This window comes from Gopherus flavomarginatus, chromosome 2 (assembly GCF_025201925.1).
Source record: "Gopherus flavomarginatus isolate rGopFla2 chromosome 2, rGopFla2.mat.asm, whole genome shotgun sequence".
NCBI classification, from domain to species: Eukaryota; Metazoa; Chordata; order Testudines; family Testudinidae; genus Gopherus; species Gopherus flavomarginatus.
In genome coordinates, this window is record NC_066618.1 from 254945361 (window position 1) to 255056680 (window position 111320).

At 42.0% G+C, this 111320-nt stretch overlaps 2 protein-coding genes across 6 annotated transcripts; both read left to right on the forward strand.

Annotated features, from left to right (window-relative positions):
• The first annotated feature begins 28163 nt into the window (after positions 1 to 28163).
• On the forward strand, positions 28164 to 64529 carry OTUD6B (OTU deubiquitinase 6B). Of its 5 annotated transcripts, XM_050941222.1 has the most exons (9): positions 28164 to 28318; positions 37939 to 38093; positions 52294 to 52389; positions 54639 to 54951; positions 57195 to 57256; positions 58117 to 58223; positions 59327 to 59403; positions 61026 to 61094; positions 62763 to 64529. In XM_050941222.1, the coding sequence occupies exons 1-9, from the start codon at positions 28231 to 28233 to the stop codon at positions 62888 to 62890; spliced, it is 1095 nt and encodes a 364-aa protein (XP_050797179.1). In that variant the 5' UTR covers positions 28164 to 28230; the 3' UTR covers positions 62891 to 64529. The 5 variants fall into 5 exon arrangements, 4 of the variants coding, with proteins under 4 accessions (XP_050797179.1, XP_050797176.1, XP_050797175.1 ...); XR_007772657.1 differs by lacking the exon at positions 61026 to 61094 and having other exon boundaries at positions 59327 to 59505; positions 62763 to 62852; XM_050941219.1 differs by lacking the exon at positions 62763 to 64529 and adding an exon at positions 36551 to 36631 and having other exon boundaries at positions 28228 to 28318; positions 59327 to 61690.
• Positions 64530 to 70567: 6038 nt separating this feature from the next.
• Positions 70568 to 110747, forward strand: LRRC69 (leucine rich repeat containing 69). Its single transcript, XM_050941502.1, has 8 exons — positions 70568 to 70755; positions 75188 to 75314; positions 78243 to 78315; positions 83162 to 83357; positions 85787 to 85858; positions 92106 to 92207; positions 101812 to 101991; positions 108402 to 110747. Exons 1-8 carry the CDS (start codon positions 70573 to 70575, stop codon positions 108510 to 108512), a joined length of 1044 nt encoding a protein of 347 aa, XP_050797459.1. The 5' UTR covers positions 70568 to 70572; the 3' UTR covers positions 108513 to 110747.
• Positions 110748 to 111320: the final 573 nt, after the last annotated feature.

Here is a 111320-nt window from a genome sequence, read left to right on the forward strand (position 1 = left end):
TTCTCATCAGATCCTACCTGTATTTTATCATCTTCCATCCTCTCCTCCTTATTAGGACATAGGCAATCTCCATTTATAGATCCTCCCCTAAGGCATGTCCGAACCACACGCTCCTCTGCACTTGTCAGCTTTCCCCCAGCCCTTAGTTTAAAAACTGCTCTACGACCTTTTTAATTTTAAGCACCAGCAGTCTGATTCTATTTTGGTTTATGTGGAGTTCATCCTTTCTATATAGGCTCCCCCTTTCCCAAAAGTTTCCCTGGTTCCTAATAAATCTAAACCCCTCCTCCCTACACCATCGTCTCATCCATGCATTGAGACCCTGCAGTTCTGCCTAACTGGCCCCATGTGTGGAACTGAAAGCATTTCAGATAATGCTACCATGGATGTCTTGGACTTCAGTCTCTTACCTAGCAGCCTAATTTGGCCTCCAGGAGCTTTCTCCTATCCTTCCCTTTGTCATTGGTACCTACATGTATCATGACCACTGGCTGCTCCCCAGCACAACACATAAGCCTATCTAGATGTCTTGAGAGATCCACAACCTTCGCATGAGGCAGGCAAGTCACTATTTGCTTCTTCCAGCTATCTATGTTTCTAATGATCAAATCCCCCATGACTATTACGGGTCTCTTCCTAATAGCTGGAGTTCCCTCGTCCAGAGAGGTATCTTCAGTGTGAGAGGATACCACATCATCATCTGGAAGGAGAGTCCCAACTATGGGGTCATTTCCCTCTGTTTCAGTTGGATGTTCTCTTTCCCTGAGACGTTCATCCTCCTCAACAGCACAGAGGCTGTCAAACTGGGGGTGGGACCATTCTACTGTGTTCTGGAAAATCTCATCTATGTACCTCTCTGTCTCCCGTAGCTCCTCCAGTTCAGCTACTTTGGCCTACAAAGCCTGCACACGGTCTCTGAGGGCCAGGAGCGCCTTACACCAAATGCACACATAGGGCAGGTAATCATACATGCTGCATTGGGTGCAATAAACTGGCACTGTGCCTCTGCACTTCTCTCTGTTTCCAACACCCCTATGTCCATGGCAGCACAGCTCTGGTGGGAGCCATACTCCTATTAGCTGCCCCCAATCAGGAGCGGCGCCAGGGTTTCTGGCGCCCTAGGCAGAATTCGGGGGGGAGGGGCGGCATTTTGCGCGTTCCCCACGGGGCACATGGGAGCTTCCGGTTCTGCTCCTGTCGCACCGCAGAAGAAGGACCCTCCACCAAAATGCCACAGGTGACAGTGGCAGTCATTGGCCAAAAGTCGGCGTTAGCTCAATTGCCTGCCACTGTTTTCCACAGCACACTGGCGGAGGTCCTTCTTCAGCAGCGCGACTGGAGTGGAACCCGAAGCTCCTGCACGACCTGTGGGGAGCGCACAAAATGCCGCCCCCTGAATCCTGGCGCCCTAGGCGATCGCCTAGGGTTTGCCTAATGGAAGCTCTGGCCCTGCCCCCGATCCCATTGCGGCTGAGAGTACATGTTCAGAATCCAGAAAGGAAGTGTTGCTTTATTCACTGATTCGGGGTAGGGGGTGGCTTGTATTCTGGGAAGTGGTTGTTCCCAACCCACCTGCACAGCTGTGAAGAAGAAGAGGAAGTGTGCTGCAGAGCTACCAGTCTCCCACTCTGCCCTCCTCACCCAGATCCTCTGCTGTTTGCTACCCTCTGCTCACAAAAGCGATGGGTAATATTTGGCCAATGCCTCTACACATCTGTTTTTGGCAATTTATGTAATATATTTTCTGCACTCTAATACTATAGAACATTTTGTGCCAGTGTTTGTATGAAGTGTGCTATTATAAAGTTGTAATGTATTGGATGGTATTCATTTTACTACAGTAGATTATGATGACAGAAACGATCATGGTGAAGACATCTTCGTTAACACAAAAAGAAACCTTTTCCTACTATTCCTAGCTGGAAATACGATTATTGTAAAGCTCATTTGTGTCATTATCTTTGCCTTATGGCACATCTGTCATTTCTTTTATAATCTCCCTCCTATTCTAGTTAACTTTATTTTTAGATTAATGGAAGAATTTTCAGTACAAATCTGAAATTATTTTAATTGGAAACTGTAATCTTGATTGGCAGGAAAACTGCTCATGATGTACATTTTTTTCTAGCCTCGCTTCCTACAGTCAGTGTATTACAAGCACTATATTTGGTTCCTGATTTCTAGTTACATCTTCGGGGTGGGGAGAGGGGGTGTTCAACATTACATAGTTATTTTGAGCACAGTGAACCCTTCCCTGTTCCCTGGGAAAGTACATAATCCTTTCAAAAACATAATTTATTTGCTTCATCTCCACCTAATCACATTACAGGTTCTCAAGAGTCCTCTTTTTCTTTGTATTTCAGTTCACAACTCAATAAATATGTATGCCTCGTTTGATGTTGCACCCCATAATGCTTTACAGAAATATGCTTATGAGTGTAAATATGACATAACTGGAATATGTTTTATGCTAGATATGCCATGTAACATGTCTTTGCAAAGGTTATGATCTACTGAATATATTCATCCTATTTATATGCATGTATCATTTTAATATCTGAAGTTATGACCATTGGCTCTATGCTTGTATTTAAAGCGTTTGCTGTAGGACACACATAAGACAGATTTGGTCAACATAGTGTGAAGGGTTATTCAAGTAATTGAGAGTATTTAACTAACAATGGACTTTGAGAGATGCCAATCCACATCTGAGCTTTCCTGGTAACATTAAAACTAACATGTAAACAATGACGTTGGAATGCAAAAAGCTGAATCATTTGTAGACATGTGACTTGCCCAGGTGATAGAGACCCCATCTTGTGGCTATAAAAGGCCCTGAAAGCCCTCCACTTTGTCTTTAGCTGGCTCAGAAGATAGTCTTTCCATCCCAAAGAGATGCCTGAAAGAAACTGGAACAAAGGACAGTAACTATGGGGGTGTGAGTGATTGCTGGACCAAGATGAGGAGGAAGTCTAGTCTGTAAAAGAAGTTTATTGGAACATCTCTGAGGGTGAGACTTACCTGCATTTAGTTTCCTACTGTACTAGGCTTAGACTTGTGTGTTTTATTTTATTTTGCTTGGTAACTTACTTCATTTTGTCTGTTATTACTTGGAACCTCTTAAATCCTACATTTTGTATTTAATAAAATTGCTTTTTACTTATTAATTAACCCAGAGCAAGTAATTAATTCCTGGGGGAGCAAACAGCAGTGCATATCTCTCTATCAGTGTTATAGAGGGTGAACAATTTATGAGTTTACCCTGTATAAGCTTTATACAGAGTAAATGGATTTATTTGGGGTTTGGATCCCATTGGGGGCTGGGTATCTGGGTGTTGGAGACAGGAGCACTTCTTAAGCTGTTTTCAGTTAAGCCTGCAGTTTTGGGGGGACGTGGTTCAGACCTGGGCCTGTGTTTGTAGCAGGCTAGTATGTTTGGCTCAACAAGGCTAGGCAAGTCTCAAGCTGCCAGAGAAAATGGGCTCAGAGGTAGTCCCAGTGTAAGGGGACTGTTGCCCCCTTACTAACATTCAGTGGGGGTGTTTTGATTGCTAGTTCCCAGCACTAAAAGGGGAGTGGTCGATGGGAAATCAGGACCCTGAGACACTCCCCTGGAACAATGGCAAGAGGCCAATGCTCCAGGTCAGTCTGATTGACAGGGCAGGCAGGCTAATCAAGAAGACAGAAGGCCAGGGTGGGTCCCGTCCTCCCTGTGAGCTGGAATTGCTTGGGTCAGACAGAGTGGGGCTGAGCTAAGGAGAAAGCAGGGGCTCAAGCTGAGCTGGAGAGCAGAGCCATGCCAGATCCAGAGGGGCCAGAGCTGCAGCCACAGAGCCAGAGGCACAACCCAGGGAGAGCAGATCCTGTGCTGGGAACAGAGCTGCAGCCATAGAGCCAGAGGCACAGCCCAGGGAGAGCAGATCCTGTGCTGGGAACAGAGATGCATCCACAGAGCCAGGTGTGGTGAGCAACTGGGGCCAGCCAAGAGGGGGGCCTTGGGCAAAGGGCCCAGTGCAGAAAGACACTCCCAGCCAAGGGTCCTTGCAGGCCAGGCTGGGAGGGGGTTCTTAACCTGACGGGTGGCTGATGCTGGAAAGAAGGGTCCCACCACCCAAAGCCCGGAGGTGTGTGGCCACCACCATTGCAAGTGTCCAACCCACAGCATCTCTGCAGCACAGCCAGGGCCTGAGACAGAGACCTAGGACCTACAAGGAACAGACTGTGAACTGCCCTGATGTCCAGAGACACTGTTTGTAATGTTTCCTGCCACAGAGCAAAGAGATGTGTTTTCCTGTAACCTTTCCCATTTTTCCTTTTTCTTTTTTAAAATTAATTGTTAATTAAACAACTTGCATTTGCTTTAAACTGTATGAAATAATCAGTGGGTCAGGGAGGTGCCCAGTGCAGAGAGGGTACTCCGGAGTGGGGAAACCCTAGCCCCTGTCCTAGGTGACCACAGCAGGGTTGGGGGTCGAGCCCCCCAGGAATCTTGGGCCCAGCCTTGCTGGGGTTACGAGAACTCTGCCAGACAGGAAAGTGGAAGGGGAGTTCTCACGGGCAGGGAGGCCTCGGGGTAAAGGAAGTGGGAGCGAGGACTCGGATCCTTTCGCCAGCCCACTTCACTGGGTAGTGCAGAAGCCAGGAAAGTTCCCCGCAATAGCAGGACCATTCCCCCACTTACACCAGCACATCAGGTGGCAGTCCCAAGGGGGTTTCTGGGACTCAATTCATCACAACTAGATCCTCTCCTGCTGTAAAAACATTCAATTCATTTAGTAACTTCAATCAAACATTACTATACTAGCTGCTTCTGAGCAATATTCTGCTTTCTTCTTTTCTGTTGCTAGCTAGATGGATTTTATTTGATCCTTGGTTTTCAGATGTATTTCTATTTTTTGGCATCATAGATTTTTTTTTTAATTTTATTTGATCCCTGATTTCTAGTTACATCTCCAGGTTTTTTTTTTCAACATTACATAGTTATTTTGAGCACAACAGTTTGGATTTAAGTTACCTGTTTATCATTTAAACCCTCTTGGTCTTTGATCTAAAAAATTAAACAATGTTAGCTCTTAGATGAGAGATGTTCAAGAAAAACCCAGGGTGATCCAAGGTTGGTTTTGGCACTTCACTAGGTGGCACTCTTCTCTCTGAGAAAGGAATAAGCCAATGCACCAGAATGGTGCTATGAGGGGACTATGAAGAGGAGTGAGTTACCATCATTTTAATGAGAATTAAAACAGAGGTCCCAAAAGCTTTTGATTATTAAAGATCTCATGGCACTTATCACAAGCACAGCAGCATCTTGGCCAAATTCCAGTTTGGATAATTGTTCTGCCTACTTAAATTTCCTTTGCCATTTCAATTTGAAAGAGCATCCTTCTTCACTTTCTGGCTGAAACTGCTGTTTAGTGCAATGTGTTCATTAAACAGTTGCCACATTTCAGCAGTGGATGAAACAATTCATGTACAGGTACAAATGTTTGTAAAGTTCTCTAGATTCCTGCTGTGTGAAAGACATTACATAATTATAACATTACACTGTTATTTCAACATGCTGCCTTTGCAATTTAATGCTAACACTTTATCCACTGCATGGGAATTTAGCGGTATTATTGAGCTAAATGATATAGGAAAACTTCGTGAAAATAAGATCTTCAGAGTTCAAACAAAGAATCCAACGTGCAACTGGGTCTTTGCAGGCTGACCCATGTTCCCACACAAAACTCCATTGAAGTAAGTGACTGCACAAGTCCCATTGCAGGATCAGGTCCTTTGGGACACTAATAGCCACAGGGATTCGTGTTGTGAAATTAAATGGAAATCAGACAACGTACTGTGTGCTTTGATTCCACACTAAAAAATGTAATGATAGCAACAAATTCCCTACAATTTAGCTATATATTTCTCCATAGAGAGACTATTACAATAATTTTTTATCTTTGATATCAGTGTGATTAAATCTAGCCAACAGAATAAAAAATAAGAGGGCCTGTTATTGCATCTCTTTGTGTGTATAACTCTCACAGAAGATCTTGTGCAATTCTCCAGATTCTCTATCCAGTATTGCCCTATGTAGATATTTCAATATAGATAGTAGAGGTGCAGTACTCTTTGACTTGAATTACTAACAAGAGTCTCAGCTACAATTTGCCAAACATTCATTTAGGTGCCAATCTAGAAAATGCCATAATTTTAATATTTGGGGTCTGTAACAGGGTCCTGCTTCTGCCTCAGTCAACAAACTTTGTAAAGACCTTTGTGCTGGTCCAACACCTTGTGCAGTTTACAGTATTTATAAAGTCCTCCCACCTTCACAACATATATAGCACCTTTAACAAGCCGGGGGATTGATCGATCAATCAATCAATCTCTCTCTGTCACTATCTGCTTTCCCCCTTACTTCCTTTCTGTACCTATATGTGGGCTCTGGCTAATGACTTAATTAGCCTTTCTGCCCTGCCCTGCCCCACCCACAAATTAGGCACAGCTTTGCTTAGTCAGCTCCAATCTGCATCACCTTATCAGAGGGGCTATGAACAGAGTGCTGCCTCAGGCTTTCATACCTAGTACTCTGTCAGAGTCAGCCTGGGAGAGGGAGAAACTGGTGGTGCTCTCCTACCATTGTTTCTGCTACTATGTATATAGAGATATAGAGGCCCAGACCTTCAGAAGTATTTAGACTCCTAACTTGCAATGAAATCAATGGAAGTTAGAAGTCTAAAAACCTTTGAGGACCTGGACTTATATGACTAAAAACCAGGCCTCTGAGATATAAAAGCAGCCTGTGCTTTAAATGGGAACAATCTGAGACAGGCATTCCAGTGAGAGCAGACCAAGGAGTGAGTGGTCCATTGGCTGGGAGTGTTTTGGAAGAAGAACTAGAAGGAAAGATGAGGAAGTTTAGGCTATGGGGCAATAGCCTCGTGGTTTAAGTGTTCCAGGGTTGGCAAAATATAGTGGATGGTGGGAGTAGGTCCTCCTATACTGCCACCCTGTGAAAGAGTGCAGCAATACCTGCATACTAGAGGAAGAGTAACTGATTGAGTCGGACTGACAACAGCGCCCAGGAGAAGGGTGGAAGAGGTTAGTCATTCAGAGGAAGGGGCTGTGGCTACTACTGGAAGAGTCTAGGGTGGAAGAATTAGCTTTGGGTTTATGTTGGATTTTGAATTAAATCCTGGAAGAGGTGGACTATTGCTATACTAGGGAGTAAAAAGGTAGTGGTGCTCATCTGACTTTGTTTCTGCTACAATGTATAAAACTCAAATGTATAATGACTCTTATCTTTGGGTTTCATCCTTTCCTTGGATTCTTTCATCTGCAGTGAGTTTCCTGTGGTGATCTCACATGGTGAGCTGGCCCTTTAAGGGGATTAACTGGAGGGCTAAGTCACTGAAGTGACCTGACAGCTCTGATGAATGAATGGGAAACTGAGGCAGAGTCAGCAGTCTGATGCTGGGTTTGGAGAGACCTGGCTACAAGTGGTCAATGCAAAATGCATTATGTGTTTTGCTTTGTTAGTTTAGAATGATATTAGACTGCATGTTCATTTATGCCCCCATTCAGTCTTGCCTCACACCTGATTAAACTGCTGCTTGAAATCAGTGGTAAAATTTCCACTCACTTCAATAGGATCAGTAGTGGGCCTGTAAAGCTAAACCATATTTTAAAGGGCTGAGAATTGTAACTGAGGTCAGGTTCTTTTATTTTTTTGTTTGTTTGTTTCCTTTTTTTGGTTTGGGGGAGGCTACTGGGTTCGACTTTTGTTTTCACTAATATTACTGCATTTTTAATACAGTATCTAGCAAGATATCTAGACCTTTGGGTAAGTGCTTTTTAATGCACTGTATAAATCTAAATAGAGGACCTCATAAAGCATATTGAGAGAGATACTGAAAGACATATGGTGCCATATAGTCCCCGATTCAGTTTTAAATCCTTTTGAATTGAGGATTTACAGTTTCAACTCCACACTTGTAATTTACAGCTTGTTTTGGTTCCTTCAACCTGATATCTGACCTTTTTTTTGCAGATCCTGCTGCTCTCCTTGATGTCTCTTACACATTTTTTAAAGAACAAAATTGTGCTTATTGTGTAGTAATTTATTGTCTTATCCCATCTCATCACTTATAATCCTCTCTACAGTTCTGTTGTAATAATTCCATTTATATGATTTTTAGGGCTGTCAGGCAATTAAAAAAATTAATCGTGATTAATCACGTGATTAATTGCGCTCTTAAACAATAATAGAATACCATTTATTTAAATACTTTTGGATGTCTTCCACATTTTAAAATATATCAATTTCACATTCAACATAGAATACAAAGTGTACAGCGCTCACTTTATTTTTAGTACAAATATTTACACAGCAAAACCAAAAGAAATAGTATTTTTCAATTCACCTAACACATTTAATGTAGTGCAATCTCTCTATCATGGAAGTTGAACTTACAAATGTAGAACTATGTACAAAAAAAACCTGCATTCAAAAATAAAACAATGTAAAACTTTAGCGCCTACAAGTCCAATTAGTTCTATTTGGATGTTTTTCTACATTTTCAAATATATCGATTTCAATTACAACACAGAAAACAAAATGTACAGTGCTCACTTTATATTATTTATTACAAATATTTGCACTGTAAAAATGATAAACAAAAGAAATAGTATTTTTCAATTCACCTCATACAAGTACTGTAATGCAATCTCTTTATCAATTAAAGTGAAACTTACAAATGTAGTGTTTTTCTTTTGTTACATTGTTTTGTTTTTGAGTGCAGTTAGGTAAAACTTTAGAGCGGGGTGGGCAAACTTTTTGGCCAAGGTCCACATCTGGGTATGGAAATTGTATGGCAGGCCATGAATGCTCCTGAAATTGGGGGTTGGGATGTGGGTGGGGGGGGGCTCTGGGATGGGGCCAGAAATTAAGAGTTCAGGGTGTGGGAAGGGGCTTTTTAGTGGTCAATTTTAGGATGTCTGTAAAACAGCCAAAGTTTCTAGGTATCGGTTCAAGCCATAGGATCCGAGATTCTCTTTCTGAAGTGTAGGTAGGCCAGTTAGCCTTGTGGAAATTCCAACGCAAGTTTGGCACAGACTGCAGAAGAGGCAATTCCAGGCCAATCTAGAGGATGATTAGCCGATGTTGGCTATGCAGGAAGTGACTCAGGATGGTTCTCGTTGTGGTCAGTGGGACAACTGCATTATTACAGGTTACAAAACACAAGTCAGGGTTGTGATCCCTTGTCTGTGATCCCTCAGAGATCAAAAAGATCCAGATTGCTTTGGATCATAGAGCAGGTGGAGATCTTCAAGGAAGGCCCCTTCTGTGATCTGCTCCCCAGCTGTGTCATCTGAGCAGTATCCCCAGTCTTCGTGATGGCTGTTAAAATCACCTATGTAGATGCTGGATGAGGAAGGTAAGGAAGGATGGGATCAGGCCACATGATGTTAGGTGGCTTGTATATGTTTACTATAATGTCCTAATTCTAACCATATTGATGTCTTTTCCACTGGTTGATGATTCTTCTAAAACTTTCACATCCTCTAATCCATTTTGCATGTACACTGCTAGCCCATGTTTTGGATGGATGACAGCAGCGATTTTGGTATAGCCATAGATTTTATGTCTGGCAGCTTTATTTTCTTTCACATTGTTTCTAGGAGGGCCACAATGTCAATGTGATGGTCTTTTAGGGTCCTTACTGAATGAGGGAGGCAACCTAGTGACAAGATGTGGAAAAAGCTAATGTGGTCAATGCTTTTCTTGCCTCTGTCTTCACAAACAAGGTCAGTTCCCAGACTGCTGCACTGGGCAGCACAGTATGGGGGCGAGGTGACCAGCCCTCTGTGGAGAAAGAAGTGGTCCGGGACTATTTAGAAAAACGATGAGCACAAGTCCATGGGGCCGGATGCGCTGCATCCAAGGGTGCTAAAGGAGTTGGCAGATGTGATTGCAGAGCCATTGGTCATTATCTTTGAAAACTCATGGCGATTGGAGGAGGTCCCGGATGACTTGAAAAAGGCTACTGTAGTGCTCATCTTTAAAAAAGGGAAGGAGGAGGATCCGGGAAACTATAGGCCAGTCAGCCTCACCTCAGTTCCTGAAAAAATCATGGAGCAGGTTCTCAAGGAATCAATTCTGAAACACTTAGAGGAGAGGAAAGTGATCAGGAACAGTCAGCATGGATTCACCAAGAGCAAGTCATGCCTGACTAACCTAATTGCCTTCTATGAGGAGATAACTGGGTCTGTGGATGAGGGGAAAGAAGTGGATGTGTTATTCCTTGACTTTAGCAAAGCTTTTGATACAATTTCCCACAGTATTCTTGCCAGCAAGTTAAAGAAGTATGGGCTGGATGAATGGACTATAAGGTGGATAGAAAGCTGGTTAGATCGTCAGGCTCAGCGGGTAGTAATCAATGGCTCCATGTCTTGTTGGCAGCCGATTTCAAGAGGAGTGCCCCAAGGGTTGGTCCTGGGGCCAGTTTTGTTCAATATCTTCATTAATGATCTGGAGGATGGCATGGACTGCACTCTCAGCAAGTTCGCAGATGACACTAAACTGGGAGGAGTGGTAGATATGCTGGAGGATAGGAATAGGATACAGAGGGACCCAGACAAATTAGAGTATTGGGCCAAAAGAAACCTGATGAGGTTCAACAAGGACAAGCGCAGAGTCCTGCACTTAGAACGGAAGAATCCCATTCACTGTTATAGACTAGGGACCGAATGGCCAGGCAGCAGTTCTGCAGAAAAGGACCTAGGGGTTACAGTGGACGAGAAGCTGGATATGAGTCTACAGTGTGCTCTTGTTGCCAAGAAGGCTAACGGCATTTTGGGCTGTATAAGTAGGAGCATTGCCAGCAGATTGAGGGATGTGATCATTCCCCTCTATTTGACATTGTTGAGGCCTCATCTGGAGTACTTTGTCCGGTTTTGGGCCTCACACTACAAGAAGAATGTGGAAAAAATGGAAAGAGTCCAGCAGAGGGCAACAAAAATGATCAGGGAGCTGGAGCACATGACTTATGAGGAGAGGCTGAGGGAACTGGGATTGTTTAGCCTGCAGAAGAGAAGAATGGGAAGGGATTTGATAGCCGCTTTCAACTAACTGAAAGGGAGTTCCAAAGAGGATGGATCTAGACTGTTCTCAGTGGTACCAGATGACAGAACAAGGAGTAATGGTCTCAAGTTGCAGTGCGGTTTAGGTTTAGGTTGGATATTAGGAAAAACTTTTTCACTAGTAGGGTGGTGAAGCACTGGAATGGGTTACCTAGAGAGATGGTGGACTCTCCTTCCTTAGAGTTTTTTAAGGTAGGCTTGACAAAGCCCTGACTGGGATGATTTAGTTGAGAATTGGTCCTGCTTTGAGCAAGGGATTAGACTAGATGATCTCCTGAGGTCCCTTCCAATCCTGATATTCTATTATTCTATTCTATGAAGTGAGGGGCAGAACAGGAATTATAAAGGGAATTCAAAAACAACTAGGAGTCCTTGTGGCATCTTAGAGACTAACAAATTTATTTGGGCATAAGCTTTTGTAGGCTAAAACCCACTTCATCAGATGCACGGAGTGGAAAATACAATTGGTGCTGGACCAGGGAAGGAGGCAGATGTTGCTGCTAGGAAGCCGATCCCTCTGTTTGATCCTGGACCAGCAACTGAACAAACTATTGCCCTTGTGCCCAAGGCAGCAGAAGGCCCCGAGGAGTGAGCGGAGGGGATGCCACCCAACTGTGAAGCAGAAAGATGGAGTCCAGTGCCAAAGGACAATGCCAGCAGAGCACGGTAGGAAGTAGCCCAGGGAAACCAGACATTGCTCCAGTTATGCTGTCGGGATGCAAGGCAGCGAGTTTGTGTTTCACTGCTGACCCAGTGGTAGGACTGCCCACCACTATTAGGGCCCTGGGCTGAGACCCGGTGGAGTAGGGAACGCCAGCATCCCCCTGTTGCTGACCCATAGCTGGAGCTGGCTGATTACTAAGCCAGAAGGCCTGCGCCAGACTGTTACCACTGCTCCAGTCAGGAGGCTGATAGCTACAGACTGCTTTACTTGCTCTGCCTCGCCCCAAGGGCCAGGACCCAACTCTGCTGGCTGAAGTGTAGTGTGGCGGCATGACCTCCCTCCTAGGGTTGCCAACTTTCTAACCCCTGAAAACCGAACACCTTTGCTCCGCCTCTTCCTCTGGGTCCTCAGCCCCGTCCCCACCCGTCCCCTCCTCTGTTGCTCGCTCTCTACCCCCCCACCCTTGTCACTGGCTTCCCCATCCCCTGGGACTCACCTGACACCTGCATAGCAGGGCTTGGAGCACAGTGGGGCACAGCAGGAGCAGGGGGTGGGGGCGCTGGAGCAAGGGGCCAGGATAGAGCAGGGGTCGGGCCCTGGAGCAAGGGACTGTGGTGGGGTAATCAGGGCAGAGCAAGGTGGGGCATGCAGACAGGTTCCTCCCCCTCCCCATGGCACTGGTACCTACTTTGGAGCCTGGTCCAGGAGACAGCCAGTTCTCTCCACCAGGATCGGGGGCTGGAAGAACAGCAGATGCTAAGCGAAGCTGCTCCTCCGGCTCCAGCAGCAGCAGCTGCTCTTCCCACCCCCTGGTGCCAGAAGCCGGTTACTGCAGATAACCTGACTTACAGCGTCTGGGAAGCTGTGCTGACCAGATGCTGCCAGTTTCCCCCATTTCAACCAGATGTTCCAGCTGAAAAACGAACACCTGGCATCCCTACTCCCTCTGGACCTGAGAGGGAGCCCCGTTAGTTCTCCATTGCACCCATGCCACTGAGTCATTACATAGATCTTGGATTAACCTGAGAAAGATGTTACGAACACGAATGCCTCATAGGGCCTTCCACAGGGCAGTTCTATTGACAGACTCAAAGGCTGCTTTCAAGTCTACATATGTTGCTGTCAAAAGACAATTTAATTAGCTGATAGATCTCAAGTAAAAAATGAAGAGTAAGTATAGTATCCACGGCAGATCACCCAGCAGTGAAGCCTGATTTTTCTGGGAGATGGTTTTCCACAAAGAGATGCTGGAGCTGGGCAAGTAGGACATGTTTAAAAACTCTTCCAGGAACGGAAAACAGAATTATTTCCCTTTAGCTGCTGTTCTCAGTGTGTGGAGCTTTCCCTTTATAAAACTATGATCCCTTCCTTCCAATCTGGCACGTGGACAAGGGTGAACCAGTGGATATAGTGTACTTGATTTTTAGAGATCATCTGACAAGGTCCCTCACCAAAGTCTCTTAAGCAAAGTAAAATGTCATGGGATAAGAGTAACTCTCCTGGATCAGTAACTGCTTAAAAGATAGGAAACAAAAGGTAGGAATAAATGGTCCGTTTTCAGAATAGAGAGAGATAAATAGTGGTGTCCCTCATGGGCTGTACTGGGACCAGTACTAGTCAACATATTCATAAACTGAAAAAAGGGGTTAAAAAGTGAGGTGGCAAAATTTACAGATGATACAAAACTACTCAGGATAGCTAAGTCCCAAGCAGACTGTGAAGAGTTGGGGGGGGGGGATATGATTGCTCTTTATAAATATATCAGAGGGATAAATATTAGGGAGGGAGAGGAATTATTTAAGCTTAGTACCAATGTGGACACAAGAACAAATTGATATAAACTGGACACTAGGAAGTTTAGACTTGAAATTAGATGGTTTCTAACCATTAGAGGAGTGAAGTTCTGGAACAGCCTTCCAAGAGGAGTAGTAGGGGCAAAAGACATATCTGGCATCAAGACTAAGCTTGATAAGTTTATGGAGGGGATGGTATGATGGGATAGCCTAATATTGGCAATTAATTTGGCAATTGATCTTTGATTATCAGCAGGTAAGTATGCCCAGTGGTCTATGATAGGATGTCAGATGGGGTGGGATCTGAGTTATTAAAGAGAATTCTTTCCTGGGTGCTGGCTGGTGAGTCTTGCCCACATGCTCAGGGTTTAACTGTTTGCTATATTTGAGGTCAGGAAGGCATTTTCCTCCAGGGAAGTTTGGCAGAGGCCCTGGAGGTTTTTCATCTTCCTCTGAGCATGGGGCATGGGTCACTTGCTGGAGGATTCTCTGCAGCTTGAGGTCTTCAAACCACAATTTGAGGACTTCAGTAACTCAGATATAGGTTAGGAGTTTGTTACAGGAGTGGGTGGGTGAGATTCTGTGATCTGCATTGTGCAGGAGATCAGACTAGATCAACATAACGGTCCCTTCTGACCTTAAAGTCTATGAGTTACAAAGGGATTTCACAAAACTGGGTGACTGGGCAACAAAATGGCAGATGAAATTCAATGTTGATAAATCCAAAGTAATGTAAACTGGAAAACATAATCCCAACTATACACATAAAATGACAGGGTCTAAATTAACTGTTACCACTCAAGAAAGACGTTGTGGATAGTTCTCTGAAAACATCCACTCAATGCGCGGTTGTTACCACTCAGAAAAGAGAACAGCATGTTGGGAATAGGGTGACCAGACAGCAAATATGAAAAATCGGGATGGGGTGGGGGGTAATAGAAGCCTATATAAGAAAAAGACCCAAAAATCAGGACTGTCCCTATAAAATCAGAAGATCTGGTCACCCGAGTTGGGAATCATTAAGAAAGAAAATATTCTATTGCCTCTACGTAAATCCATGGTATGCCCACATCCTGAATATTGAGTGCAGATGTGGTCACCCCATCTCAAAAAAGATATAGGAATTTGAAAGGGCAACAAAAATTATTAGGGGCATGGAAAAGCTTCCATATGATGAGAGATTAATAAAACTGGGACTGTTCAGCTTGAAAAAGGGACAACTAATGGGGGAAATGCTAGAGGTCTATAAAATCATGACTGGTGTAGAGAAAGTAAATAAGGAAGTGTTATTTATTCCTCATAACACAAGAACTAGGGAGTCATCAACTTAAATTAATAGGCAGCAGGTTTTAAACAAACAAACAAACGGAAGTATTTCATCACACAAAACACAGTCAACCTGTGGAACTCCTTTCCAGGTGATGTTGTGAAGGCCAAGACTATAACAGGCTTCAAAAAAGAACTAGATAAGTTCATGGAGGATAGCCATTGATGGACCTATTAGCTAGGATGGGCTGGGATGGTGTCCCTAGACTCTGTTTGCCAGAAGCTGGGAATTGGCAACAGTGGATGGATTACTTGATTACTTGTTCTGTTCATTCCCTTTGGGGCACCTGCTTTTGGCCACTGATGGAAGACAGGATACTAGGCTAGATGGACCTTTGGTCTGACCCAGTATGTTATGTTCAAATACCTTATGTTATGTTCAAATACCTTCTTTAAAAGCCATCTCTAATATGATTCTCATAGTAAGCTGATAGTGGCTTAGCAGTCTGATGCTTCTTCAATAATATCTTCTAAAACAAAAACAAAACCATGCAACCTGTAAACTAGGCACTGCTAATCAATATCACCGTGTGTAATCCTTACTGGCATCCTTATCTTCTCACCCAGCTGTTACATCTTGTCTTAATCCTGATCCTGCAAACATTCAAGTATGTGCATTCATAAATGTTTGAAGGAGCGGGTGTCACATTCTTGGGTGCAATCCAGTGAGGGATTGTGTCACCCCCTGCCCTATAATCCTAGGCACCTCATAACACTTTGCTGCTCCCAACCTGGGCTGCTCACAAATAGCCTAACAGCATGTAGGTCACACCCTGAGTGTCTGTATAGCTGCAGACCTGGTCCAGAAACTTTGACACCAGCAACTTGCCAGCAACACACCAATCACACTCAGGCTTCCCCCAGCTTTGTGGTGGACTATTTGCAGGATGACCCAACACACTCCCAGTCCCAGATTTTCCCCAAAATGTGTATTCTACAATGTCAAGCCCTTTCCTGCACAGCTTATATATTAAGGTTCAATGCCCCTGTAAAGAGTCAATATTCAATAGTTTGTTACTTTAACTGCAGTTACTAAACAATTCAGTTTAAACACAGCACTGGGTTGGTTCAGATTAAAAATAAAAAGTTTATTAACAAAAGAAGAGGTAGGATTTTAAGTGAATTCAAGTATAAGAGATATAGTTAGAAGTGGTTACCAGCAAATAAAAGTGAAAACACACATGGAAAAGTCTAATACTTAATCTAGCAACTTTTGGTTCAAGGGTCTGTTTAAGATGGCCTTTCTCACCCCCACTCCCCTCCCTCGTCGTTTACAGCAAGATGGTGACTGGCTCTTTACTTGGTCAGGATTTCTCCCAGAGGCTTTGTTGTCTTAGGTGAAAGAAATAACTTGGGGTTCTCTGCCCCTTCTCTTTATAGTCCAGTGAACCTTTGAAGTGAATTCTTCTGAGGGTTACCCTTCAAAGTAAAGTTTATTCAAGCAACAAAGAAAGTGACATGGAGTCTAATGGTGAAGGAGACTTTATCCCCCTACTAGTGTTTGATGAAATCCAAATTGTTCTGTTTCCTGTCATCTCCTTCCCCTGCCGGCTGGAAGACTCTGTTTACTACTTACATGTAAACTGAGTAAGCACTCCCCGCCCCTTTGTTTAGGATAGGCCTGTTTAACAACTTTTGGCAGCGCTGTCTGGTTTTGAAGAAGTGCTAATAACATTATACAGAGGAATTCCTAACTTTGCATATAATATTGCTACGTGCATTTCACCATGATAATATTGACCAGTAAGTTATAAGACTGATCATATGTCATACAAAGATTATTACAACATTGGGAAGGGTGTGAATACAGGGCAGCTTTTGGTCACAGTGGGGCCCTAGTTTGTAGGTACTTCAGGGCAAGGTAGGGACTGTTGTTCACCTTCAGCAGCACCCAACACAATGTGATCCTGATCTTGACTGGAACTCCTGGATATTACTGTAATATTAGTACTTCATATTTGCATTTATAGATGCAGCCATTAGATTAATGTATATTGTATAACAGTAGTTCTCAACCAAGGGTATGCAGAGGTCTTCCAAGGGGTACATCAACTCATCTAGATATTTGCCTAGTTTTACAACAGGTTACATAAAAAGCACTAGCAAAGTCAGTACAAACTAAAATGTCCTATATACAATGACTTGTTTATACTCTATATACTATACACTGAAAAGCAAGAACAATATTTATATTCCAATTGATTTATTTTACAATTATATGGTAAAAATAAGAAAAAAAGCAAGTTTACAGTAATAATGTGCTATGACACTTTTTTTTATTTTTATGTCTGATTTTGTAAGCAAGTAGTCTTTAAGTGAGGTGAAAGTTGGGAGTACACAAGGCAAATCAGACTCCTGAAGGGGGTACAGTAGTCTAGAAAGGCTGAGAGCCACTGTTGTATAAAACCTACATACTGGTATTATTATTATTGTCCACCTTTTCCCATTTTATGATGTGTTTAATTCCAAATTTGTCTACAAAGGTAGGTGACATGCAAAAATCTTCTGCACACATCCTTAGCTTTACTTCTGACGCAGTCCCACTTCATTATTATACAGCTTCTTTTCCACTCTCATTACCATGTGGCAACATGGTAGCACATATGATTATGTTGTTCTACTCCAGGAAGCTCCTATACAATCTGGCAGTTTTTGTACAAAAGCCCAGGTTTGGACCAATCAAGACATTACTCTATAGGACTGGGGTTAATTGGTGGATCTGTATCAGAAAGTTTACACAGCAACTTTACACAGCAACTGAACAATATCCAAATGCAGCCATTTTTAAGGTAAGGGCTAGTATTTATATGTGCTGCTGCTCTCTTCTGGATGGAATGTTGATCTTGAAGTCCTGTCTGTCAAGATTATATTGTATTACACACAAGTTACTACATTAGAATAATATTAAGGTTGCCAAATCAAGTATTCAAAAGTTAGGAAATGCCAGAATTAAGGCTGATTGCAAAAACAAAAGCAAAACAACAGTATGTGATCATTAGTTAAAAACTGTATCATAATACATACACACAAGGTGGTTGAATTAAGGTTGCCCAGGCAACCTTAATTCTGGGATTTCCTAACTTTTTTTTGAATCCTTAACTTTGCAACCTTAATGCTCCTGTAATGTAGCTTTTTGTGTGTAATTTCCTGTTTTTCAAAAAGCAAACTGAAAAAACAAATTCCATTATGTGGCATCATATTGACATCAATATATTTCATCATGAGCCTTTAGATACCCTGCACAGATCTCTGCCACTAGAACTAAAGGAGCAACTGATAGCAATAGTAGGTTTCAGAGTAGAAGCCCCGTGTTAGTCTGTATCCGCAAAAAGATCAGGAGTACTTGTGGCACCTTAGAGACTAACAGATTTATTTGAGCATAAGCTTTCGTGGGCTAAAACCCACTTCATCGGATGCATGCAGTGGAAAATACAGTAGGAAGATAACAACACAACAAAAACACTAACCCAGGAACCTATCCTTACAACAAAGCCCATTGCCAACTCTGTCCACATATCTGTTCAGGGGACACCATCATAGGACCTAATCACATCAGCCACACTATCAGAGGCTAGTTCACCTGCACATTTACCAATGTAATATATGCCAGCATTTACATTTACCAATGTAATATGTGCCAGCAATGCCCCTCTGCCATGTACATTGGCCAAACCGGACAGTCTGTACTACGTAAAAGAATAAATGGACACAAATCAGATGTCAAGAATTATAACATTCAAAAACCAGTTGGAGAACACTTCAATCTCCGTGGACACTCAATTACAGACCTAAGTCACAATATTACAACAAAAAACTTCAAAAATAGACTCCAACGAGAGACTGCTGAATTGAAATTAATTTGCAAATTGGACACCATTAAATTAGGCTTGAATAAAAACTGGGAGTGGATGGGTCATTACACAAAGTAAAACTATTTCCCCATGTTTATTTCCGCCCCCCACCCCACGGTTCCTCACACCTTCTTGTCAACTGCTGGAAATGGGCCATTTTGATTACCATTACAAAACGTTTTTTTTCTCTCCTGCTGGTAATAGCTCACCTTAACTGATCACTCTTGTTAGTGTGTATCATAACACCCATCATGTTTCATGTGTGTGTATATGTATGTACATGTGTGTGTGTTTGTGTGTGTGTGTGTGTGTATATATATATATATATATATATATATATATATAAAATCTTCCTACTGTATTTTCCACTGCATGCATCCAATGAAGTGGGTTTTAGCCCATGAAAGCTTATGCTTAATGAAATTTGTTAGTCTCTAAGGTGCCACAAGTACTCCTGTTCTTTTTGCCAGTAGTAGGTTGATCCTCTATGTGGACTAGCATTAGAGGGGGATGAAACACACACTTTGCCAGTGGTTTTTTTCATTGATATTTGCTGTCAGCAGAATAATTTTGGGACTTAGGAATCTTTGGTTCCATGCCAGGTTCTGTAAGGAAATGTGCTCTAGTGGTCAGACTCTTTTGCCTGATACACCAAAGATTGACCCTTTTCCCCTGTCTCTTCAAGCTATCCAAGTCCTCTCTCTCCCCCTTATCCCAGCTCCTTGTACCTACCCCATCCTTCCTACCTTCCCAGTCCTAGTCTCTGTGCTCTCTCATTCTAGTCCTAATCACCTTGCTCAGTGAGTCCTACGCTCTCCCCCTCCAGACTCCCCATCTACAGCCCAGTGTGTCTCTTCCAACTTTGAGTTTCTTAGTGCAGCTAGTCCTAGTTGCCCCCTACGTTGACCCTTTGTCCCCAGTATCCTTGCCCAGCCAGTCCTAGTTTTCCCCTCCCAGCTTTTCATCCAGTTTCTCTGTATGCTGCCACCTGTCATCTCCATGTCCCTGATAATTCTCTCAACCTCCCTGGGTCCTTGCTCCATTCTCCCTTCTCTCTGGCTTCTTGTTCCAGTCTCTTTGCTGAGCTAGCCTCAGTTGTCTCCTCATACCCCAACTCCTTGTCAGATTTGTGTCTCCTCCTGCTGTTCCCAGACTCAGTTTTTCCTATTTCCCCCAGTTCCTCATCTGATCTCAGTGTTCCCCTTCTGCCAACTGTCTTTCAGTCACCTGCATTTTCCTCACCAGCTCCTAGTATTCTTGACAAACCAGTTCAAGCCTCCTGACCCTTTCCCCACAGCTCCTCACACTGCAGCTGGGGGCTGACCCCCCCACTCCCTGAGTGCTGCATGCCACTGCCAGGATAGGGGCTTACCCCTCCCTTGCCCCAGCTCCCCACACTGCTGCCAGGGGCTGGCGCTGGCCCCTAGCCCCACCCAAGCTCCATTCTGGCTGGGGCTAGGGCTGACCCCCCCAAGCCATGCTGCCTGACACCTCAGGTTACCACCCCCGCCACCCACAGATGTTCCTCCATGCCCCACTAGGGGGCTGATCCGGACTTTTTTGGTAAACCGGGCATTTGTTCATTTGCTCTTGCCAACAGTTGGGCATTTATCCCATTTGCTCTTGCCATTTTTGTCAAAAAAGTCAGGATGGCAGGACAGAGCTTAAAAAGGGAACTGTCCCAGCCAAACGGGGATGTATGGTCAACCTATCTCAAGGCAAGTGGGTCATGAGGAAGTCCAGCCAGGGTGGGGGCAGACCCTGGCTTGGCTAATCACGCCAGTCCCGAGAGGCTGGAGTCATTCCCCGCCCTGGCACTGGACCAGCCCTGGCCGCGCTGCCAGCTCAGCCTGGCAGACGCTGTCACCTTCCAGCAGGGCCGGTGAGTGTGGCCAGGGTGTGAGGGGGTGGGTCTCTGGAGGTGCATGGGAGGGCTGCTAGGATTTCTTGGAGGGTGTTGGGGGAGGTTTGTGTTGGGATGCTGGGCAATGGGGGGGTATGATTGGGGTGCTGTGTAGCTGTGGTGGTGGGCTGTGGGGAAGTGCATTGGGCAGTAGTGATGCGGGTCTGTGTGGGGGTGCTGGACAGGGGTGATGGTGTGTAAGCTGCTGTGCATTTGTGGTGGAAGGTCTGTGTGTAGGGGCTGCTGGGCATAAAAGTTCTGGGGGATGCTGGGCATAGGGAGTTGGGGGCTGTGTGGCATGGCATGGCATGGGCCCACCCCGAGGGGAAGGGGCACGCTGGCAGCACAGGGCTGGGCAGACCAGTGGGCATCTGGCAACTACCAGTTTGTAGATAGTGCCCTTACACTGGTCTGGGTGGAGCGGGGCCAGCCCTACCATGCTATGCCCCATTGCCCCTGGCTGGCCCCTTGCTCTGGGGATTGACCTCCCCACACCATGCTCCTTTGCCCCCAGGAGGCCCCCCAAATATGTTTGGCATCAGGCCCACAAAAGGTTAATCCAGCCCTGGTTGCAAAGTCCTAGCTCAACAAGGATCTATTTTTATTAGAGTGGCAGTGTTCACTCTCTTTCAAGAGCACTAAATGGACTAAAAATAAATATAATGGGCCAGATCCTGGCACTTAGCCCTATCCTCTTTGCATTGCCCCTCCTTACCAGTTGCGGATTAGCCACTGGGCCAACAGGGACCATGCCTGGGGCCTCAGCCAATTGGGGCACCTCATGCCCTGATCTACTCTGACTGTTCAGTGCTTTTGCCGGGGAGTGAGACTGAGGTGCAGGGGCTTTCTCCACTCCAGTCTTGCCCCAGCCCCTGGACTCTGACCCCATTTCTCTGGCAGGAGCGCCGGGCGGGGGGGGGGAATGCAGGTGGAAGGGATGAGGAGGGGCCCCCACTTGTTCTGGTCCAGGGCCCCACAAACCCCTAATCTGCCTCTGCTCCTTACCTAAGCTTCAACTGCCTACAGCCGTAAATCTGCTGCTCTTTCTTCCCCTTACCACATCCAACACATGGATAAGGTTTCTTTTTTTGTCAATAAGCTGGTACAGTACAAATGACAAACACTTTATAGATTGATTGAATTCCTTTTTGTATGGGGAGGCTCCATGAATCTTTTTATTAAACAAATAATTTACTAAAAATATGAAAAGATTCAAATCCTTCCACCATCAAACCTAATATTTTCAACCTCCCATTAATATCTATAGCTTTTATTCCTAATATTTTTATTTCTAGAACAACTGGACACATCTACTAGTAACTGACTTCATGGATTTCTTTCATCTGTAAGTTTTCAAACAGACTAGATCTCTAGGCTAATAAAATCACAGCAACCCAGTATATCTTTGATTCCCCAATATTTCCTCACCTGACTCTCTTTATCTCAGAGATTCTACTGAGGTGAAAATAACCTTTCTCTGTTTTACTGACTTTTTGGAGAAACACCTTCTGATTGTCCTTGAGTAAATCCAGGATAATAGGATTGTAATCATCATTCTCTCCATATCAGAGACTCACACCTTGAAGCTGTGGCTCTTATCCAGCAGTCTCCATTTTATTATCTGTTACTGATGGTAACACATAGTAAAGAATTAACTTACTTCTGAATGAGTTCATACTCTTTAGCTCTTTTTCTGAGCATGGGTGCAGAGGTCATTTGCAGAATTGGGGCCTTAACAGGTGCACAGTTACTGCAGATAGGGCTTTTTTCCCTGCTATGTGCTGGAAACAGCACCAATCTCATAGGACATTCTATCCTTTTAAATGGAGAGGTCTGCACTGGTGTATCTGAGAGTACTTGAGCAGCCTGGAGAAATCTCTACTTCCCTGCATATGGTGCTGGCTCTCCCAATCAATAAACCTTGTAATAAAGGTTAGCTTAAATGCTCTTTTGTAGTCTTAGCTTTTTAAATGTATTGATTTAATTACACATCTATCCTGATATAACACGACCCGATATAACACGAATTCGGATATAACATGGTAAAGCAGTGCTCTGGATGAGCGGGGCTGCGCACTCCAGTGGAGCAAAGCGGTAAGATTTTTTGGCTCCTGAGTACAGCATTATATCGGGGTAGAGGTGTACTAGCATTTCTCCCCAAATGCTAATGGATTTTAAAATGAAAATTTCAGCCTCCCCCAAAATGGAAAGAGAATAATCCCTTCTGTTGTGACCTAGAATATGAAATATAACCATCCTTTTACATGCATATGATATAAGCTAGGTTAAAGTTCCCAGTGTTAACATGTTTAGTTATATGTAGGTTTTATGTTAGTGATGGGATCCTTAACTGTTGTATATCTGAGTAAAATACAACTCTTGCAGCTCCCAAGTGCTTATCTGTCAGGAGTAATTGCAGAGTGATAATTATTTCTGGACTGGAGACTGTAGTAACAAGCTAATGCTCAGATGGGTTAATTGCAGCACATTTCAGTGGCAGTTTGAGTATTTAGGGTTTGCTCCCATTCTCTCACATGCAGGGGCGGCTCTAGACATTTCGCCACCCCAACCACAGCGGCATGCCCTTGGGGGTGCGCTGCCAGTCACTGAAGCCGCAGGACTAGCGGACCCTCCTCAGGCATGCCTGCGGAAGGTCCACCAGAGCCATGGGATCAGCGGACCCTCTGCAGGCAAGCTGCCGAAGGCTGCCTGCCTGCCACCCTCCTGGCGACCGGCAGAGCGCCCCCCGCGGCATGCCGCCCCAAGCACGCGCTTGGCGTGCTGGGGCCTGGAGCTGCCCCTACTCACATGCAATCTGGAAAGATTATTAAATGACTGGAAAAGGTGTCTGCTCCAACCTGCTTCTTTATAACAGAATGGCTTGCCACTCCCCTAACTCAGGGAGCAAGCAGAGGAAAATTTAGCCTAGTGAAAGTTATGGCAGCCTCAGGGGTCTGGGAAGAGATGGACTGTGGGCCAAATATCTTGATAACGGCTGCAGTGACAAAATGAAATGTGACAATTTTTTTACAATATTGCCAATCCCAAAATACAAAAATCACGTTCCAAAAAAGCAAAAGACTAGCTTAAAAATCATAGGATTTAGAAAAAACATTTTTGTTTGACTTCTGGTTTCTGAGCCTTGAACACAATTTTAAAAATGTAAACAGATGTGCACTGATCATTAAGGTAGAAATCTTGTCACTGCTTTTCCTACAGGGGCTCCTACTTTTTCCACATGTTCACAGCTTCCTTAGAGCCACCCACAACTGGGTTTTGGGTGCTCTAGAAAAATCATAGGCATTGATTTCAGAAGACTGAGAGGACTTTAGTGTTGCCAACTTTCACAAATTTACTGTGAGACTCACAATAATTGGGATTCTTAAAACTTCAGTTTTTGGAGTTAAGTGGTTATGTGAGATTTTTTTAAAGTTTCTAGCCTTTACAGTTGAGAAAATGTCACCCAAACATGACAAAATGTGACTCAAATGTCCCCTCAAGACTCAAAATCCAGAAGGCAAAGACCCCCGCTCCATTAGTATTTTTTTTTCTAAATCCTTGATTTTTGTCAAGGAACAATGTCAGTCTAACTGATTCTCTGTTACACAAGTTTTCTTATTTATCTTTTAAAATATTGAAACAATATTAGCTTTCTTTCCAGTCCTATTCCACATTTGTTAAATATCATTATCAAAAGGCCCAATATTTCTCAAGTTGGGCACTGAAATATTGAGGCATTCAAAATAAATGGTCACTTTCGAAAATATTGGCCTACTTGCTCAATTATAGGTCTTAGACTAATAGCTGTGTTGGAAGAAGAAGCAATGACCCAGTGCTAAACCTTTTTAATGGTGTGTTCTCATAGCTACAGGCTTCTTACATGGACCTCCATATTCACCCTGTTCTTTCCTATGTCATGGGTCATTTAGCCTATCTCATAGTCAATTACCCAGTGGTAGAGTCCATAACTTCATAATTTTCTACTTTAATATTTGTAGACACTGGACTACCTTTGCAGTTGTTAAATACTGGCATAGCTCCATTGAAGTTAATGTATCAAGCAGGACCAGATTTACACCTTACATACCTCTACACCAGTGGTTCTCAAACTCAGGTTCATGAACCCTTGGGGGTTTGTGAAATGTATCGGGGGTTGTCAGAAAAAAATTGCATAATGGTGGACAGAGCCATCCCTAGGGACCCCGTGTGTGGAGGCCGGAAGCCCGAGCCTTGTGACCATGACTTCCTGGCAGACAAGTTTAAGTTATGTTGTAGTCATGTGTTGTTTGCCTGGACTGCTCAAGACCCAAATGCTTGTAGGAGGACCTCTTTAATTGAGTTGGCTTTGTAAATACTTGTATGCAGTTTCATGTCAGGTACTCCTTGATGAAACATGTAGGAGGCTTAATTGAAGTGATAGGAGCTACAAAGTGAAATCTTGGAAGAGTGTTGCTGTTTTCATAATGTAATAAAATTAATAATAATAATTTGTTTTTTTGTGACACACTTATTACACACTATGTCCAAGATCACTGCTTCTATCATTTATGCTCAGGTAAGCAGAAAATCCCTGTAAATATTAATTTTTAGGAGGGGGTTCGTGAGATTTGATATTTTTGTGACAGTGGTTAGCAGGTTGTTAAAGTTTAGGAACCTCTGGAGGCAGCTAGCTCTTTGCTGCAGACCAGTCAGCTCACGCTATTCTGGCAGCACACTGGCCTCTGGTGGGGAAAAAGGTGGAACTGCAGCACACTTTCTGCAGGACAAAAAATCTGCTTCCCTACCTCAAGAATTCTGCGCATGCTCGAACGCCACATAAGGGGAGATGCCTAGGCAGGGGGCGGGGCAGATCGGGAGGCAGATCTTCCCCCGGGAGATTGAATCAGTGCCGCCAGTTGCAGCAAAGTAGCCCAAAATACAGCAACACGCAATTGCTAATACTCCGGCAGCTAAAAATAGACTCACAGACTTTAGGACTGGAAGGGACCTCGAGAGGTCATTAAGTCCAGTCCCCTGCCCTCATGGCAGGACTAAATATTGTCTACACCATGCCTAATAGACATTTATCTAACCTACTTTTAAATATCTCCAGAGATGGAGATTCCACAACTTCCCTAGGCAATCTATTCCAGTGTTTAACTACCCTGACAGTTAGGAAGTTTTTCCTAATGTCCAACCTAAATCTCCCTTGCTGCAGTTTAAGCCCATTGCTTCTTGTTCTATCATTGGAGGCTAAGGTGAACAAGTTTTCTCCCTCCTCCTGATGACACCCTTTTAGATACCTGAAAACTGCTATCATGTCCCCTCTCAGTCTTCTCTTTTCCAAACTAAACAAACCCAATTGTTTCAGCCTTCCTTCACAGGTCATGTTCTCAAGCCCTTTAATCATTCTTGTCGCTCTTCTCTGGACCCTCTCCAATTTCTCCACATCTTTCTTGAAATGCGGTGCCCAGAAGTGGACACAATACTCCAGTTGAAGCCTAACCAGCGCAGAGTAAAGCGGAAGAATGACTTCTGGTGTCTTGTTTACGACACACCTGCTAATGCATTAGTCCAGATCTTCTGATCCTCACGTGGTAAAATATGCCTATATACCAGAAGCAGATTTCCAATTAGACACAGTAGGCATGGGGTGCTGGTGGGCTCGAAAATTGCATGCTTGGCAGCTTGTGCCCGCAGAACACCAGCACCCCATGTGCCTACTGTGTCTAATTGGAAATCTGCTTCTGGTATATAGGCATATTTTACCACGTGAGGATCAGAAGATCTGGACTAATGTTTTTTAAGGGTTTTTGTCATTTTGTTTGCATTATGCATTTTTGCTCACCCTGTATATTTGTTGATTATAGTACTGCCATGATAGTTAAGTATGAAATAACTTTTTCTACCTTTGCCAAATTTGAAAACATTTTAAAAACAACTGAAACTATCAACATTAACTGATTGTATTCTGCTCATCTATGGTGATATTCCAAAGAAGAGTTTTGGTGACAGCACCAAGTAATTCGTTGGCACAGTGCACCTTATATTTAAATAAATGTCTATAAATAATGAGTTTCCATTCTCTTCAGGACAGAGACTGAGCAACTAGTATGATTGGGCCTTCATCCTAAAGACTGATCACACGATCACACAATCACATAACTGCTCTGGAATGACACAAAGTGCCATGTCCCACCACCTGAGGACTCAAGACACTTGGGTCTTGCCTGCACTATGAAAAAAGGTATATTCTTAAACTGAGTTAGCAAACTTGAGTTAACCAACTTGAAATAAAAGGGCAGTTTGTAGTTTTCACATGTGTTAGCCTGGTGAGTTCACTACTTGCTTCTGAGATGTGTGAATGTTACAAGCTACCTTATCTTCACTAGGCTTTTACCTCCAGTCAGTTAACTCAGGTTAAAGACATTTTTTTCCCCTTTTGAAGACATGCCTATAATATATGGGGATATACCTATCTCATACAAGTGGAGGAGACCCTGAAAGGTCAAGTCTAGCCTCCTGCCTTTGCTAGCAAGACCAAGTACTGATTTTGCCCCAGATCCCCTAAGTGACCCCCTCAAGGATTAAACTCACAGCCCTGGATTTAGTAGGCCAATACTCCAACCACTGAGCTGTCTCTCATGCCCCCACATGTAAGTGGACTGAGCAAGAAGGGTTAACAAATGATGCTGTTGATTTATTCTACAACAGGGGTTCTCAACCTTTTTCTTTCTCAGCTCCACCCAACATGCTATAAAAACATCACGGCCAGCCTGTGCTGCAACAACTTCTGTATAGCCAGTAGATTAAAAGCCAGGGCCGGGCTAGCAAGCAGGGCAATTGCCTGGGGCCTTGTTGCTCGGGCTGTGGCTTCAGGCCTGGGCCATGGGGCTTGGGCTTTCTGCCTGGGGCCCCAATGAGTCTAATGCTGGCTCTGCTCCCTGGTTTATTTTGGTGGACCCCCTGAAACCTGCTCATGGCTCCCCTGGAGCCCTGGCTGAGAACCACTTTTCTAGAACTGCTTGAACTGTTACAAACAAAATGAAGGGCTTGGTGTTTTTGGTTTTTCCCCCAGAGAAAAACGGCCCTTTCTGCCAAACAGAAATTTGGGCCAAAAAAATAAAAATAACAAACGGTGGCTCTGACACGCCCCGGGGTTTGCTAGGGGCGGCGATGATAACGTGCTTCTCCCAGCCGCACCCGCTATCAGCGGCCGAGGGGCTGGACACACAACAAACCCCGAACCAGGGGCGGGTCTGCCTCGCTCTGAGCTACCGACCCCAGGCTCCGTGCCCGGGCAGACCAAGCGGCACATCCTGGCGCCCTGCGCGGCGGGCGCCCGATAGAGCAGCGCCCAGGGCCCAGTGAACAATCGCTATACTGAACCTCGACATTCGGCGGCGCTAGGACCGCCTGGGAACGATCCCTATGTCTCTCCCGGGCGCTCGCCCCACGGGCACCAGCCGAACGCATGAGGGGCGTGCGCGCTCCCGACTGCGTGCGCGCGGCGTGTCTCGCGTCGGGTGCGGGGCCGGGTTGCGCGGTGTGGCGCTGTGCTGGGCCGCCCGGCTCGAGCTCGGGGTCATGGAGGGACTCGGGCGGGAGGAGCCGGCGGCGGACGACTTAGAGCTGCTCGTGAGGAGTCAGCGCAGGGAGAAGCGGGAGCTGCAGGGTGAGGCGCGGCCGTGGGGTCCGGGCTTGCGCGAGGCGCAGGGGCGCAGTGGGGCAGAGGTGCGTGCGTGCGTGGGGCGTGGGGGTGCAGTGGGGCAGGGGTGTGGATGTGGGGTGCAGTGGGGCAGGGGTGTGGATGTGGGGTGCAGTGGGGCAGGGGTGCCTGGGCAGGGATGTGGGGGTAGAGTGGGGCGGGGTACGTGCGTGAGGGTGCAGTGGGGCAGGGGTGTAGATGTGGGGTGTAGTGGGGCAGGGGTGCCTGGGCAGGAGTGTGGGGGTAGAGTGGGGCGGGGTACGTGCGTGGGGGCGCAGTGGGGCAGGGGTGTGTATGTGGGGTGCTGGCATGGGGGAGCAGTGGGGCAGGGGTGCTGGCACGGGGGAGCAGTGGGGCAGAGATCAGGTGGGATGGAAGGTGTATGCAGGGTATGGGGGTTGTAGAGGGGTGTGCAGGGTGTTGGGTCAGGGGCGGTGGAAGGGAGTGGTGGGAGCTGGGGGGAGGGGTAGAGGAGTGTGTGCCGGACATGGAGTCAGAGCAGGCAGTTGAGAGGTTATGGTCTGGCCTGGGAAGCGTGGTGAGCATGATGCCTGTGCTGAGACCCTAGTCCAGGGATTCTGAAACCGGGGGTCTGGACCCCTCAGGGGGTTGTGAGGTTATTCAATGGGGGGGTTACGAGCTGTCAACCTCCACCCCAAACCCTGCTTTGCCTCCAGCATTTATAATAGTGTTAAATATATTTAAAACTGTTTTTAATGTATAAAGGGGGCCGCACTCAGAGGTTTGCTATGTGAAAGGGGTCACTAGTAAAAAAGTTTGAAAGCCACTGACCTAGTTTGTGCTGGAGCCACCTTTCTCTGCAGGTAGCAGTGCAGCATATAAGTCACACTTCAAAGCAGTTCATGGGTGTTGTCTAAATGTTAAGACCTTTCTGGGAAGTAGGAAATAATTCTCTTCTTACAGATGAAGAAAGGGAAGCAGAGTGGTGAAGTGATTTCCCCACTTGGTGAATCATTTTGAGAGGCAAGGTTAGGGCCCAGGAATTTGTCTCCCAGTCCATATCTCTGTGTAGCTTTTTACTGCATTATGGACAACACTTAAATTGAATATAAGGTACAAAAACTACCATCGTGCAGTCATGAACAGTGAAACCCACAAGGTGAGAATTCCAGAAATTGAGGTTTATAATGCAGTAGTACACTACAAAATACCATAAATGAACAGTTATTAGTTTACATTTCAATTTCAGAAAGAAAACTTCAGAGATACGAAAGAACATTTCATTAAAGCTAATATTAAAAACATTATATAATACACAAGTTGAGAAAAGAGTGTCTGTAAATCTGTGTATAGTGCTTAGATCAGTGGTTCCCAAACTCCGATCGTGGCTCTCAGTGGCCGTGGTTCGCTGCTCCAGGGCAATTGGCTGATCAGCCGAACCTGTGGACATGGCAGGTACACAATCCGACCTGGCCTGCCAGGGGCTTTCCTTGCACTAGTGGCAGAACAAGTTTGGGAACCACTGGCTTAGATTATCCACAAATACAAAGTTTGTTTTTAAAAGTCTTTTGATACATAGAGTACATAATCAGCAATAACCCAAATATAGGTGAATAGATTTAACAATACAGTTGAGGTATTAGAATCTGAATAATCAGGTACATGGCTCATGAAAAGTTGTACAGAGATTTGGTTGTGGAAAGCAAAATATATGAGTGAGTGGAGATTGTCCCTCAGTAATTGAGAATTAGGTTGGTTGTCCATTTAGAAAATAGAATCCCTAAGAAAAGTATGTTACTTTCCTGACTGCGCTTCTCATCAGCACTCTAGCTCATCACTCCTGGTATTGATGATGTCCGGTGATGTGTTCTATGTAGATGTTCCTCAATCACTTGATGGCTTCCTACACCATGAGTTACCGCATCAGCTAAGCGTAGCATTGATTGATTCTGCATTCTTTCAGCACTTGCTCGTTACTGGGGTCCCATGCTCCTAGGGCTCCAACAATGAGTGTGTGTAGCTCGAGCATCATGGAAGGCTGGGATCCTGTTCTCAAACGGCATTCTGACATCCACCATGATGATATTCTTCCGGTCCTCGTTGGTGATGACAATGTTTGGTCGCAGTTGGCTGTCAGTGCTGGGAATGGCGGCGTTTACGGCAACCTTCCCCGGGGTGACGGGATGACTCTGACCAGATGACCTTGGATGGTGGTGTGTTGTAGCTGCCAAGCTTTCTAACGGGGCTTGCAGCTACACAGGACGTTTGGTAGCACCTCGTTGGCGTAGCCGCGCTTTCTGCATATCTTTTCTTGATTCCCATGGTGGATGGCTCCGTTCAGTGGGATGAAGTTGATCCGGGCCCTGTGGATCAACCTCCAGTCGGCAAATCGGGTAAGCTGCTTCTGGGAGGAAGTGGATGCTGGCATCCCACTTGCACATCACCTTGAATGCCTTACCCTGGTCCGGCTTCCATTTCAGTTTTTCCACATATTGGCAGCGGATGGCATCCTTCAGGGTCCTCTCCAGCATGGTTCTAGCACTCAGAGTAATGATAGTGTGATCTGTATTCTTCAGCTGTGGCACCAGGACTCCCAGCTCTTGGCGTTCCTCACACCACGTCCAGCGGTAGCTGATATGCTTCTCCAGTTGTTGCATAGCATTGTGGGCACGAGTCCAGAGCGAAGCTAAGTTTCCCTGTCTCTTCCAAATTCACCTTCCAGCGAGCCGCTCAAGTAGGTGGTGACATCTTGGTTGGAGGGGGTCCTGGTGATTCCCTTATGGACGGCATTCTGCAGAGCACTCTCCGCGATATTCCTCACCGTGGCATCCGGGTGGAAGGCGTGAGTGATCACCGCAACTTTGCACAGATTACACCTTTGAGGGATTTGGCGCCGCCCTGTCTGTGCGAGATGTACACCAGTTCATTGCTGGCCCTCTGGGGAAGAAATATCCACTTCTTCACCAGCTGCTGGTTGGTGTTGTCTTCCTTGTTCAGAGGTACCTTTGCCACGGCAGATCCCCTCAGGACGAATGAGATACTGGGAATCAGGAAGGTGTTCAAAGTGTAGATCTTCTGCCATGGTGCCAGTAGGGAGGAATCGATCCTGCTCATATTTCATTGGATCTCTTCGATGGTATCCTCAGGTGTCCGCTGGATGCGGAAACCTGTCGGTATGCCGATATGTTGGTACACCTGCCTGTCCTCGAGGAAGATTATGGGTTCACCCTGGATCTGAAAAGATGTAACTGGACTGAATCCCTTCTACTGCCATCAATATGCAGGGATGCACACTTCCTGGCATTGAAGCGGAGTCCTGTCAAGTTGGAAGCCTGGCTGGTGATGTCAAGCATTTGTTGGAGACTCTCGGGGTTGTCCGCAATCAGGACCAGATCGTCTGCGTAGGCTAGGATATTCGCTCTGTTGTCATATAGATAAAAAAACATCTAGACTGCTGGAGATCGCTCGAATGAGTGGCTCCATGGCTAAGTTGAAAATGATGGGGCTCACGATGGGGCTTGCTTCACGCCGCTACAGATAGGAATTTCAGGTGTGTCTCCTTCCATGGAGCGGATGGTCATGGTGCAGCCTTCATATGGTTGCTGAACCAGTTGGAGAAAGTTTTCAGGCACCCCGAACTCTCGCAGCGTGTCAAAAATGTGCTAGTGGGGCATCGATCCAAAAGCATTAACCAGGGGTTGAGCCGTCCTATGGCACATTGCCTCCGTGCCCTCCTGGCCATGTGGATGGCAGTCTGAAGGACAAAGTTATGTTTGTAGCAGCCTTCGCATGACATGAAGCCTTTCTGGATGAAGCTGATGGTTCCTCTGTTCACTGACTGGTCTGTGATCCTAGCCGTGAGGTAGCTGGCATAGTTTGTACATGGTGGAACAGAGAGAGATGGGTCTCCAGTTGTTGGGGTTATCTTGCTCGCCTTTCTTGTAGACGAGCACCATCATAGACTTCTTCCAGGAGCTGGGAGTATGGCGGAACTGTTTGCATTTGTTGAAAATGGCAATAAATACCAGGCAACTGTGTGTGTGTGTGTGGGGGGGATGTCTCTTTTTTTTTTTTTTTTTTAGGAAGTTGTAGCAAATGCCATCTTTTCCTGGGGCTGTGTTTTTTTTGGTCTTTGTAAGTCTGGCCTTGACTTCCCGTGATGTGAAGTCTTGTTCCAGGTCCTCTGCATAGTCAAACCGGGGTAGAGGATGAAGGCACTCTGGACGCTATGTGTCATTCTGAGCTACACTGTCAAAGCCCTTGAAGTACGAGAATAGTCTCTTGGACAGGATTGCACAGTAGGATGAGGGGCCCATCGAGCATCTCTCTCTCATAGCCTTAGGGCAGTTTGATTGGTAGAGCTTCTGGATCCTGCTGTTGAGTCATAGCGACGACTGATGTTCCTTCTCCTGGCTTCCCTCATGATTTTGTGGTTCTGTCTGGATGCATGAGCACTGTGCGCAGTTGGTGTGTTCTCCTGAGTTCCTTTCCTCCCAGATATGATTTCTGCAGACAGATCTTCAGTGAGTCTGTCTACAAGGAGCTCAGAGTCCTCAAAGGAGGCTCTCCTTGCCAACTCCTCCATCTGAGCAGCTTGCCGTGGTGTGGTGGCCCTCACCGTAGGCTTCTGTTCTTCTGTCTGCTCAATCTCTGCAGGCCCAGGCTGGAAAACTGCTGTGGGATTAGCCTGTTGCCTTTTTCCCTCCCGGTGTTGAGAACTCCTTTCTGACAGATCTTCTGGAACGCGGGCAGAGTCTTCCCTTATGAATTTTAGGACAACACTGGTCCTTTTAGGAAGGACAATTTTAGAGGCAGCGGTAGTGGCCCTTTCAAGGATGCAATGTTGCTTGGGAGTTTCCAGAGCAATGCTGGTCCTTCTGTGGATGAGTTTTGTGTGTGTGTGGGGGTGATTCTCATTCCTCTGGGAGAGTAGTATGGAGAGGTTTGGCTGGGCAGGCATCTAGTGAGATGTTTAGGTCCCGCTGGGTGGTTTCTGAGGAGAGGCTGTTCTCACCGATTGGGAGCACTTTCCAGCACAACAGAACAAGGACTAGCATCAGAATCCTGGGCATTGGAGGAGGAGGGAAAAGTTCTCCTTCTAGCATCCTTCTCCTGAGCAGCAGGTGAGATGCTTGTTTGTCCTGGCTGTGATGTCCTGGAAGGCCATCCGCGAGGTGCAGGATCTCCCTGCAGCAGTATCTCCACGGGTTTTCTTCAAGGAAGCACTGCTTTTCCCATCAATGCTGCTCATCTGCAATGTCCTGCAAGCACTGAGGGTCTTTAAAGATAGGAAATCTTTAGTAAAAAGCAAAAGATTTGTACAAACTGAAGAAAAAGAAACAAGTTCAAATTAACATTGTGTTCCAAGCCTCGGTCTCTCTCGTGTAATTAGACCAGAGGTTCCCAGGCGGTGCCTGCGGGCGCCAAGGCACCTGCCAGGGCATTTATGTGCGCCTGTCTAGTGCCCAGCAGGGGAGAGAAGCCACGGCCCCGCGCTTGACGGGGACAGAGAACTCAAGGGCTGCAGGCTGCAGGCACCGGTGTTCTTGGTCCCAGGCAGCTGCGGGGCCACGGCTTAAGCCGGAGAGGTGCCTGTGTTCTCTGTCCCCAGCAGGCGCAGAGCCCAACTAGTGCCCAGCAGGGGAGAGAAGCCGAGGCCCTGCGCCTGCTGGGGACGAAGTACTCAGGGACTGCAGGCTGCGGGTGCCGGTGTTCTGTCCTCGTGGCTTTTCTCCGACTTCTCTCTGCGCTGTCCAGAACTGCCGCCAAAAAAAAAAGCTCCAACTCTGCCGTCCCAAGAATGGAAAGCATGCTGCCCCGTAGCATGTGCTGCCCAAGGCACGTGCTTGCTCCACTGGTGCCCGGAGCCGGCCCTGTAGGTGAGTATTCTTCCGCTGCACTGATACTGCTGTTTTCTTGTGCTTTGCGATTTATTTTTTTTAACATTTTGCCCCAAAATGAATGATTCAAATAAAAGACAACATACATATTATTTCAACGCAGAATGGGAAGAATCCTATTGTTTTATTGAAAATAAAGGGAAATGTGTTTGCTTATTGTGCAGGGGTGCTGTTGCAGTGCCGAAAAAACATAATGTCGAACGCCATTTCCAAACTAATCACGGTTCTTTTGACATTAGCCATCCACTTTAAATCTGAGTTGAGAAAGGTTTGATTTGAGTTGATTAATTTTCTTCTATGTGCCCAACAATCTGTTTTCACTAGATAAGTTGTAAAGTCTAAAGGTGCTACTATTGCTTCCTTTAAAATTGCTCATCTGCTTGCAAAGAAGAAAAAACCCTTTCAAGATGGTGAATTGTTGAAGGAAGCATTTTTGACTGGTGCTGATTGCCTGTTTCAAGGATTTCCTAACAAGGGTGAGATTTTGTCGGCAATACAAGATTTGCAGTTATCAGACAACACAGTTACGAGGAGGACACATGCAATTTCAAGTGACGTGCAAACTCAGCTAAAGGATGACTTGGAAATATGTGACTGGTTTTCATTGCAATTTGGTGAGTCGACAGAGATATTGGATATAGCGCAGTTGGCAGTTATGGTGAGGATGGTATTTAGTGACCTCACCGTAAAAGAAGAGTTACTAAAAGTATTGCCTATGAAAGGGCGAACAAAGGGTGAGGACATCTATAATTTGTTCGAATCATACGCAATATCAATTAGTATGCCGCTACGCAAGCTGTCTGCAATCACCACCGTTGGGGCGCCAGCAATGATGGGCAGCGCCAATCGATTCATTGCACTCTGTAAGAAGAATGAATCCTTTCTGAACTTTGTCTTATCATTGCTTTATCCACCAAGGAACTTTGTGCGTCAAAGTTTGTTCTTTTCAATACATCATGCATGTCATTTGTTAAAATAATTAACTCTATTGGAGTGAAACCTTTGCAACACTGACTTTTTAAGGCCCTGTTGGAAGATGTTGATGATAAAAATCTGATCTTATCTTGCACACACAGGTACGATGGCTGAGCAAAGGTAAAGTTCCTGCATGTGTGTTAAGCCTAATTGAAGAGATCAAAGAATTTCTGATGTCCACAAATCAGAACTTCGAGCAACTAGAAGACTCCAGCAGGTTAATGGACTTGGCTTTTCTTGCTGACATCACTGACAAACTGAACATTTTAAATCCTTGAGCTCCAGGGAAAAGACAAACATGTGGCTCAAATGATAGGTTCTGTAAAATCATTCAAAGCAAAACTGATCCTGTGGATGTCACGTATAAAGACGAAGTCTCTCTTACATTTCCCAAGTATGAAGAAAATGGTATGTGACAGTGATTTTTAACCCATCACCATTTGTTATCCACATTTAAACACTTCTGGAACAATTTGAAAAGACATTTCAATAGTTGACCATCATTGAGCCTGTTGCCTTTCTTGTGAATCCTTTTACTTGCCAAATAGAGGTAACAGAAATGACTACATCAATTGAGAGTCTCATTCAAGTAAGAACAGAAGACGTGGAACTGGAGATTGTGGACCTTCAAAATGATATTGTTCTAAAATCCTGCGCAACAGATGAAAACTTTTGGAATCTGGTTGCCTGAAAAAAGTTTCCTGCCTTAAAAAATATAGCATACAAAATAAAATCTTATTTTGGTTCCACTTATCTATGCGAAATTCTGTTTTCAGCAATGAACATCATAAAATCAAAATACAGATCTCGGCTTACAGATGCCCATCTTGACAATTGCTTATGAATGGGAATATCATCCTACTCTCCCAACTATGAAAAATTGGCTGAAGAAATGCAGTGCCAAAAATCACACTGACTTTATTAGAAAAAACACGTGAATTAATGATACCTATTTCCATTAAGTGCTGATGAGCGTGTATGATTAACTTGTTTAACTTTTTTTCATGTTTGTTTTGTTTTGTTTTGAAATCCAGATACAAGTAATAAGACAAAGCCAGTCATGGTTAATCAAAATATTCTATCTATGTTAAAGTAAGAATAATAAATATATTTGGACCAGCAGTTCAACAATGTTTTACTTTTTTAAAATAAATAAGATGAAAACTGTTTATGATATTTATTTTGTAAAAACTCCTTAATTTTTCTTACAGGTATATAAAAAACAAATTCACATAGTAAAGTGAAAGAGTAATTGCCGAATAATTTAATTAATACCTTTTACATTAAAATTACCTTTTTTTATCTTATGGATTCATATATTATGTAATATTAAATATGATGTTTCTCATATTATCTAATGTAGAACTATAAAAGAAGCCTTGAAAAATTGTTGGCGCCCGCCACACTCTTCTGAAAACATGAATGTGCTACTGGCCACAAAAAGGTTGGGGACCACTGAATTAGACCATTGCATGCCTGTTGATGCAACTGTAGGACTGAGAACTGTCTTTATGTCCTGATTTCTCATGCACCCATAACTTCGCAGCTATCATGCTGCACTAACATTAGCTTTTTGTCCTTCATTTCTGTTTTTAATTAAAAAAAAAAAAAACTGAGGATGTCTAGTCTTCTGTGCTATTCTAGGGTAAAGGGAATTACAAAAAAAGTTTTAATGTCCACTTGCAAACACACCAATCTTAAAATCTTATCCCCACAAAGCTAGTCAATTTAAAAAGAGTTAAGTATTATAGGGTACTACATCTGCCGGTGATTTTTACAGTCATATCATATTGTGTGAAATACCACCCAGACCAAAGAAGAAACTAACAAGCTAGCTGACCATACACAAAGTACTGTCAAAGGACCAGAGTCAGTACTTAAAAACAAACAAACGAAAACTGTTCATTTATAGTAATTTATAGAAAAAAAATCACACATCTGTGATTTGTTTTAAAGTCGATTTCCATTTAAATATTAATAATAGAGTGGCTCAGATAGTAGGAGTCACATCTAGATTTCAAAACTCCAAGATTTGTTCAAATCAAAACCTCAGCCCCACTCTTTATAGTGCTCTGAATCTATCTGCATCCTTGAAGTATGGCGATATTGGAATGCAGGACAAAGACCCCAATCCTGCAAATGTGCTCATATTTTAAGTTCTGATTGTATTCAGTGGGGCTTCTCAGATGTGTGATGTTGAATGGTCTGTGTTTTCAGAATCGGAGCCATCGTTCATTATCTTAAAAATACTGAACTAACTTTCATAAGTCTTGAATATTTATTTTCTTCAATAAAGATTGTGAAACAATCCAAATTCAGAGTTTCTGGTTCCAGGCATTTGAGTTACGCAGACAAATTTCAACAGAGATTTCGCTAGCTTTTCAAAATAAACAGTTTGCAGAGGCAATGTATGGAAAAATTTAGCCCCATATAATTTTGAGAAGGCTATGTCTGAGTTCCATAGTATTTATAAGATTAACAGGTAGCAAATACTTTAATAATCGTGTGGCTGGAATATTTTCTTGCTTCCCCTGGGGTTGATAATGGTATCTTTCAGAAAAAGTATAGCTGTTTTAAAACCTAGTAATCATGCTAGGCAGTCTCATACCAGTATGTCATAAGTTAGGTTATGTCAAAATCTTTATTATCTTATTTATATAGCCCAATTTTAATCACATTTGCGCCAATAAATTTAGTATATTTCATTTATTAGAGATAAACCATTGATGATTCTACTGGATGTTCCTACAGCCAAAATTCAAGCTATGAAAAATGCTGTACCCAAGAATGACAAAAAGAGAAGAAAACAGTTGATTGATGATGTTGCCAGGCTGGAGGCAGAAATGGAACAGAAGCACAAGGAAGAACTGAAGCAGCTAAAGGAAACTTTACCTGAGCAGAATAAGGTACCGGTCACGTTATATGTAACTGAGGATAGAATTTATTAAAAGGTTTATTCACAGATGAATGGATTTCAGGCCTAAACCCAGTTCCCTCTCTCTCTCTCTCACAGGATCATGGTGATGATAAATCTTGTGTGATGTTGAGATATTGAGAGTAATGAGCACTGTAGAAAAAAGCATATCAACATACTATTTTTTGAGAGTTTTAAGAGTAAAATCATATGTCCAATTAAGAGTGTTAGCAGCTCATTCTTGTCTCTTTGCTTTTCAAAATTTTTTAACTTTTAGCTCCCACAGCATGTCTTCATGCTAAGTATCTAATCCAGTTGTGTGTCAGTTATTGCTGCTTTTTTTGTGAGAGGTTCAATGGTGTGATTGTTGTATTGTGATTCTTGTCAAGGATTTGTGCCTGAACTCTGAGTATTTCCTATATCAGGGGTGGGCTGACTACCGCCTGGGGGTCGCATCTGGCCCTTGAGCTCCCGCCAGGGAGCAGGGTCCAGGGCTTGCCCCGCTCAGACGCTCCAGCCAGGGAGCGAGGTTGAGGGCTTACCCCACTCCATGTATGCTGTGGCTTCATGTGGTTCCCGGAAGCAGCGGCATGTCCCCCCTCCGGCTCCTACGCTGCCCCTGCCCCAGGTGCCATGCCCGCAGCTCCCATTGGCTGGGAACTGCGGCCAGTGGGAGCTGTAGGGGTGACACCTGCAGACGGGGCAGCACGCAGAGTCGCCTCACTGCATAGGAGCCGGGTGGGGGACATGCCACTGCTTCCAGGAGCTGCTTGAGGTAAGCGCCGCCAGGAGCCTGCACCCCTAACCTTCTCCTGTGCCCCAACTCCCTGCCCCAGCCCTGATCCCTCTCTGGCCCTCCAAACCCCTCGGTTCCAGTCAGGAGTACACTCCTGCATCCTCAACCCCATCCCAGAGCCCACTCCTGCACCGTGAACTCCTGGTTTCTGGCCCCATTCCACAGCCCAAATCCCCAGCTGGAGCCTGCACCCCAACCCCGAATTTCATGAGCATTTATGGCCCACCATACAATTTCCATACCCAGATGTGGCCCTCGGACCAAAAAGTTTGCCCACCCCGTCCTATATGTTCTATAGCAAAAACATGGAAATTCTGTACACAATATTTTAAAATTCTGCAAAATTATTCATATTTTGTCTGTCAAAATGACACAAAATAATCGTGCCTATTTCAGTTATTTTGGTAATTTTTTTCAAAATATTCTTACAGATGTACTTGCTGACAGGTATAGATGACAAAAAAGATTCAGGAAATTTTTTTTTGACCAATAGGTTCCTTACTGGGCATATTAATATTGGACTTTGAGTAATAATTCATTTAAACTACAATACAGAGACATTTCTTACACCCCTCAGAAGCAGTGCAAAGGCTCAGGGTCGTCAGGGATAGTGGAGGAGCTGAAGAAGAGGAAAATAATTGCTGGGAAGAAGCCTGGGAGTGAACCTGGAGGGTTATTGGGTATGGGTGGGTTAAGTTTGGGGTGTGTGTGTGTGAGGGATTGTTAGGGATTTCGGGAAGTGTCCCCCGCACTGACCCCTAGGCCCTCTCCATTCATTCAGACAGACAGACACATCTGCCCTTGCACGCCCATGTGTCCCTGCGCCCCTACTCCCATTTAGCCCCGAACCCAGTCTGTTCCTACCCACTAGCCCTTCTGAAACTCAATGTATGACCTCCCATATGCCCCACTCTGTCCATCCCTCCAATATCCCAAGCCTCCTGACCTCGCCCTGAGGGCAGGGTGCTGTGAGGAACTTTGTTTCTTCTCCTCACTGTCTGTACCAGGCTGCTCCCACCCCGAAGCGGCTGCCCTATGTTTTGGTACCACAGCAGTCCCTGGTGGGCAAAAGGTGTAACTGCATGACTTCTCTGGCAGAATGTATTTTCTGCGAAGAAAATAGATCTGTGTGGGACATGAATTCTGCACGTGTGCAGTGGTGCAGAATACCCCCAGGAGTAATCCTATCAATTTTTCCATTTTATGACCTTTACTTGTGTCTATTTAAACACTTCCTTTCTGCTATTAAAACAGTTACATTTGCAGTCACATAATCTTTACAACCTGGTGGTATACTTCTGCTGGTATTCTTCTTACTTTCAAAAGTAATTATATTTTGTGAAAAATGTGGACCAGTATGGCAATTTTGCTAAAATTAAACACTCTTTTGTGCTCTGTAAATAATTACATAAGTTTGTGACACTTTATAATCAAATAGAAAAACAAAGTCCCTGCACTGAAGAGCTTACAGTCTCTATGGGTGCTGGTAATTCAAGTGCCAGCTCTGGCCAAGGCTGTAAGTCGTTAGCTAAGAACTGACAAGCTCATAGCTGGAAACCGAACCAGCTCACCTGTATGTTAGTTTTGTTCAAAACAGGTATTAGTCTTATAAGAATGTATTTAGTGTTCAGACTCAGTGAAATGCTTGTTAGTTGCTGTCTGCGTTAATCTCCTTTGTAATGACTGTATTCCATGCTATAAGGAAATATGTAAGTTTTGCTTTATGACTTTGAAAATGTTTGCTCTGAATTTGTGAACCCATGTATGAGAATCATCCCCCCAACCAGGAGGACTATCAAAGTAAGTGGGTCATTGTAAGATAAGACTTGTTAATTGCTTCATCTATTCATGGTTAAGAACATGCAGAAGCCTTATCCCATATTTTGAATACCAGAAGAGGGAAATAAAAGTAGTGAACATAAAGGCCTTGTCTATACTACGTAGTTTTGTCGTCAAAAGCTACCTTTTGCTGACAAAACGGGAGGTGTATGCACTACAAAACTACTTTTGGTGGCAAAACTCTGCTGTTTTGCTGACAAAATAAAACCACCTTAACGAGAGGCGCAAAGTTTTTGTGGCAAAATTAAAGTGAAAAAGCATCAGTTGGTTTTGTCAACATAACTGGCTTCCACCAGTATCCCACAATGCCTGTTGTGACTGCTTGGCTCACTGTTCTGATCTCTGCTGCCCTACGGGCATGCACACCTTCCCTCTCTTTCAAAGCTCTGGGAAGTATCTGATAGATGAATGTGCTCCTTTTGGTGAACAAAGAGCAAATCATTAATGTGGGATGCTTCTGTTCTGCCCTGCACTAGGAAGACAGGCAGGGAGTGTGTGTGTGGGACAGGTGGTGACTGCTGGGCTGTGCTGCTTTGACATTCCTCAGCACTGAGCGCTCACAGAGCTGCTCAGGATGCTGCTCCCAGCAACTGAGAAGGCTGTGGGAGAACTCAGAGGGAATCACAGAACCATAGGCAGCCAGAGCGGGCTGCTTTCGGAGAGACTGCTGTGCTGAGTAGAGCTGGATGCACACTTGCCAACTTTCATGTGTTAAATAAGCACCCTGACTTTCACAAAAAGCCAAAAATCAAGCTAATCCCATTTCAAAACAAGGCCAAAACAAGCCAATCCCTAAGAATCCTAACGCAAGATTCCCCCAGCATGCAGTCTGGGACTGTAGCGGGCCCCCTTTGCACCTCTGACGCTTTCTCCCCTGCTACTACCCCCCCCCTTTGCCCCCGCTTGCTGGGAGCTGATTTAAAAAAAAAAAAACGTTGCAAGCCAAAAATTGGCCAACAAGCTAGTTGTATATATGCTTGCTTGCTTTAATCTATAAATAACGCTCATGTTTCCCCAGCTAATAAATCTTTAGAGCTTATTACAAGATTGGCTACACGTGTTGTCTTTAGTGTAGGATCTAAGGGCAGTGGTTTTCAACCTTTTTCATTTGTGGATCCTTAAAAAAATTTCAAATGTGGTGTGGACCCCTTTGGAAATCCTAGATGTAGTCTGTGGACCTGCAGGTTGAAAACCACTCATCTAGGGTATCAGTTGATCTGATGTAAGTGACTGGTCTCTTGGGACTGGGTGCAACCTGAATATTTTTTTGCTATAAGTGGGCATTTATCACTAATCCCAGCTTGCCTGGTGGCATGATAGACTAGAGAGTCTAAGGGGACTGCCTGTGACTCCATGATTAAGACTGTTATAGTGATCCAGGAGTTCACATATTTTACAGGGTTGGTGAAATCTAATTTATAGAACATATCACCAGTTTGGGGTCCCTGCCCTGTTTTCTGACAGTCTACCCTGAGGTTGGCACTCACGATTGTGGGCCACTCCAGACAGTGTTACAGATCCAATATTGCAAATCCACTGACTGAAATAGAACTACTTTCGAATGTAATGGTCACATGTATGCTTAAGCTTGTTTGTAGACTTTATCTCCCTAAATTAGGGGAGTACAACTAGTAGGTAACTATACATATTGCTATAGTAAATTTTCCTTAGCATTTCCATTCCAGCCTACCTCTTTCAGTTTCTTACAACTTTCTGAAACTTTATATATTTGGCTGAAATTTTCTAGGCTAAGAGTATTTTCTGATGGCAGATTTGAAAAGCTTGAGAAAAAACATTCAGCTGTTTGAAAGTATGAGAAGAGTGAAAAATCTTGTGATCATTTGTTAAAGAAATAGTCCTTATTGACAAGTGACTGTCTCTGAGAATTCCAGTGAAATTGGTTTTGAGTTGCCAAAGTTATGACCTGATGAAAATATTGATGTCTCGGGTATATCATTTGACAATTGCACAATGAAACCAATGATATACCTGAGATACATTGATGATATTTCCATCTTCTGAAGAGACAACTTAAACTCCCTCATAGATTTGCACCACCCATCCATTAAACGCTCTCTGGAACACTTCCACATTAGCATCAACTTCCTGGACACCACGATCAGCTTCAGCAATAGAATCATACAAAAAACTATATACAAGAAACCCATGGATCACCTATCATAACATTTCTTCCCAGATCTGGACCTTAGCGTCCAAAATATGGGTGTTAGCATGAAAACCTCCAAGCTTAGTTACCAGCTTGGACCTGATAATTGCTGCCACCAGCCAGGAATTATACAGTGCCTAGCTCACTGTGGTCTCCCCAAAACCTTCCCAGGGGACCCCAAGACCCAGATTCCTTGAGTCTCACCACAAAGGGAAATAACCCACTTCCCTTCTCACTCTTCCCCTCCAAGTGTTCCCTCCCTGGGTTCCTGGAAAGAGATACAGATTCAAGCTCCGTGAATCTAAACAAAGGGGTTCCACCCTCCCTGCTTCAAGTCCTTGAAACATAAGTACCGAGAGATCTAACCTCTCCCCCCCTCACCCAGAGGGTATGCAAAGTCAGGCTTAGTAAATCTAACACAAAGAGGTTTTCCCCCCTCCCTTCGTTTCTTAGCCTTAACCAGTGAAAAACACTCAAACAGGTCTTAAAAAGAAAGCTTTATATAAGAAGAATGAAAGAAGGACATAAAAGGATCTCTGTATCAAGGTGACAATATACAGGGTCAATTGCTTAAAAGAAAAATGAATAAACAGCCTTATCCAAAAAGAATACACTCCAGCAACTACACACATGTAAATACAAAAAAAATATATATATAAACCTATTGTCTTACTATCCTTGTACTTACAACTTGGAAACAGAAGATTAGAAAGCCTGGAGATAGAAAAATCACTCTCAGAGCTGAGAGGGCACAGACCCAAGACAAAGAACAACGAACTCACACCCAAAACTTCCCTCCACCCAGATTTGAAAAAGTCTTGTTTCCTGATTGGTCCTCTGGTCAGGTGTTTCAGGTTACTGTTTGTTAACCCTTTTATAGGTGAAAGAGACATTAACCCTTAGCTATCTGTTTATGACACGCCCCCCAAATTGCAGACAGTGGGGAACCTCACTGGCGGCGATTTCTTCCTAGAACTTTAAAATAAACAGATTAATACAACACATGCACCTTTACATATACCAGTAAGTATATAACTAACAGGCTTTTACATTTTAAGAACACTTTTTAACTACTGGATTCTGGGAAACTTTCACGAGAGAGTGCTTCAGCTACTTTGTTAGAAGCTCCTGAAATGTGCTGAATTTCAAAATCAAAATCTTGGAGAGCTAAACTCCAACGAAGAAGTTTCTCGTCTTTCCCCTTGGCAGTATGAAGCCACTTTAGCGCAGCATGGTCAGTTTGTAGCTGGAACCGCCGTCCCCAAACATATGGGCGTAGCTTTTCCAGGGCGTACACAATGGCGTAGCATTCCTTTTCACTAACTGACCAGTGACTTTCCCTCTCAGACAGTTTCTTGCTGAGAAACACGACAGGATGGAAGTTGTGATCCGTTGCTTCCTGCATGAGAACTGCTCCTATACTACGCTCAGATGCATCCATGGTTACTAGGAATGGCTTGTCAAAGTCCGGGGCCCTGAGCACAGGGTCAGACATGAGCGTCACCTTAAGTTGGGTAAAGGCCTTCTGACACTCATCAGTCCACTTAACTGCATTAGGCTGAGTCTTTTTGGTCAGATCGGTCAGTGGGGCAGCAATTTGGCTGTAGTGTGGTACAAATCGCCTGTAGTACCCGGCCAAGCCTAAGAAGGATTGGACCTGTTTCTTTGACTTTGGGACAGACCACTTTTGGATAGCATCCACGTTGGCCAGTAGGGGGTTTATGGTTCCTCGACCCACCTGGTGTCCCAGGTAAGTTACTCTGTTTTGGCCTATTTGACGCTTTTTGGCCTTAACAGTTAGTCCGGCCTGCCTGATGCGCTCAAAGACCTTTTCCAGGTGTTCTAGGTGTTCGGGCCAGGAGTCAGAAAAAATGGCCACATCATCGAGGTAGGCAACTGCATATTCGCCCAGTCCTTCTAGTAGACCATCTACCAGCCTCTGGAAGGTGGCGGGTGCATTTCGCAGCCCGAAAGGAAGGACATTAAATTCATACACCCCCGCATGGGTGACGAATGCTGACCTTTCCTTGGCAGGTTCATCTAGCGGTACTTGCCAGTACCCCTTGGTTAAGTCTATTGTAGAGATGAACAGAGCACGTCCCAACTTCTCCAATAGCTCATCGGTGCGTGGCATTGGATAGTTGTCCTGACGAGTTACCGCATTTAGCTTACGGTAGTCCACGCAAAAGCGTATTTCCCCATCTGGTTTGGGTACCAGAACCAGTGGAGATGGCCATGCACTGGTAGATGAGCGGATTATACCCATCTGTAGCATGTCCTGGATCTCCCGTTCTATAGCAGCTTGGGCATGAGGAGACACACGGTAGGGTGGGGTTCTAATTGGGTGAGCATTACCTGTGTCAATGGAGTGGTATGCCCGTTCAGTCCGTCCTGGGGTGGCTGAGAACAATGGGGCGAAGCTAGTGCACAGCTCCTTGATTTGTTGCCGCTGCAGATGTTCCAGGGTGGTTGAGAGGTTCACCTCTTCCACGCCACCGTCTTTTTTCCCTTCGTAGTAGACACCTTCAGGCCACTCAGCATCATCTCCCTGGACTGTAAACTGACAAACCTGTGAGTCTCTGGAATAGAAAGGCTTGAGAGAATTAACACGGTACACTCTGGGTTTTAGAGAGGAATTGGTAAATGCTATGAGGTAGTTAACAGCTCCCAGGCGCTCTTGGACCGTGAATGGCCCTTCCCATGATGCTTCCATCTTATGGGCCTGTTGCGCCTTTAAGACCATAACTTGGTCTCCTACCTTGAAGGAACGTTCTCTGGTATGTTTATCATACCAGGCCTTTTGATTTTCATGAGCATTCTTTAGGTTCTCTTTAGCAAGGGCTAAAGAGTGTCGGAGGGTGTTTTGTAGGTTGCTTACAAAGTCCAGAATGTTAGTCCCTGGAGAAGGGGTAAACCCCTCCCATTGCTGCTTCACCAGCTGTAATGGCCCCTTAACCTCGTGGCCATACACAAGTTCAAACGGTGAAAACCCTAAACTGGGATGTGGCACAGCCCTATAGGCAAAAAGTAACTGCTGCAACACTAGGTCCCAGTCATTGGAGTGTTCATTGACGAATTTACGTATCATGGCCCCCAAAGTTCCATTAAACCTTTCCACCAGGCCATTGGTTTGATGGTGGTACGGGGTGGCAGCCAAGTGGTTCACCCCATGAGTTTCCCATAGTTCTTTCATGGTCCCTGCCAGGAAATTAGATCCTGAATCTGTAAGGATGTCGGAGGGCCAACCTACCCTGGCAAAAATGTCTGTTAGGGCCTGGCACACAGCTTTAGCCCTCTTGTTGCCTAGAGCTACTGCTTCCGGCCATCGGGTAGCAAAGTCCACGAAAGTCAGTACATACTGCTTTCCTCTGGGCGTCTTTTTTGGGAAAGGACCCAGAATATCCACAGCTACTCGCTGAAATGGGACCTCAATTATGGGGAGTGGCTGGAGAGGGGCCTTGACCTGGTCTTGGGGTTTTCCCACTCTATGGCATACCTCACAAGACCGAACATACTTGGCAATGTCCTTGCCCATCCCCTCCCAGTGGAAGGACTTCCCCAATCTGTCTTTGGTTCTGTTCACCCCAGCATGGCCACTGGGATGATCATGGGCTAAGCTCAAGAGCTTTTCCCGGTACTTAGTTGGAACCATCAACTGTTTTTGCGGATGCCAGTCTTCCTGGTGTCCACCAGAAAGAGTCTCCTTGTATAAAAGTCCTTGTTCTACAACAAACCGGGATCGATTAGAAGAGCTGAGAGGTGGTGGGGTGCTCCGTGCCTCCGCCCAAGCTTTCTGAAGGCTGTCATCTGCTTCCTGCTCAGTCTGGAACTGTTCCCTTGAGGCTGGGGACACCAGTTCTTCCTTAGACTGGGGACTTGGGCTTAGTCCCTCTGGAAGCGATGTAGGTGATTGGGGTTGTTTCTGTTGCTGGTGAGCCGCTTTCCACTGGTGCACCAGGGGTTATTTCAGGTTCTGGCTGAGCCTCTTGGGTATGGTTGTCTGCTGCTTCTGCCAGTTCAGGTTCGGAGGCGCCCTCTGGCGTTGGGGTTGAAGATGGATTTGCAAGCACTGTCGTCAGTGCTGGCAACGGTTCTGGTGCTGGCTGCTTTTCCAGTTCCTGGTCTGAGACTGGAAGCACTGTGGCTGTTTCCATTGTTGGCATGGGATCCGGGTCCACTATCTCTGTCTGGGTCTCTGGTAACACAGACGGGGCCCCTGTGGACGGCTCAGGAACAGGAATGGGTCTGGAAGCTTGCCTGGTTTGGCTACGTGTAACCATTCCCACTCTCTTGGCCCACTTCACCTGGTTGGCCAAGTCTTCCCCCAGTAGCATGGGGATGGAATAATTGTCATAGACTGCAAAAGTCCACATTCCTGATCAGCCTTTGTACTGGACAGGTAGTTCAGCTGTAGGCAAGTCTACAGCTTGTGACATGAAGGGGTAAATTGTCACTTGGGCCTTTGGGTTGATGAATTTGGGGTTGACAAAGGATTGATGGATAGCTGACACTTTTATGCCCCCGTGTCTCTCCACGCAGTAACCTTCTTTCCGCCCACTCTCAAAATTTCCCTTCGCTCTAAGGGTATTTGAGAGGCATCTGGGCCTGGGGATCTTTGGTGTGATGGTGGTGTAATGAACTGCACTCGGTTGGCGTTCTTTGGGCAGTTGGCCTTGATATATCCCAGTTCATTACACTTAAAGCATCTTCCAGCTGAATGGTCACTGGATTGAGGTGAGTTACTGGAGACTGGTGAGGTGGAAGAATAGGGTGTCTGTGGCTTTTCTTGGGTTGTAGGAGGGGTCTTGGGTTGCCCTCGGTTGTAGGGTTTATTGTCGGTGTGCCCCCTGGGGTATTCATTCCCCTTGACAGTAGCTTTCTTGCGTTCTGCCACTTCCATCCATTTGGCTCCAATCTCCCCTGCCTCGGTGAGATTTTTGTGTTTTCCATCTTGTATGTACCGTGTTATGTCCTCAGGAACACCATCCAAGAACTGCTCCATTTGTATGAGGAGGTGCAGTTCGTCCAAGGATTTAACATTGTTTCCTGATATCCAGGCCTCATAATTTTTTCCAGCGTAGTAGGCGTGTCGGGGAAATGACATATCTGGTTTCCACTTTTGGGTTCTGAAACGCTGATGGGCATGATCCGGGATTATCCCCATTCTGAATCTGGCCTTGATTTGAAACTGTTTATAATCGTTCATTCTGTCCTTTGGCATTTCAGCCGCCACCTCTGCTAAGGGTCCACTGAGCTGTGACCTCAGCTCTACCATGTACTAGTCTTCAGGGATGCTGTACCCAAGACAGGCTCTTTCAAAATTTTCTAAGAAGGCCTCAGTGTCATCACCTGCCTTGTAGGTGGGAAATTTCTTGTGCTGTAGAACAAGTATTGGCAAAGGGTTGTTAGGATTGGCTGTGTTCTGTTGCTTAGCCTGTTCTAATGCCATGGCCTGTTGGTGGGCCTCCCTCTGTTTTTCCAACTCTCGTTGGTGGGCTGCATTGTTGGCTTCTTCTTGTTTTTGTAGCCTTTCCATCTCTTGTTTGTGAGTTGCCTCGTCTCTGGCCATTTGTGTTCTTAGTAGTTCTATCTGTTTTTCCATTGCTTCCAGCTGTACTGCTTCTGGTTTTCGTGACATTCTGGTTCCTGTTTTCTTGTGTTGGGGTGCCCTCCGGTGTTTATCTGAACTGCTGGCTCTGTTGTCTCTTGGGGTTTGCCTAGCAACAGTTCCTTTTTTTTTCTTCCTCTAGCTAATCTTTTAAATGTAAAGTAAACCAGAAAAACCACTTTATTTGCATGTGTGTTGTGCTGGGTACTTGACTCTCAATGGGAGTGCTATGTTTAACAAAAGACCCTTAATAGTTCCTTGCTTAAAATACAAGCTACTGCCAGGAGAGAACAGAAAAATTTTTTTCTCTCTGGTTCCTTTTAAAACCAAACCCTCTCTGCTTAAAAGCCCCTAGCAGAGAAAAGAAAAATATAATATTCCTACTGGCTTCTGGATTCTATCTTTCCCACAACGCTGCACACTATGTCATAACATTTCTTCCCAGATCTGGATCTTAGCGTCCAAAATATGGGTGTTAGCATGAAAACCTCCAAGCTTAGTTACCAGCTTGGACCTGGTAATTGCTGCCACTAGCCAGGAATTATACAGTGCCTAGCTCACTGTGGTCTCCCCAAAACCTTCCCAGGGGACCCCAAGATCCAGATTCCTTGAGTCTGACCACAAAGGGAAATAACCCACTTCCCTTCTCACTCTTCCCCTCCAGGTGTTCCCTCCCTGGGTTCCTGGAGAGAGATACAGATTCAAGCTCCGTGAATCTAAACAAAGGGATTCCACCCTCCCTGCTTCAAGTCCTTGAAACACAAGTACCGAGAGATCTAACCTCTCTCCCCCCTCACCCAAAGGGTATGAAAAGTCAGGCTTAGTAAATCTAACACAAAGAGATTTCTCTCTCCCCCACCCCCCTTCGTTTCTTAGCCTTAACCAGTGAAAAACACTCAAACAGGTCTTAAAAAGAAAGCTTTATATAAAAAGAATGAAAAAAGGACATAAAAGGATCTCTGTATCAAGGTGACAATATACAGGGTCAATTGCTTAAAAGAAAAATGAATAAACAGCCTTATCCAAAAAGAATACACTCCAGCAACTACACACATGTAAATACAAAAAAAAAAAAATATAAACCTATTGTCTTACTATCCTTGTACTTACAACTTGGAAACAGAAGATTAGAAAGCCTGGAGATAGAAAAATCACTCTCAGAGCCGAGAGGGCACAGACCCAAGACAAAGAACAACGAACTCACACCCAAAACTTCCCTCCACCCAGATTTGAAAAAGTCTTGTTTCCTGATTGGTCCTCTGGTCAGGTGTTTCAGGTTACTGTTTGTTAATCTTTTTATAGGTGAAAGAGACATTAACCCTTAGAAAAACTATATACAAGAAACCCATGGATCACCACATCTACCTTCATAGATCCAGTAACCACCCTAAACACACCAAAAAATTTTGTTACCTACAGCCCAGGCACTCCGATACGACAGAATATAGTCTGAGGAAGCAGTCTGGGATATATAACTTAATATACTCAAAACTGCATTTACCAAACAAGGACACTCCATCAGAGAAGTGAATCGCATCATGGAATGAGCCAACCAAATACCCTGAAAGAACCAGCTTCAATACAGAAGTAAAATCCCCCCGACCACACTCCGCTAGGTGTCACCTACCACCCCACACTGGCACCCATATGGGGTATCAAACAACTACAACCCATAATCAATGGGCACTCCATCCTGAAAGAAATTTCTTCTGGCCTTCAAACCCAGCCTCTCCAAGCTCATCATCAGAAGCAAGCTCCCCACTGACCAGGACACATCAACTCAAAGTGGCACCAGACCCTGCCAGAACAACCGATGCAAAACTGGCAGATGTATAGATGTATTTCCATTGCTAAAATGATCAGCATCCCCACCCCACAGCACACGTTTCAAGATTTATGTATCCTACACATGCCTATTAAAACACGTGTACCTCAACCAGTGCACTAAATGCTTCAGTAACAACTATGTGGATGAAACTAGACAGTCACTATGCTCTCAAAGGAACTCTGAGTAAAAAGATAAAGACGAAAACACCCTGTCACCTGTGGGTGAACACTCTTCACAAAGCGATCACTCGATATCTGACCTATCCGTTCTCCTCAAAGAAAACCTGCACAACACTTTCAAAAGACACACCTGAAGTTTAAATTGCTAGACTCTAAATAAATATAAGTGGAAAAGTTATTTTTAAGTAGAATTTTGTTTTTAATACTTGACAGCAATTGATGACCTGAAGCAAGTAATAACCTTCCTCATGGCTGGGCTCCGCCTGACAACCCCAGTGCAGGGGTTGGGGCTCACAGTGTCCTGGATGCCTCCCAGCTCAGGGCTCACAGCCCCTCTCCTGGTTGGGGTCAGGACTTGCAACCCTGCATGACGGTCAGACTCTGGGATCGCAGCCCCACTCCTGGCCAGGGTTGGGGTCTGGGCTTGCAGCCCCATGGGTGGGGTCGGACTTGAGGATAGCAGCCCTGTGCCTGCCCGGAGCTCACAGCCCCGATCCTGGCCAGGGTTCGGGTTGGGGCTTGCAGCACCATGGGGGGTCAGAGTTAGGGCTCGCTGTCCTGCGCCTGCCTGGAGCTTACAGCCCCGCTCCTGGCCAGGGTTGGGGTCGGGGCTTGCAGCCATGCGTCCCTGTTGGGGTTGGGGCTTGCAGCCTTGCGTCCCTATCGGGCCTGCAGCCGTGCATCCCTGTCGGGCTCGCAGCCCACAGCCCGGGGTTGGGGCTCGCAGCCACGCATCCCCAGTTTGAGAACCAATGGCTTGTTACAGCAATCTGTAACCCACTAACCCCCCTTTTTGTTCTGACTTACAGGGGTGTTTACAGGCCACTTCACCTTGAATGGTCCCTTAGAATATATGCTAACTACTTATGCCAAACTATCTGTTCCATCTTGTATTTAGCTGTGACCAGACCTGAAGAAGAACTCTGTTTAGCTTGAAAGTTTGTCTCTCATCAATAGAAGCTGGTCCAATAATACCTCACTTACCTTGTCTCTCTAATATCCTGGGACCAAGCTGGCTACCACAACACTGCATACAATACTGAAAAATTTAGCAATTGTGCAGTAAATGAGGTAGGGCGGTAGAGATAAGGTAAAGCCTGCACCTTTTAATAGATACAGGAATTAACTCCGTTCAGAGGACCTTGCAAAGTATGGCAAAAACATTACAGTTCTATTTGGCCTAATATGTCTTAATGATGAGATTTTATTTAAAAGAGTCTTAAGAGACTATTGGATCTCATGGTTAACATTCAGGAAAGCTGGATGCATAACTTGTAACCCTATTTCCTTGTGACATTTGACAGATTTAATTATGTTGACTGACTGTCTCAAATTCTAAAATTTTATGATATTGGATTTTAAGGTGTGCAGATCAGGTAAAGGCTCCATTTATGCCTTAAGACAGAATCTACTGTTGGAGGTTGTCTTTTGTGTAATTTTCACTGTACACATTATGCTATATGGTTCTCAATCAAAAGGTTCTTAAGTGAAGTGGCTTAACATTCCTGATAGTAAGGAAAAAAAGGTGAGGAGTAAATAGGATAAGTTAATAGATAATATGATAAAGTATTGGCTGCCTTCCTACAAATAAAAGTAAGCTAAAATATTTTCTCTTAAAATATTTTAAAACGTTGATAATACTGTTCAATATTTAAACTGAAAAGTGTAACCTGGTATTGATTGAAACATATTTAAGAGACATTTTCAAGGATCTGTTGTAATTCTCCACTCTCACTCATATTAACTAAAATGTTAAAAATTTTGTTTCCCTCTAGGTAGATTCTGTGGCTGATAGTATTGCAAGTTTTCAGCTTGAGGAAAGAGAGCAACAGATGCAGCAACCTCGAATATCAAAAGCACAGAAAAGGCGGGTATGATACCAGTTTCAATGTTTTCCGCAAAGAAGCGTGGGCATTTTCACACCAGCGTATGCGTTTACTAACACATGACTACGCTCAACAATTGCTAGTTCCCTTAAGTTTACTTAAATCTCTAAAGAAATTCAGGCATCTTCCCAATGGGCTCTACCAAGTCTAACACATCTTTGGTGATAGAGGTGATTGGGAATTTTCTGACAAAAGTTTCATCAGAAAATGCTAATTCAACAAACCCGTCTTGGATTTGACAGACATTAATTGAACCACAAGTTGGTTTCCTGGCAGGCTGCTGGGGGATCCCACTATTCTAGGGTTTGTGTTTTAAGGACATCTCTGTCAGGGACCCCAGCGCATCCAAAGTCAGTGGTTCCAGGGCAGCTATGCCATGCCAGAGCTTCCAGGGTCCCTACGTTGGAGCCAGGAGTCTGGAAACCCTGTGAACTATCAGGGTACCCAGTCTTACTACCATGGAGCTAGAAGCCTGGAAGCACTGGCTCTAGCCAGTCTGGACTCTGGTTGGGTGCAAGGAACAAGGAAGCCGTGAGAGCTTCTACTTGAGCCAGGACTCTCTGGGCTTCTCAGCTTCTGATTCTGCAGTAGGGAGTCTAGAAGTCCTGGGAAATCCAGCTGATGACTCCTCAGTGGGGTCATGGGAGCTAGTTGGCAAGGGAGTCTAGAAGCCGAGGGTCTCTGGCCCTGGAGCAGTCTGCATGCTGGGGCTGGGAGCCTTGCCAGCTGTTGACTGAAATTAACATAATTCTTGTCAGTTTCAACCTGCCAGAGTCCCAGGGAACATACTCTATTTCAGAAACACCACATTTTGATGTTTCTGAAATGAAATTTTTCAGAATTTCTGCTTTGTGGGAAACTTTGAAAAATTTCGTTTTATTCTGATTTGGAATAAAACTAAATATCAAAATTTCCCACAAACCAGAATTTCTGAGTTTTTTAGCCCACTCTAATTGATAGGTTACGTGCATGATTTGATGTTAGAAATCTGTAGAGGTGCTACTTAAGTGCTTTAAGTGCTTTTAAACAGCAGTACTTCTGAACTGACATTGGGATCTCTTTGGGTTGGCATTTCTCTACTCCTTGTTTAATTCGAACTCCTGAACCCACTGGCATGAGTTTGAAAATGTTGCAGCCTCATTAAAGAAATAAATACTACTTACCATTGTAACTGTAGCTCTTTGAGGATGTCACCTCTGTGCATTCACCCTATCTGGAATTCTTCTGTCATCGGACTCTGGGGTTTAGCAGGAGAAACTTGAGGCACTTGGGCCTGTATGAGCCTCTTATAATCTCATGACATCCTGTGCTGTAAGAGGGAAGTTGCTTGGCAACAGTACGTATTGCTTTCCAGAAGGTTCTCAAAGTTGAGTAGTTCTGGGTAAAGGAAGTACCCCACAAGTATGAATATGCAGAGGCAACACTTGGGTAGCCAGTATATTATCTCAGCTGGAATTGGCCAGGACACCTGAAGTTTATCCATATTTTTCTCACACACAATATTTTGAGATTTTTAAGAACTGCAGGTATTCAGAGCTTCCATTTTATAATTCCTCCAAAAGATGAATGAATTAGGAGAGTGCTAGCTACTAAATTGCCAATGCTGCTTTCTGCACTTTTTCTGAAGGTCTTCCATCAAAGTACTAACTTCTGAGCCCACTTAACTTGAGATCAGATGGTAAAATAAAAATCTTGGAAATACCACAAAATAAAAAAAAATCCTCTAGTGAAACAGTGAAACAGGCAACATGTCTTTCAGTATTTGCTCTACAAAATTATGTTCCTACAATTTGGCTTCATGAACTGATGCGTCACTATATCATGGCTTCAAGATAAACACATAGGCCATAATTTTCAAATGTATGCCTAAAGTTAGGCACTTAAATAAACAAGAGATTAGATGAATTTGGATTTAGATACTTAACTTTAGGCACTGACTTGGAAAATGTCAGTCTAGCTTGCTAATTCTATTATACAAAGGTTATTCTTTCCTAAAGGGTGAATTTCAGTATATTTATTAGCTGGAAAGATACTGACCGTCCTTTGGTGGCACAGTGGTAATGCACAGACCTAAATCTGAGCAACAAAATTCTGAATTTCGTAGATCTGAGCAGCAAACCAAGAATTGCACAGACACTTGGGACCTCTTGTAAGATTGAATATTGTTTTTCCAGTAACTTTCATATGAAATTGACATCCTCGTATAGCATTCTTTATTGTGCTTTCCATCCAAGGAGAAGAAAGCTGCATTGGAGAAGGAAAGAGAAGAAAGGATAGCTGAAGCAGAGAGAGAAAATTTAACAGGAGCCAGACATCTTGAAAGTCAAAAGCTTGCTCAGATATTGGCAGCAAGGCAGTTGGAGATTAAACAGATTCCATCAGATGGCCACTGCATGTACCGAGCTATTGAAGACCAGCTCAAGAATCAGCAAAACTCCTGGACTGTTGCAACCCTGAGAAGTCAAACTGCAGAGTATATGCAAAGCCATGTTGATGATTTCCTGCCGTTTCTAACAAATCCCAACACAGGAGACATGTATAGCCGAGGTAAGAAATATATAGTTTAATAAATGATTCTTAAAAAGTGTATTTTTACAAATGTTACCAGTAGTTCTGGGGCTTATCAGTATTACAGTTGTAACTGGTCACAAGTCAGCTACAGCAGGGTTGTCCCCCCATGACACTGGATGTCATGCAGTGTAGACGGGATCGTAATCTTCTCTGTAACTGAAATGTCTTGAAGATACTTTTCCTGCATGTAGACAGACAACTTCAGCCTGGTGATGTAACACAGTTAATCTCACCTATGATACAAAATGGAACCGTGTTACATCTTGACCAGGTAACAATGGTGTGGTAATCATGTTCCATGAGTGAGCTGAAATGGTAATGTAGGTAGGACCTCCTAACATAAGGATAGTCTTGTTTACAGTTGAAATCCTGCAGGGATCAATGTTACTATTCTCTTTGCTGAATCTTGTTGTGGAAAAATATATGCCTTTGATTAAGCTGTCCTATCATAGAATCACAGGGTTGGAAGGGACCTCAGGAGGTCATCTAGTCTATCCCCCTGCCCAAAGCAGGATCAATCCCCAAATGGCCCCCTTAAGGATTGAACTTGCAACCTTACGTTTAGCAGGCCAGTGCTCAAACCTCTGAGCTATCCCTCCCTCTAAAATTCTGGAAGGGACCTTGAGAGGTCATTGAGTCCAGTCCCCTGCCTTCACTAGCAGGACCAAGTACTGTCTCTGACAGGTGGTGTTTTTTTTTCCTCTTCCCCCAGATCCCTAAATGCCCCCCTCAAGGATTGAATTTACAACCCTGGGTTTAGCAGGCCAGTGCTCAAACCACTGAGACTTCTGCATGAAATAATGGAAAATTTGGTTGGAGAATGGCTTTCAAGTCATCTATGCCTCAGTAGTAAAATAGCTCTCTCTTTAAAGATGCTCAGTGGTACTGTTGATATCCTGTATCTGGAATAGGCATTTAACAGAAGGGAGCCTTTAAGCATGTTTCAATAGCCTAAAAAATCATTCTGCAAAAGAATTTTCAATAAAAGCTTAAACTTCCATGGAACCACGATACAGAGAAGTGTGGTATGTTTTGCTGTTCCTGTTAACATGACAGTTAGAAAGTCCGGAGTCAAGTGTTGTTCACATAGTTACCACGTGCTGTAGAGCTGAGTATTAGTACAGTATTGTGAAAGTTAGCTAGTCTGCATGTTTGCCTCTTGTGATGCCAGCATCCTCATATTCCCTTCCTCTTCATATTAGCTCCTTGAGAAAGACAATGTTATAGGTACTGCTGCAGTGTTATTAGCAGCACGGTAGCACTTCTGGCCGTCTCTCTCTTGTCTTAGGCTAAACTTCCTTTCTTAAATTTAAATTACCTTTCTATTTTATTGGTAGGTTTATTTTGTGTGTATCAAAATAGATAAACCTGCAGTTTGCCTCATAATTTTTTAACCTTGATAGCCTTTTTGAAATCCAAACTGACTTTCTTTAATTGTTGAGAAGGGTGGTTTCTCCAAGAAAATGCTTTTTGTCTTGTAGTGTATAATTTTGTTCAGTTTATTCTTCACCCAGAACATATTTAATAGTGTTTTTTATGAAGAGGTCAGCTAATTTGATTCTTTTAATTCCTTTTATTTATAAGAGCACAGATCTTACTTGCAACCCCCAATCTTACTTGCCTTAAAACTGTCTTCTGGAGACATGCATAGAAGGGAATGTTCTCTGGATTCTAAATATTATAGTTTAGTGAGAAATAAACAACCCAGTCAGTTTGGAGAAAAACATAGTAGAACTGCAGCTAGTTACAGGACCTGAAAGTTTGTCTAACATCTATCTTGCACAAGAGCCAAGCCTAGTAATTAGATAGAAAGATACTTCCACTGCATGCTGTGTCCCAAAGCTATGACTCCTGCAGTTTAAAGCTATTGTGTACCACTTATTGGGTACGGTATGTAATAAGATTATATTGTCCATAACAGTTATTCAGGAAATGCTTAAAATATAACTTGCTGTTTCCTGTATTTTTGCTACCCTATCTTTGCTCTCCTTTTTCCTGTTCTTTTCAACAAGAGAACATACTATACTTTTTCCTTTGTTGTAGTTGTTTGTTTCCTATTTGTTTTCTCTTTCCCTGCACTTAAATATTTTTATTCTCCTACATTATGTTCTACTTTTAGAAGCCAACATTTATTTTTAATTTATCTCATCAATATCTTTCCGACCCACATCCAGGAAAGAGATTTACTGAGAGGTTTACTCTTCTTTTCCTTCCTGCAGGGGAGTTTGAAAAGTACTGTGATGATATAGTCAACACAGCTGCCTGGGGTGGTCAGCTGGAAGTAAGTATGATACTGTTTATTTTTGTTGATGGAACTCTGAAGTGGTTGAAAATATTAATGGATTTTTAGATACAGATTCTTAGAAATGCCCCTTCTCCACTTCAAAGAAGGGGCTTTTCTGTAATAGAAAAATTTCTGGAGGCCTAATCAAGCACGATTGTAAAGAAATATAACAACAATACCTACTCTTGTATAGCGTATTCCATCAGTATATCTCAAAGCACTTTACAAAGAAAGTAAGTAGGTATCATTATTCCCATTTTTAACCTCTTAACAAACTTTACATTTGTGGACAAATATTTTCTCAGAATGTTAGCAGTTTTGTCTGTGTCTGTATTGCTTACAGCAGCTTAAGTCTTTAAAACTTGTAGAACAGGTGTTTTCTAATGTGATGGTTGACAACATGGAGGGAAAGAATAAAAAATAGAGACAAAGTTGGTTTTATTTTCTTTGTTTAAACAGAGTCAACATACTTTGCAGCCCAGCAAGCTATCGTACAGCAAAGTGTAATTGGAGAGTGAGATTTATAATTAAATCTGAAATAAAAAACTTTTTTTAGCACTTAAACTCTGTTTTTGCATTTCATTCCGTTTCAGCATTGAAAATAGAATAGTTGCTCTCTCGAATTCTTTTGAACTAGCACCATGCTGCATTGCTTTTATCAACAAAGCAAGAGACGGTTCATAGAAACTCTTCATAGGAATTTTAAAAACTAACCTCAGGAAGATTTTGTAAATTCTCACTTCTAAAAAACCCCTTAATTTCAGGCCTAAACTGACTTAATGGTATGTGTGCTAGAACTAAGTATTGTTCATGGTATTTAATTATGCTTCTCAGCGTATTGTTTTCCTGTCTTAAAGCTAAGGGCTCTATCACACATTTTGCAAAAACCAATTGAAGTAGTGCAAATGGATTCTCCTCCCATTATTGTTGGTGGTGAATATTCAAGCAAACCATTAATACTAGTGTAAGTAGGTATTTTTATTCCTATTTTTTAATCATGTTTTTTCCCACAGGAGAGTATTTAAGGACTGATAGTGATTGCAATATTTTATCTAGCTTGTCTGACTAGAGAATGTTACAGAAAAAATTGGCTTGAAAATGCAAAATAGCCATCAATAAATCAGGTTAGGAAACAAAAGAAGCTCATTCTCAGTGTTCGCTCTAATTTTTGACATCCATGTGTAAAATGAATTTTGTTATGTGTACCAATATGGAAGTAATGTGTGACACGTGACCTTCATATTGGTGTGCATAACAAAATTAATGTGGTGGGGGTGGGGCCAAAGGGTTCGGAGTGTGGGAGGGGGCTCAGGGCTGGGGCAGAGGGTTGGGGTGTGGGAGGTGCGGTCTCTGGGGTGGGGCTGGGGATGACCGATTGGGGTGCAGGGTGCCCAGGGGATGCAGTGGGGAGAGAGGTCTCTGCACCCCCCCAGTCCTCTCTCGCTGCAGCAGCTTGGGGCCAGGGGAGAGGTGCCTTTCCCTGGCCGTGGCAGCTCTGGCTGGGCTGGGCTGGGCTGGGCTGAGCCACGGAAGGGGCTCCTCTCCCCTGGCTGCAGCAAGTTCAGGGCAGGTCTGTGCCGGGGCTGGCGGAGAGAGGTGCCTCTCCCCCAGTCGTGGCAGGTCCATGCTGGGGTTGCTGGGGAGGGGCTTGGCTCCTCTCCCTGCTGCAGCCCTGAGCCCCTGTGCAGGGTTTAATAGGCGGCTGCGTAGCTTAGAGGGAACTTAGACATCTGTTACTTTTCTGTCAGTTGACTGATTTGTTAGCAGCCTTCAGTTATTCAACAAAAGCTATTTTATTCACAATTATAAATGGATTTAATATATTATTTTATATTAAAGCTCCATTAATGATGTGTAGGTTTTATCATTATTAGCAGAACTAAAGAAGCACTCCTTTCTCATGAAAACATGCAATCAAACTTCTGTGGTTTCCAGGATAATACATTTTTCATGCTGTCTTGAACTTTAATTGAATGTCTTTAAACTATCTGAGAGTAGAAAGTAGGTATATGTTTTAATTTTAGTTAAATATAAATTTTTTAAATGGCTTTTTTGTTTTATTTTTAGGTATATGAGACATGCATATGGATTAGGAGAGCATTATAATTCCGTAAAACTGCTAACGGACACTGCTACAGAAAATGGTAGCTAGTATACAAGTCATAAGTCCACGTGGATAATGGGTGCCGCTTGACACTTCGAGCTGTTCATCTGTGGATGGTTCCCAAGAAAACTGGAAAACAAAAGTAACGGGAAGGAACTTTTAAGAAAGACAAAAGATTTGGCTACATATCAGAAGTAGCAGTTTAAAACAGTACCTAGACTGCTGATTTAGATCATGTTTTAGAAAATATTCTCTAAAATGCTGGCTGTGTAAGCCGTTGCAACTTGCATAGTTTGAGTATTTTGGTTTACATAACATACTCTGCCACAGTGAAAAGATCAATAGTATATGTTTCAGGTAGCCTGTGTGTGGGTTTTTGTTTTTTTTTCCTGCTTCTGTGCATTTCTACTGAAGAGTTGATGTGACTTGCTGGCTCTTATTAGGCCTTTTCAAGTAGATTATATGGTGATCATGGAGATTTTATTAAGGCATTTAAATTACTGTTGAATAATATTCTGGACTGGAGTGACCGTCAAGCTACTGCTTTAATAGTCCCAACAGATCATAGCTAAAATATATGTAAACAATAGTAAGAACCCTCCTAATACTTCAGTTACATAAGAGCCAGAGGCAACGCCAGTGATGCTGAGTATACCCTTATCTGACTCAAAAGGTTGCAAACCTAACTTCCGCTTTTATGGATTCTCTTCTTAATTTTTTAATCAGGTTTTGAAAACTTTCTTGTCTTCTGTTGCTGGCATTTCTGCTTATGGCTATAAATGACAAAACATGGGTGAGAATTGATAACAGCATTGCTGGTCCACATAGTCCCACTTGTAGAACAGGGGACATTCAACTTTTTGTTCTTTTGTAATTTATTTTTCTTTACAATAGTTGGCATTTCAGATGAAGACTTAGTGAACTCGTCCAAACATACTGTTCATAGTGCTGCCATTCCATCAAATCTGCAGTTTGGAATGCAATTTACAATACTCAGGTGTGGTCTGTACTTAAAATTTAGGTCAATGTACCTACGGTGCTCAGCAGTGTGAAAAATCCACACTCCTGAGCACTGTAGTCTTCCTGACCTAATCCCTGGTGTACATGTAGCTAAATCGCTGGAAGAATGCTTCCATCAACCTACTTACTATCGTTCGGGGAGATGTTTTTTCCTACAGCAATGGAAAAAACCCTGTCGTTGTAGGTTATGTCTATGTTATGGGGTTATACCGGCAAAACTTCAGCACTGTAGTTACGCCAATATAGTCCCTGTAGTGTAGACCCTGCCTTATACAGCCAGTTGCAAACAGTTATAAAAATTGTCATTTGTGTTGTCTGCTTTGCTTCTTTGACATACAGAGAAGGCTTGAAACATATAAGGAAAGCCTGCCAATACTAGGAAATTATTTTTTTATATAGACTGTTTATAACTTTTTTTTTTTTTTTAACTGCCTGAATAAACAATTTGGGAGAAAAGCAGTTGTTAAAGATGCAACAGTGCTGCCCCTCAGCTGAGGGCTGAAAGAGTTTATAGTCCACATCCAAAACATATGAGTTGTACAGTAAAACCAGAAAACAAATTGACATTCCTGATACTAATTCATGCCTTACTTTTTTATAATATATAAAGAAGACACACAACCAACTATTTTTTTTCTGTAGGTCATTTAATGAAAGCACTTTGTGGTCTTGCTGAAAGAGATGCAAATGAGGACTTTACCTATAAAACAAGTAAATTTGTAGTCTTACCACATAAAGAATGTTTGATTATGAATTTCACAGCATAGAGCCTGCCAGGCAAAACAAGTATTAACCAAATATAACATTGTTTGGCAATCTTTATTCATTTGGTATTTATTGTAAGAACTGGATGAACCCAATTGATGTCTTGATTGCAGGAGTCAGACTTTTTTTTGCAATGCCTGTTACCAGAAATGGATTCATTAGTGAGAGAGAATTAATATAGAAATCTTCTTTAATGCCATAAAGATTTTCACCATAATACAATAATATACTGTTTTTAGTGTTACCTAAAATTGATGTATTAGGCAGTGTACATGCTGATGTATGTAGCTGAATGGTGAATAATTGTCAGTTAATTGAGATTTGATCAGAATTTATTCCTGGGTCACTAATTGAAAGGGGGAAAAGATGATATTGGAATTCTGGAATATGTCTGTATCCAACAATTTGTCCAATTTAAGATGTTTTCAACTTGTACAAAGCAAAATAATATTTAATTATAGTGAGCAAAGGACCTTTGCTCATGCTGTATGGGCCTTGCTTCCCCCTCCTTGCCCCTCCCCCCGCCCCCCCCCCCCCAAAAAGTATGGAAACTTCCATTGCTTTTAATCTGCTTTAATTAAGAAGTTAGAAACTGATTTGTATTTATTGAATTGGATAAGATTTCCACTTATCATTTGTCCTGAAATAGATTATCTATCGCAGAATTTCTCTGCAGTACTTCCTGTTCCCTCTGAAACTAGTGAACTTAATGATTTTCACTTTTGTCATGATCCTACAACAACATCATGTATTAGTCAACCACAAGTTCCATTCAAGAAGACAACTCTCTATTAAAGAAATAGAGATCCAAAAGCTCATTTTCTCCTGTTTTTAAATTATCTCTTAGTGTTACCAGTTGTACTTGCCATGGCTTTTTTTGGTAGCATCCACTCCGTCGTATTATAGAATTTTCCCATCTTAAGTGAAATGTGGCCAGCTAGATATTACAAAAGCTCCCTGTTTCACTTTGCATTTTAACTTTTTGCTGCATATTGAAACATAGCTTACATGATTTCCATTGACGCTTCTAAAATTATAGATCTGCTTTGAAGTCTTTCTTGCTATTTAATTCACATTTTTAATTTCTCAATTTTATCCCATTATTATAGTTATGTCCTTTGTGCCACAAAATATTCCTCCACTTTTTGATTGGTGTTTCACCCTTCAAATACTCTAGAAAGTTATGTCTAGAACCCTGTGCGGGTATGCAATTTACGTCCGCATCCGATCCATGATTCCCCAGAATGGTCTGCGGATATCCGTGGATTTGCAGGGCTCTATAAATGTCCTCTTTTTGGCATGTTTAGCCAAGCTGTAAACATTCAGCTGTTTTTCGCATAAATTGGTGCTTTTAGATTATTCCTGTTTTTTTCCAGGCAAACACTTTTTTTTGCTTTTGATAAAGTTACAGTATTGGTGGCTAAAGGAGTTGCCATACATGTGAACTTTAGTGAAGCATTTCAGTGAGAAACATCCTATCAGACTTTTCCAGAATTAGTTCAGGCTGACTTGAGTAGCAACATTCACATGTGTTGAAAACTGGCTACAGGCTTATAAAACTGCAGTAGGGAGAGATGGTCAGTGGGATACTTAACATTAATCTCTTTATTACAGGTATTATCACTGAAAAACAGAGTGAACAGAACTTTAATGAAATTCACAATCAGCTCATCAAACAAGGCATTTCAGTGCTGTCTGGCTCCAAACCTCCTTTTGCTACATTGTTGGCATGTTACCAATGACCTGTGTTTCCTATTGGTGTTCATCTTTGTTACTTGATGCAAATAGGGTGACTTGACTACTGGTATGCAAAATGCTCTGGTTATTACAGCCATATTCTCTCTTTACATCTTTTTCTTAAGAGGGCAGATCAAATATGAACTTCGGGTTTGTAAAGTTCTTAACCGGGGTATAGGCCTTGCGTTATGTTTGAGAGCGCTCTGCTGAGATTAGGGCCCAATTGTTCTAGACCAGGGATTCTCAAACTGGGGGTCGGAACCCCACAGGGGGTCGTGAGGTTATTACATTGGGGGTCGCGAGCTGTCAATCTCCACCCCAAGCCCCGCTTTGCCCCCAACATTTATAATGGGTTAAATATATAAAAAAGTTTTTAATTTATAAGGAGGGTCGCATTCAGAGGCTTGCAATGTGAAAGGAGTCACCAGTAAAAAAGTTTGAGAGCCACTGTCCTAGACACTGCGCAGCCAGGATCTGCCTGAAGTGTTTGTAGTCTGTATAACAGTCACAATGGGTGGGAGGGGAAACGTGGGTCTGAGTGAGGGAATATCTGTGCTATAATTTTTGCCTTGTAGCATGAGCCTGATTCAGTTTACCTGGACTCTTACAAACTTGCTGCTGGTGATTTTTTTTTTCTCCCCTCTCCCCATTGTAGACATACCCTGAGACAGACAGATGCACATGTGTGACTGTTGATGCCCAAGATTTTAGCTGATGTAGTTGCCCTCTGCTTTGCTTCTGCCAATGGGAGTGTGGGAGAGGCGGGGTCGGCCAAAGGCTCAGCAGCTAATGGCAGAATGGGGGTAGATTTGAAGTGCAGAGCTGAAATGGTACAGTCTTGCTAGCATGAGGTGGAGGCAGGGGGTGTGGGTGGGTGGTAGTTGGTATGTCAAGGTCATGCCCCATTTTCCACAGGCTGTGGCTGCAGCAGGGAGCAAGTAACAGCTCCTTTCACCCCAGGACTGCAGCAGCGAGGGTTTGGGGACCAGGCAGTGAGTTCATGCCCCATTCTCCCTCAACCTATGGGTGCAGTGGAAGAGTATTGCAGAGGGGGTAATGTGCCTGCTCCTCTCCTGGGACTCAATGCAGAAGGGAGATGGTGGGCCTGCATGGTTTTGTTCTACAAACCACCTGCTGAGAGCAAACATCTTGTCTCTGCTTCCCCAGGTGCTGTTGCAGCCCTATTTCCGCAAATGCAAGCTTATCATCAGGGGTGGCTCTGTTTTTTGCCGCCCCAAGCATGGCAGGCAAGCGGCTTTCGGCGGCGCGCCTGCGGGAGGTCCGCTGGTCACGCGGATTCAGCGGGACACCTGCAGGAGGTCTGCCGGTGCCGCGCCATCAGCATCCCTGCCGCCGAATTGCCGCTGAAGCTGTGGGACCGACGGACCTCCCACAGGCGTGCCGCTGAAAGCCGCCTGCCTGCTGCCCTCACAGCGACCAGCACGCCAACCCCCGCGGCTTGCTGCCCCAGGCACGAGCTTGCTGCGCTGAAGCTTGGAGTTGGCCCTGCTGGGTAGGACCTCACCTCTGCTCTCCTTGCTAAGTGTTCTGTGAAGTACAAGGCATGGAGGAATGGTCAGGGGAGGGGAGCAGGGAGACTGAACTAGGTATTAGTGAGGGGAAGAGATGGCAGAAGACATGCTAAACCTGCAAAAAAAAAAAATTGCAGAAATTGGCTTTGGTTTTGGCTTAATTGACTTGTGAGTTGCTTGTTGGCTAGTTTCTGGCTTGTAGCTTGTTGCTTCTTTTTTTGATCGGCATGCGGCAAGCAGGGACAAGGTGTGGGGTGGGAGAAAGCAGGGGCAAGGGAGGGGAGAGAGGGTCGGGGTGCACAATGGGCCCACCACAGTCCCAGACTGCACGTTGGGGGGATCTAGTCACATAGAGTGCTGGGGTTCTTAGGGATTGGTTTGTTTTGACCTTGTTTTGAATTGGGATTAGCTTGTTTTTTTGGCTTATTGTGAAAGTCGGGGTGCTTATTTACTACGTGAAAGTTGACAACTGTGGATGGCAATAGAGGTATTGGAGGGCAGTGGGGATGTCATGGGACTGGAGGGGGTGAGGTTTGCATTTGGGAATATTGGGGAAAATTGACCAATGTTTTTTCAAATTACTGTAACGTGGCTCTAAATGTCCAGGGTGGCATGTGCATTTCACTTACTGTCTCAGCATGTCTCTTCTGCTTAACTTGTCTTTAAGGTAACTCCATACAGCACCAGACCACTCTGTCACAGCTGCATATCCCTCACCTTCCCCTTAATACCACAACTCCTCACACTGTCTTCAGTAGTGGCCAGCGTGGCTAGTACTGCATGCTGATATACAGTTCTAGTGTTTGGTGTGCTTAGGTGTGGTAGAGGACACTGACTACCAGGCTCTGCTGCTCTCCCAGATGCACCCTTTTCCTTTGGGAGGTGGGGGCTTCTCCCGAGCCTCCCAGCCACATGCCATAGCATTGCACTGTGGCTGTTTCCATGGCCATGTGAGGGGTCTTCAAGGTCTGGGGTGGGGCTGGGTCCTGTCACCATCTGCATGGTGAGGGGTCCCTCCCCAGCATAGTTACAAACCACTGTTGGCACAGTTTGCTAGTGGAAGCAGTTACTAACACCTAGGTATTCTCTTTTGTTGGCCTGTCACAACTTTCTCTAGTCTAGGGATAGCAAGTTGTGATGATGGGGGTTTTCACCTTACAATATGGTACCTCTCACCTTTCCCTATCTCCTGGGCCAGGGATGGTAAGTGGTGATAGATGGGGGTGACAATTTACTCTCTCTCATCTTTCCCAGTCCTCTGGTCCAGGGGTAACAAATTGTGACAGATGGGGAGCCATCTCACCACAATTTGCTACTGTTGTGAAATATCTCTCAAATTTGGCCACACATAACGGTATTTTTGTAATTTGGAAAAACTTTCTACAGAGTTAAACCTTAGGCCTATTGTATGTAAAGCCCTGAATGAAAGTGTTTATTTCTTTTAGTCTCTTTCCATTGTATATTAGGCTATACAGTTTCTATAATAAACATTTAATGCACACGTGAAAATAATATAAAACTTTAGAGCCTAAAAGTCCACTCAATCCTGCTTCTTGTTCAGTCAGTCGCTCAGACAATGAAGTTTGATTACCTTTTCAGGATATAATGCTGCCTGCTTCTTGTTTACAGTGTCACTTGAAAGTGAGAACAGGTGTTCACATGGCACTGTTGTAGTTGGTGTCACAAGATATTTACATGCCAGATGCAGTAAAGATTCATATGTCCCTTCATGCTTTGCCCACCATTCTAGAGGACACGTTTCCATGCGGGTGATGGGTTATGTTTGATAACCATCCAAAGCAGTGCGGACTGACACATGTTCATTTTCATCATCTGAGTCATGACACCAACAGAAGGTTGATTTTCTTTTTTGGTGGTTCAGGTTCTGTAGTTTCTACATCGGACTGGTGCTCTTCTAAGACTTCTGAAAACAGGCTCCACACCTTGTCTTTCTCAGATTTTGGAAGGCAGTTTTCAGGTATCTAAAAGGGTGTCATCAGGAGGAGGGAGAAAACTTGTTCACCTTAGCCTCTAATGATAGAACAAGAGGCAATGGGCTTAAACTGCAGCAAGGGAGGTTTAGGTTGGACATTAGGAAAAAGTTCCTAACTGTCAGGGTGGTTGAACACTGGAATAAATTGCCTAGGGAGGTTGTGGAATCTCCATCTCTGGAGATATTTAAGAGTAGATTAGATAAATGTCCATCAGGGATGGTCTAGACGGTATTTGGTCCTGGCTTGAGGGCAGGGGACTGGACTCGATGACCTCTCGAGGTCCCTTCCAGTCCTAGAGTCTATGGATCTATAAGGCAGTTAAGATTCTTAAATCTTGGGTCGAGTGCCATAGCTATTTTTAGAAATCTCACATTGGTACTTTCTTTGCATTTTGTCCAGTCTATAGTGAAAGTGTTCTTAAATTGAACAACATGTGCTGGGTCGTCATCCAAAACTGCCATGACACACAGTATGTGGCAGAATGCACTGAAAACAGAGCAGGAGACACACAATTCTCCCCCAAGGAGTCCAGTCACAAATTTAATTAATGCATTTTTTAATGAGTGTTATCGGCATGGAAGCATGTCCTGTGGGAACGGTGGCCAAAGCATGAGGGGGCATATGGATGTTTAGCAGACCTGGCACATAAATACCTTGCAACACTGGCTACAACAGTGCCATGGGAACACCTGTTATTTTCAGGTGACATTAAATAAGCAGTCAGTATTTATTTCCGGTAAATGTAAACAAACTTGTTTTAGGGATTGTCTGAACAAGAAGTAGGACTGAGTGCATTTGTTGGGTCTAAAGTTTTACATTGTTTTGTTTTTGAGTGCAGTTATGTAACAAAAAAATCTACATTTATAAATTGCACTTTCAATATAGAGATTGCACTTTGTACTTGTATGAGGTGAATTGAAAAATACTATTTTTACAGTGCAAATATTTGTAATAAAAAATAATATAAAGTGGCCACTATACACATGGTATTCTGTGTTGTAAATTGAAATCAAATATTTGAAAATGTAGAAAAACATCCCAAATATTTAATACATTTCAATTGGTATTCTATTGTTTAACAGTGCAATTAAAACTGTGGTTAATTGCGATTCATTTTTTTGTGTTAATCATGTGAGTTAACTGCGATTAATTGACAGCTCTATTTTCAACACAATCTGTACTTTGGCGCATGCACACACACGTTCATTGCCCTCTGATTTATTTCAGAAACATTGTCTCAGATCTTTTCCTGAGTGCTGAAACGAAAGAGTTTAACCTCTCTATTTTTTACCTCAGAATAGCTCTTGCACCTTAGTTACCCCGTGGTTTTAAAAAAAAAAATCCCCTTTCTAAGCTGTGAGGAAAGCCCTAAAGGATAGATTCATAAAGGGACTTGGACATTGTAATAGTGAGCATCACAATGCCTTTTAGCTGCCTGGAAAGTCATTGGAACATCACTGTGATCCACAAAGCCTGGATTAGGTGCCTAGGGCTCCCTGTACAATGAATATATATAGAGAGAAAAGTAATTTAGAATCTGATCCACAAAAGCCTGCGTGCTCAGCGGGGAATTGCCTCAACTAATCAATGGGAGATGCTAACTAGAGTGGTGTCTTCTAAGTCATGTCCCTTCTCAGAGTTCAGTGCCTAAATACTCACTGCAGGTAGGTGCCTAGCTCTGCCTAGTGATCCATGAATGGGAACCCCTCCTGGAATCAAGTGGCTTAGGTATGTAAGCTGTTTCTTGTGAGAATGAGCTAGGCAGATGACTGATTCCAAACAAAACAGCTGGATGAGATGCCCATTTTATAACTTTTAGCTCAGTATTGAAACATTCACCTGGGATGTGGGAGACCCCTGTTCAAATCCCTTCTTTTCCTCTGCTTGAGGGGAGAATTGAGTGTGGGTCTCCTACATGCTAGGCATCTGCTCTAATACTGGGTTATAAAGTGGTATTTATAAGATGAATGGTAACACTATATCCTCTGGACAGATTATGAATGGGACCCAATCCAGACCGTAGCCTCTGAGTGTGCCTACCAGATCAGGCCCTACTTTCAAGATAGGTATTTGCCTTCATATTTTCCCTGGTTTGTGAATCACTCTGGGGCTTAGGTGGGAAACAGGCATTCAGATGGTTAAAGTAAGTCAGAAGTGCACATGCTCAGAGGCAGAAACTTAAGACACCTAGGGAGCTTTTACCCTGAAAGCATAGGTGCTGAGTTTAGGTATCTAAAATGATTGGTGGGAGATTTGGAAATCACAGTGGAGACTAAATCAGGGACTTAGGCAGCTAAACCCAGACTTAGTTGGCGAAGTACCTTTGTGAATTTAGCCTTGAGTCTCTGTAATGTGTCCATAATATAGTGTATGTGCCTGGCTTTGTTAGATCTTTTATAAGATTGTCAGTGTTCTCCTTTTCAAAACACTTCTGTGTGTTGTCAGTAAAACCAGCCCTCACAGGAGAGACAGGCCATGTTCTTGCATTGATCAGCCACTGATGTAATATGGCTGTCTTAAGCCGATAAATTTTTTTCCCCCTTGAGCTCTGATTGGTTTAGCTACCACTGTGATGAGAGGTGAACAACCTTGCATTTTGCATGTGTGCTGAGACACAACATTACAATGTTCCAAGTAAACTGAAAATATTTGTGTTGCAGCTTATCAGACTGTGTCCTTGCAGCTTTGTGGATGTCAGAGTCATGGACTTAGTGATAATACAAGAAAGATGTAAGAGACAATGCTGTGTTTGTCAGAGTCATGGACTTAGTGATAATACAAGAAAGATGTAAGAGACAATGCTGTGTTTGTAAGTTAAATCTTCCTGGAGCAGTTAGTAAAATACAAGGTTTATATCACATGTGGTTAGTGAGCAGGTAGAGGCTGAGTTCAAAGAGGGATCTTTACAGTTAAAGAGCCAAAAATGTGCATCAGTGGGTTAATTATAATGGAAGAAGAGTGCCACCATTTTATATACATTGCTTATCAAGAGGATGGCTGTACAGCTAGGCCACTATCCTCTATGTGCACAGCAGTATCTACCATGACAGGTCTTCATTCTCCTGATCACTAAATAGGTCCTGAGTAGTGCAGGGCAGAGAGAGCGAGCGAGCAAGATCACCTTACATTTTAGGTTACTAGTGGGATTTTCAAAAGCATCTAGATGCTTTCAACCTTTAAAAATCTGGCCTTTAGTTGATATTTGGGAACCAAATGGTACCCACATGTGGTGATGTGAAAAACACCAAGGTCTTGGATAGAGAGGCAAAATAACCATTGACAAAGGCAATCCCCCTTGGTATATCAAAGGAAACTGAAGAAGTTTTGACCAGTCCAGGAAATCAATTAGTGTTGAAGAATAAGTTTATACACAAGAGTAAGGAACAAAAATTTAGAACTACAAACTAATATTACAAATAGGAAGTGTTATACTAGAAACAGAGATGTGATTGCTGAAGCTACTAGCAACTATTATTTGCAGTGACTTATTAAAATATAAATAGCATAATGACAGCCCTCTGCATACTGGTAATCAAGGTTAATAAAGTTGTGCTAAGACTAGTAAAATAACATTTTAAAAAGTAAATAATTTAAAGGCATGAAATTTGGTTTACACTAAAAGCGTGTCTGATAATTATAATTTTTGGAGGGGGCGGGGGGATGGCGGTTCAAATAGTTCAGGGAATCAAGTCTCCTGTGGCAGCTCACTCAGAATATCTCATCAGCCAGAGGCGAGCGGCCTTGCACTGGGGATGCGGGAAGGGTCGCGCACGCTGCCCTCAGGACCACAGGGCTGGGAAGCGAGTGCTGAGAGCTGCTGCCCTGCCCGGGGGGCGGAGGCATCACTGCCCCCCGCATTCAATTTGTGTAACCACCGCAGCCTCGGGCTCACGCCACTGGGGTTCACTGGCCCCCTCTGCCACTGCCAGGCTGTGTCTCAACCCTGTTCTTAGCCCCGGCTCCTACTCCCGGCCGTGACTTCGCCCCTCTCCCTCCCGCTCTTGCTTGCACCGCGCACGCGTAGTTTGGGCCCTGCGCGTCCCTCTGCTTTCAGCCCGGAGAGCGGGCAGCGGCGAGCAGCGTTAGCGCGCCTGGGGGTAGCGGCTCGCTGTCCCGGAGCATGCGCTGCAGCGCGCTAGGCAACGGTCAAGCGTTAGGGCCATGGCGGAGCGGCTGCTGCTGCGGGCGCGGCGGGGCGGGCGCGGGACCCGCTCGGTGTCGCTCCGCGGGATGCGGCTGCAGCGCGTACCCCGGGGCCTGGCGAGCCTCCCGGGGCTGCGGGCCCTGAGCCTGCGCGACAACCAGCTGCGCTGTCTGCCCGTCGAGCTGGGCGGCCTGAGCCGGGTGAGGCCCCGCAGGCGGCTGCCACTGCCCTGGCCCCAGCGTGTAGCCGGGCGGATGCGGCCTCAGCAGCCCAGTGTCTCAGCTACGGAGGCGCCGGAGAGCTCGCTCGCCCGCCCGCTGCGGTTCGCGAGGGCTGCAGCCGCGCACCCACCCGCCCCGGGCACGGCCTCTGAGCATCTCCCATCGCTACTGGCCTGCCCCTCCGTGCCTGTGCCGCTCCCCTGTCTCCCCAGCGCATTCCCGGCGCTGCGGTCCCTCGCCTGCTCCCCGCCTGAGTCGCTCACTGGTACAGTTTTTGCCATGTGGGAGACCTGGGTTTGAGTCCCTGCTCATAGAAAGCTTAGTTTGCGAGTCATGCTAGTTGAGGCGGTGGGGCCCTGTCCCGTTTTATAATCCAGGCCCCTTTTCTCGATAAGAACTAAAAATGTCAAAAGCCGGGATGGGAGTTGTGGTAACTCCGGATGTGGAAAGAAGAGCTCATCTCAGACCTCAGGTGGTGCAGAGCTCGTTTGACTGTAGCTGCTAGCTGACATCAAGCCCCCTCCCTATGAAACTTCTAGAAAGTGCAGGAGTCTGGGGTCAGTCTTACTTCCATTTGCATCATGTTTTAATAAACTTTGTTCCTAACTTTAGGTGAAATAAGTGGGCAGTCGTGACAATATAACAGTAAGGTGCATACAGTTAGAAAAACACATTGTCTTAAAACCCTAATTTTTAGTTGGTCATCTCTTTTTATAGGTCCTCCTTGGTGTCATTCAGATTTTTGAACACCCTGGTTAATGGCAAATATCTATGTTTAGTGACTGAATTGCCCAGTAATACCTATCTAATCTATCCAGAATTAATTGAGATGACAAGTGGAAGCTGTATTTGTAATGCACATTATTTGGTTCTTGAGGTTTGATCAGATTAAATAAGGATTAAATTAACCAGCTATTGGATCACATGGAATGTGCTGAGTACTATGTGGGGAATAGTTTCAAACTGTTCTATTACCATATATGTAGCTAGGGTGCGGCAGTTTTCCATTCGAAGATTGTATTTTTAATGGATCAGAAACTTGATAGTGGAAGTTTGACTACAGGCTTAAATTTCGCTTTATCATAGTTAAGTGTGGGTTTAATATACACATTTCTTTAAACCATTTTTTTAAAATATTCTGGTAAAATTCAAATGGCTTTACTTTAAAAATGCTCAAAACCTGTAACTGTAGCAAGAAAACAAATGCATATATTTTCCATTATTTTAAAAAGAATTTTTACTCTATGTTGAGGGGACATGGGGAAGTGCTGATCATCCCACAATGTAATCTGGAGATGTCCTGAGGCAGAGCCTTTGCTATTCAATGTGTGAGATTCTGGAAAAATCTCTTCATTGTTGCATCCTAGGGTTTATCTGTGTTAGCCTCTGGGTTTTAGATTATTTTAGGGCTGTCGATTAATCACAGTTAAGTGATTAACTCAAAAAATTAATGGATTAAAAAATTAATCATGATTAATTGCACTGTTAATAGAATACCAACTGAAATTTATTAAATATTTTTGGATGTTTTTCTACATTTTCAAATATAATGATTTTTTTAGAACACAAAATACAAAGTGTACATTGCCTACTTTATATTTTTTATTACAAATATTTGTACTGTAAAAATAAAAGAAATATTTTTAAATTCATCTCGTACAAGTACTATAGTGAAATCTCTTTATCCTGAAAGTGTAATTTATAAATGTACATTTTTTTATTACATAACTGCACTCAAAAACAAAACAACGTAAAACTTTAGAGCCTACAAGTCCACTCAGTCCTACTTCTTGTTCAGCCAATTGCTAAGACAAATAAGTTTGTTTAGATTTACGGGAGATACTGCTGACTGTTTCTTATTTACAATGTCACTTGAAAGTGAGAACAGGCGTTTGCATGGCACTTTCCTAGCCAGCGTTGCAAGGTATTTATGTGGTAGATATGCTAAACATTCATATGCCCCTTCATGCTTTGGCGACCATTCCAGAGGACATGCTTCCGTGCTGCTGATGCTTGTTTAAAAAAAAAGTGTTAATTAAATTTCTGACACTCCTTGGGGAAGAATTGTATGTCCCCTACTCTGTTTTACCCGCATTCTGCCATATATTTCATGTTATAGCAGTCTTGGATGATGACACATGTTGTTTTCTTTTTAAGAACACTTTCACTGCAGGTTTCACAAAATGCAAGCAAGTTCCCAGTGTGAGATTTCTAAAGATAGCTACGGCACTCAACCCAAGGTTTAAGAGTCTGAAGTGCCTTCCAAAATCTGAGAGGATCGAGGTGTGGAGCATTCAGAAGTCTTAAAAGAGCAACACTCCAGTGCGGAAAGAACAGAACCCAAACCACCAAAAAAGAAAATCAGCCTTCTGATGGTGGCATCTGACTCAGATGATGAAAATGAACATGCATCGGTCCACTCTGCTTTGGATCATTATTGAGCAGAAACTGTCATCAACTTGGACGCATGTCTTCTGGAATGGTGGTTGAAGCATGAAGGGACATATGAATCTTTAGCGCATCTGGAATGTAAATATCTTGTGATGCCGGCTACAACAGTGTCATGCTCACTTTCAGGTGACTTTGTAAATAAGCTGTGGGGCAGTATTATCTCCTGCAAATTCTAACCAAACTTGTTGGCTGAAGTAGAACCGGGTGGACTTGTAGGTTCTAAAGTTTTCCATTGTTTTATTTTTGAATGCAGTTATTTTTTGTACATAACTCTACATTTGTAAGTTCAACTTTCATTATAAAGAGATTGCACTACAGTACTTGTACAGTAACTCCTCACTTAAAGTTGTCCCGGTTAATGTTGTTTCGTCGTTATGTTGCTGATCAGTTAGGGAACATACTTGTTTAAAGTTGTGCAATGCTCCCTTCTAACATCGTTTGGCAGCTGCCTGCTTTGCTGCTTGCACGGTGGAGCTAACTAGTGGAGGCTTGAAACCAGGGTAGATCGGCAGCTCCCCCATCAGCTCCCTGCTCCCCTAAGTTCCCTGTGCAGCAGCTGCCTGTAGTTCAGCTGTCCCTCCCCCCACTGCCATGTGTTGCTCCTGCCCTCTGCCTTGGAGCTGCTCCCCGACTCCTGCTTGCTGTGCGGGCGGGGCGGGTGGAAGGAGGAGGGGAGGGAAGGAAAAGGGGGGCTAATGTCAGGGTGGCCCCCTCCCCCCTGTTCTTTCACCCTACTTACCCCATCTTCCATAGAGCAGGGAGAACACCTCGGGGTTCAGGGTGGAGGGCCGTCTCAACAAGCTGATGTAATTAACAAGGCAGTGTACTTAAAGGGGAAATGCTCTCTAACACATACTCCCTCCATTCCTGCTGCCTTATAGAGTGAGAGGGTTAACCCTTGAGGGCTCAGCCAATTGCTAGTTCATCATTTAGCAGTAAGGGAAATATTCCACCCTCTGACTCCTCCACCTCAACCAGGCTTCGCAATCATCATCACTGTGTACCAGTATTAAATTGTTTGTTTAAAACATACACTGTGTGTGTGTGTGTGTGTGTGTGTGTGTGTAAAATACAGTCTTTTGTCTGGTGAAAAAAAATTCCCTGGAACCTAACCCCCTCATTTACCTTAATTTTTATGGAGAAATTGGATTCGCTTAACATCATTTCGCTTAAAGTCGCATTTTTCAGTAACATAACTACAGCGTTAAGTGAGGAGTTACTGTATTAGGTTATAATAAAAAATAAATATAAAATGAGCACTGTACAATTTGTATTCTTTGTTCTAATTAAAATCAATATATTTGAAAATGTAGAAAACATCCAAAATATTTAAATAAATGGTATTCTATTGTTTAACAGTGCGATTAATCGTGATTTTTTTAATTGCTTGACAGCCCTAATTTATTTTCATAATCTGTGTAAGGTATGTGAGTTTTTCTGGGGTGTGAAGATTAGCTTTGAGTGCGCAAATATATGTATGTACTAAATAAACTACACTAATTCCTTGATGTGATTGAGCATTCCTTCACCTTCATCCCTTCAGAAATTATTGAGATTCCAAGGTAAAACTGTTAGTTACACCAGTAACTATTGATTTCAAGAGAGTTATTGTGTATTTACATTTGCGTAAATGAGAACAGAATCCAGCTGCTTTTCTTAGTATTATTGGTTTGTTATATATTTTGCTGGCAGCTTAATTAGTTGTTTTATGTTAACTGATTAGAAGCGTAAAATGGGATTTTCCTGAAAATAATCTTATGCTATATGAAATTGTTTTATTATATGTACTTTGAATATATGCATTGATTTTCTGTAATATAGGGAGAAAAGAAGGGATATTTAATAAAGGTCTTAATTTCCTGGGCACTTGTGTTTAAAATATGATCAGCTTGTATTTTTCAGTCTTTCTTTGCTAAGGAGGATACAGTGTGTAGGAACATTTATAAATATCTCTTTATAGTTGACGGAATTAAATTTGGGAAACAATATCTTTGAGGAAGTTCCAGAACAGCTTAAATATCTCAGTTCACTGCAAAAACTTCACTTGTTTGGAAATAAAATTACTACAATATCACCCACAATATTTGGTAAGTCAATGTCAAATCAAAACAGACAATTAAGTAATTAGAGTGTTTTTAGACCTAAACTATAATAATACATTATCTATATCATATATTCAGAGTGAACAGGATTGTTTGGTAAAGTGTGTGGTTTTTTTCATACCTGTTTTATAAACTTATTACTCTGTGTGGAAAATTGTAATGTTTGCAAGAAAAAGTTACCTGTTAATGCAGTTGTCAGTTTTCTTTATATGCCTGGTTAAATTAGTTATGTGACCAGTGGCAAGGGTGTTGGAGCCTTCCCAAAAGTCTGTGTGTGGGGGGGAGGGGCAGCAGGGTCCCCACCCTCCAAGGCCCTGCCCCATGCCAAGCTGGAAGTCAGAGAGGGGCTAGGAAGCTTTCCCTCCCCCGGCTGCGTTGGGGTTGGGCCCGGGCCAAAAGCAACCCCCTGCCTGTGTCTCAGGCCCCATGCCCAGGGCAGGTGGAGGGGCCAAGACTCCCCATAGCTGCCCATACGGCTCTCCTTGACCCGACTCCAGCCGGGGAGTGCCTTGGAGCTGCAACCCGGCCACGGTAAGAGCCGTGTGGGAAGCTATGGGGAGCCACGACAACCCTCCACCTACCCGCGGTGCAGGAGGCCTGAGGAGAGCAGGTGGAGAGTCCATGCCGCGGATCCCCACAGCTGCCTTACCACAGCTTTACCACAGATGGGCTACGACTCTGAAGCACTCCCTGCCCCCGGCGGGAGCCGGGTTGGGGAGAGCCACGCAAGCAGCTGTGGGGAGCCGGTGCAGAGTTGTGGACCCTCCACCTCAATCTGCCCTGGGCCAGGCGGGGAGCCTGGTGAGTGGGGACATGGCCTGGGAGCTGCTTTCAGCCCCCCCCGCACGAGGGCAGGTGAAGAGTTTGCACGGCTCCCATAACTTGGCTGGGCTCCATGGCTGCTGGCCTGGCTGGGGACATGGGACCTTGGGAGGAAGAGGAGGGAAAGGGGGTGAGGTTTGCCCCGTCGAGTGGGAGGGCCATGGCCCTCTGGGCCCCCCATTCCGGTGCCACTGAAGTGGTAACAGTAAGCATTAGCAACAATCTGACTAAGTTCTCCGTAACAACATTCTCTGAAATACTTACACACCTAAGCTTTGCCATCTCGGATAGAACTAGAGATGTTATGCCTTCAGTAGTTGCCTATGGTAGATATTTCACAAGGAAGCAAAAATTTCCTTGTCTGTTATGCAGGAGGTTAGAGTAGATGATCACAGTGGTCCCTTCTTGGCTTATAACCTATTAAGGCAGAGCTGTACAGCAAGTCCGAATGAAACCACCTATCATCATGGCAAGATTAAATAACCTCACAGCTCAAAAGTAAAGAAAATGTTCTAAAAAATCTGTGCAAAGCCAAAGTTTTCATACAGGTCTACTTTATAGCTGAATGAATGAATGAATGAATGACAGCTATTATTAACATCTATTTGCAAAAAAAGCAAGAAAGTAACTATGGTAAATCATAAAAAGAGGTGCGTGCCATGAGTATGCTATCTTTCTGTGATGAAATAATTGCACCCCAAAGTCAGTATACTACATCATTACCAACATAAGTTATGAAAGAACAATGATCCATTATCCTTCCAGTGTCTGTCTTCTGAAAGAATATATATAAAAGTGTCAATTTTTTTTTTTGTATCCGGTGTTGTTGTAGCCATGTTTGTCCCAGGATATGAGAGAGACAAGGGAGGCAAGGTAGTATCTTTTATTGGACCAGTTTCTGTCGGTGAAATAAACGAGTGTTCGTGCTACACAGAGCTCTTTTTCTGGTCTGGGAAAAGTATGCAGAGTATCACGGTTAACTACAGGATGGAACAAATAGTATAAGTAGTTAGTACATATTCTAAGGGACTATTTAGGATGAAGTGGCCCATTAACAGTTCTGTAGTCATAAAAGAGGGATTGCTCAGTTACAAATTGTTGTAATAAGCCATAAATCCAGTGTCTTTATTAAGATCGTGGTTTTTAGTGTCTAGCAAAGTTATGAATTTAAGCTCCCAGGCTTATTTTTTGAAAGTGTTGTATAAGTTTCTCTTGAGGATGAGGACTGATAGGTCAGGGAAAGTTATCGCTTTGTGAAAAGTGTTCACACTGAGGTTATATGGTGTTTTTTACTTTAATCATTTTCCGCCATGAGTTCATTTGAGAGCATAGTGACTGTCCGGTTTCGCCCACATACTTGCTATTGGAGCATTTTGTGCACTGGACAAGGTACACCACATGTTGTGATAGGTATGTATAGGACACAGGGATCCTGATAGGCGTATTGTGGGGGGTGTTGATCATTATAGCAGCTGAGATATGTTTGCAGGTTTTGCATCTGTTGTTCTGGCAGGGTCTGATGCCGCTTTGAGTTGATGTGTCCTGGTCTGTGGGACACACCAAGAAAACTATTATTTACAGCCAAGCACTCAGATATCACAGAATATGCTCAAAGGATCTTATATTTAGCTGTGACACTGTGCATAGCTTTCCCAGGCAGACCTGAAGAAGAGTTCTGTGTAGCTTGAAAGCTTGTCTCTCTCACCAGTGGAAGTTGGTCCAGTAAAAGATATTACCTCACCTTAACAAAATCCTAGTAATTTTACATTCCTTCCACATGCAAAGCTCCTATTGATTTCAATATAAATTGTGCATACTTAAAGTCTGCAGCAACTGTATGTTAATTTAGGGAAGTTAAACTTTACCCATCAGCTGATCTAGTAATTTGACAGGATATTCACCTGTTATAAATGCCTGCCTTTTAAGCACTCTGCAAGGCACATTGGGGAAAGTAAAGAGAGTAGATTGATAACCTGCAAGATGGGGGTTATTATGTGTGTGTCTAAGGAGAAGACCAAGAGGGAGTGAGTGTAAAGATGAATAAAAAATGTACATTTTATATTGATTTGGATAAGAATGTATTTCTTACAGATGGATTAGAAAAATTGATATTTCTCAATCTGAACAACAACAAGCTTAAATATCTTCCTCCAGAAATACACAGGTAATTTTGGTTATTATGTAGCTTACCCTGTGTTGGCTATATACTGTACACATTATACTCATGAACAGTCTTTGTGGACCTTAGATGCAGTAGTTGCCTATAGTTATCATTTTGACAAACCACTAATTTCAACTGCTGGGAAAGCTTCTGCTACGTTTTCATTTACAGTTGAGCACCAAGAAATAAAATCTGTAAGTGTTTTTTTGTTTTTAAAGTGCTCATTTCCCTTATATATACTCACTCTTATATAGTCAGGTTACCTTTTTGATACTTTTCTGGGAAGGGATGCAATATGAAGTCCTCCTCATTCTCAGGAATGGAATATAATTGTCTCAAAATACTTTTTTGTAAATCTTTTGAGAGTTAGGGTTCTGACTTGGTTCCCTCACACAGGCCTTCCTGCTAGTAATTCTACTAAATAAATCTTTTAAATATTCTCTCTGAACAGTTTGGCTTTTGTGTGTTATCTTTTAAAATATGCTGAACAAAATCGGAGCGGTGTACTGTTTCTTATTACCATCTATATCTCATTTCTTGTGCTTTAGTGAATGAAACTAGGTACAGCTATACTATTTCTTTCTAACTTTTATCCCAATCTTCTTTTATACCAAGAACTTTTCAAGAAAGCCTCAGCATGTTAAATTGTGAACATTATTGCAAAAATTAAACTTGTGAGATTAAGAAGCATAACCTGGGTTATGCTATTATTATGATTGTGCCACTTAGGCTAGGTACTGTATAGGAGGATGTCATGGTTTCTTCTCTAGAGATTTGCAGTCTAACAAAAAAAAACCACAAAAGCCCCAAAACCCAGACTAAAGGTGGGAGTTTGGGAGGGCTGAATTCCAGATGAAGAGTGGATCCCAGGAGAAGAGTTTTGCAGGGTCTTACAGGTAAGGACTAGAATAGGGGTCAGCAACTGTTCAGAAGTGGTGTGCCGAGTCTTCATTTATTCACTCTAATTTAAGGTTTTGCATGCCAGTAATATATTTTAATGTTTTTAGAAGGTCTCTGTCTATAAGTCTATAATATATAATTAAACTTTTATTGTATGTAAAGTAAATAAGGTTTTTAAAATGTTTAAGAAGCTTTATTTAAAGTTAAATTAAAATGCAGAGCCTCCTAGACCGGTGACCAAGACCCAGGCAGTGTGAGTGCCACTGAAAATCGGCACACATGCCATAGGTTGCCTACCCCTGGACTGGAAGTTTGAATTTGATGTGATGGGGAAGGACAAACCAGTGCTTTAGGAAGGCAAAAATATGCTTTAGGAATTATTTTGGGGAAGTTATGTGGCCTGTGATATACAAGGGATCAAAACTAGATGAACACAGTGGTCCTGTCTGGCCTTAGAATCTACGAATCTTTGAAGTCGAGGGATTCAAGGACAGGGGATGACTTAGATGGGGCAAAGATGAGGATCTCACTACTGTATTTTTTTATGAGCTTGAAGGATATTATGGATGTCAGAGAAGCTGGAGAGGATGAAAGAGGTCTTTTGTAAACTAAAAGTTAGTGTCATAAATATTGTGGAGGATACGCCCCCTTTGGCCTCTAGTTAGTCAAGTTTTTCTGACCAAGAAGTTCCTCTGTCTATTCTGTAGTTGGGTGAATATGTTGTGATTTTCCTAGTGTGATGGTGTATATTTTCTTTAGTGCATTTTGAACAGGAGTTATTTTACCACGTAAGCACATCAAAATGGTCTTAACTGTATAGAAAAAAATGTTCAGTATGTTCAAGAAGAATAACATTAAGTTGGAATGAAAAGTATAAAATCTTTACTAACATTTCAGTCACCCAAGTAATCTTATCCTGTCAAAACATACCCTGTTTCAGACACACAGGACCATGTTCATATGTGGTTGTAACGCCATTGATTTCAATGTTGAATTTGGCTCAAGATGTTTCCACATTGGAAAATGTTAAGAACCATTTTAGCAGAAAAGCAACAAATGATTTTAAAATAATCATGATTACATTCTGACATTTTTGTCTGATTTTCCTGTCCCCAGTTTCTTGATTTGCGTTTTCTGACCCATACATGTAGTTTGTAATTAATTATTTTTGTACCTTCAAATGCAAAATGTTCCATGTTGTTATGTACTCAAAATGGGAAGAATCTAGTGATAGAATCTTTTAAAAAAAAAATTGGAAAGAGGAGTAAGAGGAAGAAAATATAAGTTCAGGTTATATAAAGCTCTATGCACCAATAAGAACGGCCATACTGGGTCAGACCAAAGGTCCATCTAGCCCAGTATCCTGTCTTCTGACAGTGGCCAATGCCACATGCCCCAGCAGGAATGAACAGAACAGGTCGTCATCAAGTGATCCATTCCCTGTTGCCCATTTCCAGCTTCTGGCAAACAGAGGCTATGGACACCAGGCTGGCTCATAGCCATTGATGGACTTATCCTCCATGAATTTATCTAGTTCTTTTTTTGAACCCTCTTATGGGCTTGGCCTTCACAACATCCTCCAGCAAGGAGTTCCACAGATTGACTGTGTGTTGTGTGAAAAAAAAACCTTCCTTTTGTTTGTTTTAAACCTGCTGCGTATTAATTTCATTTGGTGGCCCCTAGTTCTTGTGTTATGAGAAGGAGTAAATAACACTTATTTACTTTCTCCACACCAGTCATGATTTTATAGGTCTCTATCATATCCCTCTTTAATGATCTTTTTTTCCAAGCTGAAAAGTTCCAGTCTTATTAATCTCTCCTCATATGGAAGCAGTTCCATACCCCTAATAATTTTTGTTGTCCTTTTCTGCACCTTTTCCAAGTCCAATATGTCTTTTTTGAGATGAGGTGACCACATCTGCACGCAATATTCAAGATGTGGGCGTAGCATGGATTTATATAGAGCCAATATGATGTTTTTTGTCTTGTCTATCACTTTCTTAATGATTCCCAACATTCTGTTTGCTTTTTTGACTGCCACTGCACATTGAGTGGATGTTTTCAAAGAACTATCCACAGTGACTCCAAGATCTCTTTCTTGAGCGGTAACAGATAATTTAGACCCTGTCATTTTATATGTATAGTTGGGATTATGTTTTCCAATCTGCATTAGTTTGCATTTATCAACATTGAATTTCATCTGCCATTTTGTTGCCAGTCACCCAGTGTTCAGAGATCCTTTTGTAGCTCTTCGCAGTCTGCCTGGGACTTAATAGTCTTGCGAAGTTATGTATCATCTGCGAATTTTACCACCTCACTGTCTACCTCATTTTCCAGATAATTGATTAATATGTTGAATAGGACTGGGCCCACTACAGACCCCTGGGGGACACCACTGTTTACCTCTCTCCATTCTGAAAACTGACCATTTATTCCTGATATAGCTAGATTAGGGATGGAAAATAGTAAACAGTTAAATGGTTAAACGGTAAGCATTAGTCTCACCAGTTAACCACCCTAACCGTTAACCCTAGCTCTGCTGGCTGGCCAGTGGCCAGCCAGCTAGAGTAACTCAAGCCATGATGGCAGGCTGGCTGGAGCAACGGCACCTGGCCAGCGGAAGCAGCTCCACTCCCAGGTGCGCCGGCCAGCTGGAGCAGCCCCAGCCTCAGCTGTGCCAGCTGGCGGGAACAGCCCCAGCGGCACCGGCTGGCTGGTCAGCAGGAGCAGACCTGACCCTAGCCACTGGTTGGCTTCCACGACTTGTTCATTGACTGCTGCAGGGTGAGCATGTGTGTCTCACGAACACACTAAGCCTTGGTCTACACGACAAATATATGTTGGTATAACTATGTCGCTCAGGGTGTGGATACTGACATAACTCCTGGTGTAGACAGCGCTATGTTGACAGGAGGGCTTTGTCCTTCGACATAGCTGCTGTCTCTTTGGGAGTTGGAGTACCTAAGCAGACGGGAGAAGCTCTCCCCTCAGCATAGGTAGTGTCTTCACTAAATGCTACAGTAGTATTGCTGCAGCATTATAAGTGTAGACAAGCCCGTAGCTTATTTAATATGTATTAGTAATAGAGTGGATATAAAAATAATATATGTTCGGAATTCAGACTGCATTTTCTCCTATGCTGTTAACATCTCTGGCCAATTCCTTTGTTTTTGGAACCTTTAATAAAAGCAAACAGTTTGTGATTAATTACTTTATTCAGATGGATACTTTAAAAATATACTTAAAACATTTTGGGAAAGATGTGGACAAATGGGAGAAAATCCAGAGAAGAGCAACAAAAATGATTAAAGGTCTAAAACATGACCTGTGAGGAAAGATTGAAAAAATTGGGTTTGTTTAGTCTGGAGAAGAGAAGACTGAGTGGAGACATAACAGTTTTCAAGTACCTAAAAGGTTGTTACAAGGAGGAGAAGGTTCTCCTTAACTTCTGAGGATAGGACATGAAACATTGAGCTTAAATTACAGCAAAGGTGGTTTAAGTTGGACATTAGGAAAAATGTCCTAACTGTCAAGATTTGGAATAAGCATTGGAATAAGTCCCCTCGGAAGGTTGGGGAATCTCTGTCTTTGGAGATTTTAAAGAGCAGGTTAGACAAACATCTTCCAGGGATGGTCTAGATAATACTTAGTCCTGCCATGAGTGCAGGGGACTGGACTAGATGACCTCTCAAGGTCCCTTACAGTCCTATGATTCTGTGATTGTATGAAAACCCTTAACAATTACTCACTAGGGTTAGCCCTTAACAGTTGACCAGCATAGAGTTCAGTTTATATAAATGTTACTGAATATAAAAGTATATAATAAAAAATGGAAGTAATCCATGTACAGCAAATTCTACAGTAAAAGTTTAAATAAATTGATACATATTGTAGACTATATATTAAACGTACCATGGCTGTACACTGAAATACTTTATTAATTTTGCAGGTTAGAAAATCTTGAAAACATGATTTTAAACAATAACCAGCTAGAAAGCATTCCTAAAGAACTATGTTACTTGCAAAAGCTCTCAGAACTCCATCTATCCCACAATTGTCTCATCACAGTGCCTGAAGAGATTGGATACATGACGAATCTCAGAATGCTGTGCCTGTCAAGAAACCAAATAGGAGTGCTCCCTGACGTGAGTAATGTTGTGCTTTCAAAGGTAGTATTTTCTCTTTCAGTGAATATGGATAGCTTAAGAAAGCATTTGAATAACACATCTTTAAGGATGGAATTTTCCAAGTGCCTTAGTGATTTGGATGCACGTGTCCCATTGTAAGTCATTTTAATGGGACTTTTATGACTAAGGCACATTTGATAGTGCTATTTTCTTGAGGAATATGGAGATCTCACATTTTATAAGGATTAATAGATTGGTTTTGTTGTTACTCAAAATAGGATCAAAACCTCATTGGTTAAATTAGAAAAGTAGGGGTCAAATTTTCAAAGGGCCCCAACTCAGCCTCTCTATGTTTGTGCACCTAGTTTTGGCCTTGCAGCTTCTAGGAAACTCAACAATTGAAATGTTCATGCTCAGAGCAGAGGAATTAGATGCTTAGCTACCTTATTTATTCACACATGCCATGTGCATGTACCAATTTAGGTTTCATAAACATCCAGAATTAGACTATTTTTGAAAATTATCCTGTTAATTCTAGAAAATCTGCAAAGAGGGCTGTAGTTGGAAACATACTATCTAGTGGCCTGTTTTTCAGTAATGCGGAGCAGTGTGTGGTTGCTCCACTAATCTCATTTGAGAATCAAGAGGAGATACAGGTGTTTAATGTCCTTGAAATCTCAGGGCACATTTCTCTATAGTGGTCCTCGCTGAATTGATAAGAAAGGGTTTGAAAGTAATTGTATAAAAGAGTGCAATAACATCCCTTACTTCAAGGAATCTCTTTACGTAAAGTCTGAAGCGATAAAGAACCAGAAGCAAATTCATTATATTCATTGTTTTGAGATATACTAGGCAGAGACTTAAATAGACAATGTCAGCTGCATGATTCCTCAAAATGACACATTTAAGAGAATATGTGATAGCTCTGTCACAGCTGGAAAGGATTCTACATACACAGGGGGAATGTGGACACCTCCAGAGTGTGTGTATTATAAAATAGAAACATAAATGTAAATATTGTTCTGTCTCTGTGGGTCAAATACATATAACAGCATTTCTCTCAGTCAGAGTTAGAAGGCTAGGCTTGCTTTGGTCAAATCTAAATAAAGGGCTAAAATGGGTTAGCTGTTAAATGTTAAAAGTCTAAACTCTGGCTCATTCTAGTCAGCTTCCACAGAACAATATAACCGCACATACTGGTTTTTCTCTTAACTCAAGCCCCCCCCTTAAAGACCTTTCTTGATTAGCCGATGCTCTAAGCCCCACTGCCTTTTGAAAATTTGGCCCTAAATGCATATCCATTGAGAAATTTCATTTTGCACTTATTGTATTTGTGCTTAGCTTTCATTTGTCATCCTGTCAAATTAGAAGAATGATAAAAGACATCTGTCAGTTTAAAATAATCAAACTAAATATGTATTTTTTGCTTAGCATTTTAATTACAAATTGCTGTATTATTTATGTCAGTAAGTGAGTGGTCTGCATCTTAAGTTCTCAGGAATATTGCATATACTAATCCTGCCCGTTTCAAGTACATTGTGTTTCTGATTGGAATTGTATGTCCTTTTCTATTACCCCGTGCTCAGCACCAGTGGACAATCAGTATGTGCATCAAGGAGGAGGAAATAAAATTTGGAACATTTAAAGCTTTTATGCGATGGAATTTGCTTTGTCTTGTTACAAAGAACATGAATATTAGATGTACATTGCACAATGTTTGTCTTTGATTTCTGTATTCACTTTGTGATTTGTAAAAACCAATCCATAAAATGAATTGAAGATAGCTGCCACAAAAGAAAATGTTAAAAACAGCTGTTAATACCATTGTATCTTAGCAGCTGCTTTCAGCTACTGTTTAAGTTGACACTGAAAACACTTAAAAAATACCAGCATAAACTAAAATCCTGTGCATATGTTTCCATCTAATGTTCCAACAGATGCAAGCAATTATCTTAAGAAATGAAAATTGAGTTAGATGTTGAGGGCTGGAGCCAATAGTAATTTTGAAATTGAAGGAGCTCTATTTAAAAGGTTTTTTTAATTGGAGATATGAGTCTGAGAAATGTGGATTCACAGGCTGCTCAAGCTCCTTATGTGGTAAACAGGAAAAGCCTTGATGTAGAGAAGAAGATATTGGCATTGTAAATAATTCAGAATGAGGTGTGAGGGAGGATGTGGGGGAGGGAGATAAGAGATCCATGGGGATTGTGAATGATAAATGCAGGCGTTATTTTTGTAATACCAAAAGAATGGATGCCTTCTTCACTTTTGTAATTTTCAGTTTTCCTCCTATTTTCTCTTTTATCTAGTAGCTCAGTCTCTCTTCGTCAGTACTGTTGCCTTCTGATGCCTGAAACTGCTCTCTCGTCTCATGGGGATTTTAACTTCACATTCACTGTTGTTGATATTTTTCAATTTTTATGACATTGTTTTCCCCCTCCATCTAGGGTCTTTGCCAATTGAGAAAACTACGAATTCTAGATGTAGCAGGGAACAAAATTCAGATTTTCCCAATAGCAGTAAGTATTATTTTCTATATGCTATCCTCTAATATGAAATTTCTGCTGCAGATCTATTAAATGAATTATATGGGCAGCCTATGTAACTTGTAGCGATTGATATCATGAGTTTCACAACTCATTGAGTGACAAGAAAAAAATGTGTAGAGTAGTTGCATATAAACCAAACAAAATCCAATTGGATCTAGCAAAGTTATGTCAACCACAGTAGCTGTGTCCTAAACATTCCATATAATAATAGCATTAATATACTTTTAATATTGTTAAATCAAGGAGCCAAAAGTTTCAAATTTAAAAATGTGCCTGGGACTTTCCAGTTGCTAAAGAATTTTTGTTTATGTCAAAATACAATCACACATTTCACCACAATTTGTAATATTCTGCACAGTATTATGTTAGGAGAAGTTTTACAAAAGGTCATGACTACAGTATTTTTATTTTAATGTTGCGTGTATTTAGTTTCACATCTGGACCAAGTGATCACTTGGAAAGGGGAATAAAGATTAATCTGTAACTACAAAGATGTAGGACAGTCCAAACAAAAATCCCACTCATGTGGTGGGCTTTGTAGACTGTAATTTGTATGTTTTTTTGTGTCTTTTGTCCTCTGAGAATTAAATAATTTGGTATACCACTAACCAGTACATAAGCGCTTTCTGTTGCATTGCAATCTTTGGTTTTGGCGTAAAAATCTTTTGTGTGTATTGTGTATGTGTTCTTTTGTGGCTGTTTTGAGTCATGCTCTTCTTTAATAGTTTGCCTTCTGATTCTTCTGGCACTTCTGAGATGGTGGGGGAATGAAATCCTATGGTTTCAACTACTCTAACTTTTTTCTTTACATTGTTAGTGCTATGCCTAAAGCATACATTATTTGTGAGTGGTGACCTGTTTTCCAGAGGTCATTGGAGAACATCTCCTTCCCACTAGCAGTCAAATTCTCGGCATTGTCTACTGAAAATTACCATGTTATATTGAAGTTACTGGAAATAAGGAAATTTTGCAAAAAAAAAAAATTGGTAGAGGTTTTTTTTAATTAATGTGTAGGTTTGAATGTGCACATGCATTAACATCAATAATCACTTAACAGCACTAGTAAATTACTTTATTCTGCTCAGGCAACAAAGTAATTTAGTAGTGCCCTCAGGTGATGATTATCAGAGGACCCATTTACAGCCTGGCATAGTTAGGAAACAGCAGGAAAGTTTATAACAAGAAACAGTGTGTTTTATACAGGACAAACCAAGATGGTTTGAGTTTATACATTTGGGGCCTGACCCTGCAAACCCTCACATGAATTATTCTGTACTAATGCAGGAAGCACTACTTGTTTTGCAGCCAAGGCCAAAAATAATATCAAAATTTTCCAAAAAAAACAATGCAAAGATGAGAGAGAAAAAGAATGGGGCACTGTAATAAATATGGGCCCTACTGTGGTTGTAGAATACTCCTGTTTCTAAGAATATAGCAGATTTAAATAGTAGTGTGCATTCTGTAACTAGGTGGTGCTTTGCTTTATGTAACTATGTACATGTTCACTCTGAATGCTTACCTCAGGCTGTATATAACTGTTGCTTAAATCTGTATCACTATAGTCTATTCTTACACATTTAATGCATATTTAGTGTTCAGTTGTGCCTGATAGGCACTGGCCTACTTTTTAGGCTAGGGTGGCACCTACTCCAGAGGAAGTTCCAGGAGGGATTGTACCTTAAGAAGGCAAAATCAGAGCTCCTTGGCAAACAGAAGGGAGTGCACCTACTGTTATGCTCTTTTCAAGGATGCAGCCTACTCCACTCTACATATCTGCCTAGGTTTTGCTGGCCAGTGGTGTTGGGTGGTTCAGTAATCCCAGTTCCTCTTTACCCTTTGGTGTAGCTTGTACTGTGATGGAACATTCCCTTTGTTTTAGTCAGTTCATGGATTGCAGTTGTGCCTAACTGCTGCACAATGGGGCAAGGAGGATCTCGCACTCTTCCCCATATTTTGCTAACCTGCAGAGCAGCTGGGAACAATCTGGCCATTTATCACACCTCTTTGGGTTGATTTTAATAGCAACCCTTTGGTAATCTGCTAAATGTTCACAAATTCAATCTTGCCTATGATCATGGATTTAGTGCTAGTTTTTGCTCTCTAGCTATTCCTCTAGTGCAAGAATCATTTAGCTACTTCAGTATATTTTCCCACAACTATCAGGTAATCTTCAGGGCTGCTGCACATTTTGCTGTTTCTAGAGTCTTGGTAGATCCATCAAAGTTGAATTTTGGCTAAGGATCTTTGAGAAAATAAGGATGGAGCAAAGGGCGGGCGGGGTGAATGGAGTAAAAATTCAGGGTGGGGTTAATTCACAATGTAAATGTGATCCTCTTCAGTGAAAAAAATATTATTTTAAGGGAAATTATTTACTGACTATTTAAACTTAATTTTAAGAGTCTGAACAGTTTTGTTCTGGTGACTATATGCAATGATTTTTTTTTAAGAGCACTCGGTGCAAGAGGCTCATCTCAGTTAGTTAGCATTTTCAGTACAGTATTCACAGACTAAATTACTTCTGCAACAATCATAGCCCTCCTAGCCATAACAAATAGTGCTCTTCCTCCATTACATGGATACAATTTATGTAACTGAACAAGGAATTCTGATAAAGCTGTAGCTTAAACATTAACAGCAAAATTAATCTAGAATATTTCAAGGCCTTTTTGTTTTCTTTTAAACAAAGCAAGTATATATAGGTAGAAATCTTTAGTGTATAAACATTCATTTTTTGCAGCAATATTCATTTCAAAATTTTATGACAAGGTCATAGGATTCTTTAGCAAAGTTCTTCAGCCACTGTGGGTATACTTTCATAAAGAAATTGAGAGAGCTGTGTCAGAGGAAACAATAAGCCCATACTAGGAACCCTTAAAGAGGAGATGCTCTATACCAGAGGTTCTCACCCTTTTTCTTTCTGAGACCCCCCCCCCCCCAACATGCTATAAAAACTCCACGGCCCACCTGTGCCACAGTAACTGGATTTCTGCATATAAAAGCCAGGGCCGGTGTTAGGGGGTATTAAGCAGGGCAATTGCCTGGGGCCTCATGCCACAGGGGCCCCTACAAAGCTGCATTGCTCAGGCTTCAGCTTCAGCCCCGGGTGGTGGGGCTCAGGGACCTGGGCTTCAGCCCCATACGATGGGGCTTTGGCTTTCTACCCTGGGCCCCAGCGAGTCTAATACTGGCTCTGCTTGGAGACCCCCTGAAACCTACTCGAGGCTCCCTTAGAACTACTGTTCTATATAACCTGAATCACGATGGTTTGCTAGGCTCTTTGGGACCACGTGTGATCAGAGTATACAGGTTTATTTTAACAGCTATACAGATGAGCTGTTCTTGTTTTCTCATGCCAGATTGAAATTTGAATGGCTCTAAAATCGCGAAGAAAGATAGAGCTCTTTCAGCTGTGCTTGTTACAGTTCTATCCCTGTAATTCAAGAAGGATTCCCATTACATCACGTGATATGAGATCAGACTTGGTGACATCTGTGTTCTGGTAGTTTAATTCTAATACAGCAAAATAAGATAGTAGAAAAGCTTTATTTAAATAGTCTAGTAATAAATATCAATGGAGCAAGTGGGGAAAAAATGTAAAATAGTAAATATCTAATGATTGAAATGTTGATGAATTCCAGCAGTTTAGGGGAAAATCTTCCCCTTTTTTCATTACCCATGTTCAGTCTATCTCTATATCTATATCAAAATGCAATGCAAGAGATAGATTTGTTTTCTGTGTAGCAGAACAGAAACCTGTCAGCCTTTTGTTTTCTATGTAAGAAAACAAAGACAAAACTCTAGAAAGTGCCTTTTTCCCCCATTGGGAGAAATGTTGAATCTTTTCTCTTCTATAAGTTTATTTCTCTACAAAAGCCCATTAAAAGAGTTTTTGCCCAGAAATAGTTTTGGCCAAGAGAGAGATTATTTAGCTTTCCTCTAGGTTTACTTGGTGAGCCATAATTCTCATGCCAGTGTACACAGTGTTTATAATGTAGGACATTTGCAAATTTCCATACTTCTTTAACTTTTCTAATTCTCTTTTATACAGCAAGATAGTTCCAAAAGTGTTTATTTTCCAAAATCTTCTAAGTATTTTCATAATTTTGTTCATGTTTTTATAAATGTCCTTTTCTGGATTTTTGTTCAATAGTCACTGGAATAGAACTCAATTTTTCAGATTTGTAGGACATTTCTTCTAAAGTTTCTCTGACAATGATTATTGATTTTCATGAAATACCTAAACTAGTGGTTCTCAAACTTCAGCAATCCCAGGACCCCCATTTTGATTTAAAATTTTTTTAGGACCTCCCCAAACCCCACACTCAGCCTCAGGCCCTGCCCTCACTCTACTCCTTCTCCCAAGGCCCCACCACACCTCTTCCTGCCCCTGCTTCACTCCTGCCCCGCCTCTTTCTGCCCCATCCCCACTCCTTCCCCTCCCTCCCAGTGCCTCCTGCACGCTGCTGAACAGCTGTTCCATGGCATGCAGGAGGCACTGGGAGGGAAGAGTTGATCAGCGGAGCCCACGGACCCCAGTTTGAGAAACACTGACCTAAACCATTTCAGTACCACTTTAGGTAGCTGGGTTTTTAGTAAGCTTTCTTTGTCCTGGAATATCTTCAAATTGTCTCAAATGAACACCTTTTGCGGACAACTTGTTCTTAAATGCCTGTACTTTAGGCTTGGCAGAATTTTTTTTTCTTTAAAAAATTAATGGATAATATTGATTATGATCAATTTCAGTTTTCACAGTTGCAGGAAAATAGGGGGTTCAGACATTTATCTGACAATACACATTGAGATTAAAAAGTTAAAGGCTTTATTAACTGTTAAAACACAAATTATCAACACCACATAACAAAATATACGAAGTAAATATCTTTAAATCAGCAAATTATATCTGTTTTGACTATTCATTCGCTAGATCATTTGTAACAAGCCTTATTCAAAATAAGGCTTGCCCTGAAATAAGGCTTTACATTTTTCTTAAAATAAAGTCATTACTCTTAGAAAAGGAAATAAGAATGAGTACCACTGATCTTATAATAGACTTTCAGATACTCTATTAAATTGTCCTTGAAGCTGTTAACTGAGGGAACAGGTTGTTATGTTCATTATTCCAGTGTGCCTATTATACGTTCCAACTATGATTCAAGAAAAGTATTTGTGTACCTGCTGTTCTATTTTAGTAGTCAATATGAATTAGAGAGATAAGAGCAGTATGATTCTTTTTTTAAATATAAGATTAGCAGATCATTCCATTTTTGTTGGTGAGGGAGCCAGAAACAGAATCTTTAGTTTTATGTGTTTTCATTATACACAGTGAGTTAAAATCATGTCGTGTTTTTGTTGACTTCCATGCATTTTTCCACAGCACTGTATAGTTCAGAAACAAGAATTTGTTAGGCATACCGTAAAACAAGTGAACAGTGAACTTAAGTTTCCGTGTTTGTTTAAGCCTATTTCACTTAGGCTTTCTTAGAATCCTAGACCACTTCTGAATAGTATATATGGAAGTGATTTGTCCAGTCTCATATCCTTTTTTTAACTTATTTATTTATTTAGAATTTTTTAACAGATTTATAAATTCTTGCCATATAAATAAATATCAGAGCCCGAACAATAATCATTACAATAGCAAACTTTTCCTTAGAGAAACTTTATACAGATCTCTCTGTTTAACCGAGAGTTACTTTATTATAGAATGAGCATCTTTACACTGTACGTGACCTCAGTCACATTCCAAGCAAAGGGCCTTTCACTTCACTCCTTACCTTGAGAGAGTATTCCATTGGGGCTGTTGAGTTGAATACAAGAGCGTCAGAATTAAATACATGTTGATAAAATCATTCCTATTTAACAACAGAGGACAGGTTTTTTAATCATTATTTTCATAATTTCCACTGTGTTAGATCTTAAATGCAGAGATTTTGATAATCTGTAACTATCATGTAACTTAAATAATACTCTAGGCACAAGACCTATCTTGTAAAACAACCAGTCTTGTTTGATTTACATTTTTATACTATTTATTAGTAAGAATAATGGTATATGTACTCCACTTAAATCTTGTATGTTTTTTCCAGCAGATGAGTATATTTCCTGCATTCTATACATTCATATTTGTTACATTTGTTTTTCTTGTTTAAATAAAAATAGCATTTGAAATTTTTGTTACCTTTTCTTACATAATTATACTATTTATTTATTCAAATAGATGGAGGACCTTATGCTGATGGAACTTTACTGTGAAGATAATCCATTGCTCCAGAAACAGCCTGTTTCTGCCATACAAGAGGAAGAAGTTTGGTCTCTTAAGGTGAGCAATGAGAGACTTCAACTAATACCTTCATAATTTTAAAAATTCAAGATTTAAAATAAAAATAAAGATTGAATAGTATTCTTGTCAATCCAACAATTCTAAACAGTTTCTGAATCTCTGTTCAGGTTATTCCTTCATGAACTACATGGTTTTGTCATATTTTCTTTTGCCTATAATATTTTTTGATCATAGCTGATTATAACCATTGTACTGAAGAATGTAGGAGAGGTGGAGGTGAAAAGTTTGAAGGGAGAACAGAAGAGGGCATCAGCATTTACTTAGCAACCTTCCATTTACATTTTCGTATTGCTATAAAACAAAATTCTGCCCTGACTAAGGGTTTTATGACAACAGCCTGGGAATGGCAGTTTAGGCAGTAACAGTAGATCGTAATAATCCCTTCCGGCCTAAAAAATCTATGAATCTGTAAAGAATCTACTTCCGGTTTGCCGTTATATGATCCTTGATTACTTGACTCAAATGCAGGCCAGATACTGAGCTTTAATCCATATCAGGTCCAACTCACTCTATGACTGCATCATTCATCTTTTTTTGTCAGCTTATTTTTTTCTTTGGAATTGTAAGGCTGCTCAAGGATGTTAAATGATAATATTGCAGCTGCTAATTCCAGCTGTTACCCAGATTCCGTTCACTTCTCTCGGAAGAAAACTTGGCTGTAGTGGTTCACGTGTTCATCGTCTCAGATAAAAAAATTTTAAGTACCTAACCTGTTTGCAAAAGTGACTTAGGCATCATTCATTTTAATTGAAAATGGGAATTAAGTTCCTCAGTCATGTAGGCACTTATGAACATTTTACCGATCCAGGCAAAAGTACTGTAATTCTTTCTCAGCCTGGACATGAGAGTGACAAAAGTTGCAGCTAGTACACAATTTGGTGGCTCATCTCTGAAGTTTTTTGTTACTAGCATTCTTCAGGAAATCACTCTTCATTTTACTACCACTGTTGCAGTTTCACCACTATTAACTGGTATAAACAATCTGCACAATTTTTGTCACTCATTTCTACCTATTTTGAGGTGCACTGGAAGTAGTGCAAAGGGATGAGATTTCATAGAAAATGCTGGTGTAGATGCCACCAAAGGACGAGTGCTCCATAACCTGTCATGGCATCCTCTGCATTACTGGGTCTAATTCATTGTTCTAATGTATAAAATCCTCAGTAGGCTAGACCTATGTTAACTCAGACTGCTTCTTGGTCAGGAACCCTACGCTGTAGCTACCCCTCACCAATTATCAGAACGTTGATACAGATTTGAGAAAATAGAAGACAAAGCCTTCTTAACCTTAGGTCCAAGACTGTAGGACGCCCACTTAAAGGAGATCACTGCAAGGCACATCTCTTTGCAATATAGCCCTCTAAAACCAGGACAATATAAAAGTTTGTGATATACACAAAACTAGCAGCTCAAGATTAAGCAGAACAGAGAGATGACATCATGCTCATGGGAGGAGACTTGATAACATCTAGATTAAGTTGGAGTACTTATTGCTCCAGGCAGCTTTTAATTGTATTTTTAATACTTCTATGGTGCTTAGATAAGGCAGTGCTAAGCAGCTTATGAATGTTGGTAAATAACCCTGAGTCAGCTTCAATGTGTTGGTACTAAATCTAAATCAAAGAGATGTTTGCTGTGACAAATATCTTCTTGTTTTAAAATGCTATTTGCAAAATCTGTTTAAAATACAAGAACATTGACAATTCATTAAAATTATTGTAATGTCTTTTTTGTTCTCAAGGATGGGGGAGGTTCTTACTTGGCATGCATTCCAGAAAACTCCCATTGATATCAGTGAGAATTTTGCTTTACTAAGAAATGAATGAACACAGAGCCAAGATCTTGGGATTTGGCCCCAGTGGCACCTTTTACACAGTCAGGAATTTTGTTTTTGATGAAAGCACAATATATTCAAGACTAAAGCAAGTATATGATTTACATCCATACTCTTCTTGTAGGTAAGATAAGATTAATTTGTTTTTACCTTCAACAAGAGCAGGTTCTTTGTGGTGGAACCAGTTAATAGACAAAGAACTCTACAGTTCTGTGTCACTGAGCAGTCAATTCTGCATATTTGTCAATTTATTGATTTAATTTCTATCTAATTACAGTATGTAAAAATTAATAATTTACTGTTTTCTCATGCAAACTGTGCTGGATCTGAGGTTTTTATGTAATAATTAGGGCTGTTGATTAATCACAGTTAACTCACGCGATTAACTCAAAAAAATTAATTGTGATTAAAAAAAATTATCATGATTATTTGCAGTTCTAAGCACACTGTTAAACAATAGAATACCAATTGAAATTTATTAAATATTTTGGATGTTTTTCTACATTTTCATATATGTTGTATTCTATGTTGTAACTAAAATCAAAGTGTATATTTTTTATTATAAATATTTACACTGTAAAATGATAAACAAAAAAATAGTATTTTTCAATTCACCTCATACAAGTACTGTAGTGCAATTTCTGTTGTGAAAATGCAACTTACAAATGTAGGTTTGTTTTTGTTATATAACTGCACTTGAAAACAAAACAGTGTAAAACTTCAGAGCCTACAAGTCCACTCAGTCCTACTTCTTTTTCAGCCAATCACTAGGAGACAAACAAGTTAGTTTACTTTTACAGGAGATAGTGCTGCCCTCTTCTTATTTACAATGTCACCAGAAAGTGAGAACAGGCACTTGTTTGGCACTTTTGTAGTTGGCATTGCAAGTTATTTACATGCCAGATATGCTTAACAGAAGTCTTAAAAGAGCAACACTCTGATGCGGCAACTACAGAACCTGAACCACCAAAAAGAAAAACAACCTTCTGCTGGTGGCATATGACTCAGATAATCAAAAAGGAATATGCATCGGTCCGTACTGCTTTGGATTGTTATCATGCAGAACCTGTCATCAGCATGGATCCATGTCCCCTGGAATGGTGGTTGAAGCATGAAAGGACATATGAATCTTTAGTGCATCTGGCTGTAGGGATATTAAAGAGGGTACTAACAGTGATTCCCCCAAGTGACAGTGACCCCCCAGTTTCACCAAGTGCAGAGGTCTTTTAGTTCTTCTATTGGGGCTTGTGGGCTCCTGTCTGTAGAAAACACTGATTGTATCTGTCCTATGAAAGATACGGTATTACTATATAAAACTTACAAACAAGTTAATTGACTTTGTTCTTGAAGTAAACACTATGCTAGCCTTAAGCTGTAATTGATACAATGTAAACAAACAGACTCCCACCCTGTGTGATTACAGGGCCAGGAATCTCATAGGAATTAACACACACCCCAAAAGTGGTGGAGGCAGTAAATTAAAATATGGTTAAGATATGGAATGTATGTTGATGAATGTTTGATGTACGTGAATAGTTAGGGAGGTACCAGCCTGGAAAGGATCTATTGGCCGAAGAATGTGTCAAGTGGACCACCAGACAACCCCCAGAGGGTAAACTGGGATCCACCCCAAACACCTGGAAGGAATGTGCCACTTTAGACAGTGTGGAGACACCAGGAATGTGCCATCTGCTAATTGAGCCAACACCACCAGGATGAAATGGTTCCCATAGACTAACATAGGAATTAATTCCTATAAAAATGGACTCTAAAAACTGAGAACTTTGAGTCCCTGGTTCTGCTGCCAACCTCCAGGAGCATCAGGTGCATCTGACACAGACTCGGCTTCATCCTCATGGCCAAGATACCTGGCCAGTAACTTGGCATGAGCAACTTCTAGGCTGGTAACTATAACACCTATACAGAACCTGAATGAATGATTGTGTGAATGAACATATATGTGTGTGTGTGTATAAGGAATAAGTAGTGATAGGAATAAGTAGTAAAACAACATAGTTTGCTTTTATCTTTTGCCTTATTATTATATTTACAATAAATGTGGCATCTTTGCCTTATCCCTCTTAATAAGATCCTGCTGGTTTTTATTATATTGGTATAACATGGCATAAAAATATCTTGCCATGCTGGCTACAATAGTGCCATGCGAATGCCTGTTCTCACTTTCAGGTAACATTGTAAACAAGAAGTGGACAGCATTATCTCCTGCAAACGTAAACAGACTTGTTTGTCTGAGTGATGAGCTGAACAAGAAGTAGGACTGAGTGGACTTGTAGCCTCTAAAATTTTACATTGTTTTATTTTTGAATGCAGGTTTTTTTAGACATAATTCTATATTCATAAGTTCAAATTTCATCATAAATGGATTGCACTACTGTACTTGTATTAGGTGAACTGAAAAACACTTTTTTTGTTTTTTTATAGTGCAAATATTGTAATAAAAATAAATACAAAGTGAGCACTGTATACTTTGTATTCTGTGTTGTAATTGAAATAAATATATTTGAAAATATAGAAAACACCCCCATATATTTAAATAAATCATATTCTATTAATGTTTAGCAGTGCAATTAATCACACGATTAATCACGATTAATTTTTTTTATCGTTTGACATCCCTAGTAATAATTGTATTATGTGCATACAATAACTGTATGTGATGTACTTAGTGAGTGAGTCACTAGGTAGCTATATTGGGTTATTGAGTTTTCCCATATGAATGTGTTGGTTTAGTTTAATAGAGGCTGTTGGAAAATGAGCAGGAAGCTCCAGAGAAGCAGCCTCAACAAACACCTGTGGGCTATTACAAGACAATGACTGAGTTATTAGGACTGAAGATGCTACTTTCTGTCAAAGTAACATGGCTGTTTTGCCAATGCTGGGAGCCTAGAGATCAAAGGAACATTACACATTTAAAAAAGTTGGAAAAAGGGAGGGAGTTGTCAGTGAGTGACTCCTGGTGGGAACAGACTGACACAGACAGGTCCTTGTGGGCATGTCTGAAGGCTTGCGGCTTTCCCAAGCTTCCAGGGGGTGGTAAGCCTAGGGAGATGCCATGTGTCTAGACCGTTTATTGTTTTAAGATCTTTTTCTCTGAAATGCTTTGATTATAAATAAACAATACTTTGTTATAAGAAGGCTGTCTGGTCCCTGGGTGCCACTGATCATAGCTTCCAAGGAACAGAACAACAGAAGAGCAAGTCAGGCTTCCAGAGGTGGTAGTGGTTTCACCACATATGGAAGAGAAATAAAGTTTCAGTCATTAGTCTTTTAAGATCCTTTCCTCAGGGCATGTTTTATCGTCCACAAAACAATATCAACTGAGAAACAATGTGCAGTATTTCCCATAGGCTTTTTCTGCTTTAACCAGCCAGGAGGGGAGAGGATACAACCTTCCAAGTTCCCCTTTGACCCAGTTTCTCCTTTCTTTTATACTCCCCTCCCCACTCCCTGCAGCATATGCCAACAGGAAGATTATAAAATCATTGTCACGATGGCCTTTGCTCAATATGATATATTTGCATATGCTTTTTTTGTACAGGAGGTCCCTTTGGTCTTAATAAGGAAATTTAGGAATATATTTAGTAATACAGATATTAATTGTTATATAAAGAAAGCATTGCAATGCATTAGCCAAAAAGAGTAATTGTTTATCTTACAAGTTTACTTATGTGAAAATGTTAACTTAAAAAAAAAGTCTAATGGAGGATATATCAAGAATAAGCTGGGCTTCTGAGATGCAGCAGACAGCTGTTTTTTGTAGCTTTTATAGAATTGCTACTATAGTCAGGGTCTGAATGAGCTGTCCCCGACACACGACAATGAGCTGGGGGAAAAGACTTCAGGAGCAGACTGTATTTGCATAAACACAACTACTCTGTCTAGGTGTGCAACAGAGGGAACTGCTCTGCCAAAATGGTCACTTGTGGCTGGTGTTGGGTTACAAATCACTTTTAGTCTTGAGTGTAGGGGTAATGGAATGTTGTTATCCTGATTGTATGAGTAAAGGCAGTAGAACTGTACTTACCCTGCCCTGATTGTGGAGGGGGGGGAGTGTCACTCTCAACTAAACCTCACTTGCTAAGAAGGGGATAGGAATGCCAAATCCCAATGAAAGGCAAGGAAGTAGGGACAGGTGTTTGTACCTGGTGGTGTGGGCTCTGCGTAAATAGCCATAGACATCATTTGACTGTTCTCCTCTTCACTGTTTAAAGGTGTAGGCCTGGCTTGTCATAAGTAACTTGCCTCATTTCTTAGTAGGCTTGATAGTGAAGGTGAATGGAAGGTTAAGTTGTAAATAGGGGCTAAACAAACAGTATGCTGGTGTCAAAATGTCTGTGCTAGCTACTAAGGTAAGCAGTAACAACCTGATAGGCATAATGGACAAGATTAACATGGAATATAAAGAGCAAGTTCCACATGGACAGAACATGCTATACAGGGATTGGTTCCTGCAAAGTAACCAAGCCAATCCAAAACAATGTGATGTAATGTATAGCAAATGCAATGTCATGTATAAATGTATATAAAGGAAGAGGTTTTCTGTGTAACTTTGGATGTGTGGTATGGCCTATACCCACCCCTTACGCTTGGGTCTGATCAACTCAGAGTAGCTTTGTTGTATGCCAAATAAAGGAACTCGAGTGATGAAATCGGGAATTGAACTGAGAATTTTGGATCCCAGAGAACTGGATGAAGTGTTCTCCCAGAACTGGACAATGTGTTCTGGATAAGCCAAGTGGAAAAGGTCTCAGAGGGAATCCCAACAAAAGGTAGAATTGATTAGGCTCAGTTGAGAGTTTTTGTTTTGTTAAGTGATTAGGAGAGCTGAAATCATTGATAATAAGGTCTAGCTGCTGAACCTTAGAGCTGGTGAGGGACAGTTTTGCGGTGAAAGAGACAACCCATCCTGCAGTGAGGTTCACCACTGCCTGCTAAAATCACTGAGAGCTGGGTTAACTTCCACAGAATGTGGCATCAGAGTAAACAGTAGCAGCAGCGGTGACAGAGTGAATGGCAGCAACTGTGAGTTGGTTGCAGAGGCAGCAGCAGCAGCTCAGGCATTGCTTGACACTGGCCCCCAGGGAGGGAGGTGAACTCACATGAACGCACTTCTGAACTCTGAGCCTTTGCTGACCAAGGACAGCAACTGTGGGTGGGGTGCAGTGGAGGGAGAGCGCAATGGCAGCTTAAAGGAACATTTGTTGGAGTTTTACATCACAAAGTGAGAAGCTGAGGCAAAGGACATTACCCAATATACTTTCGAGTGGGTATTTGTTCATGGTGATGTGATTTCGAATTGTGGTTGTGGTGTTTTCTCAAATTAATGCCAGGTTCCTTTTCCCTTTTTATTAAAAGTTTTCTTTTGTTATACCCAGACTCAGCGTTTGCGAGAGGGAAAGTATTGCCTCTTAGAGACATCTGGTAAATTTTCCCAGATTACAGGGTGGGGGTATAGAGCCAGTTCTGTTTTGTATTGAGAAGAGGAACAGCAGGATATTGAACCCCGACCTTGGGACTGCCAACTCCACCTGGCAGAAGAGTTACACTACAAATATATCTGCTTACCCTTCCAATTTAGTAGCAAAATAATCCTTGTCATCAAGAATTTCAAAGACTAACAGAACATTAACAAAGGCCTATCAATCAAAGTAATTAATGCAATGATTAACTTCAGTGAAAGTTTTAAGGCCTGGAACAGTCTAGACTATTGAGCAGCTATGCCACCCTTGCCCTGCAACCTTGGCTGCCTTACGATGCTTTGATGAAGGAATTCCCACGTGGGCTGCTCACAAACAGCCTTCCAGCATTCAAGCCACACCCTGAGTGTTTATAACTGCAGCTTGCCAGCCACATTTAAATTACACTCTCGCTCTCACCAGCCTTTGTTATACTGCAGTTGTCCCCAAACTTTTGAGGGTCGTGCCCCTCCTTACTCCTGTTGGTGCCAGCCAGGGCTGGGAGCAGAGCTGTGGCTCACGGGGGCAAAGAGGCTGAGGCCGGGGCCGCAACTGGGGATGGGGCTGGGGGGGACAGACCCAAGGGTGGGGGCGGGAGCGGACCCACTCCGAGACTGGGGACGGACCAGGAGTCAGGGACTTGGCTGAGGGTGAAACTGGAGCAGAGCAGGGAGTGGCTGGATAGCACTTCCTCCCACCACCTGTGGGGACTAGCCCGGCCCCCGCTGCGCACTCCCCGAAGGTGCCTCTGTGCCTCACTAGGGGACCTGTGGTCTAGGGAAGTCTCAAGATAGTTTTAGTCCATCAATTCCATTCATAAAATAACCATAATTTTCCAAAATCCAGCTTTCTCTAATACTAGATCTGAAACAGAGAGAGAGAGGCCATGTAGTCTCAGAATACATTCTCTCTTGATAATGCTCATTTTGCTTGTCGATTATCAAGATTCTAATACATTGAATTGTACTTCCTTCGCATAATGATAGATTGACGTGCTTGTGTCCCTAAAACTCAAGCTTTTATGAGAATGTGCTGAAAAGTCATGTATGCCGTCCATTCAGCGGCACTAAGAATATTAATAATGCATGAATAGTTGGGAAATTAACAGTTCTATAAAATTCTTATACAACTGGATTTTAATGTAAGTCAGTTTCTTGGAAAATAAACAAGTGTACTTTGTCTTAAAGGCTCAGCTATAAAGAGAATGATCTTATGACAGAGGACTGGCCAGTTAGACTTTCAAGTCCACATTAATATCTTCACAGGACAAATATGCTGTAGTTTTAGTCAGATCTCTTCTTTGATATGCTTGTATATGAGTATCTGGAAAGTGATTTTAGACAGAGCATTATATGAACAAAGTAATGATTTACAGCTTGCTCTAGTACACTTAGCTCCACCAGAATCCCCACTGAAAGTCAGTGAGAGTTCTGCCTATGTCAGGATTGCTGCATTGGTCTAAAAATGCAATACTTGAACAGAATTTGGGAAGTATTTTAAGTGTATAACATACCCATTTCATTTAAGTTGAATATTCAGTGATAAATGTAGACAATGAAAAATATAGTAAGTTAAGTGGTGATTTATACAATGCCATAGATATGTATGACCATGTGTGGAACAATAAGACAGTCCTTGCCCAGAAAAATGTGCAATCTAAATTTTAAAATAATCATGATGACAAAGGGATTTGGGGGAAGGTGAGAAGCTAAGAAGAGAGACGACAGGAGTAATGTAAATAAGATAAAGCAATTGCTTGATGGCTCTGGTGGGGTTTTTTTTTTTGGTAGGTTTTCTTTGCAGTTTATAAACATTTTTTTATAATCACAGTAATTTTTTAAAAAATTCCTTAATTCCTTTTTGTGCAAAACTGAGCTGACTGTGCTTATGGAGGTGGAAGGGTCATGCATATGAGAACACAGCAGGATGGGAGATAGATTTGCGGTGTGGGAAAGAACAAGAACATGAAAAGGGGAGAAGGAGAAAGTGAGAAATGTGAAGACAAGTTCAGGTGGCAGCAAATTGAGTTAATGAACCGAATAGCAATGGCAAAGGTGCAGTGCAAATAATGGCAATGACATTATGGACAGTGAAGTTAATGGCAGTGGCAGTACATGTAGTTCACCATTGTTCTAACTGCTAATTGATATTTCCAGTGTTGAGATTAGTCATCATTCAATTTTAAGTGGCAAAATAGTATTTATTTTGACCTAATACCACATATTGTGAAAATATTTCAAGAGTTGTATTCTGTATCTGTTAAATTATCCAGGAAATAGCGGCAAGATTTATTTTCAGTCAGTTAACCAAAGAAGACTCCATTCTACATACTGCAGTAAAACAGAACTTGGAAGCATGCAATATACTTTCCAAAAAACAAGAGTGTGCTCAGTGTGGGCAAGGATTCTTGAATATATGGCTGGAGTGCGTACGTTTTGTGAATGTCAAACAGGTAAATCACCCGTTTATGAATTTTTCCTAAAATTATAGGTCTTGCTCCTGCCTGAAGATACGTAGTAGCATAAAATAAACTCATGTGCAGTTGTTTCCTCTTCACTTGAAGATCTCTGAGCTGAAAAATCATGTAAGAATGGGTTCACAAGCGCAGGAAATGATTCCTTTACAAAGATGATGTAGAGCTACATATTAGTAGGCAGCACTGAATCCATGGGTTTCAAAGTAGCAGCCGTGTTAGTCTGTATCTGCAAAAAGAACAGGAGTACTTGTGGCACCTTAGAGACATGCTGAAATAAATTTGTTAGTCTGTAAGGTGCCACAAGTACTCCTGTTCTTTTTACTGAATCCATAGTCTTTCTAATGCATGGTTGCAGGATTACATTGCTCCAGAGTGATTTGATCATTTGAAGATAAGAATCTTTGTGGATACTATTTCAACTTGTACATTATGAGTATCATCCTTCAGTGTGCTAAGTGCTGCCAGAAAAAGAAGGAGGAACTCAGAACCTTGCAGTGTTGGCCCTCTGTGACATCTCTTTCACTGTAAACTTTTCTGCGTTTCCTGATGCCGTAATGAACTCCCCCCAACAACTGTGGATCATCAGAAACCTTGCTACTTTCCACTCCAGATACAAGCAGCATTTCTTTGACCATGCACCTTCTCTAATATAAACACAGAGCAACCGGTATATTTATATTTAAAAACAAAAACCCAAACCAAAAAATAAAACCCAACCTACCAAACTAAGAGAGTCCACTGCATATGCATCTCCCTCTGAGGAGAAGATGACAGAACAAACAACACACATGACAGATGTGTAATGCATTAGTGGAAGGCACTCGGATCCTACAGTGATGAGCGTGGTATAAGAACTTATATAGAATAGAATAGAAAATAGGCACCAGTAAGACTCATAGACTCATAGGTCAGAAGGGACCAATATGATCATCTAGTCTGACCTCCTGCACAAGGCAGGCCACAGAACCCCACCCATCCAATTTTATAACAACCCCTAACCCAGGACCGAGTTATTGAAATCCTCAAAATTGGTTTGAAGACCTCAAGCTGCAGAGAATCCACCAGCAAGCGACCCATGCCCCACGCTGCAGGGGAAGGCGAAAAACCTCCAAGGCCCCTGCCAATCCGCCCTGGAGGAAAATTCCTTCCCGACCCCAAATATGGCGATCAGCTAAACCCTGAGCATGTGGGCAAGACTCACCAGCCAGCACCCAAGAAGGAATTCTCTGCAGTAACTCAGTTCCCATCCCATCCAACATCTCCCCGGAGACCAATGAGCAGACCTATCTGGTGGTAATCCAAGATCAGTTGCCCAAAGAGACGCACTTAAGGGAAGACCTTGGTTAAATGAAAAAAACCTGTAGATGCTTTATGACACAACAACAGTATTCCAAGGGATTTGAGGTAATGTCTTCTTCTTTTTAATGAAAGATAATCTAGAATTCCAGATTCTCTCATTTGTTCTGATCTGGCAGTTCAGAGTGACCGCAAAGCCACCAAATCTGTTGGAGGATTCCCCCAACTGAAGTAGAATTACTGTAGCTGGCTGCAATCCTCCCTTCTCTTGCAAGTCCTGGTGAAGTGAAGGAGTATGTCCTGGGTTATTCTGTTGTCCTTCAGTCTCTGGCTGCTGGATGGCCTTTGAGTTCCACAGTGACCCAGCATAGATTAGAGCAACCCCAGGGATATTCCCTTATGTAGTATATTCAGTAATACTTAATCACCTTTGTGTTGATTCAGTTTGAATATTTGAAAAGGCTTATGTGTTCCATGCTTACCCTCTCTAATTCATTTTCTTAGCCAAGATATAATATTTAGCTGTGAATCTTTGCACTTAAATCATTCTACCGCAAAACATCTCCACTAGTCTACAGCAGTTGGTTGTGTTGTGTATGCACTGGACCCAGGGGCTGTTGAAGTTGTTGCGTAAGAACCCATCTGTTTGGCCCCAACCCTTTCTTGTGTCATACCTGCCCAGATGTTCTCCTTTGACAGCAATATTACATCGCAGAGGTAATCATTTCCTTCCTAAGGAGCTAATTTTTACCACAACTGGGCAAATGACAAGCTCTTCCTCCTCCACTCCCCTCTTGACTTTTTCACTTGAATTTCATTTTATTTTTTTTATTTTCTGTCTCTCTGTATTATTTCTCTCTCTTCAACGGCATTGCACCTCTAGTAGCAATTGCAAATTTCATTAACGTTATTTTCTTCCTCTTCTAGACTAGTAGGGAGGAGATTAAATAAGACTGGACCTAGCAACACTGACCTTTGCAACATACCGTTAGGTACCTTACTTAGCCAATGCACTGTCTTTTTGTAACTCTTTATCTCAACCAGTTTTCAATCTGTATGACAGAACTACCATCCCAACAAATTTGGATTATGTTCTCATGACACATTTTGTAATACAGTATCAAATACTTTACTGAAATGCTTTACCACCCACTTGTAGCTAAACTACAGCCACCAACTCTATTACACATAAACCCCTGTGTTAGTGCGCCTCAGATCTTCTCTGAAAAGAGCTCAGAAAGAAGAGGAGGTAATGCATTCTCTGTCCATTCAGTCCTCAGCCTCTCTGCTTAGACTGCCTGCAAGAGTTCCAACCATATGATTTAAAAAAAATAAATAGATCTTTTCAATTAGGAACAGGCCTTGGACCAACAAACTAATTTCACATAAGCCAACACCTTGGTTTTAGTAACAGCTTTCAGTTATTACTGACTTTGGCCGTAATGAAGCCAGTGACTAAGAAGTAAAAGGCTCTGAATTCCATTAGCAATTCCCTGAGCCAGCTAGCCCTCAGGATGTGTGTGTGTGTGTGTGTGTGCATATATATATATATATTTCATTTCTTTTTGTTGTTTATCTTAACTATTCCATATATCCTCTTAAAGTCATGGAGTTTAGAGAATAAACTACCTTTGTGTTGGATAATGAACTTTCAACCCTGCATTAAACGATGTTATATAATTAAAAACTGTTCGCAAAACATATCAAAATAAATATGCCTTCCTCCAAATGAGAGTGACTTGGATGATCAGTATTATGGAAAAATAAATGCAATTTTGTAACCACAATCCCTTTCAGTAACACAGTTAGCTGAGCAGCAGGAAAGCATACATCACCTTAGTTTATATTGTTAATTCTACTCATGATTTACAGCATGAAAGACTTGCTTAAGAGCTAAAATTACCTGTTTGAATTAGACATAATACAGTCAGCAGTTGAAGTTGAGAACTACAAAAGACTAAGTCACAAAACTGTTGTAATGTATTTGTATATGTTGCACCTTTGTATTTGTTTATTGCTATATATAATTAAGCACAAAAGGAGGAGAAATTATACAGAATTCCTAATTAACCATGATTGTTCTTGTCATGAACCTGTGTGTATTGAGAAGTATGACTAAAGTTCACTAATAGTAAATATACAGTATTTTATTTCATCTTCATAGCTGCATTAGGACTTGCTCTCTTTTGTTCAAAAACATTGATCACTAGGCCTTGGAAGTCTTTGATAACTTCTCATATATTCTGCTCTCCTGCTTTATACCTATTTGCTCTTTTTAACTCCTTTACTGTTTTATTTTTCTAGTTTTCTTGGTCAGATGGTAGTATTCATGGGCATGTCAGAGATTCTAAATTGTCTGCTTATAGGATATTTATTACTTAAGGGGACATTGTTATGTCTTTTAGACCAAAATGAAATCATTTTATTGTATCAGCAAACAGGAAGGACACAGTGTGGTATTCTCTTGAGTTATGAGTTGTCCTGCAGAATGTAATTTGTGCACTGCCCAATGCAGAAAATACATGCACGCTTGTTGATAGATTAAACTCCCTAAAGCAGACCCTTGTGAATGAGCAGCTACATATAAGATGGGAATAGCAACTCAGATCTAAACTTTGAAAAAAAAAATCCAGTTGACCTTTTAAAAGGATGTTGTTTGACATGAATAGTATCCTAATGCAAATTTTCAAATGGAACTCAATCTGTCTCTTAATTACATGAATGCAATCATTTATGAGTGTACTAGCATTTGAACCTAGAACTGATAGTGTAGACATCATTGCTTATGTAAGTATAAAGCCCCTATTTTGATAATTTGACCCTCTATTTAGAAGCAAGCCTGCTAAGTATTGTATGTCATCAGCTTTTTATTCTTTATTTCTGAGTGAGGAGTAATGTGTATGCTCATGTTCAAGCCTGATTATCATAGCATGCTGTAAAAAATCCTTGAGGCTTGTCCTCCACACTAGCAGTTTACGAATATGGGTACTAATTTTGCTAGAGCAGATAAGGCTGGAAAAGTTAAATGACTAGTCTGTAGTCTGATGAGTTGTACTGAAGAAAGAGAATTGGGTTTCAGGAGGAACTAGAAGCTGGTGTTTGAGTGTAAGTCTATGGGTTGCTTCTGCATGTGGTATAGAAACAGCAAAATCCTGAGCATGTTTTCTTGGAAACAGCTTTATTAAATATACTACTTTTCTGACAGCTCTGCCTCCTTGTTGCATCATATATTGCTCATGAACCATTGTCTAAGGTTACACAGCACATCACTGGCAGAGAGTGAGGGATATAGTCAGGTCACCAGATATCCAGTCCCTTGCTCAAAGCCACTAGAGCATGCTGTCTCTGAACTCCTTGATGGAGTTCAGACCTGGGATTACATGAATACATATGGATTATGATTATGTAAATATAACTAAACTGCTGAGCTCTATTCATTTGGGTTTTTTAACCCATTAAACTTCCAGTCCAAGTATATGAAGGTAAAACTACAAGGACCAGATTTTTCAATTCATACTTGATACAGTACTTGAACCTGCAGACCCTTGCATTTGTATTGGCAAACTGGTTCATTCATTCTGTTTGTTCCCTCTGGGTGACCTGGCATTGGTCACTGTCAGAAGACAGGATACTGGTCTAGATGGACCTTGGGTCTGACCCAGTATGGCCGTTCTTATGTTACTATGTTGATTTACTTCCACACAATTCAGTGTCTGATCTGAAAATTTGGCCCTGCAGATAAATTCAGACAGCACAAATATATAGCTCTTAAAAAACCCCAACTCCCCACAAAAAATGTAAGATTCTGGAATAGAGAAACAAAACTCATTTAGCTGGAGTGTTTATTATGGGTATTATTAAAGGAGACATCAGGATGGTTGGCTTCTTGTACAACTGCCCAGGACAGGGTTGTTTAATCAATTTAAGGTACAATCTTTCATGTAATCATTTATTTAACTAATTTCCGTACGAATGAAAATGACTTGAAAAACTGCAATAGAATTATTAGAATTTTATTAAGCTGCTAATTCAGAGCTGTCACGGCTATTTTACAAACAACTACACATTTAGGACCGAACAAGCTATTGAAGTCTATGAATGTATTAACTGTGGTCAAGGACAGGGGAAAAAAGGTTTAAAATTAAACTGAATATTGCAAATATTGTAAAATTATTTTGAATTTTTAAAAGAGAAACTCTTGTGCCCTGGATGGTCTTCCAATGGATGAGGCTATGGACTGGGACTCAGGAGGTTCTGCCACTGACCTGCCATGTGACTTGTATAAGTCACGGTGCCTCAGTTTCCCCTCCTATCCTTTGTCTTGTCTGTTTAGATTTGTATGCTGTTCCAAGCGGGGACTATATTTTACTATGTGTATAGACAGTGCCTGGCACAGTGAGGTCCAATCTCAGTTGGGGCCTCTATGCAATACTGTAATACCACACTTCAAGAAATGCAGTAGTAGTAGATCCCTATATTTCTCAAGTCATTGAACTTCCAGAGATCTGTGGATAACCAGTATAGCTCCATTTCTTAAATGCTTGCTTAATTTAGACAGGGTGGAAGAGGCAAAGCTCTCAATCTCTTTTATCACCTCAGTTTCTTCGTGTAATGTCTTGATTTTCAAGTATATTTAAAAAACAAAACCAAAAAAATCAGTAAAATTTCCACAGACTCCTCCTATTGACCAATTTTCACATTAGATTATACATATTAGACTGCATTAGCACCCAGTCTTGCTGTCTTTACACTGGCAAAACTCCCATTCATTTGTTTTTATTAATGTGCTCAGTGCTGCAGCATGCACAAAAGATGGCCCCAAGGATATCAATTTTAATATTACTCTTCAAGCTAAAACTTTAATGTGATTTTGCCTGTAGAAGGCCTGCAGTATCAGACCTTAGAAGAATTATTTTATTTACAGAGTGTTCAGAAAATTGGGAGTTGTTAGTTTCTTATGAGACAACTTTATTGAGAGTAATATCAAACACCAGTGTTACAGGTTTGCCTTAATTTTGTATGTAGTGTAGAAATATTTTCTATTTTTGCAATTTTTACATTGAATTTTATTTATTTATTTTTTTTTAAAGAAAATGAAGATAAGCAGAAATGTGCACCTCTTGCCTGTAAGGACATTGCTGTGCTCTTACAAATGCTTTAACCATCCTGGCCATGGATTCTTTGGAATTGCTGTACCATAGAGCAGGCAAGGAATTCACTCAGTAAATCAGTCAGATTGTCCTCTTTGGCATTGTTTACCCTTACCCGAGAGCTAGTTCTTAGAATTCGTATTGTGTCTGTTCTCATTGTAAAATATATGGTGTATTGTGGAGAGATAATGAATTAAAAAGAAATGATCTCCATATACATAATTATTCCACACAACTGTGTGATGCTGATGTTTTTTGGCAGACTTAACACAGCTTCTGAAAGTGGATGAATTAAACCAATGACATTGTTTAAATATGACGCAGAGTTTTATAGTGTAAATTGTAAACAGACATATTGTGGCTTCTTTGACAGATGTCTTATGTTCTAATGTGAAATTATTATGAAAATTTGTTTTTCTGAGAATTTAGGATCAAATTTTAAAGCTTCAAAGAAATATATGGAGACATCAAAGTGATTCTTTATATTTTCTTTCATTACCATTATAAATCCAGTTTTGTAGAAGTTTGTAACTTGGCACACAAGTGTCTTAGCACAGGAGCAAATATGTATGAGTGCTTTAATAATGAAAAAGATTACCAGTTTTAAGATTTTTGTTTTTTTGCATAAAACCATTTTAATTTTTAAAGAGGCACTTATGCCTCATGGAAAACTTTGAGAAAACGTTCTATATAGAAACAATTCTTAGATGTTTTATTTTTGTGGTTTCTTTTCTTCCCTGCTTTCTGATCTCTTTGGATGTTTTTAGATTGAAACAAGCATTTTTAAATCTTCCTCCCCTAAATTTATACTCCTCTGTTAATGTCATAAACCTGTCCTTTGCAACTAATTATAATGTTACAAACAGGGTCACTTGTTCTGGAAAGTGTTTAAGCATGTGCTTAAATGTAAGCACAGGCAGTCCTATTGATTTCAATGGGACTGTTTATGTGTTGAAAGTTAAGGATGTGGTTAGGTACCTTTCTGCATTGGGTCTAGAATTATTTCAGGTGAGAATAATAAGCAGGAACAGTCACATACTTAAAGAGCAAAGACTGTTTTTAAACAATTTGTTACCTATGAGTAAAGAACAAGTTAACAAATACCAAAAAACAAGCAGAATTTTCTCTAAATAGAATATTTTTGTGATTTTTACATTTCCATGAGGCACCGGTGGAGCACCAAAAAACATTTCTCAAGAACTTTATCTCTAATATGGTGTACTCACTTTCAAGTGAAATTCATTACAGACAGAGGATGTATCATGGAAGCAGTACAATAATACTATGCAGATAGTAGTGGGCACAGTCTGAGTGAAGGGAGGATTCACCATATCTCTCTGAAAGTACAAACAAGAAGGAGGGCATTGAGGATAGGCTAGGGAACAAACTACCAGATCTGTGCATATGCAGATTCAGTGACTCGGAACCCCTTATAGAAGCTGCGAAAGGACTCCATCCTCCACAGTTTTCAGGTAGGACAGTCTTACAGAATGTGATCACTCAATCTGTGAGAGAATTCCACTGTTATTATATTATCAAAAATGAGGAAACAAACATAGATGGAACACTAAATGCTGAAATTGTGCTCTTTCACGTGACAGGAGCATCTGCTTTGCATTGTACACACTTGGTATACATACTAAATATGTTCTAAATACACATTTACATCATAGGTCTCGACTATCCTATTAAATAACTAATGCTGTGAATGAATCACTGCCTGATCAATCTTTCTGTTGTATTTTCTCAGTTAATAGGCACTTCAGAGAAACATTTGGTTAGTTTGGTTTTAAAATAATTTGTTTTTTAAATAATTCAGTTTGACACAAATTGTCTGAAGCAAGAAAAGTTAAATTCAAAGCTGCCTTAGCTGCCTCCTTTTATTGCAGTGAAGTTATTTATACTTGGCTTCTAATACAATGTGTGCTGCCTTTTTCCCTTGGTCTTTTTGGCTAAGGTCCAGACTAATATTGGTTTAATATCTGTAAACATCCTCTTTTGGGGAACACTACATAAAGTTTCCAACAGGATGGATTCAATGAGCTAATAGATTTATCCTGTCTTTAATTACAATAATTGTATTGTGAAGGCATAAGAAGATGAGTTAAGCAGTATCAGCCTTAACTTTGAAAAACCTCACTGTCACTTAGTGCCTTGTGTGTTAATTTCTTTGTGCAACTCTGCCTGTGAAATACATGATAAGATGAACAGAACACTTCCTCAACCTAGAAATGCTCTCCAAGTACCCAATGAAACTGCAGCTTCAATAAACTAAAAATGCATGTGTGCAAGTTGCATTTATGGCCTCCTTTGTCTCCAGGGAAGGGAGTGAGACACCAGTGACCTTCATGAAGATCTTGTTTGGGCGTGAATGGGATGGCATAATCCTTGGGAACACACTTTCCCTTTAGAGAGAGAAGGATTCCATTGGTGGTGTCCATTTGGTGCATTGTGTAATCATGCTGCGGGGCAGAATCAGTGACTGCTTCTGAAGAACACTCTTCTGCTTAAATCAGTGTCACTAATACATGTTGTGCTTATGCTGATGTCTGTGATGTGCTGACATCACGCTCCATGCTATCAGATGAAACAGGAGAAAAATACTTTTGTGTATTTTTGTAAAGATTCATCTGAAGATAATAATAGTGGCCATGACCCAGAATATTCCATGGAGATTAATAGGACTGGGGGACATCTACAACTCTCAGCTAGTCCTTGACTCTCAAATAGCATTTGTTATTACAATGTCTTTCTCCCAGCAATGTTTTTCCCCTGGAATATCTGTGGGCATCACAAATCACAAACATCCTGTTAAACTCCCATTTAAGTACAGTCAAAACTCCCTTGTATTCAGTGGGA

Coding starts and splice junctions, on each gene's coding strand:
- OTUD6B (XM_050941222.1), top strand. CDS start 28,231: ATGGAGGGACTCGGGCGGGAGGAGCCGGCGGCGGACGACTTAGAGCTG. Junction 54,952..57,194: donor AGGAGACATGTATAGCCGAG/GTAAGAAATATA, acceptor TCCTTCCTGCAG/GGGAGTTTGAAAAGTACTGT. Junction 59,404..61,025: donor GGACACTGCTACAGAAAATG/GTAGCTAGTATA, acceptor TTTTTTCTGTAG/GTCATTTAATGAAAGCACTT.
- LRRC69 (XM_050941502.1), top strand. CDS start 70,573: ATGGCGGAGCGGCTGCTGCTGCGGGCGCGGCGGGGCGGGCGCGGGACC. Junction 75,315..78,242: donor AATATCACCCACAATATTTG/GTAAGTCAATGT, acceptor TATTTCTTACAG/ATGGATTAGAAAAATTGATA. Junction 85,859..92,105: donor TTCAGATTTTCCCAATAGCA/GTAAGTATTATT, acceptor TTATTCAAATAG/ATGGAGGACCTTATGCTGAT.